Here is a 106,955-nt window from a genome sequence, read left to right as displayed (position 1 = left end):
CTACCCTCACTTCAGCTTACAGCCATTCCCATTGTCCTATCAGTACATGTCGTGAAAATTGCCCCTGCCCCCCCCCCCCGCCCCCAAACTTCTTGTAAGCTCTCTTTAAGCACTGAAACTCGATGTAAGATTTCCCTGGAGCCTTCTACAAGCTGAACAACCCCAGACGTCAGCCTTCACAGGAGAGGTGTTCTAGTCCTCCGATGAACTTAATGGCCCTCCTCTGGACTGATTCCAACTACATTCATATTGCATAGAGGACTCCAGAATGGGATGCAGTGCTCCCTAGGAGTCTCCTGAGGGCACAGCAGAGGAGCAAAATTAAACCCTTTGACCTGCCAGCCCTGCTGCTTTTGATGCAGCCCAGGACAGAGCCAGCTTTCTGGGCTACAAGTGCGCATTGCCAGCTCATACTGAGCTTTTTCGTTCACAAACACCCTCAAGGGTTTCTCTCCAGGGCGTGTCTTGATCCATTCTCCCTCCAGCTTGTACTTGTGCTTGCGATTGCCCTGACTCAGGAGTATGACCTTGCACCTGGATTATAAATAACTATATATGATATAGGAACATATATATGAGCAACTGAGCAAATAATTCAGTGTTACCTTATTTCCCTTTGCTTGTGTCTACACAGATAATGACGACTAGATAAAACTGCCTCTCAGCATTAACAGAAATGCCATACACAATGGCACCTCAGATTCTTAGTGTCTAAATACTACCATGGCACAGTAGAATAACAAATAAAATTACCTTGCTCAGAGAGGTAATGTTATTTCCAGGCATATTATGTCAATTCATTTAACTGGTTTTCAAAACAGTAACAAGAGAAAAACAGTAGAAAGATTAAAACTTGAATGTGAATATAAATGCATATATGAATTGCAGTAAGTTCAATAAACTCCCTTTTCTTTGAAAAACTATTTCATTTGATGTTTTTTAATCCCTACACATACAAAGTCAAATTACTGCAACTAATTACACTACAGTTGTGTATTTGTAATAATAACTGGTTTGGAGTTTTTTTCCTCCAGTACCACACAACTACACAACCAAAAAGTCACCTTCAAAATTTTGTCTAGATATCATTAAGTAGTTACAGGAATGGTATGTTATTGCTATGGCAATTTTTTTGCTGGTGGAGTATTATCTTTAACTTTAAATCAATCTCTATCCATATTTCTTAATGCAATGGCCTGGCAGCAATCAGCTGCACAGTAAAAACCTTTCTGTGAGACAAAGCTACTGGAATATAAGCACTACTAAAAAGTTAATAACTCTGGGGTATAGTTTGTATTTTCTTCTCTGTCTGTACCAAAGCAGTTCATCTACTTCAAATAGCTTTCATGTTACAAGAATGTCAGAATAGCATAAAGCTTGCAAACTTAAGTCTTCAGTCATAGAAAATTAAATCTCTCTGAACTTTAAGATTAAAAAAATGCAATTGTCCTGTGGTGACCTCCCATGCAGACAGAGAACAGACTACCAAGGTAAAAGCATTAAAATAGTATTCATCACAGAGTAGTCTAAACACCTTGCAACAAAGAATTTTAGGGAGGATTCTTTTAAAAACTGACTCCATGTTAAAATGCACAAAAAGGCAATTCCAAAGGAGAGTCAGGAACACCTAAAACCCCTCATTAATCCTCCATAATCTCACTCAGTCCAAACTAAATTATTGAGATTGAAACATCTATTAGAACTGTTTAGAAATATAGAGATTCTCTGAAAAAACTCAAACTTCATTAGGAAGAGTAACACTTTATTTTCAAAAGAGTACAATTATTTTTCTGAATTTGCCCAAAAGCATTCCTTGTTTTCTTTCCAAGAATATTCATCCTCATAAATCTCCTGTAATACAAACAAAGAATGGGAAATGTTGTGAGTCTGCTACATACAGCTACAAACCAGGCCAAATAAGTCAATAGCCATCCCACTATTATTTACTGATCACAACAGGACTGCAAAGCCCTTGGCTGGTGAGCAGAAGAGAGGGCAGCACCCTTATGGATTTAGCTGAATCCCAGGCTAATCCCCAATGAATTTAAAAGGGCCCACCTATGCTGAAATGAATTCAACAAAGAGATCTAGAAGAAATTATCTAATTGCCATCATGTAAACAGCATATATGCTGCTACATAAACCTACTGTACCATCATTTTGTTATGAGAATTTAGATGTAACAAAATGCCAATATTAAAATAAAAATTACATGAATACACTAAATACAGTAATAGATCTTAAGGGCAGACTGGATTACCCAGCTGTAGTACAGTCCTAAGCAGCAAATTCTGAGTCCTTGATTATTCATTCTGAGAGAACTTCCATCTCCTCAAGGAGGTATCAGAAAAGTGGAGTAATCTGGGGAATATCACTGTTAACCACATGCCAAGTTCTGCCAGGGAGAGAAGGCAGAGGTAATGCTCGTTACTTGCATGCAACACTTATACAACCAGGCTCTTTCTAGACTTGGGCTGGTTTCTCCACACACTGCTGTATGCCTATACTAGCTTTGGAACTTCTGCTCATGACTTCATTGTGTGCTGTTGCTTAAGTGCTTTCTCATGGCCAAAGCAATGAGGGGAAAAGAGAAAGGTAAGAAATGCTCCTTTTACTTGCAAACTGCAATGCTGTCCAAAGCAAAATTAACTCAAATTCTTCCACAAGCCTGTACAGAACTGTGTTTTGCTACTCAAGAGAAGCGCTCAGGCCTCCTTTGCTTTCACCCTACATTGCCTTCAAAATAAAGAAGAGCTGGATGGTACAGGTACAGGAGAACCTTCCAGATGCTCTACCTACCATATATGGGCTTGACTGTGATAGAGGAAACTCACTGGTGCTGGACACTGACAACCCACCAGGAGCAGCTGCTGCCTGTAATGTTGCTAAGGCAGCCCAGACATCTAAGACAAGCATAGGCCTAAATTTAATTTTGTCCCCAAAACATACCTTTTTCCATATTGGGACGGATGCTTTTAAGGTATTGATGCAGTACATTACAGCTTCAAGGGATTCTGCTCTGTGTGGAGAGGAGACTGCAATAATTACACTTGCTTCAGTTATTGGAACCACACTAGGGAAAGAAGAGGAACAACAGCAGCTTTAGCTAACACTTAACATCAAGAGCACCCAAAAGTTGTGGCCATGTCACGTCAGTGTTCTGGCCACGTGCTCTCCTGACTCATTCATACTGAGCAAGTGTCAAACCACATCCAAAAGATTATACACTTTTTAAAAGAAAGAAAACCAGAACCAAAATCACTACCAGATGTTAGAATTCTTCAGAATAAATAAACCCACCAGACATGGGCTTTTTTATTCCATTCTTTCTTTTTTTACAATTAAGCCTATGGAATTAAGAGGGGGAAATTGTTAACTTGTAACAATGCATAGGAAACTCACTGGAAGCTGGCTTAATAATGAACAATAACAAGTTAGAACAGCCAGTTCTTATCTAATAACCTAACAAATCATCTCAGTTTGCACAAGAATTTGCAAAAGAAAAAAATTAAGTGGCTCACACTGTGCAGATTTTGCAAAGAAAGCAATTTTTTGATGAATTCTGATTTTAGATTCTGAAGTTTCCTACTTGGTGTACTGTGTTAAACTTAACAGAAACACAAGGTTCTGTGTTTCTCCTTGCAACTGTAGCATTCCCAAAACCTACCTCACAATTCTCCCTCTATAGTAAGACTCCTTCAGCACAGTCCACAGGAAGAAATCTCAGCCTAAATACTTCGAGTTGCTCTCATGACAGCCACCCTCTCTGTTGACTGTAGAAGGAAATCTAGGGAAACTACCCCTCAGGCCTTGTATCTTACTTACCCTTTGCAATCACATCCCAAGTTCCTTTAGGATTTCAGCAAATCCTGCTAGTTTCAGCAAGAAATCTTCCCTGAACTGGGAAGGTCCAAGAGTATGTCAGATACTAGTATTCTATGTTTTGAATCAAAAGGAAAATGCTTATCCAAGACTCAAAGAACAACAGGAGGTTCTCCCACAAGCATGGCTGGCAATTACCATGCCCCACAGCCTAAGCTTTCAGACTTTTTATAGCATAAATAGACTTAAATCTCACATTAAGAACATTCTGTAGCCCCTCAACAGGAGAGAGAAGAAAAAAAAATAAAGTGCTGCCAACTTCACACCTTTTAAAAATAAAGAACGAAATAAATCAAGAACCTCCCCTTCCCTGGAATGAAGTATCTCTCCACTCTCAAAACAACACATCAGCATCAAAGATCCTGCCACACTGTGTGGACTCCAGCAAACCCCACCAATAAACACATTTTTGAAAACAAAATTTTTGAAACTTAGCTCCAGAGCAAGAGCTTGACCCTGCAGCCAGCTTTGCTGTACTACGGTTTCTGAACACTATTGCAGGTTCTGCAACTATGTAAGCACAGCCATGCACCTGACAAGTATTGATGCTCCAGTTGCAGAAGAATGGGATCTGGACATACATACCCAAGTCTGTGGTGCACTGCAATATGTTTGACTGAAGGCCATTTCTGTCTAACATCTCTGCAGATTTTCTTTATTTCAGTCTCTGCCATTGAAGTATATGCTTCATATTCTAAGCGAATCACTTTTTTTCCTTCAAAATTATTTCTTGTAGTACCTAAACAAAAATTATCAACTAAAAGCACTGAGTAAATGAACACTTTTTTATACTGTATCTTTATAATACATTGCATATTATATTAATATAGAGTAAAAACCCAGGATCTCTTGCTATGGTTAAAGTCAGCACTGCACAAATATAAACAACCTCCCCTAATCATGGATGCATAATGAGAGCATTTGAACAAGATAAATCTTTACTATAAAAGGAAGAATTTAGTTTACATATTAGAGGTCTGCAGTCCATAATGCCCAGGGCTGGGACATCTTCTGTGGTAACTGCTAAGGTTCTAAAATGGCACTGGCCCAAGTAATTTTTAAATTCCCAGTATTTAGGAGCCTAGTAGCACAAGGGTTTAAGCACAATGAAGTTTCATATGCGTGCCATGTACATTAACCACGGGACACAACTACCAGCCTGACTTTCACCAGTCCATTGGTAGAATAGTATTTCACTTTCAACTAAGGCCTGAGTAACAGGACCTTGCGTATTGGTGTGGATATGTGGTTGGCATAGCCATGATATTCCATTTCCCACCCTGAATAAGGTGTATCCCAGGGGACAGGAGAACAACTCCCAGGCAGTTCTGTACTCCAGAGCTACTGTTCAGTCCTACAATAGCCATACCAGCCAGAAAGCTCACACCACTTTAGCCCTCTGCAGGTACTTAACAGCTGCCATGGTCTTGCTCTAATAATTCAGAATCTGTTTTCTAAACATCCTGGGCTCAGCCCAGGAACTGATTTATTTGAGGACTACAAGTTTGGGATGTGGACAACATAGGTTCCATTTATTAGACCATTAACATATACAGAGACTTAGCTCACAAATATTAAACTCACCAATGAACAGAGACACTGCCCCACAGTATGGTGAAACAACCAGCTCTGACACTTCATCTACAGACAGCTTTTCAAACTTGAGCTTGATAAAATCTTTTGGCACATCTTCGCTTTCTTCCATATCGCACTAGGAAAGCTGAAACCAAACAGACACTGTTGCTGCTCCTGGAGATACTAGCATCAGCCAAACGCTTTTTATCCAGTGCTGATGCCACAATTTATGCACAACACAGGCACTATCTATTTGCCCAAGAGACCAGTCTACATGTGAACTTCACTTCTCTGCAGCCTGGCTGAGAGAATATTAACTGCAAATTACAAGGAATGACTTGGTTTTATTGCATATATATTTCTTTCTGGTTAGAAAGTCTGGTACAGTGGGATGAAACTGTAATTAGCCTGAGGCCCTGGTTTAACAGCACATTCAACCAGCACAGACCCCTGGTAAATCTGTGCTGATATTGTCAGTCCCTCCTACTTATCTTATGAAAACCAACAGTTTAAAACAGGGATTTCTGATAAACATGGATTAGAGTTCTAATCCTAAAATTGAGTATGCTCTCCAGGACATTCAGGACTTCATACTACCAGTCTGTTACAGACACACAAGGGACACTTTTAACTTTTCTGAGTAGAAACCAGTCATCAGATCACCTAAGACTGAGAAATATTTTGATCAGCAGCAATGGAACAAACTGCAATGAATAGACGGACAGGCACTTGAAAGCAGGCAAAGAAATGAAGCTATTCTAAGGACACCTTTTTAACAGCAACAAACAAACAAAATTTCTAAGCAGCAGTCAATTATTTTTATTATATTATCTTTTCTGTTAAAAAGTGGCAGGATGTTTTTCATTATTGTATTTAGGCAAGCCAAGTTTCCATTGGTAGGAAGAAATAACCGGGAAAGAGTAACAGGACCTAGAACCCAGATTCAAAGCAATGCCTGACCTCTCTGGCAAGTGTCTTCCATTTACTGCACACATGTTAATCATTTACTGGTGCACTGGCATATAGTTTCTGCTCAGCACAACTGCACTCTCCAGACAGAAACACAAGCTGGGCTCTCTCAAATGAGTACTGGGGTGGCAGGAGAGAATTGCAATCACATCTTCGGACCTAAACAAGAAAAGGTTCTTGTAACATCACACAGAATTCATGAGCTATTTTAGCACAGGGTTACACTCCACAGGAAACTAGGCAGTAAGTGATACCTACCTAATAGAACTCGGGCAGGTTCAGCCTCCACTAATTGGTGGGATGATGGCAACCTCGTCTCCAGGCTGCAGGACCAGCAGCTGATCTCCAAGAAGAACGTACTCCTGCCGAACGGCAAATACCACTTGATCCCGGATGACAGCAAGCCTGAGGGGGATTGGCAAAAGCACAAATAGGTTTCCAAACAATGTTTGCATTTAACCATGAGATTTTACTGAACAGCAAACTGGTCCACAGTCTAGGGCACCTGAGGTAAAAACCACTGAGACTTACACAACTTTGCTTCCAAGACACTGTTAAAAATACAACCAACACCAACCTCCTAATCTTGGATTTTCTTGTAGTGGCTAAGAAGAAACAAGATCAGTATAATTTTCAGAAATCAAGAATTAGATTTTTCATAGGCCTATGTCAGAACAAACCAATGCATACCAGACCCACCTCAGAAGCTTACAATGAATAAGCTGGTAACTCAAGAGATAGCAACAATCCAGTCTGGGATTAGAAGGAAATACTGTCTTGATGAAGTCTGATTTGACTGGACCAATTTTCTTACACAACAAGAAGCATTGTGGCATGCTGTTCATGACATCTCATGAAAATTCAGTGGTCAGAGTTGCTCTTGTTGTGCATCCTCATACTTTAGCAGGCTTTAGGTCTTTTGTACTAACAGGTCTGAAATCTACCATTGATAAGGAGTGGCCACAGAACTAAGACAGCAAATGTGATTTGTCTTCTGGTGGATCTTCTATATATTTTTTTTATGTAAGATACTGCCATGAGAGTTCATAGCTCTGGATATCATGAGGCAGGAAATCATCTCCATGACTAAGTGCAATTACATAGCAAGCATGAGGGCCATAGCAGTAAGACAGCAGAAAAAAAGAATTGCATTTTTCTTCAGATGGTGAAGGCATGATAACAGTTCTTGTTTGAGACTACAAAATCTGGCACAGCCAGCTCAATACAGCCAGTTGTATTGCCTAGAAACAAGTAAGCAGACCAAAAGAGTACAAGTAAAAATCATCTTGTTTCCTACCAGCCAGATAGATAGATGAAAGTAGTCAAGGCACAGGCTAAGCAAAACAGTAGCACTGATTCAGAGAACAGACTGAAGGGAAGGATTGTATGAAAGCAAAGAAAGCCACTAAAGAAATGCGCACAACCATGGAACTGAAGTGCCCATTAGAAGGATGGGCTCTAATTAAAGTCCCTTGCAAGCTAATTAGTTGGGGAAAATGCATGGAACAGAAAAGCACTGTCAAGTACGCTCAAGCTGCAATTTGAATATCCGTTAGCAATGTGAATAGTAATCTGTGGTCAATGCTCTACAATTATATTGAGTTTTTCCAGAAAAGCTAGGAACAGAAGCATTTTTCAAGAAGGCTGCTGTGAAGTAACTGCAAATGCAAATTGTACTGCCCCAAGTCATCATACATAAAAGGACAAAGTTGACAAATTATGGCAAAATGACCAACAGTGCTGCTGCTGCTTCTGACATAGACAAAAAGGCTGTAAAGTAAAATTTTCACAATTCCCTACTGCCTCTTGCACCCAAACACACTTCATTTCAATTCTCTGTGAGCAAAAGGTGTCTAGTCCAGCATTTTGTGAATAGTTTCTCACTTGAAAACAGATACTAGTGTTAAATAGTTCATTTTTTTCATAGTGTTTGAGAGTATTTTACTAAAGAAAGGTTGTGCCTAAAGGAAGACTTGGACCCCTGAATCCAAAGTTACAGAAATTCCAGAGTACTGAGAACTAATGCTGAAGACCACAACCTCTCTTACACCTTACTCTTTTTTTACCCCCTTCTATCCCTCTAAAATGTTGCATTTTTGTCCATCAGATTTGTTCTTGACAGGACTGAGCACCTTCTCTCAGCTTTAAGCAGCAGGGACATTTCTGTTAGCACCCCCAGGAGCACCAATGCTGCAGAGGCCCGTACAGCACACACAGTGCTTTCTCAGGACCAGAATCCTTACAAAATGCAACCAGCAGCAGTGTGCATCTTTTTCAGAGCATTAAGGTGGCTGAACACATTTAATGTGTCAGGGCTGAGTAGCTGGAAGCCTGTGGGGAGCTTCAGTTCCCTTCCTGACCTGCCTTGTAGAGAGTGCCATAGGTTCAGACCAATGGCTTACAGTACAGTTAATCACAGAATCAATTAAGTTTGAAAAGCACTCTAAGATCATCAAGTTCAACCTAAGACTGAATACCACAATGCCAACAAGACCATGGCACAAAGTCCAATCTTTCTTTAAAAACCTTCAAGGACTTCACCACCTCCCTGGGCAGACCATTCTAATGTCTAAGCAACCTTTCAAGGAAGAAGTTCATCCTAATGTCTAACCTAAGCAATTGGAAACACCTGCATATTATCATTTATTTCTTATTTATTGTCCTGGCTGTGCTTGATCCCTCCTTGCAACATCTCACCTTCTTCACAGATTATTAATGTGGCAGTTTTCAAGCTACCACATCGCAGGCCTCCTGGACAATGGGCCACGTGTACCTCTCAGGTCCAGTTTTGGATACATCTCCAGCACCCTGGTCTTTCCCTAGTATACATGAATCTACAACACTTCCAGCTGCACAAAACACAGAACACTTGGTGCAGGTCACCAAAGAAAGGTAACACCACTGTTTTTGTGCTGTCGAAGTACTGCTGTGCGCTCCAGAGCAATGCTGAACACCAAATTTGTATTTAAATAAATAAATAAATAAATAAATAAATAAATAAATAAATAAATAAATAAATCCAACGACGTTTCTTTGTGCACCTCAAGAGTAACTTGCTGCATACCTGGGGTGGACCTTGACGATCTCCTCCCAGAGCTGCAGAGAGGTGATCTCCCGTGGCACCGAGAGGGTCTCAGAGCGCAGCCCCGCCAGCTCCGCGCTCCTGGCGAAATACAGCACCGAGACCTGCCCGGGGAACAAACAGCGCTCAGGGGCGCGGGGCCTGCCCAGAAAACCGCTCCCAAAATACCAGCACACAGCCGGAACCAGAGCGTCAAGTTTTCCCAGGCATTTCTCGATGCCGATCGGCTCTGCCGCGTCTCCTGCCCCGGCTGTCAGGACAGCGGGGAGAAGGCGGAGAAGGCGGGGAGCGGTGAGTGACCGCGGATCCGCGCAACGCGCCCGCCGCCCAGGCCGCTCCCGCTGCCCGCCGAGACCAGGGGCAGTCGGAGCCCCGCTGTCCTTCCCGGCACCGGCCGAACGGCCCCCGGGGTCGCCGGCAGGTCGCACCTACCTGGCAGCGCATGGAGCCGCCGTCCCGGGGCGAGCTGCCCTCCGCCGCGGGCCCACGGCGGCGCCTGCGCCCGGGCGAGCGGCGCCGGGCCCGGACCGCCCCCTGCGGCCTGGCCGGGCCGCGGGCCCGCTCCGGCTGCCGGTCGGGCAGCGTGGATTCCTCCCCCGTACGGGTGGTGGCGAAGGTGGGAGAGGCCTCGGCTTTGCTCCAAAACTCAGGGTGCAGTGTTGGGAACGGCACTTTACAAGCCGAGTTTTCAGGGGGACTCAAGAGCCCCGCTGCCATCGGGATTGCAGAGGTTCGCAAACATAACGCGTCCACAGCCTTGCACCTGTTGAACATCTGCTAAGTGCGCAGGACAGGTATAGTTGGCGTGTGAAAGCCACGGATCCGTTTCAGTGCTGACACAGGGTATCAGGGTTAGGGCTGTTTCACCTCTGTCTACAGTAACTGAGTGTGGAAGGACAGCAGGGAGGAAGAGCGCTGGCTCTCCCCGGGGAGGGGACAGTGACACGGCGTGTGTGGAGGAAGTGCTGCCGAGACACCCACAGGAGTTGTTCCACGCGGCATAACTGTGTGCCAAAACTATTCCTTTTGGGTGGCTAGGGTTATTTCTATAGTGTATGCCTGGTGACACTCATAACCTCACTACAATAATGGAGGAGCTCCTCTAGGCAGACAAACCAGGGGCAAAGCCACAGTCATTACCAGTGTGCAGAAAATCATGCTGCTTAAGGCCGGTGTTGACAAACAAGGCAGAGGAGTTCTGCTAAAATCGACTTTACCCAAAACTAGAGAGATCCCAGTGGATCATACCCATCAAGGGTCTTTCCACTTTTTAGCAGACACAGCCTCCCTTTATTCTAAACACCCTCCTAATTTTCCTATTGGGTGAGGTAGTAGGAAGATACAATCTTTCAGATCCGCATACTACACATCTATCTTCCAACATGTACCCCCACACCCGATCTTCCAGAATATGATTGGTTCTTTCAGGTTATCCAGTCATTTGTAAAGACGTGCACACCCATTTCTTCTGTCATCAGTGTTGTTGAGTTTATGGTCAGTAATTGTGATTTGGGCTGGTGGTCATTGAATTGTTAAAGTTGGAAAAGACCTCTGAAATCATTAAGTCCAGTTGTCCACTGTGTTTGCCACTAGACCATGTCCCTAGGTGCCACATTCATAGATTTTCTTAACCCTTCCAGGGCCAGTGATTCCACCCTTTCCTAAGCAGGCTGTTCCAATGCCTGATCACCCTTTCAGTGAAGTAATTGTTCCTCGTATACAAACTAAACCTCCTCTGATGCAACTTGAGGCCATTTGCTCTTGTCCTGTTGCTTGTTACTTTGGAGAAAAGTAACTCATCTGGCTATAGTCTTCCTTCAGGCAGTTGTAGAGGGTAGTAAGATCACACCTGAGTCTCTTTTTCTCCAAGCTAAACAATTCCAGCTTCCTCAACTGTTTCTCCCAGGACTTGTGCTCTCCACACCCATCACCAGCTCTGTTGCCCTTCTCTGGGCAAGAACATTAATCCTTGCCAGATGCAACACTATCAGAATAAATCAATCAATCAATCCCTCAAATAAAGAACAGAAAAGATGGCTGAGAAAGGAAGCAGAGTTACAAATACAATGAAAGTTAAAGTGATTACATTTTCCAAAAAGTGTGTGATAGAAATACAATCATTTCTGCAGAGCAATTGTATTGCACCAGTTACTCAGTACATTGTGTCTTAATCCTCTGCTGTGAGGAACAAATAAGTTACTTTTTAAAACTGTTCTTTTGTTAATGATTAACTAGTGTTACAAATTGAACTCTCCTAAACACAGCATGTGTCAAGTGAATAAAAGAATTGCTTTTTTTTTCCCCTGGGCTGAGTAATTTTGGATCAATACATCTTGAATGGAATAGATCGCTTTGACCTGGTGTGTATGACACAGCCAGTAGCTAGCAAGTGGCTGGCACTTTTTTCCCCATGCAAAAGGTGTACCATTGGTGTTCTTAGAGTGAAGTGGAGGAGTACTGGCCTCAGCTGGAGAAAATTAGCCTCTCAGCCCAGAAAACAGTGAGCTTTGAAGGACTTGTTTGTCATTTAAGGTTAAGACAACTATGGAATAAGGACAGAAGGGTTACTGGTGGTGAATTTCTGGGTTTTCTTTCTTTGAGCTCCAAGAAATAACTCACCTAAACCAGACCTTGAGTATTTTTCAAAGGAAGCATTGGTCTTCAGCTCTGCTTTTATATGATTGTATACTTTAGTTAAAGGCAGATCATATTCCTAGAAAGTAGAGGAATAGCATATGATTTGTGACTCTTATGATCCATTAACTATGTTCTAGAATAAGCTAAGAAGTAGCTAAAAGTTCTTAATCAAAACCAGGAATTAAGATGAGGTGTAGTAAACTACCTCAAGTAGTGCTGAAACAAAATTCTCCCTAAATTCTTCTTAATTCTAGAAGTCTTATCTTCCAGGAACATCAGCCCCAGCAAGAGATGGGACAGCTACACTGCTTGGTTTGCAAGAATGAGTTTTATCCAGACTGATTTTGTTTATTGTTTGGTTCTTTGGCTTGTTTGGTGTTTTTGTGGGGCGAGTATGGATACCTACATAAGATTAAATAAGAGATAATTTTTTAGCTCTGAAGAAGATATGTTAGCTCTGTAGAGACCAGGATTCAAAATTATCCATGATTATATAAACTACCTCTATATGGTGTTCTCTTAAAATGTTTACTGCTCTGTATCCTTTTTTCAGGCACCATTTTCTTTAAGCTTTCAGTTTGGAATATGGGTATCTGCAATGTATAAACCTAGTTCTGTTACTTATTGAATCTATTTTTTTCAATTAAATCTTGTCATAAGCAATGGGGACTTTGCTGTAGCAGTGTGTATGTATTCTCACACACCAATATGTACATTAGCCAGAATGTAGTATATGTACATTTTCAGAATGTATTTCTTTCAGATGTCTTCAATATCAAAAAAAGTTATGTTATGAAGTCCTCCAAAACAGGTGTTTCCTATTACACTTTGCAACTTTTCTTTGTTTTAATAATATTTCATACTGAAAAAGTGCAAATTTTCCTGTATGTGTGGGATTTCTTTACACTACCCAAATAACAGCTTAAAGAAACTCAGTTCTAAAGAATTCTAGATGGGGATGTTTTTAGTACTAATTTCTTTCTGATTTCCCATCAGCAAACTTTGAATTTTTAGTTGTAGTTGTAGTATGCCCAGCTATAATGCTTACAGTCTAAAGCACTGATTCTGCATGTGATGTTGAATAGAGAGAGCCACAGCAAAGTCGGCAATACTTAAATGGGTACACTAGTCTGTCTGCTAGTCCTAAGCTAATTTTGTCACAACTTATTACAAGAATTGGTATAAAATATGACTGGATGCACTGGGAAAACCAAAGAGGAACGAACTGGAGACATGTTGTTAATCTTTAATTCTTTTTACCAATGATTTACCTTATGTCACTGCAGGAAAAAAAATCTCTCTAGGATAGTAGAAGATTGTGATTTTCTAATTTCTAGCAGATTTTCTGTTTCCTTTTGTTTTCATTTTAGACATTTTCTCAGGACTGTTTGGTATAAATCATGAATTTCTGCTCTGAAGTTCATATTTATACTTGGGAAATCTTCAGAGAATGTTTTTTACTCCAGTTTTTTAGCTGTGAAGAATTTAGGCCATGTTGATGGCAGACCTGAGAAATCTTTTTTTTCTTTTTTTTTGGTGATGTTGGTGCACAAGACCTTATTTAGAAGAACAGAGATAATTCCTTTCCTTCAAGCTTCCTGAAATAACTAGGGAAAATAAAAATTATCACTCATGACATGGAATAACCCTTCATTACCTCATGCACCCTTCATATTCCTTGGGCAACCTGCCAAATCTGAAGTAATTTTAGCATAAATTTTTTGCTACTGACTTAATTTGAAAAAAAAAAAAAAAAAAAAAGAGAGAAAAACAAACACCACAACCCCTCCAAAAAAAAACCCACAAAAGCCATTTGGAATAATATACAAGGATCCAGAAGTCAGACAGGTATAGGAGACATGTCACTGTGAATTCCAGCAATTCCACTGAATTCAGGTCTGAATTTTGCCTCATACATGTCAACACTGGTAATAATCTGGAAAACATCTTCCTATTTTGGAAGGAAGGAGAGCTGTTCCTTGAGTTTCCATAATGTAATGATGGAGAAAAAAATCTGAAAATATGAATCTGTCTGAGGCACTGTGACCTCTAGGATTCCTGTGTGTGCGGTATATGTGGCCATTTGACCAATGCATTTAACATTCCCCTTGGCACTCTTTGAAATTGTCTATTGCAAAACAGATGGTGCAGTAGTTACTTTTTGAAGGGCTAGAAGAGCATGACTACATCTGGAATTAATCTTTAGCTCCCTAAACCAATAGATCACCCAGTTTTAAGAAGGCCTTCTAATATAATTGCGTTGCACAAGTACAGAGAAAGAATACACAGCTTTAAGGCAGAGTATAAGCAGTCCGGAACTATAATTCATAGGCACACAAGTCTTTCTGTTCAACTGTCTCATTTATGGGCAAGTCTTTTCTACAAGAATTTATTTTTATTGAGCAACATCAGTAAGTGAAATGTGTAACTTATTCAATGAGATTTTAAAAATCCACAAATTTTTAGGGTTTGTATAAAGTATTTTTCTTTTCTGTTGGCAACTACAGTATTCTTTGAGGGATGACTTATTTCATTTTTATACTGTCCTTTGCCCAAAAAGGTAGATCAAGGTTGTATTAAACTAAAATGCACACTATTAACATTCAAATGAAGCCAGTTATGGAGTTTTTGATGATTATTAAGTCGTACAACACATGCTCTGAAGAGTGATGGGAAAGGACATTAGGGCACTCAGGGTTGATGCTAGGGTAAGAAGCATTTCTGCAAACTTCAATGCCAGAGGAAAGTGCAAGTTTTAACCCATAGAACATCATATTTGAAAGTGTCTTGCACTGAACTGCCTGGATAATATTTGATCTGGATTATCTAAATATTTAAAATATTAATTGTGTTACCTGTCTTGGGGAAAAAATTGTGTTGTCAAAAATGCACTACTTTCTGCAAAGGTCTTGAATTTATGTAACAAAGTGGTTATAAGGCAAGGAATTTGGAATACTATCAAATTTGATATCTGAAATAATGTTTAGAAAGATAAAATAGCTATTGTTTGTAGTATTTCAGTGGGTTTGTATGCTTTTCTGTCCTTCTTTTGTAAAGCACCTAGAACACGGAGACATGGAAGGCTGGCAGATAAATGATGCATTGTTGGTTTACATTCCCAGATTACATTGTTGGCACTCTAATTATAATAATGTATAAGAATTTGAAAAACTGCACGAAGTAAGAAGCATTTCACAATATCAGTTTTTCTGAAGCCAATGGAATTCCCCAGGAACTACTCAGTTCTGTGGGTGACAGATAAAAATTAAGACAAGGTCTACCAGCTCATAACTTGTAATGTCAAATTACATGTTGCAGTTACCTTGCCTTTCCATTCTTTATAATCATTGTACCTGCTTTACTCACCTTGAAAGGGAAGTTTTGCTGAAGTTTTTACTTACTGTTATTTCATATAAGTATTTCAGTTTAGTATCTTTATTTCAAGTTAGTGTCTTTAGCTGCCACTGGGGGCACACACAGCACAATTGTGACAGAATATTCTGCAAATGGCAGTCTATTTTGGGTTTTGATTCTGTCTATATGACATGGTTATTCTCTTGATATCTGTTAAAATATTGTAGAAGATTTGCCTTCAATCTTTTCCTTACCTTTAAGATGTAACTATAATATAGCTGGTTCTGTAGACTGCTGCACAACTTCATTAATTCTACACTTAGAGTCTAATATTTTCAAGTCATAGGTTTGAAAATATTAAATTACTTTTATAAATACGCCAAAGGAACAGTTTTACAGTAAACAGTAAAAGTGTACCTGCTCTGGCCCTAGCAGGAGGTGGTCTGCAGCTTGCATTCTGCCTGCTCTCATACCGGCCTACTTGCCATCCACAGGATCCCTGCTTGACAGTCTGCAGATGTTCATCATCACACTGTCCGCATATACAATTGAATTAGTATTCTTATTGGAAGGATTCTATGCTTTTACTCACCTGTTTTGCACACTTCCAGGAAACCACACCTAGATCTTGACTGATAATGTCTCCCAATGAGGCTGATCAGAAAGGAATTATTTCCACCAGTGCATATGCCCTGGTCATATTCAGCTCCTCTCTGTGATGGCTGACAACTGGAATGCTTCCTTTGTAAATAGAAAAGGCGTTTCTTCAAAAAGATTATGTTCTGTTGAAATTATTCCAAACCTTGGAAAAAGGTTGTGTGATTAGTTCTGAAAGCCAGTCACTTGATACTTTTACATTTTAGCATGAGTCCATAGGGGTTTTTTGAGGGAGAGAGATTGTGGTTCTGCAGATAAAAATGAGTTCTGTTTCATACTTAAAATTTATATTAAGAGCTATGCTGTATACTGGCATCCAGCTAGCAAATTCTGCTTAGAACTAAGTAAATGGCATTGCCTATACTGAAAGTGAATAATGAAAGACCCTTGCACCATCTGTCCAAATTCTATGTGCAAATCTGAGATGTTAAAATTTCTATGGGTTTGTTTTGACTAAAAGTTTCATTTTCCGTTAGATATGATGGCACACTTATCCACATGAGGGCACCAGTTGACATTTTATTCTCAGACTGGTGTGAAATCTGTTTCTGAAATAAACATATTTATCAATGGTCATTCTATCTTTACAGGGCTGGGGTAAATATTAAGCTTTTAAATGTTACTGTTCTCCAGTTTTAGGGTTTTTTTTCAATTTTTAGGGCAGCAATATTTTCATGTTTTCTAAACTCTACATGCAGCAGAAATCTTGAAATATAGTTCAATCACATGGAGATATGGGGATGTTAAGTTTTTAAAAGAAATAAAATCAAAATTATTTTTTTAGTTTGTCTATACAATAGAATCTGAAGGAACATTCATTGAAATTGGTAAACTTTATTATTTCTTATCTTTGGAAACAGAAAAAATATCCCAAGGTTTTATCTTCATTCTTATTAAACCTACAACAATATGCAGTCAACACCCATTCCAACACCCAAACATACAATCAGGTTATTTTTAATATTTTATTTTTATATATAATAAAAGTTTTTAATTTTTTTAAAAAGAAATGTAAGGACTAATCGATACTGTACTCTGGGTCAGGCTGAGGATCCAAGACCAAGCTTGTCCACTTCCTTTCCCTGCTGAATATTAACATTGACCAATGTACAGTACAGGAGCAATCTCATTTCCTCTCCCATCTCCTAAAGTGTCTGGCAATCAAAATCACAAAGGCTTGAGACTTTCCTAGGGGACTAGCAGTCTGGATGCTGTAAGGAGATATCAGTCTGTTACCCATTTAGATACCCAAGCAGACTGCAGGGTTATTTGACTGAGACAACTGCACACAACATGAAGAGATGTAAAGGTTATGTTTCTTGGAAACAAATTTGACAGCTTTTTGAAGGAAGGAAAAACTTCAAAAATGCTTTCACAAAATGCATTCACAAAAAGTTTTAGCTTAGTGAGGCTAATCTTTCTAGACTCTAAGCACTGGAAACCCACAGGCTTTTCCAAAGAATGATTTTGAAGAAATTATCTTTTTCTCTTGGTTTTCCCTGGCCAAGCCTGATTCTCCATTGACTGTTAGCATGAACTGGAGAAATCGGGATCTGGGGGCTGATCTTGGTCTTCGACCCTGGTGACAGAGAAAGAAAATACCATTTTTTAGATATTAAAGTTATTGTGGTAGAACAGAGTTCTCTGAGTGGAGTGGAGAAAGCCTAGGAAAATTTCTTCTCAACAGAAAGCCCACAGGGCTGGAAAAATCAGAAAAGGTGTTAAATTATCCTGTCTTTATTGAAGCATAGATACAGATACAAGCATGTTTTGTAGCATGAGAAATGACCTGAGCATTGGAACAGGTACTAAAAAATTGAGAAAACATGAATCTACTGGAAATCCTGATACAAAATGTTGACTTAATAGCCTATTTCTTTTCTTAAAAAAAAAAAAAAAGGAAAAAAAATAGCCAGTAAGTGTTTCAACTGTTACGATAGAAGAGGTTCTGCTTGATCCATAAAATATTTGATCAGCTATCTAGAAGTCTGGATTAGCTGAATATATATTCGTCATATGAAAAGCCTAATGCGTTGGAAACAGCAGAAGATTTCTGAGATTCTTGATAACTTTTGGCATAAGGCAGACCTCAATTTAGCTCAATGTAGCTGATAGGAGAAAAAAAAAAATTGTGTCCTTAGAGAAGATGACAAATCTAATGATGCATAAGAGAGGACCTGAGATTTCAGCATGCACACTGAGCCAACAGGAATAAGGCAGAAAAGGTAGCTTTGTTGTTGACTAAAACACTGAGAGGGTCAGTAGCCTAAGCACTATGGGAGTGTTCATACCTGAGGGGAATTGTAAAGTTGATAACATTCTGTGTGCCAGGATTTTTGGCACATGTGAGTCAGAGCCTCTTACATCTAAGTAGTACAAACAACTTAGATAAACTTTCGAAGTCATTGCAGGAACAACAGAAACTAAGAAAAAGATGAAAAACAAGAGACTGTAAAGTGAAGCTGTAGCACAGAGCAGCAGCAACTCTGGCTAGAGTAGCAGTGATTTCTGTAGGAAGCTTCTGAGCATGGATTTGTCAAAAAGGATAGGTGTAGTGTGATCTACTTTTAGCTGTCCAATATAATGAGCCTTAATTTATTACCTAGGTTGTTCTTATAATTGAGATACTGACATCTTCAGATAGTGGTTCATGTCTTTTATACCAATCTAACTTTGACACTTATCCTGGGTAAGATATCTGCTGTTTAGAGGCAACTGTACAGTTTCACTGAGTGTAGAAGGATCATCTGGGACTAGATTAGACACAAAAATTTTAGACAACCTAAGTTAAGTGAGATAGTCCCATCAATTTCTAAGCGGTGGTTTGCATTTATAACTTGTGTCAGAGTAATGGTATCTTCTGCATAGAATCATAGAATTATTAAGGTTGGAAGATACCTTTCAGACCATTGAGTCCAACCATTAACCTAATAGTGACATTTTTCACTGTCCCCAAGTGCCATATCTAGACATTGCATGGTTAACCTGATCTCCTTCTCTAACAAGGTGACCCAGTTGTGGGTGAGGGAAAGGCTGTAGAGGTTATCAAGCAGGACCTGCCTGCTACATGGCTTGTATATCTGTATAAGAAACTTATAATAGTTGACCTGTCTCATATTTGGTACATGGAGACCCAGGTGCTAAAAGTAACACACAAATAATGACACCAGTGTGGCACAGGAGAAAGTGGTGATGTAGACAGGAGTCCTGATGCATGCAGGCTTTGAAGACACAGGCATCCTTGTACTGGCAAGTGGCAACTCTGAAAAAAATTTAATGACAGGAATCATGTGTGGTGTTTTCCTTGACTCCTCTCTCTTCCTAGTAAGTATTCAATGAGAGCATGGATCTTTCTGTATACCTAAGAGCTCCTGTTCCTCGGCACATTGATACCCAAATAAGAATAAGTTGGTTCAAATGGACAATTTCCCAGACTGAATCCAACTGTGCTAACAACATGAATGTTCTGTGATACAGGACCTAAAGTTTCCTAAAAGGCTCCTGGTTTTCCAATGACATATTTGAAGTAATGATTAATATTAAAATTAATGGAAAAAAAATAAACAAACTCAACAATATGTTTATTAAAAGAGTAATCTTTCCATGAGCAAAAGCACTAACATGTTTTCCATGTGTTAACTCAGATGATTTACCATATCTCTAGATATCTCTACCATGGATATCAGATAGTAGTATGATTGGTAAAGATATTGCAGTGAACTTCAGTTCTGGAAACTTTTATCAAACTGCCTGCATTTAAGTGTCCAAGCAGAATTATGATGCTCAGCTACCTTTTTTTTCCCCTCCCAAGTATAGCCTCAAGGCAGACTTTTGGCCTCCACTTCCTCAGTCTGGAGTTCTTCTGCGCTTCTCAAATTTTTACTTTTTATTTATATTTAAGCAGTTACAAATTAAATATAATATATTTATATTATATATAATATATTAATATAATAATATAATATTGAGTAATAATTATTAAGTAATAATAATAATATATGCAATAACAATTTATAATAACATAATACTATATAATAACACATACAATACATACAATAATAATACCATGACAGGGATCTGCAACCTCTTTTTCCAGGCAGCAGTAGGACCTGAACATAATTGCTTCTGCCTGGGGTTTGATTTGAAGGACAGATGGCAATAGCCATTTTTCCCCACTTTTGCAGTGAGTCTAGATCTGCAACAGAATGTTTCAAGGTGTGCCAAAAATGCTACCTGTAGCAGCTTGAGAGAAGCTTACTCTGTGCTCATGTACAGCAGCTTTATAGGGCTCTGTGAACTGCAAAACCTGATCTTTTATAGAAACCTGGTGACCCTCAGTCAAATTCTGCAGGATTAATACCAATGGCAAGTAAACATTGATTAAATTAAAAGAATGTCTCTGCCTTTCCAAGGGTGAAGTTAATACCAAATTCCATTTTTTGTCCTGGCAGGCCAGAATTTAAAACTAATCTTAAGAATAATTTTTTCACTTCCTCTTAAGCCTATGCATTTAAACAACAAGAAGTAAAAAGAACCAAAAACCTGAAGCATACAATGTCTGCTTATTGTATGCAGTATGGTATCTGTGGGCTTGAGTTTCACACAACTTTGAGTGCTTTCTTCAATGAGGACATTTAATGGCCGTTTTGAAGAATTTGCATTTACAAGTCTTTTCAAAATTCAGAATACCCTGAAAATATTGCAGATAACCAACTAGTGAGTAGCCCTTTTTTGATAATGCTCAGATACACTTCATTCCACCTGAATGCTAATGATTACTGGCCTTGTATTAAAGGACTAACAAAAGCATTTGTTGCCTGAATAGATACTCTCTAGCACAGAGTAGCTACACATGTAGCATTTTTAATTCTCTGAGTACTTCTGGTTAGTGTGGCCAGCCTCACAATCAGATGTGGTAACTGCTGAAAGATGCCTAGCCTCAGCCAAAAAACTCTGCAGAGAAAGTGTATCAGTTCACCAGGCAGCTGCATGGACACTGATGCCAGCTCAGGAGAGAAGGTATGGGTAGGAACTAGAAGCTGGAAAGTGGAATCATTTATTTCATCAGCATATGCCAAAATAAACTGCTCATGGGTCTGCTAACTAAGGGTTGCCAATATAACAATGATATGTTAGTAGAAACTCACTGCTGATAAAGTCTTTTGTTAGTCATCCATAAATTTAAGAACAGAAAACTGAACCCAAATTTTAAAAGAACACCAGATGTCTTCTGATTACATCAGAATGTAATAGTTCTGTCAAAATTAAATTCAAAGAAGAAACAGGTCAGAACTGACGATAGGCACGTTGTCAAAGAAATTAAGATTAAATTAATGAACTTGAATGCCTTTCATTTTGCTGTCCATGTACATCATCAGCTGCCCTACACAGCTGGAACCAGGGTGTTGGTAGCTCCAAGACACAAGTCATGATTTTGTGCAGACCTAGGAGTGGTTTCCTAAAAGTAAAGTGTCCCTATGTTTTGAGAATAAATCTAGACTCTGTGATTGGTTTGTCAAATTAAAGGCTCAAAAGCGGTTAGCTAAACTAAAAATAAATAAATTTAAAAAAATATATATATATATATATAGAGTTACAATCAGAAATCACTAGAATATTAAGTAAACTCCTAGCATTTCACCAAGGCCTATGGATCACTCAAATAATCTGGAATAAAGCTTTCTCTGTAAAAGTAAACTCTCCAAAGTAGAGAATTATTAGGAATTTCCTTTGGGCTGAGTACTCAGATCTCAGACCTAGGGAATAAATGTGATCTGTAACAAACCTAATAGGAGCTCAAGTAGTATAAAGCCTCCTCCAGTGACCCCCAAGGTCACCATTCTTTTCCTCAGTGCTTCCATTGCTACATCTTGAGAATCCTTCTCAAGACTGAGGGGAAAATGTCTCTTTTTAGGCAAAACCTCCTAAGCTGCCATCTCATTTGTACAGAGCAGTTGTAGCCTCTTTATTACTAAGACTGAATAATACACACTGTTATCCACACATAAATTAAAATGGTTAGTGGAAGCCTCTGTCTTACAAACCTCTGTTTTTTACTTTAGACCTTACTTTTGGATACAAGTAGAGATAGAATGGAGATGTTTGTTATTTCTTTTTCAAAAAGTTGTTACTCAGTTTAGTGAGGCTTTTTCTTTACAGCAAGATGAGTAGGAATTGTTACTTAGAAGACTTAAATTTGTAATCCAGCATACATGTGACAAATCATATCGTGTACATGAGCAGCAGTGGTTTATGAATCACTTCTACTGTTGTCGTGGTTTTAAAGCAGTAACTAAAAAATTACTTATTTTTTGCTGTGAGATATGGATTAGAACAAGAGCAAAACAGGCTTAAAACTTAAAAGGAATAAAGAAAGTTTATTAATAAAACTACAAGAATAAAAAAACACCAGCATAAACTTCCAGAATACTCTTTTATCCCCCACTACCTGACTATTCCTTTGTACACATGACAACATAGAGACAGAAAAACTTTAGAACTTTGGTGGTTAAAACAGTCCCAATTCCTACTAGAATCTTTTCATTAGCCTTTGTAGAGAAACAGAAGTCTTCTTCTGCTAATCTATAGAGTTTCTCATGAGAAAACTATTTCTGTTATAGTTTTCTATTTTTCTGATGCCAGCTGCCCGGGAATCCTGTCATCAGAGTTTACTCCTCCCATTTCACATCACTCTGAAATGTGTTATGGGTCAATGAGTCTAGGGATGTCATTTTTAAGGATGAGTTATTCAAAGGCAAAAGTTCTTTTCATCTATTTCTGTGAGCTTCCCTGGAAACAGTTTTCTCATTGGCTCTCAAGACCTCAAATTTTCAACTATTACTTTGTCTCACTCTGTTCCAGCACCTCACTGTATCACAATTACTCCACCTTTTGCTCAAAATCCAAACTTTGAACACTCAATTCCTCCCAATATACTATGTCATGAATTAAAGGAGTTTTTTCAGAACATTATTGTCCATCTCCATAGCTTTAATAGAAAAATATTTCAGCTTATAAAGCATCTCCTTATTCTCTACCTTTTCTGAAGCTTAATTCTTTTCTTTATTGTCTCTGATAGTTTATAAAGTCTATTTACATGTTGATTACTCTCTTTTTCTCTCTCTGGATAAAAGGATTAATCTGCCAGTCTCATCTGGGTAATGAAAGGGTTAAAATCTTGCCCAGGCTTTTGTAGATGGTTCTGTGATCTCTGCTGGAGCAGCAGCTGGAGTTGTCTGTGATGGAAGATTCTTCATGGCTGCTCTGGAGAGTGTGGTCACTGTCTCAGCCTGCCGCAGGTCAAGAGCTTATTTCTTTCTTTTCTCGGCAGTCTCTGGTGAATTCAGTCACAGCAGAAACTGCAGCCGAGCCAGGGACCGGCCTGGCCCGGCCAGAGCCCGGGGCAAGCCCCGCAGGCCCCATCTCCCGGCCGGGAGCCGCTGGGCCCAGCCCGGCCCCTGCCCGGGCCGCATGGGCTGGCCAGGGAACAGAGGCCAGCCGGAGCTCTGTTACCTTTCACAGCCAGGAAACAAAGAGAACAAGAGACCTCTGACTGTACATCTTAAGGGGGTGTTCACAAGTTGACTTCACTTTTTAATGGTCAAAACTGCTGTCAATTCTTAGAAATGACCGATAATTGGTCAGGAGGAAAGACTCCCATCAGCCACCAGAAGCTTCAACTTTCTTAGCTCCCAAAACCACCTTAAAGGTAAAGCCACCTCATGGCAACTGTGTTGTCTCTTTTTCACTCTGTTGATTATGTGACAATCCTGGCTTGTAGATTCTTTTGCCATGTCAGAGAATTTGAAACTGAAAGTAACAGGGCAAGAATTTAATTCAAGTTATTTCTGATCTGTCTTAATATCGTTATACCTTCTGTACCTGTTTCAGCCTGTCCCAATGCCCTTTAACTCAGCACAGATAAAGAAAGTGTAATACTTTATGCAAAGCACAGCACCACTTCAGCTGCACATGAAATGTGTGGAAAATTTTCACCTTGGTATTGCCTTTATAAGTTGTTGAATGAGATTTGTCTTCTGTCTCTTCCAACAATGGATTTATTTTCTCCTTTTTTTTTGGTCCTTTCGTGTGGATAGGGCAAGTTATAGCACATTGGTTTTGGCAGCTATGAAGGAGAATTAGTGTCCCCACATTCAAAGGCCAATATTTGAAAGGACTGTATATAGATGAGTCATATATTACCATCACATGAATAAGATGGAACAACACTGTCAAGAAGTGCTGGAAAGGAAAAGTAGAATATTTTTCTTTCAAAGACTTTACATTACCACTATTTCTACATTTTCATCTTGAAACTTCTTCAGTTCTGGCTTGACCACTGTCAAAGAAGTGTTTTGTTAAATTATTGTTAAAGTTAGACTACTGGTTCTTCAGAGATTTTTCTACAGTTTAGTAAATACAGAGGAAAGTGTCACAGCTTTAGTTATAAGCATATATAGAGGGGAAATAGTGTAAATTATCAAGTACATTCTGTATATCATTCTCTAGGAGCTGAAGTACAGTAACAGCCTTTAAAACTACGATATTTCCCAGACTATAAGAGTTTTCACAGTGGTGCTACTCCAAGAGAAAAATTTAAATATCATCCAGTAAAATGATGCAACTAAGCATCCTTTTTAAGACCAGTTTATTTAATTTCACTGTCATGCAGACTAAAGCAGCCTACATCACCGTAATGTTAAAGCATAAACATATGTCAAGGTGGAAAGAGGGCGCAACAGCACAAAAATCCTAACAGAACAAGTTAACATTCATGGAGGGTGTGATACTAAAGGATACTACATCTACATCTACATCTACATCTACATCTACATCTACATCTACATCTACACACACATATATATGCCCTGCATAGCATATATATATATACACACACATATATATATCTACACATACATATTTATGTGAGAAGCATACAACTCTGTCTTTAAATGAGAAATATGGATGGATATTCAATACTGATGTATTGTCATGGATGTCTCCCAGAACTGGTGCATCTTGGTCACTGCCTCTAGCCAGAGGTTATGCCACAGCCCCCAAATTCTCCTCCTTCCTTCTTGGTTGTTGGGGAGTTTGCACAAACGTGGTCTCAGCAGATGAGCCTGTGGGCTCTGGTCTCCCCCAGGCCAAACCCAACCAGAGCTAATTTTCAGGACAGCTGCAGATTTGGCCTTCTTGTGGATATATTCTTCTCCCTCAGTCTTGTTTATTTGTCCCTCGTCCTGAGGTAATTAAACAATAGTGTCACCGTTGCTGTACCTCAAGTTCCATTGGGCAGCTTAAATCACAGTCCAAAGTTCCAGTCAAGTCGAGGATGGGTGGGCCTCGGTGGTCTCAGCTTCTTTATATAGTTTTGTTGTAATGGGCAAAACTGCTTCATTGCAATGCTTACCCATAACATTGCAATTACCCATAACATTTCAGTCTCTGACAGTCCTGATGTTCCCAGAGTCCCTGTGAAGCTTTGGACACAGTGCCACATGACACCCCAAGCCCCACAGTGCAGAGACCTGGCTTTGGACGGTGGGCTATGCAGGGCATGAGGAGTTGGCCAAATGGATGCAGCCAGGGAGTTGTGGACAGTGGCTCCATCCCCAGGCTCCAAGGCTGGGGATGAGAGGTGTCCATCAGGGCTCTGCCTTGGCACAAGGGCTCTTTAATGGTTTTGCCAATGACAGAGAGAGTGGATGGACCTTCCCCTCAGCACAGAGTTTGGAGGGGATGAGAAACTGAGCAGGGCAGGGGCTGAGGAGAAGTACTTGGGTGTGTGGATGGAAGAGAAGCTCAGCATGAGCTGACAATCTGTGCTCACAGCCCAGAAAGCCAGCCCTGTGCTGGGCTGCAAGGAAAGAAGCAAAGAGCAGCAGGTCAAGGGAGGTGTTTGTGGCCCTCAAGTCCATTTTCGCAAGACCCTACCTGGATCACTACATCTGTGTCTGGGGGCCCAAGCATAAGAAGGACATGTACCTGCTAGAATGTGTTCAGAGGAGAGCAGCAGAGATCTACTCAGAGCTGGAGCACCTCTGCTATAATGACAGGCAGGGCAGAGAATATGTTCCAATCCAATTAGGGAGAGATGCCCCTGCCCAAACCAAGGTGCAAATGAGACCATATGATGATAACATGCAGATTTTATTTAACATGGATTTTGTTTAACAAGAAATGTGAAGTTGAGGGATAGAAATAGGAAAGAGGTTTCAGGGAGAGAGAAAGAGACCAGAAGATAATCAGATGGAACTAGAAGATCTTTAGGGCTCTTCCCAATCCAGAGCATGCTGTGATTCTAGAATACGTGTATTTTAACTTGATATTATTATTATTATTACCATCAATATAATTATTATCATCAATACAATATTATTATCAATAGTTACTGTTATTATTTACTACTACTACTATTTCTTTTTCTTTTTCCTGTTTGTCTTCTTTTTCTTCTTATTTGCTACTACTATTTGTACTTCGACATCATCTTTTTCTTCTTTGCTTTTTCTTCTTCTTCTTCTTCTTTAGTACTAATAATTCTTCGTATTATTAGTAGTAGTAGTATTCCTATTCTTATTCTTTCTTTTTGTGGTTTTTTTTGGTGTGGGTTTTCTTTTTTTACTACTACTGTTTCTTAAACCCAACTTTAATTTGTTTTAAGTGAACTGTGTATGATGCAATCCTGCAGTCTGCAGTGAGGTTCTAGGAGCAATAGCTCCTGTCTGTGCCCATTCCTCATTGATAAAATCCCAACGGATCAGCAGGTAATCCTTTCAAGATGAAAGGAAATGGCTTTTCCTCCAGGAAGGTTCCACCAAGGTAGGTTCAGCTTAAATATCAGAAACAATTTTTCCCTGACAGAGTTGTCAGGCATTGGAAGAAGTTTCTCCGAGAGGTGGTGGAGTCATTAGCAATGTAAGTGTTCAAGAGTTGTCCAGATGTGGCACCTGAGGACATGGTTTTGGGGTGATGATGCTGGTGCCAGGGTGACAGTGGGACTGCTTGACTTTCAAGGTCTTTTTCCCACCTTGATGATTCTCTGTGATTCACTGCTGTGCCACCTGTCACCAACATCCCCCTGGAATGCTGGTTTGGGGCTGGCCACATCAGTCATATTTGGTTTTTGGGACACCCACTTGGGATGCTCCAACGCAGCCAGGTATTGCTGAGGCTGCAGGGACATGTCCAGACAGATGCAGCTGTGTGGCTCCCTCAGGATGCTGACCAGGCTGTGGGCCAGCTTCCATCTCTGGGGCCCAGGCTGGAGCCAGCAGCAGACCTGTTGTGGTTTTAAACTAGTAGCAAAAATTACTTATTTTCTGTTGTGAGATATGGATTAAAATAAGAGCAAAACAGGCTTAAAACTTAAAAGGAATAAAGACAGTTTATTAACAAAGTATTAGAATAAGAATACCAAAATAAACTTTCAGAAAACTCTTTTTCTTTTCACTAATTGACTATTTCTTTGTACACATAACAACATAGAGACAAAAAAAATAGTTTTACAATCTTGGTGGTCAAAAACAGTCTTAATTTCTAGAGTCTTCTCATCAGTCCCCGTAGAGAAACAGAAGTCTCTTCCTGCTAATCCATGGAGTTTCTAGAGTCCACTCCTCCCATCTCACACTATTCTGAGGTGTGCAATGGGTCAAATTGAATCTAGGGATGTTATTTTTAAGGATAAGTGATTCAAAGGTAGAAATCTCCTTCAGTTGTTTCTGTGAGCCTTCCTGGAAAACAGCCATCTCTTTGGCTCTTTTAAGGCTTTAAAATCTTCACTTCACTCGCAAGTTCCAGCAACTCACAGTATTACAACCATCCTCTTCTTTTCTTTAAAGTCCACACTTTGAATACTCTATTCCTCCCATACTCTAGCCATGAATTAAAGGAGTCTTTAAACTACTGTCCATCTCCATAGCTGTAACAGAAAGACTTTTCAGCAACAAGCATCTTCTTTTTTCTCTCTTTCTTATTTAAACTTAACTATTTTCTTCACTGTTTTTGGTAGTTTTATGATGTCTTACATGTTAATTGTCTCTCTTTCTCTGTCTGTTCTAAGAAAAAGGAGTAATCTGTTGTTTATCTAGGTAGTAAAGGAATTAAAAGAAGAAAGCTACAAAAGTTCATAGTGTCCGGTTTCAGTCTAGCAGCAGACCTTGAAAACTAAATTGAACTGCTAAACTCTGCTTTTCTCTCCTTCCCCCCCTCCCTGCGGCCTTGTCCCGGGCCTGGGAGGGGGGGGGAAGCCAAGACAGAGCTTGTTACTTCTCCAGAGCCGGAAACAAAAGAGAACGAGACAGCTCTGAGTGTACTTCTTAAGGGAGTGTTTACAAGTTGAATTCACTTTTTAATGGTCAGATCTGCTGTCAGTTCTTGAAAATGACTGATAATTGGTCAGGAAGAAAAACTCCCGTCAGTCACCAGTAGCTTCAACTTCCCCTTTTTTTACTCGGTCTTAAAGGTGAAGCTAACCCATGACAAGACCCTAATCCTCAGGCTGCGGCACCATGCAGGAGCAGCGGAGCAGGCTGCACAGTGCCTGTGTGAGATGGGAGGGGTGTTTATGGTGGGGACCTGACTGCCACCTGGAGGTCTGGGCTCCCTTCTGGGGATCTGAGCAGCTGGGGCATCTGCATGAGGCAGGGCCAGCCTCTGGCACCTGCTCCTTGAAGGCAGGACAAACTGCACATCCTCTGGGGGCTTGGGATTTCACTTGGGGGCGTGGCTCAAGTGCCTGACGCTTAGCCCAAGCCTCTGGAGGGACAGGCACTTGGGGCCCATCCTCTGCAAAGTGTCCCAGTCTTTTCTCTCTGTCTTCTTCTTCAGATAGCTCAAGGATACTCAGATCATCCCACTCCTCCTCCTCCTGCAGCAAGGGCTTGACCCCAGTGCTGTGGACACTCACGTGTTGCAAGCTGTCCTGCCTGAGCTCTTTATCAGTGTCTTTTTTCCAGCTGGACTGCACAGAAGGTCTGTTAAGCTTCCCTTTGGACACCTTCTGGCCAGTGGAATCTTCCTCTTCAGAAAGCTCTTGGCCAATGGACTTGTCCCAATCAGAGAGTTCTTGGTAGCTACTGACTTTGTGGGACAGCTCTTGCTTGCTGTATTCTTCCCAGTTGGACAGTTTTTGGGAGCTACTGGCTCCTTGGGATAGCACTTTCTCTGTACATTCTTCCCAGTCATAAAATTCCTGGTAGCTTCCAGCTTCTCCTGGGGACAGTTCTTGCTCCATGCAAGCTTCCCCTGGAGACAATTCCTGGTAGCTACCAGCTTCTCCTGGGGACAGCTCTTGCTCTGTGCAGGCTTCCCCTGGAGGCAATTCCTGGTAGCTTCCAGCTTCTCCTGGGGACAGCTCTTGCTCCGTGCAGGCTTCCCCTTGGGACGATTCCTGGTAGCTACCAGCTTCTCCTGGGGACAGTTCTAGCTCTGTGCAGGCTTCCCCTTGGGACAGTTCTAGGTATTTGTTAATTTCTTGTTGGGAGAGCTCTGGGTCTTCCTCATCATCACACTGGGAAAGCTTGAGCTCCCCAGCCAAGGTGCCCTCCTCAGTCTCCTGTTCTATTAAGACTAACCCCCTGTCTGCCTTCTCCTGCTGCTCACTGAACACCTGGGCTCCCAGTGGGCTGGGCAAGGGGCTGGGTGGGCAGCAGTGGCTGTGCGGGGCAGAGGTTGGTCTCTCTTCCCTTTCTACTGGAGCTGCTGCTTCCAGTTCTGCAGCCACGCTTTGCTCCAGGTCCCCCTGTTCCTCTGGCTTCTGAACAGATGCCTGGACCTCAAGCATAGCCTTGAGAACCACCTTAGAGGTGATGTGCCTTGCTAAGTCCAGCAGAGCCTGGCTGCAGCCTGGGGGGCTGCGTGGGGCAAGGACTAGGCTCTCTGTCCCTGATGATGGCACCTCCTCACTGCCTGCAAGAGAATCCAGTTCCTTTTCCTCCTCAGGAGCCAGAGGCTCAGGAGGCTTCTCTTCCTTAGCAGCTCCAGCCAGGGCAGCAACGGCTACTGGCTCAGCCTCCATGGAACTTCCCAGGGCAGGAGAGGTGCTGGGTAACTCACAGACTGCCTCTCCTGACACCTTAGTGTCTATTCTGCTGGAAGAGCTGGGTCTCTGCTGAGCACAAGTCTGGGCATCCTCATCATTCTCTGTGTGCAAGGGTTTGTCCCAGGTCTTGTAACTGACTCCTTCTCCCGATTGGGACAGCCCCTGACTGCTCATGCTTTCTTCCTTCTGGGACTGCTTTTGGTCACTGTTGTCTTTTTCCCTTTGGGTCAGCTCTTCCACATTGTAGTCTTTTCCTTGGGATACCTCCTTGTCACTCTTGTCTCCTACTTGGGACAATTCTGGGTCTGTCTTATCCACTTCCAATTGGTACATGTGTGGATGGCCTCGCACATCTTCCAAAAGAGCCAGATCCTGGCATCCATCCTCTTCCCACTGGGATAACTCTTGATGTCTGTCATCATCTTCATGCCAAGGGCACAGCTCCTGGACTGTCATATTTTCTTCCCAGTAGTACAGCTCTTGCTGTGTTCCGTCTCCCCACTGGACTGTCACATCTACTTCCCACTGGACTGTCACTTCTTCTTCTTGTTGGTAAAACTCTTGTTCTCTTACTTCTTCCCACAGGCAAAGCTCTTGGCCATCAATATTTCCCCATTGGGAAAGTTCTTGATCCACATCATCTATCCACTCTTGGTCCATATTGACAAAGGCCCCCTCCTCCTCAGCCTCTGACAGGAACAGGACTGAGCTGCCCTCTCCCTCCAGCCTGCTGAGGGCCTGGTCTTCCTGCCATCTGGGCAAGGGGCTGGGGGACCTGGAGTTGGGATTCACCTTGTCCTCTTCCATCTTGGACGTCCTCTAACACAAAGGGATCCTGGGAGCTGCTTCCTCCTGAGATGACAGCTCCCACTGGTCACCACAGGACTGGCTCTGTGCCCGTTAAGTAGCCCCTGGTGGGGTGGGTCTCTGTCATGTCACAAGGGCTTCTGGGCACCACGATATTCCACATCACCAAGGGTCCTGACACAATGCACCTGTGTCACAAAGGGCTATACCCAGCATCCCTTCAACAGAAAAAATTACTGGAACTTTGTGTTTCTAGCCCCCTCATAACTTTGTCATCCAGCTTTAAAAATTATCAGAAACACCTCTGCCTGAATTAAGGTGCAAATGAGACAATATGCCAAAGTGAATAGTATGGGTTTTATTTACCATGAGAGGGACAGAGAGAGAAACAGAGAGAAAGAAAAAGAAATAGAATAAAGGTGGCCACAAGAAAGAGAATGACAGAAACAGATTAAGTAGAAAATACCACCATTCTGTTGATCCCAATGGTGTCCCATTGATGGTGTCCATGAGGGCTTCTTGATGGTGAGGGACCCCAGGAAGCATCAAGTTCAATGGACTGATATATGCTTGGGCTGGGTGGGAAGGCCCAGGTACCTCCCCTGGGGAGGGGAACAAGTTTGACACAATCTCTTGCAGATTTCTCTGAATCTGTTACATCACTCTGCATCACGTGTGATTCTCCACTGCAAGGCTTCAGCAATGAGTCTGGGGAGAGCTCTGTGGGTCTTTGATGGATTATGACATGTCATCAGTACCCCTCATGTGCATTCCTCATGGATGTGATCTTCCTAGGTTGCCCAGCTGAGGCAGTTTGTCTAAGGGAAGATGAGTCACTGATGTGCTGGGAATTCAGTACACATACCCAGAGTGAGGCATGACTATGGAGCTCCTCCGCTTTATTTCACAATCCCAGGTAGCTAGAATACCTCTAGTGGGACAGACAAATTTACCAAGGTTGTGGTAGCAAACTGTTAGATATTGATGATATGCAGTAATAGACATTATAAACTGTGACTATTCCATGTTCAGTACCTTTCCTGAAGGAAAATTTGCAACTAGGTAATTCTCATATGACTGGCCTTTAGCTCTTGGCTTTTATCAACAGTATTGGCCATTACATGAGAGTTACATTTAGTCATGGGGAAAGAAGTTGCTGTAAACAGTCTCTCAAAAAAGGGATCAGGGCAGAATTGGTTTAAACTGACTCTGAAAATGAAGTGCTCTCATTACAGGGCTCTGCAGCCAGAGCCCATTAATCGGGTGCTTTTTCCTTGATGTTTTTGATACACTGAAATTTTATCAGCATTAAAATAGACTGAACTGCCAGGAGTGTATCTGTAGATGTCAGTGACATCTCTTTCAATGTTGTTCTAATTCCACTGAGTATATGACAGAAAAGTATAGGTTACTCTGTGGCAGATTCATGAAAAGAAAACAAAAATCTTAGTAACTCCATTATCTGCCCGATTTATTTTAATTTTTCTCTGGCATCTCCAGGGTTTCCAGCTATAACAATTTCTGGAGGGGCTATTCTTCCAAGAACAATTTTCTTAAAGGGGTAAATGAAAGAGCAATATATATGTAAAATGAATTTTTAGTTTCCGGAGAGAAAATATTTTTTTATCCCTTCCAGGAAACATTTTTTGTAATGCAAACATTCAACCTTTTAATCAGTTCCAGATAATAGGATACCTGCTGTTACTCTGGGAATTACCCCTTCAAGATGCTAAGGAAAATATTTTCCAAGTGGGATCAGGAAGGCACTAGAACAGGTTGCCCAAAAGGGATGTGGGGCCTTCATTCAACTCATCTGAGCAAGGCACTAAGCAGCCTCAGCTGATGCTCAGCTGCTTTGAGCAGGTTCTTGGATTGGGTGATGTCCCACACTCCCTTCTGAAGTCAGTTCTTCTCTTAGCCTATTATTTTGAGGACTTATATAGAAAGTGCTAATTTTTTCAACTCTCACACTTCAATTGACATCAGATCCCTGTGTTCAGGAATATTTATTGTCTACTCAGACTTGGGCATTTATTAATTAGCAAAATAAAATAACTGACTGAGAAGGAGAAAATTACAATTTTTATAAAATAAGTGTGATTTTAAAAGTGTGGCACTTTTCTTTTGACCTTATGTAAGTACTGAATAATCTTTTTTATCAATAATAGAAAATTAGTTTCCTTTTACAAAAACTACTTTTATAGCAGCTTAATACAAGTTTCATGTAAGGGGTTAGCTCTGATCTGCATATTTTTGAGAACAGAAGCTGGCCATTGTTTCTTAATAGCTTATATGCCAAAATACTTCTGTCTGCTCACTGTTCTGACTGCAGTTTCACATGGTCAGAGGTACCAGAAATTTGAAATCGGCCATGGTACCCAAAAATACCCAAACAAGTTCATGTTTTTTTCTTTAGCTGAGGTATAGTCTGGATTTTTCTTTCTGTCCAGGTGGTTTGGACCACAAAATGCTGATCCATGGATAGAACTAACCCAACCTGTGGGAGTCTTCCCATCCAGATTTTTTCTCAACCCATTAGATTTTGAACTGCTGAATTGTAGAAAATGTCATTGTTTGTGTATATTCCTTGGAGAGTAGGAGACCTGGTTCCATTATTTGACTCATTTTTGTGGGTTTCTTTCAGACCACTCAACATTTGTTTCTTGCTGGCTGAGTCTCTGGGGATGTAAGAAACAAAGACCGGCACGTTTTTTTGCCTTTAGCGCTGAGCAGAACTGTGGCTTCTCTGGTTACCGTATGTCCCAAAAAGCAAATGCAGGGTGCCAGATGATGCAATGACATGTGCCATGCTACTGGCTGAATAGAAGTGTCACACAGGATTCAGCTGCACCACTTTCTTGCCTGCAGGTCTGCATTCTCATTCTTCCTGAGTTTTATGAATTAAAGTTAAAGTTTGTGGCACACAATCAAATTCAAAGATCTGATTCTCTCAGTTTGAGCGACTGAAATTAGGATCATATTTGCACTAGGCTGTTTTAGTAGTCTATTAAGAAGAAGGCTTTTCAGAAAGTGTTAAGGTTGAGCTGAATAAGAGGAATCCCTTTCTCTTTCAAGAGGGAGCTAACAATGAATAACATTCCTGATTAAGGTACCTGGCTAGCTACCCAGGGTTAGGCAAGATGAAACCAGACGGAGCACAAATCCTAACAAGGCCAGCCCTAATCCAAACAGTCTGAATCCAGAATTTAATTTTCCTAGGAGTCACGCAGACCCAGATTGTTTAACCTTCTTTCTGTGCTTCTGTCCTTCAATTCTCATATACGAATGACATTGTCCTTACTAGCAATGTGTGCGTTTCTACTCCACACTAATTAATTTTTCCTTCGTGGTAGAGTTAACAATAGCATGCTACCTGACATGTCTCATGGTCCAAACATGCCCACAGGCAGGAGCCACAGACCATAGATGAACAGATGCATGGAACAGTTTCTGGCAGCAGAATAACAGACAGACAGACAGAGGAGAGAAAAAAAGAGATGCTGAACTGAGGAGGTGAAAGATAGGAAGAAGAGAGGAAGATGAGGGCTGATAGAAAGTCTTTGGTTATGAGAATATACATCTGGGTTTTTGGGAGAAATGTAGAATTTCTTGGCAAAGTCTACAGCTATACAAAGTCTGCCTTGGTGCAAGTCAGTTATCTTCATATCATCCTGTACTCCAGCCCTTCTACCCTGCAGAACAGAATCCAGTGGTAGCTCAAAAATCATCCATGAGATTCAGAGTCTGATTTGGATTTTATTCTGCCATGTAAATGTGGAGTGACAAAGTAGTTTGGAAGTACAGAAAAATTGAATTATGAGAAACTTAAAAGAAAGGAGAAATGCAAAGCTAGCTAAAACCAGAAAGGTGAATTACACCTGATATGCTTGGATTCTGTAGGAATTTCTTTTTCCTCTATTGGTTAAGTATTTCCAGTTTTTATATCTAGCTGTCATTTTGTAAATATTCAATACTTGTCCACTACTCAATACCAGGTGTATCTTGCTAGCCTCCCACATTTCTGGGATCCAAGAGCTTTCTCTACCTCCTGTCAGCTTTCTCAGTTGTTACCCACATTATTTTCTAATAATTCAATCTGCTGCAAAGCATGTCCTGCAGTGTTTTGGGACTTCTGTCTCACTGAAGCTGGTGTGTATGAATAAATGCAATGGATCTGGTGCACTTCTTTTTACTGCTGAGCCAACATTTGGAGCCATTTTTTTTATCTCATTATACACACAGAATATTTTAGCATTTAAAATTTCAGTGTTTTCTAAACATATTTAGCTTCATTCGTAATACGCAATGAATTAATATCCTGGATTAATATGCCAGGCTGGCAAATAGAAGAGGAAAGGGTGTCCAGCAATAGTATTTCAGTTTTTGCCTTAGGAGTTTCCCAATTTTTCTCTGTCCATCTATCTTTATGTATGATTATTCTATTATGAACCTTGATACGATACCAGAATAATTTTATAAATATGCAATTAGAGGTGGGCCCTGTTCAGCCTGAACATTTGTGTGTATGTTTGTGTATTTATCTTTGCCTCTGTGTGTGAGGTTCATTTCCAAGGAATCCAAACCTGGATTCAAGTCCAAAGTCCTCAGATGGTCCCTGTCATTGCAGAAGGCTAAGCCAAAACAGCTGAGCACAACTTTGAAGACATTTAGATTCTAAATCCTGGTCCAAATGACTAGAATTCCTTTCCTTCTCCCATCTCTTTAATCTAAATTGAAGATAAGATCTAGGGAGCACGGGAAAAAGAAAAGACAATATCAACAGTTGATATTAATCGCCCTTTATCAATCCCTGAAGAGTTCTCAAAATATTTAAACAATCTGCTCTAAGTAACAACATTAATAAACTAAATGTGAGAAGAAGAAAAGCCAGTAATTACAGCAGAGTTTAAACATCACATCTGATAAGTAACAAAGACCTCTAAATTAAACAAATATAAAAGATAAAACAGAAAGCATAGTAAAGAAAGAAAATCAAAGCATTGTCCTAAATGGCATAGAGGTCACATGAATTAAATACCTCTAATGTCTTTCCAGAAAGAAAACATCATTAAAAGCCTGGAAGAACTGAGTTCCAAATTAATTCTTCATCAACATTCAAAGTGCTTCCCCCTCTTTTCTATCCCAGCATATTTCCTAAGGCCTGGTGCTTGACCCATTGAAACCATGTAACTGTCACAAACAAAAAATAAACTTTTGACCATTAATGGAGGATTAGAGTGTTGTAGGAAGTAGGTGGAGTATGAAAGTCTTAAGCCGAGAGTATGTTCCAGGTCTGAGAGAGGCTCTTTATATGAATTATAGATGAAATACATGGAATTTATTTGTTATTTATTGCAATTATGCACTCTCTTTGTCACTCTCCTTTACTAAGTGTCAGTTACTTGCAGATTCATTTGATTTGAAGGTAAAATGTCTGTTAATTTTATAACTTATTTTATAAACCTTAGTTAACTGCTGTTCTGCAGTGTAGTTGAACCCAAATTTTTGCCAAAATGATCCCAGTCACTGCAATTTGCAAATGCTTGTGGTTAGCTTAACCCAGCTTTTTGGGTTAGTGATAAGAGATAAGGATGTTTGGGATAGAGTTAGGGATAAGGCTGCTGAATTGTATCATACATTATTTATCTTTCACTGGACTTGAATGGACAGATACTTTAAATCCACCTTTATTTGATCCATACAAGGCCTTTGGGCAGGCAGCTGTTCAGCAACCTCTGCCAACACTTCCTTCTCCCTACTGCTGAAACCTCCTCATCTTCACCTTTGATGTTTTACATAACTGATATTCTTCTCTTTCATCAGTCATTTCTTCAGAAAGTGATCTTCAAGTGATACAGAGGAGTTCAATATGCTTCACTCTATGGTAGCAAGTATATTTTTTCTGGTTTTGCTTGCATTTACTATTAAGAAGTTACATTTTTATGCAACCCTACAATAATTTCATTAAGATGAAGCACTGGAGGCATTTCCATTGAGATGAAGGATATGTCAGAATTTTAAGACTGTTTCTCATGTGGTTCTTCATTGACATATATTTTTTTCCTGTTAAAACAAAAAAGAAAAAGAAAAGAAAACCCAACAAAGGAAATTGGCCTGAGGAAAATGCCACTGAGATACTGTTAAGAAGTCTGACTTAAAGCCAAGCAGCATATGCAGGGTGAATGCTCTGTCCACCCATTGTGCTTTCAGCCACAGGGGGCTGAGAATAGTACCCTATGAGATTTTACTAGAAGTGTGGTAAAAATATTCTGGTATAGATGCCTCTTTTTGAAATGAGAAACCTTAGTTTTTACTTTAACTTATACTATCTACTTAGACATAGGTTTTTATTTCTGAATTGATGCTGCATCACTATGCATTCAAAGTGCTGTGGATGAAGTGCAGACTATTCTTTAGCATACAGAAAAGTTAATTGTAACCTGGATACTACTTATTCCAATTCAGGTGATGAGGAGCCATTGAGTCTATGGCTGCAGAAGTTATGGCCATGGTACATTTGCTAGTTAGGTCTTTGACTAGAATGCAGCCTACAAAGATCTATTTCAGTCTAGTCTAATCTTCAGACTGTTTTATGTTGTACGAAGGAAAGACCGCCTTCAGGGATAGGGCAGAATTAGGAAGGTGAAGAGAAGAATCAACTTTGTTAATATTTAACTCTCCTGTTTTAAGAGCAATGTTGTTTACCAGAGAATCTGATCTATCTTTGATAGTTTGTTTTTTTTTTTTTTCAATTAAAATAAGGAAATTAATTTAGGGCTGTCTGACAGCTTGTAAGTATGGTAGTGCAAAGCATGCTGAACTGGCTGGTCTTCCTTGAAATACACCGTTTAAAGGGCAGAGACCTGATGTAATCACTGCCTCCTCACCTCACTGAGGTGGCCAAAGCAGACAGTGGTTCCCAAAATTGGAGCACAGCCCTAGTCTTTGCTGGTGGCAGTGCACAATGCTCTGCCTCTTGCTCCAGGCTTGGAACAAATCTGCTGTTCAGCCTCAAGGAAAGGCAAGTTTGTTAGCTAGAGTATTAACTACAACCTTCAAAACAAAACTTATTATTATACTGTCACAGAATGCCTGTAGCTTTATGAGGCCTTGAGAATACAATAAATTAATCACAGTAATATTTGTTTGTTTTCATAAAGGTTTGCAAAACAAGTAATAAAGTGTTGATGGGATTTTTTTTTACTTCCAAATTCATTAGATATTATTCTGAGTCTAGATTTTATTAAAATGAGCTGTTCTAGAATACATCTGGAAGTCCTGAGTTGGTTGAATGTGATTTCAGGAGTTATAGTCACAAGTCGAAAATCGTGAGATCGTAAGTTTGATCTTTGCTGTACTTCTTCTTTAGCTACAATAATAGTCTATAAATTTAAAAAAACCAAAATGCTACAATTTATATTACTACAAAGATCTAGCTAGGGAAAAAAAAAAAAAAAAAAAAAAAGAAGAATTATTAAAGGAAATAGGCACTGACTTTCCAGTAAAATAAATGAAAATATCATAAATGGAAGTATCAAAAGTCTTACTTTATCTAAGTAATTAATAATTTAATTAAAGCTTTCTATTTTATAACTCAGATGTTTTTTATTAGTACTGCTAAAATGCTTAACAAACCATTCCATAATCTGTCAAATTACATCCAAATGCATTAACTAATAAAATACCTGTTTTCAGTAGTTCTGAAGAGGTATTACCTCAAAAGCTCATGTACAAATCATTCTTCAAAATCTAATTCTGTTCCTATTCTACATCTCACTTCACATTAAGAACACCATGTATGACACCTAAAACACACTGAAACCACAGGCATCACTGCACACTCCAGCAATGGCAGTCTCAACTGCTGGGGATGCCTCCTATCTCCATGCTGCATTGCCTCTTGAGGGAATCTGTTTTCTCAGCTGATGACATTGCACAGCTTTTATTTTTGTCAAGGCTTTTTCAGTAGAGTGGCATGATGTGAAATAGAATAACCTGATGAAATACAATAAGTTAATAATAGTGCTGTACACAGAGCACCTTTCATCATGACAGATCCCAAAGAGTTTTACTTAGACTGTACATATAAAAATCATTCTTCACCCACTACTGAAATGCAGTTACTGTTACAGAAGAATAGGGTAACCATACCATGCCAGGAATAACAGCTTTTTTTGAGTAAGGGAAATTAAGAAAAATGTCTTCATGTGAAACAATAATGGGAATACTTAGGGATGCTGGATGTAATTACTAGCATTTGCATTTGGTCAACGTGTTTAAAGGATTTCTTGTAAATACATGAATCAGTAATAGAATAAGGGTATCTGTAAATATTTAATTTGCCACAAGTTTTTTGTGACTTTATTTTGCCTTTTCTCAGAAACAGCACCTTAAGCGGCAAAAAAAGAATTAAAAACCACACATATTTAAGGATTGTTTCAAAATTTACTCAAAGTATGAAATGCCAGTTAGTCATGAAGAGTTGGCTCTAGAATGTTCGCATTTTTGCACCAAATACTGGACAATTCTAACTCTTCCGTGTGGTGCAATTCAACAAAAAACCATTTGGGGTATTGTTGTGAGCTCCTGCAGAACATAAGGGTAACCCACGTTCTTTTAGTAGATCCCTGGGGGAAGATTAGAATGAGTAACACTGAATAACTGGTGTTTGTAAATATACATGTGTAGGGTTTATTATGGAACAATTTGGCTGCAAAGAAAAACAGGTGTGTAGGCATTTTGGTTATTATTGCCTATAGGTATGTGCAGAAAATCATGCTATGAAAAGCCAGTGTCAATCAAGGAGAGAGAGGAGTCCTGCAACTTTATTTGAATAAAAGGAGAATCTACTGGGGCATACACTCATAGGGCTTCTCAAGGTTTTGGAGGACAGAGCCTCCTTTGATCCTAAACTCCCTGCTACATGCTGCCCTCTTCCTCATTGACTGAGGTACTGGGAAGTTACAGCCTTCCCAAACTGCCTACCACATATTTCCCCCTTGAACACATAATTTTCCTCCGAAGTTCAGGCTATCTGGGTCCTGCAATGTACCCATTCGGCTATTGCCCGAAAGTTCAGTTCAAACTGTTGTTAGACTTTCTGGCTTCTGTAAAAACTTGTGTGGCTTGAGGTTGATAGAGATATTAAGACCCATTTCAAAGACATAGCACCCTTTTCTCCTAAGGGCCCTCACCCATGAGTTTTTTGTAAAGACATTAGCACCCACCTTCCCTATCAGTAATATAACAACATTAAAGCATTTCAGTATGAAAGTGGAACATCACCCAAGAACATGCACAAGGTAAAAGAAAGAGAAAGAAAGGACAAGAGTATGGAGATCTCACCACTTGTAGGCCCCCCCAACAATACTTGGTTGCTTCACAATCTTGGTTGAAGTGGTGATCACAAATAGGATCTGTTGGGTCATGGTCAATGTCCTGAAGAAGTGGTGGGGAGAAATCCACAGGAAAATCTATGAAACATAAAATCTACTGAATATATATTTACTCAGGCTTGGGTGGGAATGCCTAGGTACCTCCCCTGAAGTGGGGACCCTTTGGGAATCCCTGACACCTTCTAAGACAGCACAGCTGCCCATCACACCAGCACAGTTGAGTAGATTATGGCTCATTATGGCCATTAACAGAGATGAACACTCTCAAGCCACAGTCAATACCCCAGTACTTCTCTGGGGTGGGGAAGAGAGGGAGGCCCACCCACCACCCAGTGTTTTGCGCAAGGCAGGACAACTTAGCATAGCAAGAGGCACCTACCCAAATCCACAAGACCCTCTTCTGTCTCACTGAACCCATCCTTTCCCCTCTGTCTTTTCAGATCAGAGGTTTAGCCACTGTATACCCAAAAGCTCACCTCCTCCACCTCAGCAAAAATTCCTGGTGTCTCCACAAATGGGGGAAATGTTTTGAGTTGTTATCCTTTAACAGTTCAGTCTCTCACAGGTATGTCCAGCTAGAACTCTGTCACACCAGAAATCTGAGTCCCAGTGCCATTCAGTGCAATACAATACCAGCAGTGTCAAGACTGGTGCTGTACTTGCTCTCAATGGTTCATGATACAACTTGACTATATTGATACTGGGACATAACTGTAAGCCATAAGCATTTGCAATGCATATTTATAACTCTTGATTTAAAAATGCAATTAAAGTGATGTAAGTTATTCAACGCATGGTAATTGTGTGGGGATCTTAGCCTTTACTAGTTACAAAGCCATTGAAAAGAATAAACATTTTCCTTTGAAGACTAAGTCTATTTGCTGTGGCTAACAGCGCTCCTCATCAATGGGCTCAGTTAATGTGCTGCATGCACACTTTGAAGCCTGATCATTGTTTAAACAATTGAAAAATAGAAATGATCATATCAAGATAGGAAGACATAGAAGGATCATTGCATCCTCTTCTTCTTGATATTGATTGCAGCATGTAAATCAGCATCAGTGACATTTATGACATTGTATATATAGGAAATCTAGCCAAAATAGAGAGAGGAATTTGTTTGATGCTTCTCAAAAACTTTAAAAATTATTGTAAATTCACTGGAAAAGAATGAGCTGAAGGGTTAAAAATGAAAATAACAGTTCATGGCAGTAGGTAAAGCTGGTGATGAATTATCCATATAGTATCATAGGGATTGTTCTCATTGCATGTCATTATTGATTCAATGGAAAAGGATATCAAAACTACCGTAATGAGGTTTGGAAACTGAAATAACCATGAAGGAGGCCAGAAGTAATAATGAAGTCCACACTAAAAAGTAAGGAATATGAATGGGAAGTATTACACTGAGATTCAGTATGAAAAAATGCAACCTAAGATAGCTAAGGAATCTAGAATTTATGGATATTAGCAAAAATGAAAGGTAGTAATGATGGACAGTGGTTTAAGATGACAGTAATATCATCTAGTGCCTAAAAAATATGTTTCAGGGATAGACAGTCATAGAAGAAGGTAGTAAGGGACTGCAGGGGCTGAGTTACAAGTCAGCTTGGAGAGCTAAGCCTACCTGCCGCTCTGACAAGTGAACCTGCACTACTGGGTAAGAGCCATGTAGGGCTCCTAAGTTTAGTACACTTCTAGAAAGTGCAAAGCATTGCTTTTATTAATTTTTTTGCTCATCTATAAGGAAATTCTACCACTCCCTCCCTCCTCCAGGCCTCACTTGAATATCTATCTCACTGATATCGCAAAACTTACCTTCAAGTTAGGCTTGTAAATCTATATCCCTTATCTCAGATTTTGCTCTCATTCCAAACTTCCATTCTAGGAAAAAGCTGTCCAGAATTTAAAAAAGGGAAATAAATCACTTTCATGGAATATTTGCCAACTCTACAGAATTCCCCAGCTTGAAAAACCTCACAGCAAAGATAATACTGGGAGGGTGAAGCATGCATTAATTAAAGCTTTAGTTGATGATAAGGAAGGCTTCAATTCATAACTCTACTGAGGCCTGAGTCACCTATTTGATCCCAGTGTTGTTCTGGCTCTCATTCCTCATTCTTAAAGTAGATTTAAAATGGATTTAATTGTCCCTCTATATATCACAGGAGTCTTGTGAGAATAAATATGCCACAGATGGTAAAGTACTCAGACATTAAAATCCTGAGGGCCAGAGGAAATCAAAACTTATATCCTTGTATCTGACTTTGGAATCATTTGAAATTGAGTGCAAAAAGCTTTCAGAGAACATGCAAGACACAATTGCCTAACTTACAGCACATATTTTATTCAATTAATTAAGTTTCCATTATTCCTGTGAATTGTCCAGAAGTGGTTTAGGAACATAAGAATTCCCAGCCCATCAGGAGGAGAGCTTAATAGAAGGCAGGCGTTGTGGCACTGCAGCAGAGTGAGCAGCACACAGCCTCCCCCAGGACCAGCCTCCCAGCTCTCCACCATCTGTGCAACTCTGACTTCCCCAGTTAGTGGGTTTTGATAGATGTTGTTCAGTTGATTGTTTTACCCCCCGCTTTTTTGTTGTTGTTGTTTTGGTTTTTTGTTTTGTTTTGTTTTGAGGTATTCTCTGAGGCTCACTAGAGATTTAAATAACCCAATAGAGGTGATAGTATGTTTTTCTCAGAAGAGAAACCATTACCAGCAAGTTATTGCAAATGTGGATGGAATTTAGAGAATATGTCATCACCCAAAAAGAAGATTCTCAGCATCAGCCAGCCCACCTAGTGTATTTTATCAGTAATACTCTGTGTGTGGTAGTGCTTATCTGTATGTTATCTACTATATTTATAAACTTGACCTATTTTCTGTGACTAGACAGCATCTGCATTTGAGTGAATTTGGGGTATGGTGTAAATTTACAGTTATTTACAAACAGGGCCTTGCTTTTTAACAGTGAGTACTCTGTCTGCATTTCTAACCTGGAGGTGTTTTTTTCAGTAGTAGATTTTCTATCTTTTCAACACTCTAGTTTAACCAAAAGACTTTTTTTATTATTATTATTAAGTCTGTTTTTGTACATGAGCTTTTCATCAGGAAAAGAGTCATTCATGCTCAAGATCACGTTCCTGTTACACAAAACTGCTAGTTGACATTATCAACACCCTTATTAACTAATTCTTAAAGCAAGGTTTGAGATCATTATCTCCTTACTAAGCTGCTCATGTGGAAGCAAAGGCAGACGGAATGTACAATATTCCTCTAGGCCACAAAGAAATCATTATTAGAAAACAGAGTAAAATCCTGATTTCTTGTCAATTATTTAGATGGCGCCTTTTCCTTGCTAACTTCCCCTGTTGTTTAGGACACTAATACAACACAGTGTTTCTTAGAACACTCAAGTTTTAGTCCAGTGTTTCCAGTAACTACAGTAATAATGGCTGAACCCTCTTGGGTTTAGTGCAGAGTCCAAGAGAAGAACTGAAATAGAGATAAAGCACAGCTCTGGGAATGGGACTTGGTTTTGAAACTTTAAAAGGTGAGGCTACCCAAAGAGATTACTAGGTAGTAGCTAACTAACCTCTTCCAGCTTACTGGAAAAGAAACCTCACAGTTGTTTCATAACCTTAGCAAATCTGTCGCATTTTACAGAAATAAGGCTAAATTTCTCCCTTTTAATTTGAATGCTGTTTTTCTTCTAGGAGAAATGTTAACTTTTTCTACAGGAAAATATCTGTGAAACTCTACAATATGGTACATAGGGTTGGTTTTTTTTCAGTTTTTATTAAAAAAGAACCAACAACTTTTAGGTCTTGGCTACTTTTTTACTATTAAATATGTCTTGGCACTTGTCTAGATTATGGAGTAATCACTTGCACAACATCATCCTTTAAATAGGTCAGCCAAAACTCTACATCCAAATACACTCTAAGCATTGCTCAGATCTCAGACTTTTACAGTTGGGTTCTGTCTCTCTAATGGTCTGAATCAAAATTCTGGATACATCCAAATACCCTGAAGCAAGGGTATTGCAAATGCAGATCCAGCATGTCTGGCACAAGTCTTTCATTTTCAGGCTTTTTTTTATTCTCCTTTTCCCCACCCCCATCTCCTCCCTTTCAATTAGGGCAAAAGCACATTGTTATTTCAAGAAATCTAGAAGAGACTATTTTCCAGGTTGGTTGATATTCATATGTGAAAAATGATAAAATGATTAACTTGCAATTCATCTTGAGTAAAACCCACAGAGAAGAGTAAAAACATGAAAATTCAGCACATATGTTTTATAAAGAAAACCTATTGTCCGCTCTGGGAGGCTTTATTTCCCGAGCCTTTTAGGCAACACTTCTTTGGCCCATAAATCAATATGAAGGAGGTCCTGGTGCTCAAGCCTCTGCTACTAGCTACAGCTGCAAAAGGGTTATATGTGTGGTAGGATAGGCACCAAAAGTCTGGAAGAGTCTTCTCAGGACATTACAGTAGTTGTGAGTATTTGAGGTAATCACATTATATACAATGCTTATTGTTTTATTGTGGCTGATACTTGGCTTTCTATCCTTAAAGCAGAGTCAGAGCTCTAATTAATCCTGAACCATCACAGTGACACATTTTCCAGAGGATTTGCGAACTGAGACTGATTTTTCCATGGTTTTTTAATGTCTCCCCTTTTCTTGATTTCTTTTTTGACTCTATGCTGTTGCCAAAGACAAGCATAGGATAATATCTCAGTATTTGTTACGTCTTGCCCTCCAGGGTATAATTTTTCCTAACTATCTTTAATTGAATGGAATTAACTTTCCTTTATAAGTCTACAAAATATAAGGTGTGCTCAGATGCCTAAATACAAGTATTAACATTGTGTTAACCCACTCTAGTTTTGTGACTGTTCTGTCTAGAGCTGCATACCAGAGCTTGGTTTTGGCATACTGGAGCCTGTCTTCTAGCTGCGGGTGCTTATATTCCAGCTCCTCCTTCATAAAAAAATTAACTTAATATTTACAAATTATTTTGTGCATAATGACTAATGGGATTTATAGATACTTTCTTCTATTCTTGCCCTTTTAATCATCGGTTGATGATTAAAATTCACATAAATTTGCTGGTTTGGCATTTCTCTCTCTCTCTATCATTCTTGCAGTGACAGTTTCGATGCCCCATTCATCTCACAAGTGCACTTTTACATATTGTCTCAGATTTCATCTGCACCTTTTCCTCCACTGTGCCTTGGTTTGTCCTCACCATTGTGTCCCTCAGGCCAAGAAACTCAGACTACAATGACAGCTTTACTTCTGTAAAGGCTAGAGCTGGGAAATAAAAAATATATTATCCCAAACTGGTCACATGCCTTCTCTAACTACCAGCACTCTCAGTACTTTATCTTGTCTTTCATCTTTTATTAATTCACAGCTTCTACTTCCCCTTTTTTGTCTCATCCCATCCAAATTCAGAGAGGGAGAGGTCTGTGCCAAAGACAGCTTTCTCCCTCACCTCTATCTCTAGCACAAGTGTGGGTGCTAGTAAATGAATAAAATCTCTTCAGGCAGATGGAAGGCACAGTGCTGCCCCAAGGACTGCACAGACTAAAGGCTTCAACTGTTTTGCTAGCTGGGTCATGCTGCTCTTCCACATGGCTCAGCACCTTCTTCGACATCTGTTGCGAAGGGGTAACTTGGATAAGAATTGACCTTTCCATCTCATTGCAGTGTTAAAGCCGGGGTAGCACTTGCATATTAGGACAATGTCTGAAAGTCCTCCTGAGGACTCACTCCACCTACTAAGTACTGCACTAGAGTAGTCCTCATCCCAAATAAGTCAGTCTTTGGTTTTTTTTTAATTTCATTTTTATTTTAGCCCAAGTAACAATATTAGGACACAGTGTGCTTGAGACTATGAGAAGGGAGGTGCCTGTTTTACGTTCCTATGCTGTAAACACTGACTGCAAGTTTTGCTGCCTTTTTTTTCAAGTCCTGGTTACTATTGGCATGATTAGCTGGTTGTTTTATAGTAGCACCCAGATGTCCCAGTCAGGGTCCTGCAGTGTTCAATACCATAGAAATATGTAAGAAGAAACAGGCTATTCTCTGGAGAACTTAAAATTTTATTTAGGAAATAAATAAAGTGTTGTAAAAAAGGTGAGATAGGCATCAGGGTCACTAGTTGCTCTAGGCTGGTACTGGTCACTGAAGACTAGTGCTACATCATGCACTAGGACTTCTATGGTATTGGAGAGCCCATGTCACTGTCCCTCTGTGGCTCTGACATCAGGAGCAAGTCCTGAAACAGAACTTGAAGCTAATAAGATGAATTTAGTAGACAAAACCATGCAGACTGAGGGTGGAGCATATGGCTTGGTTTGGTTTTTTCTCTTTATTGTCCTGACAAGGGGACAGCAAATCTCTGACGAGGTAATTCTGGGTAGACTTGTGGAATAAAAGCTGTAGAAAAGTACTAAAGGGGAAAAAAGGCTCCCTCATGCAGCAGTGAAGGGACAAAGTTCAGATGGGGGATGGCCAGATCTCAGTGAGGAAATGGTGTAATAAAGGCTGGAACTGAAAGAATGAAGGAGACAAAAGGGATTTCAAAATGTTAGGTATTTTTATTTCATACAATGATAATTTCCCTTTGGATCTGAAACACCTATCTTTCTATTTTATGTTATTGAAATACTAAGTACTGTACCAAATTTATTATTTTTTTAAATAAAAACATGGTTTTTTTAAACAGACAACATAAGTAATTTCTGGGAATATTGGTAATTTAGCCTGGTGTATAGAAGAAATGTGCTTTTCATTTAATTGACCATTTGGTGGCAGTACACATTAGCCTCAATTTTTGGATGATAATGTGCTATTCATTATGGTTGTATCTCAAATTTTTTCCTCTCAAATGTGTCAAGTGCAAACCATATCTTTATACAAAGTCTGCAATGCTAAGGGGTAAATGCCTATTCTTACAGCTCACTAAGAGAAACAGGTATTGATATGAAGAATATGGTGTTAACATTCACTAACATTTCATAGTAAGTCTTTCACCTATGACAAAATAGTTGATTTTGCTTCCTACCATTGTTTCTTCTAAGGTAGTGTGACATATTTTCACAGAAATTATGCTTATAATGAAACATCAACAGTATGCAGGGATTGCTTTCTTCTTTACATGGAAATTAAAATGAAGACAAAATAAATAAAATGGCCTGCACACAAAGAATGAATTCCAGCTATATGATAAAAAAAAAGTTCAGGACTTTTCCTGGTAAAAGGCATGTGTTACCACACTCCTGCAACACAAAATACACTACACTCTGAATGAACAGTTCTATCTGGTACAGTTTAGAGAAGCGTACAATATCCTGTTTTTAATGCAACACAGGTGTTGGTAGATCGAAATACTAAGTCTCATTAAATCATATCTGTATATCGTCATGAAACCAAGTTTCTATTTCTAGTACTAGTGTACTAGAGCAGGCTGTTAAAACTAAGATGAGGGACATGCAAGGGATCAGCAATGGTGCTCATAGGGGTTGATGCTTGCTAATCTCTGTTTTGATACAAGTAATATTTCATTAGACTGTTTATTTTCACTAAGATGTTTTTTGAACTTATTTATTGAGCTGTGATACTTCTTGGGAAGTGTTTCTGGCTGTGGACAAGTACCATCTGCAGTAGAGTAAACTTATGTTTAAAAAAAGCTCATTAGCACAAGCTGAAACCAAGAAAGGATCCTAGAAAGGGCCCAAGGAGGGGACCTGTAAAAGTAACGACAGGATGGAAGGGCAGAAGGACACTGAACTTCAGTGCTGGACAACAGTCCAGCTTCAAGCTAAACAACGTGCAGTCAGCACGTATTAATGTTACTGTGTGCTGTCAAGCAGGCTGCAGCCACCTGCAAAGCATTCCTAGAGGCAAGAGAGTTTCTGAAATATAGACATGGAGGTGCAGAATGCACAAACTATGGGTCACATATATATGTAAACATCTGTGCATAGTAATGTGTATTTATATGCAAAAAATGAGAGTATAACCTCCGTGTTTTCAACTCTCTATGAATTTGAAAACTGTAATCTGAATTAATAGTCTTAAATTTGGAAGTCCCTTAATTTTCAACAAAAGCTACAGGTGCACTCTAGTTTGCAGTAGCTGTTGACATCCCTAATTCTTGGACAGAGAACAGGCACTTTGATTTGATCATCTCTGGCTTGACAGTCAGGCTTCCTACATTTTATATTGTTTTTCAGTATGGGACATTTATAAAACCCTACAACACCCGTCTGCAGGAGGCAAGTGTCACTACACCTGAGTTTTGGGTTCTGAAAATAAAAGAACCAAACTATTTAAAATATTGCAGAGTCCTACAATGGTACAGAAATACCTGTCCTGGGGTAGAACATTTAGTTGTTTCTGAGTTATATTGTTAATATCCTTCTTGCTTTGGCATCCAATTAATATGTTACGCTGAGAACACCACTGGATTCAGTTTAGAATCTAGACATTAATTTAAAACATAGCTTTTTCCAGTAACAACACAATTTGAACTAAGGAGCAGGAAGTATACTTAAAAATTGACAGATATTTTCTGAAGAGATTTGGAAAAAAGCTTATTGTTCAAGTATTACCTGCAAGTACTTATTCCTACCACTGGGAATACCCAAGTTTCTCTAAATCAGGTAAGGCTTGGGAGATTTCAGTGAAGACATCAATAGTAGAAGAAGTGGAGATGCCACCTTCTCCTCACCAGCTGTAAAGGAGCTCTCCTGTATCTCCTAAAATAAGGTTCCACTGACTAAGGAAAGTTTTTTAGAGTTTACAGTTTCAGCAGTTCAAAGGAAGTATAGCTATAGCTATAGCTATATATATATATATATATATATATATATATATATATATATATATATATATATAAAAGCATTATATTTATATATATTGTATTATATTTATATATATTGTATCATATTGTATCATATTGTATCATATTGTATCATATTATATCATATTATATCATATTATATCATGTTATATTATATTATATTATATTATATCATATCATATCATATCATATCATATAGAATATTATAGATATAGAATATTATAGATATAATATACATGTATATATAAGCATTGATATAATGAGATACTCTTTGTAAAAGGTGGTGTCTGATTTCTTAGTGGGCATGTCCTTCAATCCCAGGAGTGATTTGTGACAGGAAAGTCATCCTGGAAGATTGATAGACCTGCTGCACACTTAAGCCAGTTGTTTTGTCTTCATTAGGAAGGATCCAAGTTCACTGAGCTCACCTATGCAAGGATTTTCTCAAATAAACTTGTTACCACATAGCCATACATTAACTTGGTTGCTTATTCCTTGCACACCATATTCTATAGTAAGTACAAACTATCCTACTCCTGCTGCTGTGAAGGAGTCAATTCCATGAAAAAAAGACACCAGGATAGTTATCACAAGCACTACTGTGCCTGTACCATGCCTGCAGTGACTTGCTCCTCTGACAAGAACTGAAATAAACATAGGGTAAAACCCTGCTAAAGACAGCTCTGCTTCTGTTCCTAGTGTAAGCTTATCTATGGCCTTACATTTTCCTGCTATCTGGAGGGCCTCCCAAATTATGTGAAAACTATAATCTGCCTTCTCTTCACTAAGATTTTTGTATTGTGGTAATGTTAATAGTTAAGAACAAAACAATTTTCATAATAGAGAAGGACCATATAACTGTTTCCTACCTTTGCAGTTGTACAGACTTTTCCTAGAGATTTTAATTTTTTTCATATTGCTGAAATGGAGAAAATTAACTTAGGGTGAGTTTTTTTAAAGCCTTAACCTCCACAGTTTTTCAAATTAATGAGTTTGTTAATGAAAATAGTAATTCCAGTATGCATCTATGGTTTGCTAAGTTGAGTTACAAGTATGTCTAAGTAACATGATTCTTGTCCAAAGGATACAAAAGCTACAAACTTTTACCTTGCAGGAAACACAGTAAGCAAAAGGTATTTATGTTTTCAAGAAATTGATGTCTTTTCACCTGCAGTGGGACAATCTGGTCTGATGTTGCTTGTGTGCTTTACTTTTTCCTTGTAGTTCTAAGATTATTATCATAGAATTATAAAATATGCTGAGATGGGAGGGACCTATGAGGATCATCGAGTCCAACTCCTGGCCCTGCATAGGATATCCCATAATCACACCATGTGCCTGGAGTGTTGTCCAAGCTCAGTCCAAACTCTGTCAGGCTTGCTGCTGTGACCACTTTGCTCAACAAACCTCTGGGTGAAAAACACTGATACCTAGTCTATACCCTCCCTGACACATCTTTAGGTCATTCCGTTGTCACTAGCCAAGAGAGTGGAGACATCAGTACCTGCCCCTGTTACTTCCCCTCATAAGGATGTTGAAGAACACAATGAGGTCTCCCCTCAGTCTCTTCCAGGCTGGACAGACCAAGTGACCAAGTGACCTCTCCTCCAGATACTTCACCACATTCATGGTCTTCCTTTAGACACACTCTTATAGTTAAATGTTTGGGTTTTTTTATATTAGGACTCCCAAAACTGCCCCCAGCACTCAAGGAGAGGCTGGTCCAGTGCAGAGCAGAGCTAGACAATTCCCTCCCTTGCATGGCTGGCGACGCTGTCCCTGATGCCCCCAGGACAGGGTTGATGCCCCCAGAAACAGCCTTGTGGCTGCCAGGGCACTTCTGGCTCATGTTCAACTTGCCATGGACGAGAACCCCAGGGCCCTTTCCATGGCACTGCTCTCCAGCTTCTCATTCCCCAGTCTGTCTGTAGAGCCAGGGCTGCCCCATCCAGGTGCAGAATTTGGTACCAGCCTTGTGGAACTTCATATGAATGGTGATTGTGGCTCTCTAATTTATTAAGGTCTCTCTGCAGGACCTCCCTGTCTTCAAGGAAGCTGACAGCTCTTCCAGTTTAGTGTTTGGCAAATGCACTTAGCATTCCTTACAGTTCTGCACTGAAGTGGTTAATGAAGATGTTGAAGGGCACTGGACTAGGATGGAGCTCTGTGGAACCCCCTAGTGACAAGTCCCCAGTCTGATACCACCCCATCCACTGAAACCTGTTGTGCCCAACCCAAGAGCTAGTTCTCACCCATCCCATGATTTGTTTGTCCAGTATTTAGCTGGACATTTTTTCCAGAAGAATTCTGTGGGAGACAGTACTGAAAGCTTTGCTGAAGACCAAAAAGATCACATCAGCTGGCTTCCCTTAATTAACTGGATGGGTTATGTTTTGTAGAAGGAAATGTGGTTCATCAAGCAGGACTTCAGACATTGTGAAGCCATGCTGTCTGTGGGCAATATTTGAAGATGACACAGTAAGCATCAGTTCCCACCCCTGTCCTAGAAGTGAAGCCATGCATTTCCTTCTGCCATTTCTGCTTTAAACCATCCATATCATGTTGCTTTTATATGTGGCTATGTTGCTGCATGGAAGACATGTTCTGATCATTGTTTGTGGGCTTTACCTGTACTCAACAGCTACAGCTTCCTGGCAGTATGGTGTCAGGACAGCAGCATATTTAATGAGTACAGTATATCCTGCACAACTACAAGGAATGAACAAAACAAATGCATATTTTCTAAATTAAGTGGGAAATTACCTGCCCTTTATGCTGGGACGTTGCATGATTTTGTGCCTCCAACACCCTTTATGTTCAAAAGTTATTCTTTACCTTCCATGAAAGCCGTAGCATGGCTTTTACTATTTTAAAGTAAGGAGATAAATAAGAATAATTTGACTCCAAACACATTTTTGAAAATGACTGCTTCATCTATGCAAAATTTTGCCTGCAGCCATGATCTTTGTATGCATTGGGTTTGCATGACCAAATTTTTGTTTGTGGTGGGGCTGTAGGGGTGACTCCTTTGAGAGGCTCCCCTATGTCCAACAGAGCCAAAGCCAGATGGCTTCAAGATGCATGTGCTGCTGGTCAAGGCCAGACCAATCAGAAATGGTGGTAACACCTCTATGATAACATATTTAAGAAGAAAAGGAAAAGGAAAAGGAAAAGGAAAAGGAAAAGGAAAAGGAAAAGGAAAAGGAAAAGGAAAAGGAAAAGGAAAAGGAAAAGGAAAAGGAAAAGGAAAAGGAAAAGGAAAAGGAAAAGGAAAAGGAAAAGGAAAAGGAAAAGGAGAAGGAGAAGGAGAAGGAGAAGGAGAAGGAGAAGGGGAAGGGGAAGGGGAAGGGGAAGGGGAAGGGGAAGGGGAAGGGAAAGGGAAAGGGAAGGAAAGAAAAGAAAAGAAAAGAAAAGAAAAGAAAAGAAAAGAAAAGAAAAGAAAAGAAAAGAAAAGAAAAGAAAAGAAAAGAAAAGAAAAGAAAAGAAAAGAAAAGAAAAGAAAAGAAAAGAAAAGAAAAGAAAAGAAAAGAAAAGAAAAGAAAAGAAAAGAAAAGAAAAGAAAAGAAAAGAAAAGAAAAGAAAAGAAAAGAAAAGTTATGGTACAGTTGTGGCAATACCTCTATGATAACACATTTAAGAAGAAAAGAAAAGTTATGGCACAGTTGTGGCCAGAAAAGAGTGAGGTGAAAAGATGAGACAAGAACAACTCTGCAGACACCAAAGTCAGTGGAGAAGGAGAGGCAGGCCGTGCTTCAGGCACTGGAGCTGAGATTCCCCTCCAGCCTATGGTGAGACCATGGTGAAGCAGCTGTGCCTGTGCAGCCCATGGAGAACCACAAGGACATAGAGATCCACCTGAAGCCTATGGAGGAACCCACACTGGGGCATAAGGATGGCTGAAAGGAGACTGTAAACCCCTGGGAGGCCTAGCCTGGAGCAGGCTCCAGGCAGGCACCTGCAGGCCCTGTGCAGGTGCAAAAAGGAGCCCATGCCTGGAGCAGGTTTCCTGGAGGGACCCATGCTGGAGCATACTGTGCCTGAAGGACTGCACACCATGGAAAAGTGTCCTACCTCGTAGCAGTTTGTGAAGAACCGTTGCCCATGGGATAGACTCACACTGGAGAAGTTAATGGAGAATTTTCTCCTGAGTGAGAGACCCTGTGCTGGAGCAGGGAGAACAATTCCTCTCCCTGAGCAGCAGCAGGAGCAATATGTGGTGAACTGACTGTAATCCCCATTTCTTGTCTCCCTGCACTGCTGTGGGGGAGGTAGAGCAGGGGAGGTGGAAGGGTGTAGGAAAGGTGTTTTTAAGGTCTTGTTTTGCTTGTCATTATCCTGCTCTGATTTTGTTGGTAATAAATTAAATTAATATCTCTAATTCAAGTTGGAGCTTGAGGAGTGATTTCTCCTGGACTTTATCTCAACCCATGAATCCTTCTTTCTCCCCTGTCTAGGTGTGGAGGGGACAGATAAACATGCTTTGGTGGATGTCTGGCAGCTAGCCAGAGTCAACTCCCTAGACTTCTGTGCAGGATTTGGCTAGTCAGAGGTGGGGTGCAGGTCTCTTGGCTGGGATATGCTTCCTCTGAATACACTGTAGGACATATGCTCTTCTTCATGACACAGGCATGAGGCACTGCTAAACATAGGAATATCAAATCAGAGAGAAACTCAAATGAAGTGCTGAAGATGGACAACTTCTGTGAGAGTAAGACTATTTCATGCAGAAAAAAAATGAACCTTTCCAATCTGGCATTGTCCTTCTTTTGGCTATGGAAATCTCTGTTTCATAAAAACAGTGTCACACTCTGTAAGAAATAATCAGTGAGAGAATCAAGGCACACTGGACATTGAAAAATAATGACACTACCCTGTGAACTGTTATGCTGGTTTTAGCTGGGGTAGAGTTAGCTGTCTTCATTAGCTAGAGTTAGCAGCTGATATGGGGATGTGTTTTGGATTTATGCTGGAAACGATATTGATAACACAGGGATGTTTTAGCTATCACTGAGCAATGCTCACACAGTGTCAAGGCATCTCTTGTGCTCCTCACTGAACCCCAACAATGAAGAGGCTGTGGGGACACAAGAAGTTGTGAGGGGACACACCAGGACAGCTGCCCCCAGCTGACCACAGGGGTATTCCATCACATATGGCATCAAGCTCAGCATATAAAGCTGGGGGAAGAAAGAGGAAGGGGATGTTTGTGGTTGCTGGCATTTGTCTTCCCAAGCCACTGTTACACATGATGGAGCTCTGCTTTCCTGCGGATGACTGAACACCTGGCTGCCCATGGGAAGTGGTGAATGAATTCCTTGTTTTTCTTTGCTTGCATGTGTGGCTTTTGCTTTACCTATTAAACTGTCTGTATCAAAACCCACTTTTAGTCCACCATGGGGGGAGTGAGTGAGTGGCTGCATGGGGCTTAGCTGTCAGCTGGGGTTAAACCATGACAGCTGTCCATAACACTATGTGTCAAAACTGGTATAAGAAACAATAACTCCAGTCATGTTATTACATTTGGGATTTTTATTTCAGGACAACCAAAGCTGTGAAGGAAGCTAAGTACTGGAGACCTGGTTACGTCTTGCTGAATCAGAAGAGAATTTGAAGTAATAAGTCCACTGGATAACAGCAGCATGCATGTAAGTATATGTAGTTAAGCTCTAGCATTCTCTCCTTGGAGAAAATGTCCATGCATTTAACAGGAGCAAAAATGATGAACATGTTCCCTATTTTCCACTCAAGCAAGCAGTAATGTTCAGTCATCAGTGGAATTATTGTAAAGTCCCCTCCGTTATATTTACATAGGAAAAGAAACCCGGACATAGAGCCTTCACTACTGCTGCTGGATTTGTTTTCCATAAAATATTATGTTGACCCTCAGTTCAAGGAGTATACCAATACGTAGAGTCAGAAAGTGCTCTGAGTTACTCCATTTTATAATCAGCTTATCTAATACTGGCTTGACACCAAACAGAAAAGGTTGTAATCCAGTCTCTCCATGTACATGTATTAACCAGTTCTGTTTCAGTTCAGGACATTGAGTCCCTCTGTCTATCCGTGTCTCCCTGCCCCTTCGCTACTCAGCTGAGCAGGAACAAAGGGCTTTTCTAGTGAGTCTTGGCTGCAAGAACCAAGCCATGAGTGCTGCTGCTGTCTTCAAGGGCAGGAACAGCAAATTTATCTGTCTGTGAATCTTTAATATAACAAAGGCCCTGGCTCTGCACCAGCCAATGCAAACACCCAGTGAGGCTGAGACAGACCTCATCTGGGTGTCATCATTGTGGCACCATTGTATTTTAATCAGTGGGAAGTGTAAATGAGGAGAAGACAAAGGGGGTTTCCCCTGACTACATGATCTCAGCTGCCCTACCTGGGAGGAAGGGAGGAGATGAACATGAAAACGAAGGACAAAGTAATAGGACAGAGACCAAGGAGCTTGTTTGGGATCCATGGCCTTGCCTATGTGTCCCTCTCATTGTCACATGGAAGGGGAGGGAGGACAGGCTGGAAACACATGAATTTTTACTTCTCCCATCCTATAGACTTAATTAATTATAAATACCCTGTCTGGTTTTCAAACCCATTCAGATGTCTGTCTGATACCTCCATACAAAAACTAGAACCCAAAATTACTCGTCTGTAAATGGTCCGTCAATAGTTATGTACATTAGAATACCCAAATCTAAAACCTAAGAGCAAGCTAGCCAGGAGCTACCTTATGTCAATGAGAATAAAGCTGTCAGGAGCTAGACAAAAAAGAAACTCTAAGGATATAGTGTGTCTTAGATCTTACCCTTTAGTATGGGCTGCAAAATATTGCTTTTACACATGATATGTACAGCCAGGACTCTGTCTGGAAAGTATATGTCTTTAAAGAGCTAGGGAGAGCTCATTTGTTTCTTTTAAAATGTAGTTAGAACTTGTGCTGCCTCCTTCAGAAGTAGTGAGAGTATTCAAGAGGAAATAGACTCAAATTCTTCCCTCATCTCAAAATATTTTAATCCCTCTTTTCTGCTTTTCAGAAGATGGAGATCACCAGGAGGGGGCCTATTCCACATAGGCTTTTGTGTGAAGTAGAAGAGGACTCTTTTCACCCTTTTGGGAAAACGGGGCTGCTATGCACAAAATATGAAAGGCTGAGTGACAGAGGAAGAGCATGAGTCCCTGGTCTAGTGGTAAATCTTAGAGATGAGAGACATAGTTTGGGTGCCAGTTTCCATGGTCATGCCTATATTTTAACTATATCACCTAAAATACAGATATTGTCCTCAGAGCAAAAATCAGAAATCAGAACTCCTACCAAGCTAAGCCACTTACCCACTTAAACTACTGAACTGTGTTTTGCTCCATAAACTTTGAAGTCTTATCAGTGTACATTTGTATATTTACCCAGATTGGTTTTGTCTGGTGGTAGGACATTTTTCTCAAAGGGAGGACATACAACTCTGGATCATCTCATAAACAAGAGGGAACTAAACTTGGTTGACTCTGCCAAGGTAGGTAAATTTAGATACAGAAACTGAGCAACTCTGGAGGACAATTTAACCTGAAAAGGGCTTCAGGGATAGGCAGGCATTTTCAGTATCCTGTTTTGGACTTCTAGGTCCCAAATAAAGTGCATAAGTCCTCTTTTGAACCTGGCCCAAAGCCATGTTTAGATCTGAATATAGCATTTACATTAAAAGTCACTGCTTTCTCACCTTACTTTTGGGTGCAAAGTTCACTGAGTTCATGAATATAAGCCAGTGATCCTGAAAGTTTGGCAAACACAAGAAAAGGTGGTTCAGAGAGCTGGGAATCTGGCAGACCTACAGCACTCAGATCCTACAGTTCATACATCCTCAAAGCAAGAGAGATTAAATTTACTCTCCCAAGCACCAGCCTGGCTAGAGCTTGGTGCAGCAGGCTGAGAGAGATCAGAGAGTCTGATCTGGTACCATTGTGCCTATAAATTCTGTGGCATTGGAGATCCCCCTGCTAGCGCTGCTTAAAGCACTGTGTGCACAGGGAGCTGCACTTCAACAAGCCTGCAAGTTGTTTGTGAGCACAGCATGTAACATCCTGGCACTGCAGCTGATTGCTTACAGGTGGTAAAAGAGAACCTAACATTCAAGCTTAAAGCACCTTTGTGCAATATTATCCACTGCAGCACACATCGGTGACAGGTGACAAAAATGCATCTGCAGTCCTTACTAACATATCTCTGTGCATTTACAAGGAAGTTTCAAGGGAGAATGACAGAAACAGCAGTGGGAAGGGATCTCTAGAGATTATTCAGTCATGCCTCCCACCTGAAGCTTGAAGCTGTGGGGTTCTTTTCAGTGCCTCACTGTCTTCTCAGGCCCCTTGCGTGCTGACAGATTCAAAGATGTGGAGTGCATTTTGGGCTCTATAATACAAAAGTCAAATAAAAGCTTAAATGAAAAAAGAAGAAAAAGGAGACAGAAGAAAAGAGAAGTCAGGAATGAGTCTCTAGTTTTAAGACACATGTCAAAGTCCAGGAGTAGTCTTGTTGCAACTGGAATGTGTGGGGCTTATTGGCCATTAACCTCAAGACGAATGACTGGTTTTAAAGACAGTAAAAACACCATGTTGTACAGGTGCCTCTGTGTGTGGGTGGATTTCTCAGGAGGACTTCAGGGGCTGTAGCCACAGCATTGGCATTCCCCAGTGCTCTGTACTGTCTGTGGTGTGTGAGGGGGAAGCAGCTGCAGTCCTGCACAGCCCTTTCCCCAGGTCCTCCTCTCCATCACCACCCTGTTCGCCTCCAGACCTCTGTACCTGAAATTCCAGATCTGAGGTTGTTAAACAAAATGCCAACTGAATAGAGCAGAAACTAGTAAATGAGCAATAAAAGAATTTGAACACCAGAGGGCAATTAGAAAAGGAGTTGAAATGGGAATAATTAGATAATATAATTCTAAATGAACAGTGAATCTTAGTTAATCCTATTAACTATTTACAATAAATAGAACAAGTGACTTGTCAAAGTACTGCTAGTTTTTATATGGTTTGATAGATCAAGGTTAGTTACTGTTAGAACCACAACATTATGCTTTGTTTCCAACTGATGAAGGAATAAGATTGATTTGAAACATATGGCGTAAAATACTGCAGTTCTTTGTTTGCATCTGTTATACTTTTACTCGTTAGTAATTGGTTTACAAGTCGCTTTTCTATTTTTTTTGTTGTATTTTTTAATATATTAAGTGAAAACAGAGACTTTTTAGCAGATGTACAAATGAGAGGATAAACATCTCAGAAAGCTTTGAAGCTGTGTTTTTTCTCCAGTTTGTTTTATATCTCTAGGGCTACACACAGGGATTTCTGCTGGTGAACATGGGTGAAAGGCTTTTTATTGTGTCGCTTGGACCCAGTGAATAGGGGTATATCTGGCATCCTGTAATAGCATTTTTCAAAGACATAAGATTGCACCCAAAGTAGTAGCACCTTCTTCTGTGGTATGCCTCTGTTTTTAAAAGGGTTAACTTGTACTGTATCCAAAAGGTTCTGAAGGAAGTTCCAGAGTGTTTATTTAGCTAAAACCACGACACTGTCATGTGATTAGTTCTTTAAAAATGCCTTCAAACTGTTAACAGCCCAATACTTAAAGTTAATTATTAAGGTTGCAATGCAGTGAATTCACAGCATTTTCATATCTTTACTCTTCTCAGGTTATGAAGAACAGCTAATCACAACCTCGTGATCTGTGAGTGCATACCAGAGCAAGCCTAAAAGCCAGTGGAAATTGCAATGTGTGTGCTTCAGTACAATCAATTTTGTTTGTTGTTTTAGTGGCTTGATTCCTGTTTGCAGCAATCAAACAATACAGCAATATTACACAAAGTAAATCAATGGGGTGATAATGTAGCTGATTAGTGTACTTATAGACTTGCCTGTGACTATGTCTAGCACACACCATATCACACAATGCAGTGTTCTTAATTTTTATTTCCCTTTGGATGAAGGTTGACATAACTCACAGGTACTAGCAAATCCCACCATGCTACAAAATGTAACATTTATAAGAGATACATATGGTACATATTTATACTGAGCAAAATAAGGACTTGTTTCAATTATGCATGTGGATTAGCTCTTCGAAAAAAAAAAAAAAGTAGGTGTTACCTCATGCCCATATAAATCCAGGGGTAAAACATGCCTAAAACAAAAACCCCTTTACGTGCTCTTACTTGTACATGAACATTAACATGTTTCAGGCACAATTCTGAACAAGATACACAGACGTATGTTGCTATGAATCTTGGAGAACATGATGTGCTTACATTTTTCAAGCTATCCAACAATTTCTGCAATAGATTCACACTGTGCCAGAAAAGGACAGTATTTGGATATTCCGTGGGCATGAGCAATACATATTCAATGCATAACAAATGCATATAGGTAGACAAACAAGTTGCTATTGGCAAAATTCAGAAGTAAACTTTTAGCATTTCAGCTGTTTGAGACCTTGTCCCATACATACATTATTACCTACTGTATGTTGCACTGTACCCAGTGCATCCTGTCTGCCTTTCATTGGATGTAAACAACATCATCTCTGGGAGGGGACACTGCAGAATCACAGGCTACTAACTTCTGCCACAGATTTACTCTGCATCGATCCACTCACTAGAGAAAAATTACAAACAGTAAAATTGGGCCAGTCAACTGCCATTAAGAGTTCATCCATGTCTGCTTCATAGGATGGAAATTGCAGACTTTAATCCCACATTCCTTTTCTGGGAGACACAGGCAGGCTACAGAGAAGCAGGAGCAGGAAAACCTCCTGAAGAAGGACCTCCAGGCAGAATACCACTTCCTGATTCAACACAGGATGAATCTAGCAGACAGTGACATGCTGCAGACTTGGATTTTCATGATTTTTAGGCGAGTTGTATGCATCCACTTTCTAAATCATGTTGTGTATGGAAAAAAACCTTTGTAGTTAAAAGCAACATTACTTTCCAGCAACGTGGGCAAAGTGAAGGTTAATGATGTCTGTAACTAAGTTACATTTTCTTTGTGTATTATTTTGTGTATTCTCTTGAAATTAATCCATAAGGAGTGAGAACTTGAAGACTTATTTGTGTTATTTGCAGCATGAGCTTTTTTTGAGATTAGTGACACTCATTCTCTCTTCCTGAATCTCTCCTATTTCCATAATTTCTAGAGTGCAGAACTGCTTCCTCCACAGTGTCAAAAGAAACTGCAGTATGTCATGGTCTGAAAACTTTACCAGAGCATGCTAGGTTTGGCCCTTCTCCCTCTGTCTTCCAGAGACTTCCAAGTCTTTCCCTGAGGGGAGCATTCTTTGGCTATTCTCTAAGTAAACCTTGCTTTGTTTCCTTGTGTTTTAGCCTTTCTTTCTTAGGTTTTGCTTCATATGGATGAGTTATACTTCTGAGAGTCTTGACAATGGCGCATTTCTATACATTCTGTAGGATCTTTTCTAGGGTCTAGATCATACCAGGTAGAAATTCTTTTGGATTTTTGATAGTTTTTTTCCATAATAACTTAGCACACAAATTATTTGTAAAATCAGATTTGTGTTTAATAAAATGAATACAATTTTTTCAGATGATTTCACATTTTATGGAATTCTATTTATTTGTGTTTCAATTAACTTTGTTAACAATGGCAAAGTTAGTAATGATATTTGGCAATCAAAACCCATTATGAAGTATTTGAACAATACAAGGTTAGTTAAGTTAAAGGAGATGTTGTGCAGAGCATTTCAAATTGAATTTGGATAGTGGCAAGCATCTGTGTGTTTGGAAATCTCTAAATTTCTGCCTGAAGGGTAAATTGAAGCTTATATAAACAAGAACTTGTGATCTAATGTTTGGGCTTTTACTGACACAGACACAAAGACACACACAGATGCACATACACAAACCTCTATGGGAGGTTACAAAATATAAGAAAAAAAAGGGAGAAGAGAAGAGGAAGAGATGAGACATGTTAGCTGTCTATTTAACGTTTTTCACCCATGTAATACAGTCTGGCAAGACATTTTCTACAGTTCCACCAAATCAGACCTGTAAAAGCAATTATCAGTCATCATAACATGAATCAAGCTTGAACTGCTGTGTTTCTGAAAAGCGTGACAAAGTTAATTGAAATTTAGGCAATGAATAGTTTTCACTTCCTGAGATAAGGTGTGTTTTCAGGGGAAGTTTGTTGCTATGTTGGCTTTAGTTAATAGTTCTTAAGTCTCTTGTTAAAGGATTTGTATTATTTCTGTGGGTGGATCATAGTCTCATCCAATTATGACTTCAGTAGAGCCAAGCTTTGTGTCATATGCTTTACTAGCCCATACTGGTTTGCACATTCCTTTTGCTTCATAAGAAGAATTTTTCTTTTTTTTTTTTTTAAAAAGAAGAATTTTCTCTCTAAAGTGATTACAAACAGAAAGAACTTTGGAAGTATCAAATTTTACTGAATGCTCATTTCATTCCAAAAATATCATTTTGGTGGTTTAGTGGTGTATTGTTTTAATAGCTACAATAAAATAGTTGAAAATCTGGCAAAAAAAAAAAAATTAGTTCTCAGCCTAGAAGCCAAATGTGATATATATCTATGTTTTCTTGGCTAGTTATCTTCAGATCTCCTGACTGTAGAGAAGCATGAATTTGCTTTCATGTTGTGTTATACCTTTTTTGAAGCAATCTCTGTATTTAAATGGTTTACTGCTAACAACTGAAATTCTGAAGGCATCCATGGCATTGGTATGAGTCAAGTATGGCAAATAATGTATGGAAAGGGAACTGGAGCTTCCTGAGTCCCTGGGGTACATTGCATGCCTAATTGTCCTTTTTTTAGACCAATTTTTCTCTAAAATTATTGCAAGTTTTGGAACTTCTCTGTGCCAAGTTACAAGAAATATCAAAATTTCCATTTCAATTTTGGGGAGGTTTTTTTTTAGAACTGATAGTTTTGATACACTATACTTTTTATTTTTCAAATTTTGGCCCTTCATTCTTGCCCTTGAGGTCTTTTCATGTCCCAGAGAGCACAATTCTTTAGTCACTTTTAAGAAGAAAATTATTCTGAAGAATTTCTGAAGAATTTCTTAGATGTTACCAAAAAATCTGTTTTGTGAAAGTATAGCTAATATTTCAGTACATTTTTCCAAGTAAGACGTGCCAGTAATATAGATAAGATCTGTGTCTCTGAAAACATTTTCAGAGCAAAGGCTTGACTAAAAGTCAAAAGAAGCCTTAGTCCTCCTGCCAAACCTCATATAACATAGAAGGAGAAAAATAGCATTATATATAGTTGTATGAAGGTGTCTTCTCGAAAAGACTAAACCCTTTTACAGCATCGTCCTGCAGCTCCCATTGCATCTTCCCTCTGACCTCCAGCATTCCCCAAATATCTCTGAAGCAAGAGAGAAACCAAGAGTGGGGATGCCAGATAGGATCACACCAGAATCTAATCTAGCAGTTTTGAGCAGTTATGAGACTCCCAGCAGTACTGCGGGAACTGCCATTGCTACATGAGGTTTAAAATTTAATCCCACTGAAGTCACTAAGGTCCAAACTAATAGAAGTCAATCTAGCATTCAGGGACAGCAAAAATATTTAGACTGTACATAACAGGCTTCCATGACCTAATAATATAATCAGAATGTATTCCTGTATTTAATATTTCTTTTCAAATGAGTCCATATAAGTCCTGTGTGCCCCAGGTCTCTTGGACTTTCTGACCATTTGGGACCAATGCTCAGAAATAAGCATCCCCAAATTGATTCTGAGCCTGGGAAAATACTGCAATTGTACCTGAGGAAAATGAAAGCCTAGCATCTGAGCAGGTACCATTTGATAAAATGAGCAAAAAACAGGAAACACAGCTAACCTTGCAATAGTAGCATTCTCCTTTTCCACTCCTCTGCCAAATGCACTTATTTGATTATAACAATTCTAATTAAGCCCATTATAATGCAGTGGAAATTTCCCACAACAGACTCCATTGCTAGAAATAGGCTAAATGATACTGGAAATGTTCTTTCCCTGTACACTAGTTATATTGTCCTCCACTCTTCCAGCACAAGGTCTAATTTTGGACATGCAAAGAGCTTTCCAGTTTTCTCCATTTTCTTTACCCTCTGAAACTGTTGCATTTTTGAACACTGAAGCACACACACTGTGCAGTATTACATTTCTCCCATCTGGCCTGCAGCCTCCCCCCTCAGGCAATGAGCTCACTAGATCTCATAAGCTGTGGCAGGGTTAGTCTAGGTCAGCGAGTGCTGGTGAGGATCTCCAAGCAGAGGTTGGGTGGTGGAGAAATCATGAGTGGCATTTCAGTGGGTGGCATCCCTTCCTTCGGAGTTCACCCCAAAATGACACTGCCACATTCTGAATGGAGCCACAAATGCAACCCAAGTTGCACCATGAAGGTCACGAGCCCAGTGCCAGGTGCCAAGTGCCCTCTATTTCCATATGGGGCTGCTGAACCCCATATAGGCACCAGGGAAGTGTGTCCATCATTGGCACATGCTACCATGCAATCCCGCTAGGAGTGACACACCATGTGGCCTTGGAAATGACAATGCCATCTGCTCCATCACCTCCTATCTGCCACCTACCAAACAAAACCTCTTAAGGACTGGGGGAGAAGAAACCCCTGGCAGTTCTCCCTTGGGGATGTTGGGACCTAGAAGGACCTGGGAAATACAACGCCAAGATTAATTTTGACTAAGTAATGAGATTCAACTGTTCAAAATCTACCTGCAATGTCAGGTAGATAAAACTTCCCTGGCTTTCAGGACTCTCTGCATCACTTTGGTCATGTTGTTCTGCATCAACTGCAACTCTCTTTTGTCTCCGCTGAAGAGACCTAAAACTTTCTGATTGCTACAGACACCAAGAATGTAAAACAGTGTCCAAAATTCAACTGTTAGCAATTTTCCCCCCAAAATTAAAGAGGACTCTCTAGCCAATGGCCTTCTATCTTTTTTTTCCCCTCTGGAGACCATTCACACAGAAATAAAAAAATCACCTTCTGGACTACTTGGTTCTTTTCCCTGAGATCTGTTTGGTATAGCATAGTTCCCAAAACATTTAACTTCCAGACCACGTGTGAGAGCCCTACAAACTGCTGGTGGTCCATAGACCACAGTTGGAATGCTGTTCTGCTAGGCTACTGGTTAAAGAAAAGGAAATTAAACACAGAAAGTTGTTGAAATGACATTGTGGGTGAGTCATGGATCCACATTAAGTAATAGTCATACAGAGCACTTGTCTTGTCTCCCTGGATGAAAGCTCCCCACCTTCTGTCTCTAGTCTCTGCCTCTTAGTAATAAATATCATATTTTCTTACTACACAAATGAAAGAAATGCTAATGCTTTGTCTGAGAAACAATGAAGTGATAGAAACAGAAATAGAAATGTAATGAGAGGTGTATGACTGAATACACCACTCATATATTTCTGCTACCGACATGCAAGGAATTCTTTAGAATGCTTCCACTGAAGCCTGTTTAAATGAAATATGTCAAAGAATACTCCTTTTTCACATTCTCTTTCCAAAGTGCACCCTAGTGCAACAGGACTGTTTCTTTCTTTGTTCAATATTGGACTGTTGCAAGCTTGCTTCAGCCTTGCCTGCCAACTGATGGGATCATGCAGAGATAGTGTCTAGTGGCCACAGGTTTTTGCAGTTCCCTGTCTGATTTTGAAGCCATTTTTTAATGAGCTAATTTTTATGATTGCTGACTTGCTTAGGCTTTAAGAAAATTTGGTCAGATCTGGGGAAAGACTGCTGTGTGACAGTGGTCCATTACAATTGCAGTCTATTATTATTCTTCTTTCATCAGATAACAAATGTTGTCCCCTCAAACCTCAGATATGAAGATGCATCACACAGAATACAATACAGCCTTACAGAAGACAGCAAAAGAAGGCTTTGTCCCTTGGCATCCTCCCACTTTCAGGTCTTGGACCCAGAATATACTGCTGTTTTGTAGGGCTGTTTGTGACACAGTCACATCTCTATCCGGATGTCTCATTTCAGACCCTGTCTGTTAATGTGCATGGAGCAAGCAGAGTTCTGAATTTGGCTGATTCCTTCTGAGAAGCAATGGGACCAAGGCATAGATTTGTCACACTTGGGACCTGCTCCCCACAGTGGGTGGGATGATCTTGTGCAACCCATAGCAAAGGAGAGGGGTCAAAACAATAGATTTCTGCCAGCAGGGACATAAAAAAATTTGAAGTGTCAAAAATATGGTTAGTGATGCACACAGGATTGTTGTCAGCTCTTCGTAGTGCTCAACTGAAACCTCATATTTTCAGCCAGTGCCTCATTCCTAAGGCTATTTTTTACCCTCTCAATATTGCACTGGAGGAGTGGACAGATGAGACAGGGCTGCCAAATCCCTCCATTGCATGAGGCACACAAAGCTTAACAGGCTGGCAAGGAGGCCAGCTGTGGAGGAAGCTGGGTGTGCTACCACAACGCTAAGATGATGGTCACTGCCCTTCCTGCCCCAGAGCTGAGATCTTAGCTTGCCTGCCAGTAGAAAGGCAAGATTTCTAACTTCTGGGATTCCAGGTACCATTTTGTGAGAGCATGACTTTGGTTCAGTTTTTTTAAGTATTCCCAAGCAAATCTACTGCACTGACAACATTTCATCAAGATGGGGCAGCATAAGGCTGGAAAGAAAGGAAGGAATGATGTAGACAAGACTGTTCAGAAAAGCTCTTGCTAGGAGTTGCTGACATGTGAATTGTCCAGCTGGTATTTGCTGCCCATCTCTCCGGCAAGGGTTGCACATCATCCAGCTCATTTCAGGCTGGAGACCACCAATACAGCTCCTTTGCAGTGCGCATGTATGTGCAAAAGGAGCACTTTGAGGGAAATTTCCAGAAGTGTGTTGGCCACTTCTGTAGTCTGGAATTGATACTCTGAGCTTGGATGATGAACCCATGGTCTCAGCTATCAATAACAAGTTGCACAAATAGTAATGATGGTAATAGGACTAATTTATGGTAACAATATTAAGGAACAGCTTCTTTTTTCCAACAGAATTTCAGAACCACAGCTCAGTGTGAAGATATGGAGAATTTCACTATGCTTTCAACAAAGTGAACAGGATATGACCTAATCTTCCAGCAGTAAAGCTAGAACATCTTATTTGGTTGCTTTCAGCAGATTTGCATATCCACGTAACGCAAATGAAATGTCAATCTGCTGTTCCCTGCTAGATGCTTTACTATTTACACTTGGAGAAAAGGTTCAGAAACCTACTAATCTTCCACTTCCAGCTTTTACTTTGATTAGGCATTTGAGGCCTCTTAGTGAGGTAGTTGATGCCTTAAGTTTCAGCTTCCATATTTTCCAGATTCTCTACTGCATTTGTATATAACTCTGAACTACATATAAAGTGTTAGCAAGTTCTCTTCACAGTTTAGTTAGACAAAACAAGCCCAAGAACCAAGAGCACTGTTGCACCTTCAGGCCCAAAAAGTATAAACAGTGAATTGACGAGAGCAATCTGGGAGAATGGGACTGTATAACATGAAGCTGTAACTGGACAATTAACCCCAGATGTAAATGGACTAAAACTTGGTAAAATGTTGTAAGAAGTGTGACCTGCCTTCCATCTGGGGTGTAGCGTCAGCCAGGCTTTTGTATTGCCCAAAGTGTATCCTTTTAAGCCCTTTTTAATAAATACCTACTTTTCCTTTAACACTGCCTAGTCTCTGTTCTAGGTAGCCTCTCAATGCATCATAATAAACAGAAAAATTGTTAAGAAAGCACTTGAAAACCAGTTCCAGAGTTTCTGGCATAAAGTGAGGAACTTATGTCCTAGTCACCTGGCACAAAATTAGCACAGAAGCTGGTGTAACAATTTTTTCCCATGATCTTAGCTGCTGAATTTTGTTGGCTTCTACATAGAACACCAGCATTAGACAAGGTGAGGTACCAGAGGGAGGTCATCTCCCTCTGTGAAAGGACAGAAATTTGGCCAGGACTCCAGAGAATCCACAAAGCATCCTCTCACCACAATCACTTCCCAGATGAAATCCAAAGGTGAGGCTGAACATTGAGGATGGAGACACAGAAAAAGCCTAAGAGCCCTGTATACCTCGCTGCAATTCAGCAATGTACACAGAGCAAGAAAGTGATGCTTCTGGTTGGAAATTAATCTCTGGCAAATTTACTTCCATATAAATGTTCTGGAATGCCATTATTTGGGTACTGGCCTCAGCCTTGAAAAACCAAATATCACCAAACACCAGAGATCAAGCTTCAGAGCAAAAATTGTCATCTCAGTTGAAGGCATTACAGTGAAAGCAGAAACACTATTAAGTAATTCTGCCATTTGGGAAAGGGCTACAAAGTGCATATGGACATAGCCCACAGCAAAACTATTTGATGGATATTTAGCACTTTTGAAGTTAGTTCCACCATCTCCCCCACCTAAGTACATGAAACTCTTTGTCCTATCGATGGTCTGGATTACCATGGGAGTTAAATAAACCCTTAACCATAATAAATATGGAATGGTGCAGCATTCCCTTGTTTGTTTCATGGAAAACAAGGCATGATCACACTTACTTATGACTTTCGTGCTTTTTTATATGTCTCTGTTCACTCCATGCACCTGGTGCCTTTTGATGATTCATTTTAATGTGTTCAACACATGCTCGTACACAGACTGAGATCACAATAGAAAAGTGTTGCAGTGTGAGTATCCAGGGATCTATGCCCAATCAGTTGTTGACAAAGACAGAATGACAAATGCTGTCAATATCATATAATGTGGGAAAAGACAGAAAATTTGGTTCTGGAAAATTCTGTCCAGGAAAATTTAAAAAAACTGCAGGTTTTTCCAAAGGTTTGATGATATAGCAAAAATTCCCTCCAGCGTGTATTTCCCTTGAAGAATGTAGACGGTTTCAGTACTTAAAGTCAAGCACATGCATATGTTCTGTGGTGCTACCAAAGCTGCTACCACTGAAAGTGTATGGCTTTATCTCGGTTCCCCTTCTACTATGATAATTTGTGTCAGATTTATGATTTACTGTAGATTGATGACATACACCAGACTGTCATTCTTCATAGTTAGGTAGCTGAAGTAATCTCAAAAACATTTAGCATCATACCTAGAATGTGTGCTGATGATACTCAGTGGGTTTTGCTAAAGTTTATGTAATTCCTTATAAGGGTATGTGGTTCCTGGTACTGCAGAGGGATCCAGAGATGGAAAATAATAACTCCTGTTATTCCAAATAACAATTGTCTTTGGGGTGCATTTTCATCTTGTTTCTTTACCTTTAAGAGCACAGATTACTTTTGTTAGATAGGCAGGCAGGCAGACAGACAGACAGACAGATAGTTATGGCTAAAAGTACCACAACAGAAAAACAATGTTTTTCATTTAAATTGTTTTGCTTTTCAGTCAGCTTGTCTTACTCAAAAGCAACAGAAGACCCTTGACTTCATTTATATTTCAAAGCACAGTCACTCTTAGACATCTGTTTTGGTGGAAGTTTAAACCACTTTGCTGGCTTTGTTACTTTATATAAATGTTTAAAGACAATTCAATAAAGTGCAATTTCTTTGAGACAGGTACTATCATGTCAGTTTGAGGTAATCATGGCCATGCCTGCTTACATGTTTTTAATGCCATTTGATAGGTGTCACTGACTTTTATGAAAATCTTTGAGGCACTTCCTTATAGACTGTGTTTGGAATTACTGTACATATCTCTTTCCTGGCCTCTGGCTGAATCTTACAATGTAAATAGGTTCATATGGCTGGCACAGAGAGGAATAAGGTGTGTATTACTACAGCCAATACTTCAAAGGGGTATACATGGTTTCAACCAAAATTAAGAACAGGAGAGCCTTATGTAGACACTTTTATTTTTTTTTCTTTTTCTTTTTCTCCTAGTTGTCTGCTTAAATGAAGAATGTCTGGGGTGAAGCTTTCCAAAGAATTATTTTGAATAATTTAAATAAAGTTTTATGTTATCCTACTGGGATGGGGTTTTGAGTTATTTGAGGCATAAGTTAGGAAAAAAATAGCCATGTTAGAACTCCACAATAGATCTATTACTGCATTATCATCATGTTGAGCCAAGGAAAAGACAAATGCCAGTGCTTGTTATTAAAAATGAAATAAAATTATTAAAAAATATGACCACTAGAAAAATCATATAAACTACATAAATGCTTTAAGAAACATTGAAAAGCTGTATACAGTAAAGAGCAAACCCAAAAAAAGTAATTATGCTGCTGGAGTTACCTATAATTAATATCCTATTCAAGTATAAAAGCAAAAACTGCAACACAATTCATTATATGAAGTGTTTCCAACTTCTGGTATAACTTTATATACTCTTAATGTCCTTAGAAGAGTTAAAATTCCGTTATTTTATTTCAGACATGGAATGAAAACTATGCAAGAGACAGTAATTCTTAAAATGCTTTCATTGCAGCCAAGGAGACACAACTGTTTGAAATGAGTTCCATTTGATCTCATTAACACTGAATTTTGTCTGTAAGCACCACTATAAAGTTTGTACACCAAATTCTGTACAGTTATTTTGTGTTTCAATCATAAATAACCTTTTTTACTAGGGTCAGGCAAGAAAAAAATTTATCACAGGTTAGAATTGACAGACTTTAATTACAGGCTAGAGTGGCTACATACTTGCAGACAGAAATTACAGGAATTAAAAAAAAAATTAAAGCTTTTTTCTCTAGTTTATAGAAAATTATTTGATGCCACATCTGGTTTTTTGGCCAAAGCTGTCAGTTTAATATCTTTTTTCCTCTCTTTCCTCTCTTTCTTCTCCAGCATGTATTTTGGGTACTACTTCTGAGGTTATTTTCACAATATCAAATTACATTTTAAAGGAAGTAAAGAAGGATTTAAGATCTGAGTCCATAGCAATTATGAGGAAGAAGCCCAGATACAAATTTTTTTGGAGCATCTGTTAAAAGGAAGGACAGCAGGCCTACAACAGCTTTTGTCCTGTATTCAGGCAGGATGTGGACAATCCTAATCCCCTGCACGAATGTATACAGAATTTTATAACCAAGTTCTTCTAGGACCTTGTAATTTCTGCTACAACCCCACAACAGAAGAGTAATACACACTACCATCCAGACAGTAAAAACTTTTGTTTAAAAGCAATTTGCTGGTCATAATGCAATGTTATTTTTATCTTACCAATAATTTGTCTTCCCAATAATTACCATCGTTTCATTCCTATTACTTGTGAACAAAAGAAAAAAACACCAAAGTGGTTTTCCTCAACAGAATGTTGTGCAAGACATGAAACCAAGTGAATAATAATTATGAAGTGATAAGAAAAAAACTATGTTATGCTTATATTTATAGAAGGTAAAAATCCTAAAATACCGTCTGCAAATTGTCCATCACGCTACATTTGATAGCTTTGGTCTTCCCTCAGAATATTAAGAGAACATGGGTACACCTGCTGAAAGCAAATGTTGATTTAATTTTCCATATGCTGTGGAAGAAAAATCATCATTGCATCCTTTATATATGAACTATAGTTTACTGAAATCTGTAGAAACCATTATATTATTTCAGTGAAGTGCTGGACTAGATCCAATGCTAGGTGCTTTAGAAGCATGATAAAGATGGAATTTGGAGGTGTATTTAAGATAGAAAGTCATGAGGACCTGAACTACAAACAGTACAGAAAAGTAACTATTCTTAGTAAAAATAAATAATTTAATGTTTGCCAAGACAGATTGGAAAGGCATTATTGATGCAAACATTGGGCAACATAATACATTTGAAGTAATAGTGCGGGAGGTCATTCACATCAACCAAATACTGAACTTTAGTTTAAGTATCTTTGAAACATTAGAAGTAAGCTAAGAGTTACGTTTTTTGAAAAAGTAAAATGCATCCGTAGGTTTTTCTTTCAGATACTCTTAAACACTGTCTAAAATACTGTAAATCACTCTGTTGCCATCTGAGTGAAGACTGGTGGCCCTTGCAATTTGCTAACATTGGATTTTATTTCACAAATTATATGAAAATTTTACTTTCAATATGGCCCACTCTGAAAAGCAGAAAGCTTAGAATGACTAGTATTATTGTGGTTTTTAATCTCTTAGAGTTCTAATTATGCCATGGGTCTCTTTAAATGAATTTTAACCTTTGAAATTTGTCCATCAGTGTTCCCTTTAGTTCTTAGCACTCCTGACTGTGTCCCTTCATTAATCAATAACAGAGAAATTTACTGCTATTTTGAGTTAAACCTTGAACTGCATTTTTTGTACCTGAGTTGACTTGTTCTTGGCAATGCTGTATATTTTACTCCTCCACCATAAGCCAATTTTTCCATCATGTTGTGATGGCTTTCTTCCTTACAATATCTTAATTAACTATTTATGTAATTTGTGTCCAGCTACCTGCGTAGACAAAAGATTGCATTCCATGTGGCTTCAACCTGGAGGTCCTGAACAGCTGGAGTAGCTCCTTGATGAGCTGGGAATGCTAGACAGTTCAGAACTGAACTTATGTTGAACAATTGCCTGCCCTTGGAAGAGGTCTCTTTCCAAATAAGTCTGCATCCTGCTCAATGCAATGTGCTAATACAAGATCAGTAAGACTTGTCTAATATTTTACATTTTTTACTACTTAATTTAATTATTTTAATTTACTTTAGTCTTAATTAAGAACATCACTAATCACTTGCACTCAGAATATTGCAAAACCTTTACATGAATGAACTGTCCTCATCCAAACCCAGCCTTTTTTTCTGGCCAGGCAGGAGTGAGCTGGAAATGGACCAGCCCCAGGCGTTTTCCCTGTGTATGTGTCCTGCTGGTGCTGCTCACTGACTGCCCTGAGCTCTGTAGATCTGTGAAGCAGTTCCAGCAGCAGGTCCCTTTTGATAATTTTTCCACAGCCTGTGTGCCTCCTTCCTTGACCACAAACACTGCAGCTCCCTGCAGCAGCCTTCCTGAAGTCCCCAGTCAGTTGTATGCATTGTCTTTGATCTCAGAATGAGTGTTCTAAATAAAATGATAAATTATGTCAGGAATCACCTTGGAATCACTTTACTCAGTGGTTAATGTATTTACCCTTATAAGTGCACTGAACCATTTTAGCCAGACAGAAAATAAGGAGAGACTTAGAATCCAATAGACAGATACTCAACAGTCACTTCTGATTGTTGTCTGTCAGGGACATACATCTGCTTTTTCTGACACATATTTTGCTTTTCCAGCACACAACAGTCAAGAAAAATTACCTATTAAGTGATTATTTAATTAATACCCATTTTCATATCCATTAATTAACATGATAGTGCAGTCCTTTGGCCAAGTTTCTTCATAAGGTTTCTAGAAACATGCAGCACAATATTGTGTTAGATTGGATTAGCTTCTTTTCTCCTCATATTTGTAGAATTGTGTAAGAGCTATATATAGGAATACTTTACTGTGTGCAACTAGCTAAAAGTAGCAGAATTTCCACCCTACTCAGAGCAAGCCAATAATTGCAGAGTTAGACTTGGCACAATAAAGAAGACATGTAAGAGCTTTTTCTAAAAAATAATTTTTAACGAGGGTTTCTTCTAGTAACTTAATTTTTTTTCCATCATGCTTCTGCATAACAGACAAAATATCCCAGGACTTTGTTCCTAGATGCAGACCTTTTAACCTTTACATTCAGAAATGAAGAGATTTTTCTTATATTTCAAGTGACTGGGTATCTTATGTCACAATTACAGAGGTGCAGGTTGACATAAGTATTTCAGCTCACTGCCCATAGGGTATTGTTGACGTCATGAGGAAAAGGCAGGTGTTTTGCACTCTTTAACTGAAACTGCACATAGAAGATTGGTCCAATTATAAATGCCCTTCAACACCTGTTTTGTTAATGCTGATGATTCAGTACTGAGTGTAACTTGGAAGTTTGTGTTGTCTTCACACAAAGGAGAAATCTCAGGCAACACAATTTGATCTTTCCGTTTTCTCTCGTAAATCTCTTTCTTATATTTTGTTATAGAAACAAATAAAAATACTTATATTTGCCTTCCAGTCCCATTTCTCAGTTTTACACACAAGTTCATGTCTAACTGCCATCTCAAGGTGCAATTTGCACTCTTGTGGAGGGTGAGAAAAATATAGATTCCCACCCCCAACCTATGGGAACTGTGATGGAGTACAAGAGGTCTGTATCACATAGAGCTGTTCATGTTTGATTTGAGAAGCTGTGTCAGTGATTCAGAGCTCAACTGACGTTACAGCACTCTTTACAATTGTGTACTGGAAGCATGATATCTCATCTGGATAAGGTGTAACACAGAAGACTGGTCTTCTCTGAGGTCATTAAGAGTCCATCTTTGAAAGAGAGTCAAGTGCTGGGCATTAAACTTAATGTGCCAGTAAACTCATGCCTCTGATACTTCCAGAGGCATGCACACACATACACAGATGCTTTCAGAGCTCACATTTCAGTGCTTCTTTAAAAACACACAGAACACCACAAGTGCTAAATATGATGGTCACTGTGATTAATAAAGAAAATCTGATATCTTTCCAAGATAAAAAGTTTATACACAGAAATGTAAAATTTTCCACTTTTTTCTTTCATAGTGCTTGGGAGCCAAAGGGGACCATTAGATCATCTAGATTCATCTCCTGTATGTCACAGGCCATTAACTTTCCCTGATTACCCTGTTTTAAGCCCAATAACTTGTGTCTAAGTAAATCACAAGTTATATATGGCTCCAGCCAGGCATTTCCATCTGGCTAGTGTGACAAACTCCTTCCTCAGTCTCCCATGACCCCACATTTCCTACAGAAGTCTTCTTGCTGCCTGTAACTTTCTCTCCAGAGTTACTATTCTGTAGAGGAGAAACACTGGCTCTTAGCCCAAACCAAGAACTGGTACTAGTTGCCCCCTCCATCAGTTTCATTTAAGATACACATTCTAGTCCTTTGTCCAGGTCTTTAAACACTACTTGTGACAAATACACACATTTGCCATAATCTTTGGATCACAGTGTGGTTCAAGGTAATTTTACAGTAACCTCCTGTACTCTGACCTCTTTTCTGGCCTATTCATCGAATATTTGTCTTTGTGGCTTTGAGATATGTAGGGCGGCGTACGCAGTATACACCCATGTACTTCATTGTCTGTGAAAACAAACCCTTGGTAATTAGTGGTTTGCTATTGAGTTGGCAATCCAGTGAAATCCATATTGCAGCATTTGTTAGGACTCTGCTGACAGCATTTGGGTTACTGAACCAATGGCCTTGCTGTCCAGTGCAAGGCGTGGTGACAGGATGGGTGACCTTTGTGTTGCATCATGCTTGTTCTGCTTTCCACTTCCTGTTGCCTGAGTTCCTCCTAGCAAAATATATCCCTTGTTTTATTATCTTAGAAGAGAGACAGCATAATAAAAGCCTCCTGTCCCAGAATCATTAAAAGATACCCCACACAAACGAGCCAAACATTGATGACCTGCCTGGCTCTGGTGTCCTTATTGACGGGTACAGCAGTTCATGTGTACCTGTCAGACAGCTACCACAAAAAGAGTGAGTGTTTCTCTCTCTTTCCATATCAGTCAACCAGTTAATGACATCTACACATGTGTAAAGAACCCTGAAGCCACACTGCAAAATCAATATAAAGCAAACATAGTTTAGAAAACTAAATGAGATACTCAAGGTTAATTCTAGCATTTAAGAGAACAATAGGTCAAAATCATTTGTCTGTTTTCCAGATGATACTTTCCATTTTACTACATAGGTGTCTGTTAAGGCTGGGAAAAGCTCCTCTGCTAGGGAATAAGGGAGGGAAGAGAGGAAAGCAAGAGTAGCAGGGAGAAATGACCTTGTTTTACCTTTTCTGACAAAAGCAGATAACATTGCTAGGTTGGAGACAAGATCCCATAGGCCACCAAAGGCTCTTTCCTGAGACGATGTGCAATTTCCTCTTTCTGAACACCTCTCACTTTTAATTTTATCATCTTGACAAAGCCCTCAGTGCTCATAGTTACTTCAGAGATGGAGAAACTTCACGTTCACAATGGTACAGGGAGTTAGCATAAGGTCAACTTCTTATTTTAAATAAAAAGCTATTCTGAAGAGCAGCTGTAAGAAGAGCAACTATGAAGAGGGATTCTATATCACTGATGCTACAACTATGTGTAGGACATGGTGGCGATAATACCAGGATAGCACAGCACAGTCTAGCAAAATCAGGTTTTTTCTGCATAAAATGAAAGATTATACTACAGCCATGTAGAATCACCCTGAAGCCCTGGTCCTAATTTAGGTTAAATTATTGTTCCTCTCATTTCTGCAGTTCACTAGCACATTGCCAGCTCATATAGCTCCCACAAAATAACTGCATAAGATAAAAGGTTTTAAGTAATTATTATGTGGATACTGCTTGTATGTAGTGAAAAGCGGGGTAAGCTTTGGTATACACAAAGTAGCTGTCAGTGATGCCTCATCTCCTTTTCCATTCCTTTAGAAGACACAGGGGTGACTTTGAGTTGTCACCACTCATCAACTTTTCGTGACAGTGAGGAGACAAAAGGATCCACTATCAGGTACAAAATGTCAAAACTTTAGCTTGATGTCTATGTCAAAATGGTCACCTATGAAATCATAACCCACCAATCTCTTAATTTGCTGCAGACTCCAGCAGACATATGTGCTCACTGGTTATTTCAGAAGATTTTGCCCTTACTAGAGGGAGGCAATTGTTTTAAATGAATACACAGGTGATAGTTCATAGAGCTGTGACATCTAAAGAACTCTGTAATTGCATTACAATTTATACAGCCATGGAATTACTGGAAACATATTTATACCACCTGTTTCAGTGCAGACAGCCATAATTTTTTATTCCCAACAGCACTATTAGTTCCTCTCATCATATTACCTGGTCAAAATACTAAATGTATCATTGTTCAACAAAGCAATCAGTGGGACTGACCATTTGAATTCAAAAGGCAAATTGTGGTGTCTTTCTCCAATTACTGCCAAGATTCCCTCATGTTAAAAAAAAACATTAAAAAGAAGAAGAAGAAAAAGGAAAAAAAATCTCTCCATTCATTTTGGCACTGCTACTGTGGAGTGCCAGCCAGCACCAGTATCTGGCAGGGTGCTTCTGAACCACTCTCCAAAATAAATATAGCACATGTCAGTCAGGTGGTTTCCATCCCATGTCAAACCACTCACCAAGGAGTATGTTTTTATTTTAGGCCCACATCCTACCAGTGTAATGAATTTCACAAAAATTTGGTGTCCTAGCTAAATAGGAGGACTCATGAAACATTTGCCTCCAACATCTAGTTTGGTAAATCTGAGTCTGTATCTGAGTGCCCTGTATATCAGCCAGGCCTAGCCAGACCTCACCATCTCATGTTGAAGCACAGAACTCTCTAAACCCCATTTAACTGATGAAGTTCCAGCATTTGCCATATTGGTCCCACTACTCTCCAAAAGCACTTGTAGAGCCCACTGTGCACAGTAGCACTGGCTTTACCTTTGAAAAGCTCAGCAGGGTCTGATGGTGTCAACCCATGACACCCAAGACACTGCAGAAGAGCTGTCTCCAGTGGAGGTTACAGAGAGCAACTCCCAGTGGAGGTGAGCAGAGTGGCCTCTCACGAAGGTCTCTTCAGCTGCTACTTAAATCAATGTGTTCATCTGTTTGTGTTGCTGCTTGCTTACAGTGATCAAGAGGTTAGTTTATACTCACAAAGGCATCAGAGATATAATAGTATGAGTTATTACAGGTATGCTTATGGACTGCTTTATTTGGTTCACACATACACCAAATGGAGATTTTGTGCATGGCTATGAACCTATGACTGCAAGCTTTTTGCAGCAAGGTTGATCACTGCAGCTCAGCCTGCTTCTATCAAAAGATTCTTACTGTGCAAATGCAGCCAATTCAGTGCTACAGACCTCCTCTGTTTTTTAATTGGTGTGTGATGATCAGCTGTTCCCAGTCACCACACACTTTTCATACTTTCTTATCTTCGCATGCTGGATTATGAGCCAAGAAACAATTATATGTTCATTTTTCCCACCCTTTATATGAAGATATACAGCAGCCCTTGATTTCAAGTAGGCTGCACAGTTCAGTGTTACTTGTCTCAGTTTCTTAATATACTGTTTTTATTATACCTTTTGCACTGAGAGGGGTAGTATTTAAATTCTATTCTATTTCCTAGACAGGATTTCTGAGACACTGGTCATATGATTCTGAAATGCAGTCTTCAGTAAGGTTTGGGACATGGCCACCTAATCATACTCTCCATGAGAGTCACTCTTTGACACACAACAACTCCATCTATGCTTGTGACTGAGAGCTTCCAGGTACTAAATCCAACTGGCACCACGTGGCTCAAGGCTATACCTTTGCCTCCAAAACAGGTTGGCTGCATGAAAACAGTCTATTGGAAGCAGTCTCTGGATCACTGAACTCCCAAAGTGTACCTCAGAATTGTTCTCAAGAGCACAGCCTGGACAGGCCAGGACTGCTCTGTCTGGGTCCTGCTGTTTGGGAATGTTTTGAAACTTTCACCATTGCTGGCTGCAGCACTGCTCCTGAAGTGACTTGCTCTTGCCATTTAGGTCACCTCCAGTTTAATCTGGTGCCTGTAAAAGTCAATGCTTAGAAGTTCATTGACTCCAACGGACTATGGCCCAAACACACAGATCTCTGGATTTCAGATGTCTGTGATTCGCAGGAGCATGCAGGTTGGCAAATGTCAGAAAGGGACATCTGCTTCTGGCAGGAATCAGCAACAGAGAAAGCCCCTGCCATGTACGCTATTTACTGATCTACGTATTTGACATGTCAGCACAGTGTAGTAGGCAAACACTCAAAGAAAACATGTTTGTGACATAACTTATTTTACTAAAATTTTGCAGTTACTAAAGCAACCTGGTTTTGTAATTTACAGGTACAAGTCAGAAGGATGAGTTTTCAAAATATACCCCTAGAGTTTTATATTTTATTTTTACTGTATTTTAAATGCCAAATCAAAATTATCATGTTTAATTTACTTTATTCTCAGTGGTTTTGCTTAGATTTATGAATTACCTTGGATTAATTGCTGTATAGCATTCTGGTTTTATAGTGTAATTGGGTGTGTCTAAGTGCATTCCATTTTATTACTTGCTTTAGGGTATATTTTGGATGAACTGTATAATATAAAATAGATTTGGTGTTATGTTTTATATAATTCCAGAGTAAGCACAAAAACTGCATCTAAGTTTCTAGGTTTATGGGTTCCATATCCAGAAAACTCTGAAAGACAAATCTGTTTATTTTCCATTTTTCTTGGTTTGTTATGAGTTTTTCCATTTCAATTTTTCACAATAATTGAACTTGAATTTGGATTATTGTGCCAATCAGAACAAAATTAATAGTCCACCCTGAATGATAGTGTAAATACTTGTATGATACTTCGTAAGACTCCTGTTGAAATACTCAAATCAGAGTAACATCCAACCAAAGCACAATAAATACCCCACATGGGGTCTGACACCCTTCTTTTATTGGACCTTTCTCCTTTCTGGTCTTTGAAGGAATCGAAATGAAATACTTTTCATTAGCTATCACACTGCAATTGTTAACACCTGAAACTTCTGACTCTCATAGAATCACAAAATATTTTGCATTGGAAGGGATATTAAGGATCATCCAGTTTCACCCCTCTGCCCCGGGCAGGGAACCTCTTAATAAATCAAGTTACTCAAAGCGCCATTTGATCTGTCTTGAGCACTTCAAGGAATGGGACATCCAGAGCTTCTGAACAACCTGTTCCAGTGTCTCCCCATCCTCAAGGTAAAGAATTTCTTCTTAATATCTAATCTAAACCTACCCTCCATCAGCTTAAGGCCATTCACTCTTGTCCTTATCACTACATTCTCTTGAAAGCTCTCTCTCCATAGGCTCCCTTCAGGTACCGCAGGGCTGCAACTAAATTACCTCAAAGTCTTTTCTTTTCCAGCCTGAACAATGATGATTATCTCAGCCTTTCCTCTCAGGAGAGGTGTTCCATCCCTCTGATCATTCTTGTAGCCTCCTCTGGACTCACTTCAACTACTCCATGTCCTCCTTATGTTGGGTGTCCCAGTTCTGGATGCAGTGCTCCAGGTGGGTCTCAGCAGAGCAGAGCAGAGCAGAGGGGCAGAATCCCCTCCCTCCCCTGCTGCCCACGGGGCTCTGGATGCAGCCCAGGACACGTTTGGCTCTCTGGGCTGTGAGTGCCATGGCCGGAGCATGTCCAGCCTCTCACCCACAGCACCCCCAGGTCCTTCTGGGCAGGGCTGCTCTGGGTCTGTTCATGCCCAGCCTGTGCTGACACCAGGGGTTGCCTCAATACAGCTGTAGCACCTTGGGCTTGGTCTTGTTAAACCTCATGGGATTCCCAAGGGCCAACTTCTCCAGTTTGTCCAGGTCCCTCCAGATGGCATCCCATCCGTCAGGAGTGTCCACAGTAGCACTCAGCTTGGAGTCATCTGCAAGCTTGCTTGAGGATGCCCTTCATCTATGTCATTGATGAAGAAATTAAATAACACTGGTCCCAGTACAGACCCTTGAGACATATGACTTGTCACTGATGTCCATTGGGACTCTGAGCCATTGACCATGACCCTCTGGATGGAGCTGTACAACCACTTTCTTATCCACATAATAGTCCATTTCTCACATCCCTCTCTCCAACTTAGAAAGAAGGATGTCTGGGGGGAACTGTATCAAACACTTTAGAGAGTCCAGATAAATGATATCTGTAATCCTTCCCTTGTCCATGGATGTGGTCACTCCACCACAGAAAACCACTGAGTTGGTCAGGCAGGACCTGCCCTTGGTGAAGCTGTGCTGGCTTCTTGTCCTTGCCTTAGCACAGCTTCTCGGAGGATCTGTTCCACGATCTTCCCAGCAGAGGGGTGAGGTTGACAGGTCTGTAGTTCCCAGGATAATCCTCTCTACCCTTTTAATAGATGGATAAAATGCTTCTCTTTTTACAGTCACATTTCCTCACTGCCATGACTTTCCAAGTATCATGAAGAGTCGCTTGGCAACTACATCAACCAATTCGCTCAGGACTCTGGGATGCATCTCATCAGTTCCCAGAGACTTATGTATATTCAGGTTCCTCAGGGGGTCATGAACCTGATTTTCACCTGCAGTGGGAAACACTTCACTCCCCCAGTCCCTGTCTTGCACTCCAGCCACTCAAGAGGTGTGGGAAGAGAGGCTGTCATTGAAGATGGGAGTAGAAAGGTTGTCAAGTACCTCAAGCTTCTTCTCACCAGTTGCTGCCACCTTGCCAGAATTGTTTATCAGTGCAGCTATATTATACACCTGTAGGAAGCCTGGATTATTGAAATTCAATTTTTAAGTCACAGTCTTCTGTATGGATTACCATAAACCACTATTGACTACATTTAGTACTTTTGATGTGCTTAATCCAAAATTACTCATCTCTGTCAACTTTACATCATGTTCTCTGATTCCTTTGACACCTGTTATATCCCTCTTTTTCATTGCATTTGTGTTGATGTGTCTCTCTCTTCCTCACAAAGAAGCATCTTCATGCTGTCAGACTGAAGACTGAACCAAAAAACCCTCTGAGTATTAGAAACTTGCAGCTTCTTTTTATCATCTTTGTGACTCCCTGGCCTGCCTTGTGTGCCATTACAGTTTCTACATTTCAGTAAATTGGTAGACCTGTAGTCAAAATGCTACCCCAAAGAACCGCTTTCCAGGCACTGAAATAAAACTCAGTTGAGCCCTCTTATCTGTCTCTACTTCAAACATGTTGGTAGATGGTGGCTTTCTTTCCAACGTAGCACTGGATAGTCATATTAAAATATCACAGCCACTGCCTGGAAAGACAGAAGGCAATTTAGAGACACCGAATGGCTAGGTAAGAATACAATTCACAAATCCCTGACAAACAGACTTGAAACTCAAAAAACAAATGAGTCACTAATGTTATGTTAAATGAAAACTGGAGAGTACTGAACTGTTTGAGCTACTGTACCAACAAAGAACAGAAGTTTTCCATACAAATGTCACGAGATTGGCTTCAGCATCAGAAGTCTGACTAATGAATCACTAATATGACGCAACTGCGGTTGATACCTTGTCTCATAACAAAGCACCAAAGAAGCATTATTTTCTTAGAATTGATTCAAAGTATTGAGTATGAATCACTCTAACAAAGAGATAAGATCCAAAATTTCATTAATCGAAGAACATGTGATACAGCTCAGAGTATATTTTGTAGGACAAAGGTAAAGCTAGTTAATAAGTTCTCTCATTTGTTTTGGAAACTGGAATCATAGCATCATTCTACAATTTGATAGCTATACTATAGTCTCTTATTAATGCAGATTAGATTAAATGGAATCTGTTCTTAGTGTTAAATAAATACAATAATTACACACTGTATTTTCTTTGCTACTTTCTCTTCTTTCCTTTAGGGCACAAGCAGTTTCACTGGCAATGATGAACAGACTCTCACAATGTATGGAAGTACATGATGCAGCTGGCTGCAGGGCAGAGAACTGAACTGAGTATTTATATGACTCTCAACCCCACAGTGATAATGTCTGCAAAGGCTAGCTAACCCTGGTGTCCCTAGGAGCACAGGCAGGCTGAATGAATGTGCAGCCTATTGGGGCTCAGTATCTATCAGGAGTTAGATCCTAAACTGACTTTGGAGTTTTCAAAATTTTAATTGCATGCTGCTTTGTGTTGTAAGTTTCTAAAAACCTTGAAAATTCTGTGATAAGCAATTTTTCCATATACATCAGCAAATTTGCTGATGTATATAGAAATAGGAACTGGACATGTATATACAGCAGATACAGCATCTCAAAAGGCACATGGAGACCTGCAACTTCAATTAGCTAATTTGAAACAAAATCTACAAAATAGTAATATTTTAAAACTAAAGTATCTCCAAGATTCCAGAATACAGGAATATTAATAAAAAAATCATCTACCCGCTACTGATTTTACACTCCTGATGACTGTTGCAATTCAGTATTAAATTTCCATTTAACATTTGGGAGGTGTCTACTGTTTTCAAAATATAATTCTCATTACCTAATATTTACAAAGACATTAGGTCTCAAATGCTGCATGTACATTGGTCACATATCCATTCAACATGTAAGAATGAACATCTGTATAAAGGCTGTGAGGCAATGAAGATTAAATGCTAACTTTGTGAGCTTTTCGTAACTCCTACCAAATCAGCTGCCCACAAACCACAGGAGTTCACCACATAAGCACATAGAAATTTTGTTTGGAAAGGACAGGATGATGATTTCCAGTTCATAAGATATTTATCCCAAGACACATTCATTCATCTGTTGTACATTTAAATGTCTGCTTTTAGTCACTTGCTGGAGCAATACAATTAGAAAGAGCATCTCTTTCTAATAACAGCTTCATTCCACACTGACTTACAAGCAGTCACTGTGTAATCTAAAGCAGTAGAAACAAAGTGTGAGTTCAGGAAGTCCAAGCCACAAGGAAGGAGATTCTGCACAAATGAGACAGCTAGCCAGAGGCTATTAATGGGGATATGGAGCCTAAATCCACAGGAGGAAAAGAAAATAAAAGACTAAGTAAGTTACTCCACCTTTGCAAGGACAGTTTGTCCTCAAGCCTTCCTGGTGGCTGTTGAGGACTACTTGTGTTTTCTTGTCACATCAGCCACCAGACAACTTTCACACACTGCTTGGAGTGTAATCCTGGACTGGCCCAATGACAAATGAGTTTTAGTTGTTTTAAGAAAAATAATGGCAAAAAAATGAAATATCTTTCAAAGGTAGAGCATGAGAAATATTTAATTTTAACATTTGCAAAATTAATTAAATTTAATTACAATAAAAAATATGTGGGAAGTTAAAGAAATAATTTTTCTCAGTCTGAGTGCTTTCAAACTGCTTTCAGGCATTTATTAGTTACCAATAAACTTCATTTTTAAGCAATGTGTACAGTCATGCATGAACAATTACATTCTGCAGACTTTAATTTGATGGAATTTATTCGCAGTCATTCTTCCTAGGATGGAATATGTTCCTGGAACAGGTTATGATTTGATCTAAACACTGTCAGTTTGGGTTCAGATTGATCACTTCCAGTACAAAGTTCGGTAATAAGTTCCTGAAAGAATGCTTCACCCTGAGAGACCACTATTCCAAATTGGTGCTTTATGCTGTGGAAGGATGTGATTATCTAATAGGATTGTGATAGATGCTGAAGGTCTGAGACTGCAAGACTGATTTATTATGAATTTTGCAAATAGTCCATGACTACATGTCTTTTTCTGGCCTGAATATTCAAGTGTTTCTTAAACAATTCTTTTGCTGAACAAAACCTTCATTCTTGAGAGATTCTCTTGATGTCAGTGTTTCAGATCAGTAGCCTCTTTAAGAGCTATATTCTACCCTAAATTGGCTTTGACTAAAATGCAAATAAGATAAAAGATTGCTTATTTAGTAAAAGCAGTCAATAAAATCTTAATGTTTTGCTTATCCCTGAGAAGATTATTTTGTGAATTTCTTACTCACTGAATTTCTTTCTGTAGGTTATTGGTCTGGTGGGTTTTTTTTAGATGCATGTGGTCTTACCATATAAAACTACTATAATTTAAAAATTAATCTGGTGATATTTTCTTTCTGGAGATACATGACACTGACCTTTCAGTGAAATAAATTTTTCAGTATTTTAAGGGCTCTGAATTTCTCTGCTAATGACTTTATGTGAGTTTTGCTTATGTGTAGTGCTAAGCAATAAGCTAAACTGACAGAGACCTTTCGGGAAAATTTCCCAGCAAAAAAAAAATATTGATCCCCAAATGATTATCACAATCCTATATAGTTTCCTTATGCAAAATCAAATTGAGTATGTATACTTTCAATTGTCTTATCTGCCAAAATCATTGTCATACATACCACTTTGGTCATATGAAATAATCATTAACTGCAGCTAGGCATATTGCTAATTCCCCCCTGCAAAATCACTGTCAGTTCCTTGCCAAGACACACACTTTGTATCCCACAAAGTTGGCTTTGACATATTTTCACTCTTACCAGGAAGTTCTGATTGTCTCATTAGAATATTTTGGCCACCAGAAGAATTTTGTTTTTAAGTGCCTCTCTACCTCCCAGTCACGTGTGTAGGCAGGTTGGCCTGTCGCCCACCCTCACATCACAACCTGTACACTGTTGGTGCAGTGGTCCCAAGCAATGACAACAGGCTGCTCTAATATCTTTGTGTGGTGAGCTGGCTATTATCTTCTGTTTCCTATGCCACTTTTTAATTGCTATAGGAAAGTGGCCAGAGCTCCCATTCATGGTCAAGGCCCACTAAGCTAGGCAATGCTTAAAATCTAATTTTCTGACTCCCTGCCCAATACATGAAATCTGGTATTTTTCTAGTTTCTTGTCTGTAGTCTGTGTTTCCTTCCTTCACCTGGCATGTCTATTGAAATACTCTACTTGCCAGATGTTTCTTAGACACATAGCTAAATTAACTAGTCTTATCTATATCTATCTATCTATATCTATATCTATATCTGTATCTATATCTATATATCTATATCTATCTATCTATATCTATATATCTATATCTATATCTATATCTATATCTATATCTATATCTATATCTATATCTATATCTATATATCTATATCTATATCTATATCTATATCTATATCTATATCTATATCTATATCTATATCTATATCTATATCCATGTCTGGATGAGGGAGTTTGCCTCTAAGCCTTTAAAGCATGTCCGTCCAGTTTTATTACGTTCTACCAGCTTGCTTTGGGAAAAAAGCTAATTAACTAATTCTTCAATTCCTCAGAGTGAGGAATACTTACCATTCTATAAGTCATTGTCATAAAAAGAATAGTTAAAACACATCACAAAAGCTTTCCCACATTAATCTTGGAGGACCTGTTTTTTCCAGATTTAAAGGCTTCATTCTACTTTTGTGACAATTTAAAAAAAGACAACCCAAAATAACCCAATAAAACACCTCACAACAACAAAAACCACCACCAAGCCCCAACAAATGAGTAAAAACAAACAAAAAAAAAAGGCCACAAAACCACTTCTTAGGACCTTTTGCTTACCTGCTATCTCCCAGGTACATTTTTGCTTTTATGGAACCTTGTAAAAATGATCTCATCGTTATCACCAGGGATTTTCTTATAATGTGTTCCAAAATCTTGATCAGGTGAATGTTCTTTCACTAGGGCCAAAGCTTCAAAGAAACAACATATTATATGGTTCTTAATAAAGATTTATCATCCATTACTAACTCTATTGCTCTGTGAGTTTGTATTTCGTTTGGCAAATAAATTTTGATGGAAATGAGAATGGTTACTCCAGAATATCATTAACAATTTCTTATATTTCCAAGGAAACAGAACTGGGCTCAATATTGTTAGTATCATGAATTGGTCCTTTGGAATAACTGCAAGCAGTACACCAGATACCTTAATTTATACTCCAGAAGATACTCTATCTCTAGTCAAACCTCCAGAAACAGACATGCCACAAAAGAGTAAGAACCATTCTGGCCTCAAAGCACACATTGGTACTGTTCTTATCTGCATTTTCTTCCAGGTAAATGTTCCCATCCTACAATTGTTTCTCTCTGCCAAGACAGTTTTAACACACTGGGCTCAAAGGCTGTGCAATGTAGAGTGTTAGGAATGCTTGTTTACATTCATAAAGTGTCCCCTCCAGGACCACACTGGCAAAAGGAGACAGAAATATTTCTTTCCTTTCTCTTTTCCAAGTTCTCTTATGTTTTTATATCTAAGGCCCAATATGGGTTTTTTGTTTGTTTTTTTCCTGGTGCAGTTAGTCACTATTCTTGAAAAACTATGAATTGCCAAAATAGAAATGGCCTACCTTCTTTTTTAGAAAGAAAGCAGTAATAAGGCATCTCTCTTCCACAGAGCAAGCTATTTTAAACAGGGAAGAATGTAAGGGTCTTAATCTGCAAATATGCCACAAAATTACCCTTTCCTTTAATGATGCTTAATTTTCCCTCACTACGTCTTATCACCAGTGTCTTGATGATTGCCTTTTGGACAAAATGTCTGTGTATGGCTATATGTGTAGAAAGGCTCAAGCACACCATGTGGTATCAGAATCCACACCTTATAGTAAATTCTGTTGTTTGTGATCAGAGTTGTAGCCTGGGAGTGATCAGGCTGCTCTGTATCTGGTGGGAACTTCAGGAGGGAATAGCCTGAGAAGCTGCAAGTGGCTCCCTAGCCTCTTGTCTTAGGTTACAGTGTAAGATGTACCCAAAAGTACATATTCTATCACCATCTTCATAAGGTGCTAAAACCAGGCGGGGCAGTGTTCCTTATTTCCTTCATGACTCATACCTGATAACTCTAGGGGATTTCTTCTGTTAATGGGCCATTGAGTCTCACTGCATGACTGATAAAATTACATCATCCTTTTGCAAGGTGCTCCACCCAGGAGGAGGACCCAAGCATTCCTACCTGGGTATAATCTGAGATTTGGAACACCACAGGCAGCCTTTCTCCACTGCATTCCCAGAGGACAAGAGCTCCATAACCACTACTGAACCTTCAGGGGAAGACCAAATTCTTCAACAGGATCACTGTTTCAATGGAATCACATCTATCACTTCAACAGGACTGCAGCCACCATTCAATTGGACTGGTACCTGATGACCCCTGACCAACAGGGTGTCAGGTTGTATTTTGACTCTCTCAGTGTTTCTGTATTTTTACATTTATTTTAATTTTCCTATTAAATTAGGTTTTCCCAATTTAAATTTGGATCCAAATTAAACTGAAATCTCCCACGGGTTTGCTTTCAAACTAGTACACCTGTCTTCTCCTCAGGGCCTCAGCCCTCACATCTGGTGTCTGCAGGACTAGAACGGCTCTGCTCTTACTGTTGAACTATTTGAGATATATAGTAAACTTTTGCTCCAAGACAAGCTATAGTCTGGGGATTTAAAAAAATAAAGCCATGTTTCTTCTTGAAATTATGCATTTTAGTCAGTTTTACAAAATGGTCCTGAACATTGTCACTGGAATTTACATCAGTTTAACCATGGATCTTTATTTGGGTCCTCCAGAAAAGTCTATGAGCAGATGTCCTGACAGCTGAACACGCCCAGAAATTTTGCCAGGATATACATTATTTGATTTAATTTGGTTTTTAAAGTGTTGATTGCTGCGTTGCTTCTGTACTCCTAAATAATTACTGCCTTCTAGTCAAAATACAGATGCATGAAAGTCCTTGTAGGGAATTTGGAAAGGGATTCTGATATTATGTTGACAGTCTAAGAAGATGCATCCTGTGCATAAGGCTTGATCTTTCTTCAATTAAAATAGCATATACCAGGGATTATCGGACTTGGTTACCTTCAGTCTCAGGGTGAAGTGGATTCAGCAGGCAGAAAGGGCTCTTTTACATCTGAAGGCCATGGCCAGATTCCTGTCCAGCAGTCCAGTAAAAACACATAACTTTTAAACAGTTATAAAAACTTTATGATATGCAGTCTGCTAGAAATAACGAAATTAATAAATAAATAAATAAAATAAACTGTTAGATTGCAAAAGGAGCATCCATTCATGTGAGGGCTTCTCCCAGATGTAGGTCTTTTTCTGCTATGTTCAGTCTACCCATTTCAGATACAGAAAAAAAATCCCCAAATGGTTTAGGGGCAAAGCAGGGCAGCCTGGGAGAAGGACAAGGGCAAACGAGGAAGGAGGAGAAACTCATGATCCAGAAAACCACCAGCTCCAGTCCACAGTCTATCTATGTGTGCTCCTTCTTCAAATGCTGTGTGTGTCAGGTGGACAAACACCTCATATGACGTAATTCTTATTTATTTTCCTATTATTATGCATTTAAACAGCTGATTTGAAAATTTAGCGCTTATTTAGGAACATTCTGTGGGGACAATCAGTTGAAATACAGCAAGAATTTACTTTTCTAAAAAAATAAAGGCAGATAAATATTCTGGATCATATTCAATTTTCCCTTTCTTGAAGGCTGCTACATTCCCAGTGTTTAAATATGTAAAATAAGGACTGTTTATGCTGATACTAAGGTTAGTGTAACTCCTGACTAGATGCCATAACATGTATTGATTCTGCATTTATTATTATTCCCAACTAATGAAGCAAAGGTTCATCTACAAACAGCCATGTGCCCATGCCTGCTTTACAAAAGGAAGGAAAGGGAAATTTTTCACATGTCAATGTTCATTTTTGGGGGAAGAAAGTCAACTCTTTTTAACAGCCTTGGCTTTGAAGAGCAGAATTATTAGGTATTTGCAGAACAATAGGAAAAGAAACAAAAGGAAACAAAAGTACTCATTATGTATAACAAAATATTTTAAATTGCACAGTGCTCTGTGTGCATCTTGAGGAAAAAAGCTCTTGGTGCCAGAATGAAGCAGGACATATTCCACTGAAGGTGCAAGGTGTTTTACTGCATTGGCACCCAGCCAGTGTGCCAAGGAGCACCAGCCCACGCTGGACTGCAAACACCACTTAGCCCAGCTTTTCTTCCAGCTTGAAATTCTGCAGTTTTCAGCACTGGTTAAGTTTCACATCAGACAAATCCACAGGTTCTGGCTGATGTGCATTTGAACAAGCACCAAAAAAATGAAACACAGGAGACTAGGAGGAATATGTTTATGTCAAGCCCCAGAAAACCAGAGCATGGCAATCATCTAAAACTGTCTCTGAAATCGTTGATGACAACACATCAGTTAAAAACATGATAAATATTTTGTGAGCTATCAGTGTATACCTGATTCACCATTGCCTTGTATATGTGTACAGAAGCCGAATTAGCCACAGAAGAGTGGCTAATTTGTGTTGGCTAGCATATTTCTGGTTTATATCTTTTTTTATATCTTTTTACACAGCAGAAGGACAAAAACAGTATTTTGCAAGGAGGGCACTTTCCACCAGTAACAAGGAGAAGAGAAAGATTTTAGTATGACCTACACTTCTGAGGGTCTTCTATCTTAGAGTTTTTTTAGTAGCCCACATGGTTTATTATAGTGAAACTGACTTTTCAGGAAATATCCTGTTTTCCGTATCCAGGCACAGAGAGAATTGTGAAATGCCATGTTTACTATGTGCAAGGGTACTGGGACTGTCCAGACTTCAGCAAATATATATTAAGGTTAAAAACAAAAAAATTTATATAGGCAGAAAAACAACCTGTGAAAGTGTAAGAAAGAGAAGAGGTTGGTGCAGGGAGGACAGGATGAGTGAGGCTGAAAAGTACTTTGTGTACACAGTTCCCAGACCTTCTAAACTAATGTTGTTTTGCTATGTTCAATAACATTGTGTTTTTTCACACTCTACTCTCTGCTCACTTGCAATTCTGAGAAGGAAAAAAGGCAGAACAAAAATTATACATGCACACATAAGTTTTGAGAAAATTACATTAGGTTTCAGGGAGGATATTTCACATAATGTACTGGAGCCTTTAATTCTTAGTTGATTTTACATCTTCATAGTGTTTCTAGCCTCTGATAAACTTCCTTTAACTTGGGACTGCATGTGAAATAGCTGAGAAGAGTGAGACAGCAATACTTATAACAGTGAGACAGTAATAGTTGGAAGTCTAAGTCACCTGTTTTCTCCCATATTCTGTGGTACTGCCATGACAGGTTTACTAAGTGGTGTGATTTTGGGCCTCTCTGAGTGCTGCTATTTTCCATCCAGGTTTTCATACTAACTGTGTGTCACTGGGGTGCAGCATGCCCCAGCCACAACCCGTCATGTCCTGGCATGACTGACAGTCTTTGTGTTACTTGAACCAGTGGTACTGAAATCACTCCATCAGTAACTTCAGGATGTGTTACCCACTGAGGTAAGCACAGGAGGTTGCAGGCAAGTTTTATGGCCTAAGCTAAAGTCTGTGTCAGCACACGTTTGTGGCTTACCAGATTAATTTGTATTTGATTCCATACGCATGTTTACAACCTCCACAGTGTGATCACAATAAAGTCCTATTTATATGAAGAATTAATTTTGTCTGCTTGCCATCTCCTGTAACCTGCAAGGACCTTGTGATATCTCTAATTTAACTAGCCTATCTAATCTAAACCAGTTTTTCCCTATCCACCTCAAAGAATCATTAAAAGGAATAACGTAACACGTTGGTGAAGGGGAAACGTGCCATCATAATTAAGATGTAGCTTAGTGTTTGTATTTGTTAATATTCAGAGTACAGGTACATGAAACTTCCCAATTGCACTTTGTATCAGAACTGTCATAACTCATGCTTGGCCTTGCACCTGCTCAGGTTGATGACAAGGATCCACCTTTGACCATCACCTACAGGTGTTAATGACTACCCCATGCAATGATGGTACTCTGGTCTCACCTCTGGCACAAACCACATTACTGCATGGTAACACAGAGATACTGGCAAATTTGTTAACTAAAAACAAGATTTAAGTGTTTCATAAATATTTTCTGTGTTTATTCTACATCTGGCTAGGGCTTGAGTCACTCTTAAGTTGACCATTTCCTCTTCCAGATAGGCTGATTTCAATAAATTCTCATTTTCAGCAAGTGGTAAGTTCTTTTCCAATCCTTGCATAGCTCTAATTGAAGATCTTCTTCTTTAAAAAATATAGGGGGTTTGGCAATAAGGTTATTTCAGAGCTGGAGCTTTATTACTTGCTGCAGTTTTTGGTTATTGTTACTACTCTCTCTATAATTATTATCATTATTATCATCCCTGTTATTATCACTGTATTATTATTATTACTTATGACAGTATTCTTCATTAGTTATAGGTAAACACTGAGACTGAGGCACTGTAAATGTGGATGTCTGTGGTGAAGATTCTATTTCTTGACTGGTAGGGAGGCCTCTGACAATCAATTAATAAGAAATCTGCCATTGATCACAAGAAGAAAGCAGAAAAATAAATAAAATCCTGTGTGGGGAGGCAATTAAAGGACACATGACAGAAGTCTGTGCCAGAAGAAGAATTTGTTGATCAGCAGTTGCTGTTGCATTTACCTGTAAAGAAGATGTCTTGCATTGACAAGACATTGACACTGTGCAGGACTTCCACTGCTGCCTTGGAGCAAGCAGCTTAGTTTTAACTTTTGTGCATTCTGGACAGGCCTTAGGAAAACCATTCCTACTTGTTTGACAGAGAGCTTGAATCAAGGGCCAGTATTTCAGTTCTTGAGATTAAGATCTTTGCACAGGGCACCTAGTGGATGAGTCAGAAGTTCTGTATGAGCATCTAAATCATATATGGACCCTCCTGACATGGAACTGACTGGGAAAGGTCAAGAAAGATACCTGCTGTATGTGTTTATAATGCAGACTGAGCACAGCCTACTCCTAAATGTTTGAACTGGAAAAATGCAGTGATATAGAGCATTCTTATAAAAAAAATATGCACTTTTCAATCATTAGTGTAAAAACAAGATTAAACAAATTTCTAATTCTCCTAGTCACCTTCTTAAATCACTATTAACTGACTCACTCTTTACTGGCACTATGGCAGAAGTTGTTACAGTGGGAGAAATGTAGAAGAGCAAACACTAGCAGCTCTATACACCTGTGGTAACACAAATTCCATTTACACTTTTGCCGTACAAGCTTTCTGTCTAGGTTTAAAAACTTTTTATATGCATGGTTTCCAAGCTATTTTCTACCATGGCCACAACTGTATTAAACAGTAAATCTATCATATTAATGCTTGTGTCTCACTGACAAAAGTCACAATCACTGGGCAAATTTAATGAGGTCCCTATTCAGTACTTGCAATAAAAATAAAGTTATGCAGTACAAGAAATGCATATTGTGAACCTTCACCATTCATCTAAAATATTTGGGGATCTCTGAACTCTAACTTCTAAGAAGCAGAACTCTTCCTTTTGGAACAAAATATTAATTTCCCTTGTTTTTTAAGGCTCAAATTCTGCTAATACATCAATGCATCTAGATGTTTATTAATGTATAGAATTAAATAAATATGTTTAAATATGTGTGTGTTGTAGATACATTTAGTAAGTAGTGTATATATAAATATTTATACATATGTACATGTATTTACATAGCTGTGAGTAGCTCCTTAGGAGTCAATAGTATTAGTCACCAAGTTAAAGACAGTCAAGAGCTGAAGTATTATGATAAATCAGATCCTCAGCCTGTTACAGATTATGAAAATGGGCTAGAATTATTTAGAGCTAAAAGTTCATCTGGAGCAGAAAGTTTCAATTTTTCTATCCATTTACGTGTGCTTTTTTCTGGAGTTTGAACCTTCCAGTGAAAGTGTAATAATGATGAAGACATAGATGGTCATTTATATTTCCTAGCAGATCATATGTTCCATTAAAAAAAAAATCTATTTGCTTAGAAAAAAATACTACCCATAGATGTGTAATGGAAAATGAAATGACACTGAGGCTAAGTGTGAACAAGTTTTATGGCAACTTTGATTATTATGTTCTCTGGACACATTTCCATGGGAATTAATTTATGATGCCCTCCATCTCTGTTTATTATACTCTGTGTTACCAGAGTAGGGAATTGCCAGGCGGTATTTTACAATGTCCTGAAAGAACATGATTTTACAAGGGTTCTACAGTGAAGTACCCATAAGTATTTAACTGTCACCTAAGATGGTCATTCAGCTTCTCCTCACAGGTTACACTGGAACTATAAACAGAAGGTAGTAGAAATAAATAAAACTAATGAAACCAGAATGGTGAAAAGGCATGTGTAGGCCCTGTGTAAAGGGAATATTGCATGCACTCCTGTGGAACTAGCAGCACTCAGAAACAATTTTTAGCAAAAAAAATCTACCAATACAAAAATACTCAGTGACAACAAGCCATTTTAAGTGATTCACACAATGTTAGAGTTTTCAAATATTTTTATCCCAACTGACACTCATGAAGGATCTTCATGTTTCTCAGAGACAAAAATACCTTTGAAAATCTAACTTTAAATATTTATTTTTTTTTTTAAATATACATACTTTGGTATTTTCCCACCAAGTTAGACTCTCAAGTATAATTCACAGGTATCACACTAATTTTCAAAATCCCAGGGCAGGTGCTTAATCACACACAAGTGGGGCTATGCTCTGCTGTAAAACTTGTTACCTGCTTTAACCCAGCATTAAAAAGGTTCTCCCTTCCTCCTCTTATGCAGGGCCCAGCAGACAGATACATTCAAAGCACACAGATGGGACTAGTCCTGGCACAAAAGGCAGCCAGAAGCAAGACTTTCTGGCTCACTTAACTATTAATACAGTTAATTTAACAGTGGTCTGTGATACAAATACAGAAGACTGATTTTTAAATCCTCTCTTCTTGAGTTGGGAGTTACATCTTGAGTATGACTCCCAGGGAAGTATCTAATACTCTGCTACAGTCAGTCTTCATCTCAATTCCCTCTCTGTTTAAATCTCGGTATGCTATTGTCCTCCTCCAACAAACACTTTAAGCTTCCTTTTTTATGCTCGGTTTATGTCTCATGTGGGAATACAGCCCAGACAGGTTTTGTTCCAGGGAACAGGCACAGCTGAGACATGGGGGCCAGACACAGCCCAGGCAGGAGACACCAAGTGTATACGTGCCTGTCTCGCTGCACCGCGACAAGGAGACACATCAAACAGCCCGTAAAGATCAGGGGAAAGCCTAGCTACCAGAAACGGGGTTTAGAGAGGATTGTGTACCGAGGTGAGTGAGGTCTGCCAGCAGGAGACAATAGGACTGGGACTCTCCTATTCACACTGCAGCCATCTTCCCCAAAACTCTTTCTCTTAGACAAGTGTTTTCATTCAGTCTCTCAAGAGGCTGGTGATGGCAACCGTGTTTGACAATACTTTAGCTGTTTGATTTTAACCACAAATCACTATGAAGGAAACAGTCTTTGAAAAGTTGTTGCCACTAAGCAGACTCAGAAAAGGTGTAAGACCAAGTCAGCCAAAGACGCAGAGCACAAGAGAAAGCATGTTTCTGCAGCCTGGTGCCTAGGAGAATGTTACAGATTCTGACCTCTGCTCCTGGGACTGTTTCTGCACTTGCCATTAAATGATCATTAGGTTTGCTGCCGATGGGGAAAGAGTTAAGTGCTGAGTGAAAGCAGACACAGCTGACAATAAGGACAGAAACAGGAACAATGTAGAGCTCATGTGTGTGTGTGTTTGTGTGCACGTGTGCATATAGGGAGATAGTTACCTGTGCTGGGACTGGAATAGTGCTATTGGAAACCCAAAGCAGAAAGGAGGGGTATCTCTGAACGAGGGCTCAGGAGAGACAGTTGGCTGTGTAATGCAAATGAAATTAAAACACAGATGTAGGGGGGGTCCTACTAATGACTTGATGAGTTGTTAAGTGGCTAGCTGGTGGGGAAAATGGAGGAGTGGTAATGTATAATTTTGAGCTATAGGTAAGTCCTGTTGAGTGGAGCTTAATGTTGCACACATCTCTTACTCAAAATGTGAACTGCAGACCAGATTAGATCAGGGGATGTTAGCCACATCCAGTGCAAAATATGTTTTGTTTGGTTTGGTTTCTTTTAAAACAGAGAGAGGGAGCATAAGTTCAGGGAGGTAAGTGAAAGTTCAGTGAGACTTCTCCACATTCATGACACCTGAGTTCATAGTCAAGCTATTGAGTCACACACAGATGAGAATCTTGCCTGGTCAATTAAGAAAAAAAAAAAAAAAAAAGAAAAGGAAAAAAAGAACTCCAACCCCTTCCCCCTCTAAGTTCCTTGATGTTCAGTAGGTGTGGTTGGGTGAAGAAAAGACAGACCAATACCAACAGCTGCATGGAATCTTTCCATGACTGGAAGGTGAATAATTAACTCTCTTATAACTCCAGCCCCTCAGGGGGAGGTGAATCACTGGCCCAATTTAGAGTTATGTTATCTTGTAATGAACAATAAGAGGGAAATCTATACATGTCCTAACAGTTCTAGTGAGACATCAATGATCTGTGCCCAAAAACCTCAGGAAGGAAGATGATAAAAATGCATCTCTATGAAAGTAACTGATTTTTTACAACCAACTCATCAATGCCTAAAGTTTACATTTTTTTTCCTAGGTGTATGATATTTTATGAATACAATAATGAGGCTTAGACAAAAGGGAAAAAAATGTGTCAGTTCTACCTGGCAATATTGTGCCAGTACCTAAAATCAGATACAGTCAGTGGGGGAATTAATTTATTTTTCCGCAACCAGTCATGCCCATACTGTTGCCTCTGGAGTTTTGGGATGGAGGGAGAGGTCAACAAAAAGCAGGTATGAAAAATAAGCCTTCTGTTAGGTGACTTGAAAACCTACTAAAGGATAAGGGCTGGTCTAAACCTGGCCAATCTTTGCATATATTAAGTGCACCCACATGAGACAGGCAGCATAAATAGAGATGGAAGACTGAAGCCCTTGGCTCCTGTCCCTGCACAAGGCAAAAGGCAGCATCTTTGCTGCTTCTCCTGGGGTTGCAGCCTCTTCTTTTAGAATTTTAGAGCTCCGAAGATGATTCAAGTCCAAAAAGTGGCTGGCAGAAAATATTAATGGACTTTCACAAAAGACAAGTGATTCCATGCCTTTCCCTCCTTCTGACTAAAATGTTGATAGAATTAATATAATTGTTCCCATTTGGGGGTTTCAAGACTAATTGGGTTCAGACCATGACAACCATAGAGGCACATCAGCCTTATGTGTCCTGTCAATGTTATCATGTAGTCATGTTGTGATGGAAGGAGAACATCTTGGGTTGTTTCATTTCCTTCAGCTGGTTTAGAAATTGCATTCCCTGATTCCAGGGAGCCACATCCTCTTCATAATCTCAGTAACAATGGTTTGAAACCAGTGATACATGTACCTCAATACGGAAATGAAAAAAACAAAACAAAAGAAACTCAAACAAGAAAACCAACTTTAAAAAAAAAAAAAATCCCAGCCCAAACAAAAAACTCAAAAATATTCTGAATTAGAATATTTTGAATTCTGACCTCTCATTAGTGGGTACTACTTTTTCTACTGTATTTCTGAACAATTAATGTCTATAAAAGAGAGTATTTTCCCACATGCTTCACCATGCACTCTCAAAAAGAGACTGTCACTAGGCATATCTTAATTATTGTTTTGTCTTTGTCATGTCTTCAGGTCATTACAGCAGATGCTCTAGACCTGTTGCAGAAATCCTGTGATCAGTTGTAATGTGATTTTTCATGAAAATAAGAAAAGCGAGTGGTTAGAAATGGAAACCAGGATGCTAGAGGGAGATAAAACCTCAAAACTTTCTATTTTGGAATACAGTAACCAGAGTGCAGAGGACTTCCAGGATAAATATGCATCTTAGCAGATTTTAGAAGGGTAAAGCAAGATATCTTTCATCTCTAGGAAGGAAGGAGGGAAGGAAGGAGGGAAGGAAGGAGGGAAGGAAGGAGGGAAGGAGGGAAGGAGGGAAGGAGGGAGGGAGGGAGGGAGGGAGGGAGGGAGGGAGGGAGGGAGGGAGGGAGGGAGGGAGGGAGGGAGGGAGGGAGGGAGGAAGGGAGGAAGGGAGGAAGGGAGGGAGGAAGGAAGGAAGGAAGGAAGGAAGGAAGGAAGGAAGGAAGGAAGGAAGGAAGGAAGGAAGGAAGGAAGGAAGGAAGGAAGGAAGGAAGGAAGGAAGGAAGGAAGGAAGGAAGGAAGGAAGGAAGGAAGGAAGGAAGGAAGGAAGGAAGGAAGGAAGGAAGGAAGGAAGGAAGGAAGGAAAGGAAAGGACCAGGAAAGGCAACTGCATCATTGTAAAGAAATGAAAGCCCAAGTTTTGCACATAGATTTATATCATTATAAATACACAGAGAGGAGCAACAGATGTCTGAAGGCTCTACAACAGAGCTAGAAAATAACCATTTCAGCTTGTTCATTCCAAAAATACCTCTAAGTGGGACAGCCAAACAAAGTCTTTGTTTAGAATTATACTACTTACTTGCCCAAGCTGGAGCTTGACAGAGGAAGTCCAGCCATTCTGCTTGTAACATGCCCTCACTTCACTGATATTTCAGTGACTTGTTTTCTCCCTGCAGTTCAGACAGTATTTTTTTTAGCCTTGACAGAATGGCTAGACTAGGTAATCCACGCAAACAGCTGCTGCATGCAATGTGATCTTTTCTCCAAACCTTTTTAACAAAGACTTCTGAACTGTTCCTTAGTTTTGGATATGTTGGAAATATCCAGAAGCTAAAATCTCTCAATGTGAATGTAATTGACATATCAACTGTCTGACCATACTGCTTTTAGCTTAAGCAATGTCCCAAGAAGATTAACAAGAGCTGCATGTTCACAAAACCACTCCCTAATCAGAAAGCATTCATCAAGAAAATACTTCTGCTTCAAACCATTTTCACAGAGGATTTGTTTTGAATATTAGTCTTCCTGTCTGTAGTGAGAAGAAACATCCTCCTGATTTTTGTAGCATGAGCTTTACAAACTTTCAAACTTCATCAAAGATAACACAATCACGATTTTTCGTTGCATTATATTTTAGCACTTGATTTTTTTTTTGTTCTTTATGATCAGTTCTGTCTAATGGAACCCCCATATGAGCCCAAATAATATTAAAGTAAGAGTTTCAATTAATAAAGATATAAAATAGCAGTAACAGATCCAAGAAGATCTGGAAAAAGAACAGGAGCAAAGAAATCAAAGATTAGTCTTTAATGAGGCAAATTAATTTAAGATAAAGCACATTCAGATGAATGGAGAAATTTGGAAAACAGTGATTTTTAAAGAAGTCCATAGGTGAGAGTGGACAGAAAATGAGAAATGTGTTATGAACATGACATAACATCCAAGAGGGTATTGCAGCTGTGAATTGCACAGGCAAGGGTTACATCCTCAGTGGGCAGGATGGCAAAAGTCTTTTTCACAATACTCCACTACATTTTAGGTGCTTATGTCCTGAATAAAAATCAGTGTGTGGGAGAAGATTGAGGGAACAACACAATAAGAGTAGAGGAGAACAGAATTTATTTTAATATACAAGATTAAGTACTAAATCTGTCATAACTGGGAAAAAAGAACCACATGAATAAATATTTAAAGATGTGTGATAGGAAAGGAACTATTTTAGGACAATGAAAATACTAAGAAAATGAAAGGAGAATGAATGTGAGAACGAGGTGTATCAGGCTGTGAAATGGTCCTCTGTGAGATGAGAGAAAAAAATATTCTTCTAGTGAGAACAACTTTAAACAAGATTGGATATTATCTTAGTGACCAAAGAGGCACCTGGGAATATCAACTATTTTTGAGATTTTGTAGGCATGGATCCAAATAAAATAATTTTATGAAGACCTTATTTTTTGCTGAGCCACGCACCCTTTCTTTTTCTGGGTAAGATCTGTTGGCTAGTGGAGTCTCAATGCTCTGCTTTTGCTGGCTGCTCTGTGAGTTTATTAGTAAGAAAGTGAATGGATGAATGCTTTGCCCCTGTAATCTCTGCCTGCCTGGCATCCCTAAATAAAAGTAACAAGGACAGCTGTTGCATGGCAATAACATTAGTCTGCACTATGTATTTCCACATCCTGTGGTCTTCCAGGTACTGCGAGTACAAGCCCCCAAGGGAAGTGGAGAATCAGAACCACCTAGGTATTGCCAGTAAACTAAACCTTTAGGCATTTCTTTTCTTTGATCCAGAGAAATGCAAGTGCTGTTTGTACCCTCAGAACAAATGGCAGTCTTGGGAACTAACATGGATATTTAGAGATGGTGTTTAAATAACATTACTTGGGAAATTCCCACTGCTTAAGAAAAGACCAACTAAAAGAATTTTCTTTCCCAGAAGGCTGAGACAGGTATAATAAGGATTATGAGGAATAATTGATATAATTTCTGTATCCTAGAGGATCAAATGACTCATCTTCATAGTCACGTCCTCCCTTTTGTTACTACTTATGAGACTGAAAATGTTGCTGTGAAGTGTAAAGAGGCAATATAAACATACCGTGTGATACAAGCAACTGATTGCAAACAAATAACTTCATTAAAACATGTCCATAATAATTCCTTAGTTTTATACAGCATATTTCCTGGGCCGATCTAAAAGTGCTGTACAGATGGAAAAACTCAGGAGGTAAAATGACTTGTTTGAGGTCATTCAGGTAGACAATGGCAGAACTGGGAATAAACTATGCCACAGTGCCACACTTTGCATTATAAATGCCCCTCCTGTGCAGTCCTGGAAAGGATCATGGCAGTGAGCCTTTGGAGAGGGAGTGTGTATTGCTGGAGCTGAAATAAGCCTGAGTCTGATCATAAGACCACTGCGAATTAGAAAGGCCAAATTCCACCCTAATGTGCAATCTCTCCTAAAATCAACTGGAGCTTTATATTTAAGTATTTCCAAGGTTTTCTTTCCCATGGTGTCTGAGTACCAGCAAAATTACATCACTCTCAAGCAATCTCTGAGGATGATTCCTTACTACTTTTTCCTGTTAGCCCTAAGAACCACTATATATTGTTTTATTTTTATCACCTTTTTTTTTAAATTGACACAAACACTGGTTCTAATTTATTAATCATGGTGGAAAATGAAGGAAATTATTATTATTTATTACTAAACTACAGTATTACAGGATGCTGCAGGACTGGAAAATATAAAAAAAAGCAAGAAAAAGTTCCAGTCTTAACTATGTGTATGATTTTTAAAGTACAGGAAAAAAATCTGCAGGCATTCTACATCCCTAGTTTACAATAAGAGAAGTAGGCAGATAATATCCACAAACATTTCATATGATAAAAAAAATAAAGATCAGAATGTGAGAGGAACCAAAACAAAATATATCATAAATTACAAAATTACAAATCCCATTATGCCTGTAATTTGGAAGTTAGAATACTTCCTACAAATTCCTGGAAGGAAAGGAAAGGCACTGGTCCTGAAGCCACAAGTCTAGAGTTCCTTGCTGGCTCAGCTGCAGGCTTCCTCTGTAATCCTGGGTATATTGTTTTACTTCTGCTTCCTCTCCCACATTGTGGGTGTGCCTACATTGCAGTCAAAGTGGGATATTAAAGCTTGACAGCCCAACTGAAGTGACTTTAACCAAGTCAGTTTACATGTACTCTTAGCATTGTAACTGTAGTGGAGAGCTGGGAACAGACTAAATTCTTAAAGGTTTCTAAAGAAATTTGGAGAATAGGATCTGAAAACTATCAGACAAATCTCATTCAAATCTATATATTCCATTATTCGTTATATTCTAAAAGAATACTAGGAAAAAAGCTTATTAACAGTAGGAGCGGAGCCAGGAAACAACCCCCCACCCTCTTCCTCCCCCCCTCCCCCTAAAAAACCCAAAAAACAAAAAAACAAAAAGAAGAAAAAAAAAAAAAAAGAAAAGGAAAAGAAAAAAAAAAATAGTTGATGTTTTCAGAGTCATTCAAGGGATTTAGCCACATGCTTCACATTAATGTGAGTGCTGCTCTGGGATACAGATCTTAAGAATGAGAATCTGTTCCTGAACTCCATCCAAATAGTATTGTAACCAGGGTATGAAAAGAGATGAGTTAGTCTTCCACAGGGCTAAGACCAGCTGAGAAAAAGTGTGTTTCAAAACTGTGAAGACAATCTAACATTCTAAAGGAAAGTTGCTTATTGTTATCTGAAAGTCTGGCCAGCTGGTAAATGTAACTCTATTAGTCTGTAATTATATACATTTTAAGAAAACACTCATGTACTGTGCAAGATTATCTACTTTTTTTAATAAAAATATTATCTACTTTTTTTTTTTTAATTAAATAGCAGAAATATAAATTAAAGCTGTACATCAGTGTAAAGATCAATAACACAATCTGATATGACACTTCTCTCCACCCAGGTAAATTACACATGTACTCTTAGAAACAGCTTGATAGTTAAAATAATGGCTATTATATGGAAATGATAGCTGTAAAGTACAAACACATGCAAGAGAGTTGTTTTGGAAAGTATAGTGAGGGACAGGGTAAGAGGAAAAACTTTATTAATGTCAGAAAGTTATGGTGAAATATTTAGTGCACACATGTCTGGAACAATAGCTGGGATGAGGAGCCAGATGCTCAGCTAGTGAATGTTGATGCACCTCTGTTTAAATCAGTGGAATTATGCTGATTTATATCATCTACATATTTTGCAGCTGGTTTTGACATGTGTACAAACTTTGAAAGTTAAGCAGACCTACCTGCCCTCTACTTTTTGGAAACAAGGGTGGAAGTCTGGTGGGATAAGGATTGTCAAGGAGACCTCTTGCATTTCTATGGGCTAGAAACATGGTGAAGACAAGTATTATTGTGGTTAGGACAGTATTTCTACATTTTCCTAGCCTTATGGGAAATCAAAATGCACACTAAAAGCAAATAATTAACCTAACTTTGTAAGCCTTCAAGAAGCATTCATTCTTGTATGATTCAAGCTGTATTTTATGTGAATCAGTGTTCCCCTCCCTACTTAAATGTAGACATGTTATTTTTGTGGTCTGGAAGCTAAGATCAGATTTCACCCATAATGATTTTAGCTGCCACACAGCTCATCAAAATTGCAATTATGAATACCAGTGTTTTGCTTTTTCTGGAATGTAGACTGCATCATGCAAGATCCTGCCAAAAGATGCAAAATTAGCACTGTGATGGATATACTTGTGGAACCTCCAGGGAGGCACAATTAGGGAATAAGGAATAAGAGGAGAGAGGGAGTTGTCATTATACAAATGACCAAAAGTCTAAATCATCTTTATATCCATCTCTCCTGCACTAGGAGCTTTTGATTCAAGTGGGAATAGCTTTAAACCAAAAGTGGGTGGGTTTAGAATAGATACTGGGGAAAGATTTCTCTACTGTGTGAGTGATGAGGTACTGGAACAGGTTGCCCAGAGAGGTTGCCGAGCTGTGGTTGGATGGGGCTTTGGGCAACCTGAACAAATGAAAGGGGGTCTGGAACTAGATAATCTTTAAGGTCCCAAACCATTCTATGATTCTATACCCAGTAATTTTCATTAGTGTAATGAGCACAGTGGCAAAAATAAAAGTCATAATTCACTTCATTCTTTTTCATTCTTCCTCAGACAATGTGTTGCTAACATGTCGCTACTGACCTTCTAGTCTGAGTGGAACAGGCTTCAGTTAGGACAGCTATTCAAATTAATTTAGAGGCTGTCTGTCAACAAGAACCAGTTATAATGTTTCTCTCCTGTTTACATTCTACCTGTGCTGGCTTGTTTTAGAATTAAATCTCCATTGAATCTGTGACAGGTGTAGCAAACATATTGTAAATATACCAGACTCCTTAGCACTCTCACTACAGATGGAGAAAAGATAGGGGAACCATAAGTGGGTCAGACAGACATACCTGGAAGTGCAGTGCTATTGATCTTGCATACAGCTTAGGGCTGGTCTAGGGACCGTTCAGTTCCTCATTCCATTCCATGTGGAAATCAAATATACATTTCCCATCTGTTCTCTTTGAAGTAGTATCTTTACTTTGACAGTGCTTTGAACAGTCTCCCATTCTGCATGAAAAATTCCTTAGTGTGCTCTGTTTAATCATGCTCAGAGATTTTTGGGAAATAGCTCTGATTAGTTCCAATATCATTAGGAATGGTAGGGCTATGCTTCTACATGTAGACTAAATAACTCTTCCAGATGCAGAGACTTTATAAAATGAGCAACTACAACATCAGCAGGGAAGGCAAGAGAATGGGAAAGAATGTTTATAAAGATTTTAACCTCTAGAAAAATACAGATGTCTGAGTCTTCAACTCACCTGCTCGGTTTTCAAGTCAGATGTGAGACAGACCTACAGGACACTATGCAACTTTCCTGCTTTGGGAGTTTTAGCACTATCTGAAAGGCTATGAGTATTTTGATTTACTCATTACTTTGATTTAGAGCTAATGGAAATTAGAGTCATGGAACACAGTTTGTTGCATTTTAGGAAGAACAAGTGTGAACTGCAATTTGCCTGAAGACTTAAGATTCTCACTAAAAGTATTTGTGTAATGTCTTGGTAATGTGTAGAGTACTTGGCTAGGCAAGTAGTTTCAGATGTTAATTGTATTCAGCAGCTCTATTAATGCAAACAGAAGGTAAAATAGTACAGATGGAAGGGTTCAAATATATAATCTCAGTGAACCAGATGACTCAAGCTATCACAGATGAAGTAAAGTTGTGTTTACCACTACAGTTTTACTCCTTGCTTTTTAATGGCTGTGCCAGCCAGACTGCAGAAATCAAACCATCAGTTCCATTACCGGGATTTTTGTCTGTGCTACAGCCTACACTGGTTTTTGTTTTATATGATTGGATGCTATTAAGTTGGTTGTTAAAGAAAAGGTAATTTGTCTTACTAAAAGTTACTGAGGAGTTTTTTCTTTCAAATCAAAAAAAATATAAGAAAATGTGAATATTTTGTATGTCTGCCTACTTTCCTTTCACAAGCAATTGTTTAAAACTTAGGAGGTCTATGTGATCATTCTGAGAGAGGTTTGATAGGCTGCTAAATAAACTTGCGGTTGAGAATACAAATACATCTGGAAGACAGTTTGGATGGAGGGTCTGGGGAACTTCAAACCAGTCAGTCTGGCCTCAGTGCACAGAAAAGTTATGGAAGAGGTCATCATGAGTGCCACCACATGGCATGTCAGGACAGCTAGGGGATCAGGCCTAGCCATGATGAGTATAGGAAAGGCAGATCCTGCCTAACCAACCTGATCTCCTGTGACAAGCTGAATCACTTATGGAATGGGATGGAATGTGGGAAAGTGGATGAGGGAAAGGCTGTGAATGTCATCTATCTGTACTTCAGTAAAGCCTTTGACATTGTTTCCCACAGCACTTTCTAGGAGAAACTAGATTCTCATGGCCTGGACATGTGCATTATTCACAGGGTAAAAAACTGCCTGGATGGCCAGACCCTAGGCAGCTCCACAGGCTGGGGCAGAGTGGCTGGAAAGGAGCTGGGGGTGCTGGTGGCAGCAGCTGAACATGAGCCAGGCTGTGCCCAGGTGGCCAAGAAGGCCAATGGCATCCTGGCCTGGCTCAGCAATAGTGTGGCCAGCAGGAGCAGGGCAGGGATTGTCCCCCTGTCCTGAGCATTGGTGAGGCCACACCTCGAGTGCTGTGTCCAGTTCTGGGCCCTGAGTGCAGGAAAGACACTGAGGGGCTGGAGTGAGTCCAGAGAAGGGCAGGGGAGCTGGGGCAGGGTCTGGAGCACAAGTGCTGTGAGGAGCAGCTGAGGGAGCTGGGGGTGTTTAGCCTGGAGAAAAGGAGGCTCAGGGGTGACCTTATCACTCTCCACAACTGCCTGAAAGGAGAGTGTGGTCAGGTGGGGGTCAGCCTCTTCTCCCAAGTAATAAAGAGATAGGACAAGAGTAAATGGCCTCACTTGCACCAGGGGAGGTATAGATTGGACATGAGGAAAAATTTCTTCATATAGACACGTCGGACCCAGTCTCCAAGGGAGGTAGGAAAATCACCATCCCAGCCAATGCTGGGATTGAAAAACTTGTGGCTTTGGTGCAAAGAGCCATGGTTTACTGGTGAACTTGGCAGTGCAGAGTTAATGGTTGATAATCTTAGAGGTTTTTTCCAGCCTTAATGATTCTATGATTCCAAGTAGGTGTGGTCTATACATGTTAAATTAGCCTGACTGATAAACCTTAACCTACAGCTGTAATCAGAGAATCACTGTTCCTTCTAATGTTGTTCTACAGCCTGTTCTTTGTTCCTCTCTATTTGGCCTCCTATCCATAACCTGAAGTGAAACACAAAATTCCTACCATTAAAATTTACAGCCCATGCAAATTTTGGAGCAGTGATAGAAGACAGAAAAGAGAGAAAACACTGATGCAAGTAAAATCTGAGTTATTTGGTACTTCATGGGCTAGAAAACTGTACATATACAAATACAAAATCAAGCATGTGTGAGAAGAACAGAGGCCATATTTAAAGAGGATGAAGGCTCAGTTTGGTAAGCAGCAACTTAGAAAATATACTCTGTGGTCTTGGAAGAAAATCAGCTGTTGGATAGACAACATCAACCAAGCTATCTGCCTGGACAGGCTGCATACCTTTTGAGGATGACAGAAAAGAAACACTACTACAGCTGCCTTACCTGCCAAAAGTCTGGGACGAGCGTGCATGTGCACAGCAAGGAGGTTGAGACAAGCAAACACGAGAATTTGGAGTGCTGGGCAAGTGTATCTGCAGTAGAACTGCGAGGCACTCACTCATGGCAGCACTCAGCTTCTACATCTCCCTGGTTAAGTCTGGCTGCATGTCTTGTGCCAAAGGGCTCCACGGCTCCTGGGCTGCCCAGAGAGGCAGCACTGGGGGGCACACTGCTCTCCTGCCAGCACAACTTGCCCAGCCTGCAATTAGCTCTGAAGTTGCCCCAGAGAATGTACTGAAGCGCCACAAACTGAACTTACCCCCCAAGGCTGCAAACGCCTCACAAACCATGGGCTGAGCTCCCCCACCACACCAATGAATAGTAAATTAATACCCTTGTATTTCTTACTAAAGGAATCTCCTCCAGGAAATTGTTTTATTTCTTCTGAAAAGAGTCTGCCTGGTTTTTGGAATATTAAGTAGAATTAATACCACCTAAATCAGATCATCCACATAGAATTGTTCACCATGGGTTTCCTTATAGTAATGTGCAAGAAATTAGCATTTTTATGGTGTGATTAATTTAGGGCAGACTTCTGAAATCTGAAAAATTAATTCTGTCCTCAAAGTGATTGTCTCTCATCACTGACATACAGGCCTCTTGAATGAGCTCCCCTTTGGTCAGTTTCCACCCATCCACTCTGTCTTTTCCAGTGTACATAATTGTGAAAATAGGTGGATACTCCACAAAAGATTGCAGAAGGAACCTTGAGAAGAAATAGGTAGTTTGGAAATTTTCTTTACACTGCGGGAGGGTATAAACCCTGCTTAACTGTTCAGCTTAACCAGAAGAAAATTAAGAATCAATCTAATCATATCCATAACATACTACCAACCATTAGATTCTCAGTTAAATAGATACTAGTCTAAAAGGCTGCATTAGGAGACAGAAGGAACTCAGAATAGAAATAAGTAACACAGTCTTAATAGTGATGATTATTAAAATGGCAACAGTTGTGCAAAATTAATCAAATAGTAACATCACATCTTTCTGCATCACATAAAAAAAAGGATGACAATATAAAGAGAAACAAATTAAATTAGAACTAAGTGCTGGGCAGGAAAAAATTATGCTGATCTCTACTTCCACCTGTGAAATTCGAAGTCAGATCTCAAGGAGTTCAACTCACATTTTTTAGAAGTTTATCTACTGGACTTATTTTCTAAAACTTAAAGAGTATTAGAAATTCCTGAAAGAGGAATTTTATTGTCCTGGAAAGAAAAGCCTTGTCTAAAGGTGTGAGCTTAAGTCAATGAGCCAGAAAGACTTTGTGTCTAATCCAGGCATGTCTCTAGTTCCTTCTGTTGCCTTGGGCAAGTTGCTTAAAACCTAAACTAAGAATAGTAAAAATTTAAGAGACATATTAATGCAAAGTATTTTTATTTTCAAAATAAATTTTTAATATGCCAAAAATCATCATAACAAGGAGTAAGTAGAAGAAGTCCAGCCT

At 39.5% G+C, this 106,955-nt stretch overlaps 2 protein-coding genes and 1 long non-coding RNA gene across 7 annotated transcripts; 1 reads left to right on the top strand and 2 right to left on the bottom strand.

The window, feature by feature from the left end:
- Nucleotides 1-1,741: 1,741 nt before the first annotated feature.
- Nucleotides 1,742-5,587, bottom strand: MOCS2 (molybdenum cofactor synthesis 2). Its single transcript, XM_058826733.1, has 4 exons — nt 5,467-5,587; nt 4,468-4,621; nt 2,950-3,073; nt 1,742-1,851 (listed from the first exon to the last, which is right to left on the bottom strand). The coding sequence occupies exons 1-4, from the start codon at nt 5,585-5,587 to the stop codon at nt 1,783-1,785; spliced, it is 468 nt and encodes a 155-aa protein (XP_058682716.1). The 3' UTR covers nt 1,742-1,782.
- Nucleotides 1,742-10,348, bottom strand: LOC131573120 (uncharacterized). Of its 4 annotated transcripts, XM_058826728.1 has the most exons (8): nt 9,941-10,338; nt 9,491-9,612; nt 6,685-6,831; nt 6,418-6,585; nt 5,467-5,602; nt 4,468-4,639; nt 2,950-3,019; nt 1,742-1,851 (listed from the first exon to the last, which is right to left on the bottom strand). In XM_058826728.1, exons 1-3 carry the CDS (start codon nt 10,280-10,282, stop codon nt 6,705-6,707), a joined length of 591 nt encoding a protein of 196 aa, XP_058682711.1. In that variant the 5' UTR covers nt 10,283-10,338; the 3' UTR covers nt 1,742-1,851; nt 2,950-3,019; nt 4,468-4,639; nt 5,467-5,602; nt 6,418-6,585; nt 6,685-6,704. The 4 variants fall into 4 exon arrangements, with proteins under 4 accessions (XP_058682711.1, XP_058682712.1, XP_058682713.1 ...); XM_058826729.1 differs by lacking the exon at nt 6,418-6,585 and having other exon boundaries at nt 9,941-10,348; XM_058826730.1 differs by lacking the exon at nt 6,418-6,585 and having other exon boundaries at nt 5,467-5,593; nt 9,941-10,348.
- On the top strand, nt 10,225-59,344 carry LOC131573122 (uncharacterized). Of its 2 annotated transcripts, XR_009276131.1 has the most exons (5): nt 10,225-10,302; nt 51,676-51,754; nt 54,815-54,921; nt 56,305-56,778; nt 58,957-59,344. It is a non-coding gene; the product is annotated as an uncharacterized LOC131573122 (long non-coding RNA). The 2 variants fall into 2 exon arrangements; XR_009276132.1 differs by lacking the exon at nt 51,676-51,754 and having other exon boundaries at nt 10,237-10,302.
- Nucleotides 59,345-106,955: the final 47,611 nt, after the last annotated feature.

This window comes from Poecile atricapillus, chromosome Z (genome assembly GCF_030490865.1).
Source record: "Poecile atricapillus isolate bPoeAtr1 chromosome Z, bPoeAtr1.hap1, whole genome shotgun sequence".
NCBI classification, from domain to species: domain Eukaryota; kingdom Metazoa; phylum Chordata; class Aves; order Passeriformes; family Paridae; genus Poecile; species Poecile atricapillus.
The sequence above is the reverse complement of the archived record's forward strand: the minus strand, read 5'-3'. Positions and strand labels throughout refer to the sequence as shown.

Coding starts and splice junctions, on each gene's coding strand:
- MOCS2 (XM_058826733.1), bottom strand. CDS start 5,587: ATGGAAGAAAGCGAAGATGTGCCAAAAGATTTTATCAAGCTCAAGTTT. Junction 3,074..4,467: donor GCAGTGCACCACAGACTTGG/GTATGTATGTCC, acceptor TTCTTTCCCTAG/TGTGGTTCCAATAACTGAAG. Junction 1,852..2,949: donor CCGTCCCAATATGGAAAAAG/GTATGTTTTGGG, acceptor TTTGTATTACAG/GAGATTTATGAGGATGAATA.
- LOC131573120 (XM_058826729.1), bottom strand. CDS start 10,282: ATGTTCAACAGGTGCAAGGCTGTGGACGCGTTATGTTTGCGAACCTCT. Junction 9,613..9,940: donor GCGGCTCCATGCGCTGCCAG/GTAGGTGCGACC, acceptor TTCCCCGGGCAG/GTCTCGGTGCTGTATTTCGC. Junction 6,832..9,490: donor ATCGTCAAGGTCCACCCCAG/GTATGCAGCAAG, acceptor AATCCCCCTCAG/GCTTGCTGTCATCCGGGATC.